The 144,179-nt window shown below is 41.9% G+C and overlaps 3 protein-coding genes and 1 pseudogene across 5 annotated transcripts in view; 2 read left to right on the top strand and 2 right to left on the bottom strand.

The window, feature by feature from the left end:
• LOC147892936 (3,9-dihydroxypterocarpan 6A-monooxygenase-like) overlaps positions 1–1,233 on the bottom strand; it is a 1,732-nt gene extending 499 nt beyond the window's left edge. The window contains exons 1-2 of the mRNA XM_087386823.1: positions 198–1,233; positions 1–122 (exon numbers count right to left, since the gene is read on the bottom strand). The exon at positions 1–122 is cut by the window's left edge and continues 499 nt beyond it. Of these exons, the coding sequence (XP_087242949.1) occupies positions 1–122; positions 198–1,169 (1,094 nt within the window). The 5' untranslated portion in view covers positions 1,170–1,233. The remainder of the gene's footprint in view (positions 123–197) is intronic.
• A 14,568-nt stretch (positions 1,234–15,801) lies between these two features.
• LOC147892935 (cytochrome P450 71A6 pseudogene) lies at positions 15,802–25,941 on the top strand (annotated as a pseudogene).
• A 34,584-nt stretch (positions 25,942–60,525) lies between these two features.
• LOC147892934 (uncharacterized) lies at positions 60,526–77,950 on the top strand. The gene is made up of 2 exons (XM_087386822.1): positions 60,526–60,643; positions 77,115–77,950. The coding sequence occupies exons 1-2, from the start codon at positions 60,526–60,528 to the stop codon at positions 77,948–77,950; spliced, it is 954 nt and encodes a 317-aa protein (XP_087242948.1).
• Positions 77,951–87,851: 9,901 nt separating this feature from the next.
• On the bottom strand, positions 87,852–141,896 carry LOC147892933 (uncharacterized). Of its 3 annotated transcripts, none has more exons than XM_087386907.1 (10): positions 141,785–141,896; positions 132,796–132,898; positions 131,964–132,076; positions 121,329–121,397; positions 121,113–121,228; positions 120,823–120,877; positions 104,507–104,627; positions 104,244–104,312; positions 103,966–104,060; positions 87,852–88,513 (listed from the first exon to the last, which is right to left on the bottom strand). In XM_087386907.1, the coding sequence occupies exons 1-10, from the start codon at positions 141,866–141,868 to the stop codon at positions 88,508–88,510; spliced, it is 831 nt and encodes a 276-aa protein (XP_087243033.1). In that variant the 5' UTR covers positions 141,869–141,896; the 3' UTR covers positions 87,852–88,507. The 3 variants fall into 3 exon arrangements, with proteins under 3 accessions (XP_087243033.1, XP_087243032.1, XP_087243031.1); XM_087386906.1 differs by having other exon boundaries at positions 87,856–88,517; positions 104,244–104,291; XM_087386905.1 differs by having other exon boundaries at positions 87,859–88,517.
• Between the last annotated feature and the right edge of the window lie 2,283 nt (positions 141,897–144,179).

The following is a 144,179-nucleotide window of genomic DNA, read 5'->3' as shown; positions in this document are numbered from 1 at the left end:
TTTCCCACTACAGATTCTATTTCATCTTGGAGCTTCTTTATGACTCTTGGGTTTCTCAACAGCTCTGCCATTGCCCACTCAATGCTCACAGAGGCTGTGTCTGTTCCACCGGCATACATATCCTGAGGACACAAGGCATGCGTTAGCGAGCGGCAGTTTTAAATGTCTAAACAAAAATTGGAATTTGATCATAGTACCGTCAAGACCGCCTTGATATTGTCATCTGTAATCGGCAAGTCTCGCTGGCTCTTCTCGTCTGAGAAAGATAGAAGAACGTCCAACAGGTCCTTATTAGGACGATGAGACTCCTTCATCCTCGACTCCCGGCGATCATCAATTATTTTTTCGAACGCGGTGCTTAAAGTTTTTCTGACAATCTTCGAACGCCTTACGTAGCCTTGCAAATCCATCCACTGCAAGTATGGGATGAAGTCCCCAATATTGAACGCGCCAAGAAGAACAAATATTTCTGACATCAGCTCGACAATGTTCCTGGAGGCATCTTCCGACCCGCTCATCAGCGCAGAGAATGTCTTCCCGAGGGTCATCCTGGAGATGATGTTACTAGTTGCAGATGATACCCTTGGACGTAGCGTTATGGCCCCGGCTGTTCTGCTGTCTTTCCAAATAGATCGGATCATGGCAGAAACTTCCTCTTGTCTTATAGACTTGAAAGCTTCAAGCCTCTGTTTACTGAAGAGGTCCGTAACACAAAGTTGGCGAACCAGGCGCCAGTAAGGGCCGGAAGGAGCGAAACCGATGTCTGAGCGATCGAACATGATGTAAACAGCCGCCGCAGTTCGCATTCGAGAAGCAAATGCGAGGTCATTCGTTTGTAGAATTTCTCTGGCCAAGTCCGGTGTGTGTGCGACGATAACAGGGACGGAACCAAAGCGGAGCCCTAACAACGGACCATAAACTTTGGAGAGTCTATGGAGCGAGCGGTGTGGCAGTTCTCCGAGCAAGTGCAAGTGGCCAAGGATGGGCAAGGAGGGAGGGCCGGGTGGGAAAGTGGAGGCACGTTTGCGCCACTTCGTGAACAAGAGAAAGGAAGCAATGAGGCAGACCATGAAGGAAGGGACGAAAAGCAGCAAAGAAAGTGAGCTAACCGGAAAGGGGAAGCGTGCAAGCATCTCTGCGATCATTTTGCACCACCCCATGATCATCATCTTGCAGCAGAGAAACAAGGAATCAATGATTCTCACACGATCTTGATGAGAAACTGCCTTTGGTCACCAGCTGATTTCTTTGGCTAATTTCCTCTGCAACATATAGCTTCTCTACTTCTGGATTGATGATACTTCTGGATTGATGATATGCAGTCAGCACGTCCAGTCATGCACCGTGCCTTGGAAATTCGAGGACGGAAGCTCAGATAGCGTGTAATGTAGCCCCTCCTCTTCTTGCAGTCGAAAGTGACTATTCTCATTGTCGGTTCTTTGTTACACTTCCAACCTTCTACGTCGCTTCTTAGTAGGCGGACGTACTTTGTCTTGTCAATTGTCGGTTCTTTGTTACACTTCCAACCTTCTACGTCGCTTCTTAGTAGGCAACCCATGTCCCTTTCAACCTCACACTCCCCATCTTTCCCTTTCCTATTTTGAGAGCCAGCGCACACGAGTGGACAATGCACAATTGGTGCCAAAGGATCAGTTTGTTCACGCGCTTCAAATCCTCAACTCGTTTCATGGCTTGGTTGAAATGGAGGTGTGAGTATCTCCAAGGAGCCCTCAATGGAGAGTTTTGATTGGCTCTCCCGCGTGAGAAAATACTATTCTTTACATCATTTCGATGCCTATTCAAGTTTTTATAAATTATGTTTTTTTATAGGTGTGATAATTTACATTTGAAGCCTAAAGACTACCTATCATGGGAATGCTTACATCTTTCTTACATGTACTCAACTTGGAAACAAAAGCTACGTTCAAACTTTCCTATAAAGACTAACTCATGTACTTGATTATGGGATGGGTTCAAAAAAGAAAAACCATCCACTTTCCAAACTCGAAATACACCTTCCATGAGAAAGACCTAGCATTGGAGGCTCATCATTCATTCAACTTTTGTATATAAGATACATCCAGTATATATTAAAAGAATGTAATATAATGTGTTGATAACATGTTGTAGCTATGTCTCAAAGCATATTGAATGGCAACACAACACTTACCAAGGAAGGGAAAGATGTAGCTAGGGTGTAATCCTATGAAAATATAGGAGCAATTAAAGAAGTATGCGCTATATAAAGTAAAGAAAGCAATATAATTATAGTATCTAGTAAAGCAAAAGGCAGGACTAGTTATAGAAGTATGCACTATAGTAAAGCAATAGAAAGCAATCCTAAAAGACTATTTTGTTTAAGAGATCTATTATGCCTTGTGTTATAATATTTGATGAGGGTGAAAGAAAATATAAATGCTTCAAGCCTTCTTCTAATCCTCATCTTCCAAGGCAAATGGATTGTAGCTCTCAACTATCTAGTATGCAGCTTTAGCGAAAGGATGTATGAGCCTAGGACAACTTCTCTCTATGATGGTCTAATATGCATGCTACGTAAGTTTGCCTAATTTGATAGCTTCTTTGAAGTTCTCTAGCCTTTATGAATAAAAGTGACTTTCACCATTGATTTCAACAAAATTTTGTCCTTGTGGCTACACAAGTATGCATGTATGGGTTGTAAATTTTTCAAGTCCAAGTGTTTAACTCAATTATAGTAAGATATTGAGAAATGAGTCACTTATGTCTCTCTGCAACAATGTTTGTAGTTTGAGCGATCTCTTTCATTGCATACAACTACAATAGTTTTTTTATTATTTGCCACTACAACGATGATTGAAGCTTCACTGCTAGCAAATATGTCAATCATGACTTCATGCTCCTCCGTGTATGCCTCTACTATATCTGTGATCACACGTCTTTTCTTCTTTATTAAAATCCTTGCGACCCGATTCCTCATCTTGACCTTCATCATCCTCATCAAAAATATTTGGCTTGTTGGGGTGGTTCACATAGCACTCAAGGGCATTGAAACTCTTATCCTTGCTAACAAGTGTCAATGCAATATATGAATCATGTGTACTGCTAGCAAAAGTATTAGAGCTTGGTATATAGTCGATACTGCCTCTCAACAGTGTACTTTCTCGAGACATTCTCAAGAGCATCTTTTAATGCCACCATATGGCTGTCAATCACAAACAACATAAACATGATCACTTGCACAACAAGACAAAGCACCCACAGATGCGTTTACTGAACTTTTAAAAAAAACTTACGAGCGCGTCTATTTGTGCATCTAATAGCGCCTCTATATAGCATATAGATGCGCATCTACATGCATAAATAGACACTCTACTAAAAATTTTAAAGATAGACACATCGTTAAATGCATGTATAGATGCATTTATAAACGGTCTTATAGATGCTTTTATAGATGCACAAATAGACGCTCCCTGAATAGACAAACTCGTATATAGATGCGTTTATAGACGCACTGATAGATGCACTACATAATTTTTTTTTTTAAATTTACAGAATGTTGTGTATGTTGTGTATGCTATATAGTTACAGGAATCCCATTTCCACATTATGTAATTCAATTTTTAGAGCCAACCCCATTTTAATTACAATTCCAAATAAAACATTACAACTCCAAAACGCAATAAAATTGAAAGCTCAAAAAGTGCTTGTATGTACATATACACGAAGCTAAGCCACATCATGTGGCTTCAAGTACAAAAAATAAGAGGAGTGTATATACAAGAGGCATGAAGCCAAGCCAGTGGCTTTAAGTACAAAAAAGAGTAGCTAGCACTACTTCTACAACTAATCTATGTTCTCCACATCCTCACTCCCTTCCACGCTCCATTCTCTACCTCCTTCCTCATCTTCTTGTGCAGGGACCTGTAAACAAGGGACAACATATATCAATGTATGAAAAATCAAATCTTTACTTATAATATTGAAATTATTTAATTACTTTCAAATACCTCAGGGCCGCTCCAGTAGCCCGGGTATACTGCTCCTCAGTAATCAACCCATCATGATAGAAGTGCTTCCATGTATCTCCTCTGCGATGGTGGGGCTGGTAGGCTATCTCGATAGGAGTAGGGTATTTGCCCATGATATTTAGCTACAAGACGACACAATTTGCAAAGTGGTTAGTACAAAGAAACAACCTCCTAATAAACTACATAAGCAATATAATTTGAGATTGATACTTATAAATTGGGCCTCCCATGATTCAACACCCCCTATTTCAAAATGCACGCTTCCATATTGCTCCATTTGGCACAACAACACAAAGCAACTATAGACACGCTTGGTAGATGCGCAAAATAGTGGGCGCATCTATAGGCGTTGCTTGAGTAGAGGAATTATGGGTGCGTCTAATAGCGCATCTAACAACTCGTCTTTTTGTGCGTGTATTAACACGTCTATTTGCCTGTTTAAACTGAACAATACGGGCCCGTCTAACATTGCATTTATCAACGCATCTATTTGCACATGTATTAATATGTTTATTTGCGTATCTAAATTGAGAAAATACTGGCTCGTCCAACATTGCGTTTATCAGTGCGTCTATTTGCACGTGTATTAGCGCATTTATTTGCACGTTTACATTGGGAATTAGATGCGTATCTAGACGCAAACCAGAGAATACAGAAAATGAGATTTTGGTGTACATCATTGCTTTCCAAACATTGCCCATGATTACCAAAGCACATAATTTTAACAAAAACATCAATGCTTTTTTGCAAGCCCACATATACAAGAATTAAGTGAGGTGAGGAGAATGAGACAATATGTAAAATAGTTTTCCCAATATCAATGATGGGCTACCATTCAATCTCATCCTCAATGAGATCAACCCTTGCCAAACTATCTACTTCAAAATCCAAACAAGTGTTTAGATCTACAAATACATTCAACCCACTACTACTTGTGCTACTCATGTGCTCATCGAAATCAGCATCACCAATGGTAGGCTCGTCCTCATGGGTAATGGCCTGAATATCTATATCTCCTATCTCATGATTATCCTCCTCTCATGTATCACAGTCATCATCACATCCATGGCCATGATCATCCTCCATACGCTCCATATTAGTAAATGTACTATACATCACTTTGGAATGTGGCATAATAGGTATGACATGCCACCATCTATTATTATCCACCATTGGTTGATAGACAACCTAATTCAAACACAAATACAATCATGTTATTTTTCTTGCATCAAATATTTAAAAGCGAGTATTTTTATATGTCTGCACACTACCTATTCACATTGTTGCAGTAGTATTAGTGTGTCCTTCCTACTTTGCCAAAACTTTGTGGAGTCAATAGTTATAAAGCCACTTGCATCGCGTTTGATTGTTGCATTAGGGCCTCTTTCCACCACGTCCTTAAACCACTTTACATCCAAAACATACACAAAGAAGCGTAGAAAGTCAAGCATAATAATATCTTGGATTATGCCACAATAATCATCCATGGCTCCATTGGCTCCCTCAAAGCTAGCAATGACGCTGCAATCTTGTGTGTTTCTCTTATCATCAATCCGTTGTGTTCGAAAATGCTTGCCCTTGCACCATATAGCATTGAACATAGTGCACTACACTAAGAAAAAATCAATTAAATAAGCAATCTAAATTATTGAAAGCTCTTAACTTATGCATAACATTCTATATACCAACCTTGCTCATGCATCCCCTAGCATACTCCCATTCTTCCATTATGATATGCATCCCCTTGTCTTTCTCTGCTTTCTCCATTTCATCAAGTAGCCAATCCACATGAATATCCTTTGGAAGTGCTCTTAGATACTGAGGGTATGGCACATGAGATCCATGGTGTGTATGAAAGAGGGCCCTTTCTTCTTGTCTTCTTGTCTTTGCATCCTCATATCTTGTCACCCATCTTTTCATCACATCACTATTAAGCACGCAATAGAGGTTGATACTATTATGCAACTCCGTGTCTATTACTTTGTTACGTCCTTTCCCTTGAGGAACAATAGAGGTCATCCCTAGGTCTTCATCATCTCTCCATAGTCGTGGGAGAGAGCTATCCACATCAACAAGAAACTCAGAAATATATACAAGTGACTCTTGTACCAACCAACCCTCGGCCATGCTACCTTTGGGTCTTACATTTTGTCTCACGAAGCCCTTCAAGGTCTTCATGAAGCGCTCAAGGAAGAACAACCATCGTGCATGTATAGTACCGCATATAGCAATCTCATCCACCAAATGCACTATAAGATGTAGTTGCCTTGTGAGAATAGAATGTGGAAATGTCTCCTCCACTAAACAAACCACCTCCATTGACATAACTCAACCATTCTCAAGTGTGGTGGGATCTATTTCCTTTGAGCTCACATACCTCGAAATGAAAAAGTACAGCATATTAGCAGTATGCATTCAAACTTGCATGGAGCATTGATACGCATCATATTTTGTATCATGTAAAGTACCTCACAAGCTCGCCCATCTTGTAAATATAATCTCTCACGTCCTTCGATGCTAGTAGGTAGTATGAAATGAACCCATGATGAGGTGGTTGATTATTTGCTTATAATTATTTACTCACAAATTTGAAAGGAAAAAGATATTAGGCACATAAAATATTTACTTGGAGCACCTTGTGCCAATCATGAGATTTCAAGCCATATAATTGCTCTACACCTCTTTTCTTGCTCTTTGTAAAGGCTCCCTTCAAACACCTTATGCATCCAGTGGGAGTACGAATTGTAGTAACAGCACGCTTCACCATCACCATCTCTAGCTTTGATAACATCCACGGTGCACGAGGTAAAAAAACACGCCCCTTTGGTCTCTCTTGTGGCCAAGCTTCACGCATCCTCCCTGTGGTATGTAGATCCTCCCTTATGCCTATGGAATCTCGTGTCCCATTCAAATGCTCCCAAATGATCGATGCCACATTCTTGAAGATATGCATGGGATCAAGCAAGTGATTGATCTTGAGGTGGGACCAATATGGTAAACGATAAAAGATGGAGTATCTAAACAAAATAAAGTGTTAGCGGGCAATCTTTATTTCCAGCCAATATAGCACACAATAGATACAAACCCTTATCGGCTCATGCCAGATGGTGGAGGAGTCATGGAACCATCCCAAATTCTCATCCAATCTCCCACAGTGAGTCATTGTCGGAGGACTTCATTCCAAGGGGCAACATATCTAGGATGATCAGGTGGGAGAAATCGATGGTGATTTTCATAGATGACCTTATTCAATGCATCTGCCCGTGAGGCAACTAGCAAAGGACCACAAACAGGACATGCATGGTAACTCAATGTAGTGAGACGTGAACAATAGATGCAATTAAGAGTTGAAGGTGGGTTTAGGGTGCCACATCCTTTGCCTATTCATAATTAGAAGTGCAATGCTTACCTGAACACTCGCCATAGCCTAGGAAGTCATGCATCATCCACATCAAGACTGCTTTTTGCAGTTGAAGTCCCATGACAAGGGAGGCTTGCTCACATCATGCACCTCCATACCTCTCCAAAGTATCTCTAGCTCGTCAATCAAAGGCTCCAAATAAACATCAGGATTTTTGACTTTATGTTTCCCTGGAATTAGAAGGGACAGCATAACATGTCCTTTCTTAATAGGCATAGAGGATGGAAGATTATAATTCACCAATATCAATGGCCATACACTGTAAGAAGTGCTTTTGAGACCAAATGGTTTACACTGTCCATACCCAATCCAAGTCTCAAGCTCCTAGGTTCTTACTTGAAGCTTGGCCATTCATCTTCAATATGCTTCCACGCAAGAGAGTCCGCATGAGTTCTCCACTTGCCATCGGTTGATTGATGGGAGGAATGCCATGACATGAGCTCTACAATAGATTTGCACTTGAACATATGTTGGATGTGAGGGATTATGGAAAAATGTCGCAGAACCTTACGAGGCACGTCCAAAATTTTGAGATCTGCACTATATCTTGCCTCTCCACAAGTAGGACACTCTCTTGCATACTTATGTAGTCCACGAAACAAAATGCAATCATTGACACATACATGGATGCGCTTGTAATCTAATCCTCCAAGAGAGGTCACATGTTGCCTTGCCATATCTCTTGAGGTCGGTAATTTATTCTCCGTTGGAAGCAATTTACACAATAGCCTGCATGTGAAGACCACAAATGAGGAAAAGCATTCGAGTAATTGACCCACTAGCATAATTCACCATGTTTGCAAAATAGACTTTAAAGCTTACTTGAGTAATGCATTCAAACTTGCATTGCTCCATCCATAGATGGTTTGCAAGTTTAGTAACTCAAGGGAGGCACATAGAACAAAGAATGTGCACCCCTCAAACAGTGGATTCGATGCTACAGTAAAAAGATCATCCTACTCCATGCTATCATCCCTCCCTTGATGGACATATAAATACCGCACCATATCATCAAACACCTCCTCCTCCATGCTTTCATGAGGTAATGGTGGAGGGCTACTATCAGCGTCACTCCATGCATTCGTAGCAGTCCCTCCTGAAGATCCCATCTCATATCGTCGATGCTTCACCTCCTCACGACGAGCATAGGGCAACATATGCAAGTGTGGCACTGCATCTTGTATCAAATTAAAATGGGATCATAACTCAAACATATGAACACCCATAGGTATCTCAATCAACCTTAACTTACAAACCCTTACCATGTTTACGGTCGCATCCCATTCTCCATACTTTGAGATGTGATTGAGTGTAATCCTGTGTGCATGATACATGTTTCCTCAACATCGATCACACATACATTTGATTTTTTACTCCAACCACATTTTGCGATGGTGGATACGGAGGGATTCATCCTCACTAGAGCTACTTGTTGAAGATGAAGACATCCTACAAACAAACAACCCAAAAAAATTTGCTTTTCTTCAAATATTTAATTTTAAACTCTGTGGCACGTCTAAAGGCGCGTTTAAAACCACGTCTATCTATTCTGTGTTGTGTGTCTAAAACTATGTCTATCTGTTCTGTGGTGCACATCTACAAGCGTGTCTAAAACCACATCTGATCTGTGTAATTAGACGCATATATAGATGCGCTATTAGGCGCGTCTATAGACGAAGTTTTTAAACCTGCTTTTAGCGCACTCGCTTTGCTTTTCTTCACATTACTTATACTTCACATGGCTTGCTTGCTTCGTTATTAGCAGATCCACAGTTTCGATGCTTAAGAGGAAGGCACCCATACTTACTTCCAAGCTTACACTTAAGAGGAAGACACCCACACTTACTTCCAAGCTTAAAGGAGAAGAGGACAAACAAGGAAGAGAAGCAACTTTCAAAAAGGAGAAGAACCTCCCATATCTCTATCCAAGGTAAGTCTTTTTGCAGTTGATCTTTTTTGGAAGTTTGCTCTCTTTGGATTTGTACTTTCTTGTATCCAAAAAACGCATGATTCGGGTATCAATGTTACGTTTGTATGTCGGGCGCATGTCCTTTTCTACTTTTTAGAAAAGTCCATCTGTCGGAGCACGTCTATAGGCGTGTCTCAGAGCGCATCTAAAATCACATCTACAAGTGCGTCTAGACATGTGTCTAGCCTGTTTGCAGACACAGACAGTCGCGTCTATAAACGTGAAATATTCACAAAAATAGATGCACTAATCAGACGCGTCTATAGATGTGCTCTGACAGTAATCCTCTCTTCCCTTCCCCTTTTTCTCAACTCATCAATAATCGTCTTCTTTTCTTTTTTCCAGTTCATCATGTGGGTAGGAAGCGCTTCGGGCTCACTTGATCTCCGGGAGTCTCTTTTTAGGGACTTATATAACCTTTTAGGGCACCCTCCTAGTCCTGCGGAGTTATACAGGTATATGACGGGTACTCTAAACACCGCCCAGGAGTCGCCGCCCAGGAGTCGGCACTATAGACTCCAAACCACCCCACACCAGCTGATATCACCCAAGTAGAATCAGCATAGCCTAGCCGACTACATAGCGCAGGCCCATCTCCCATGCCGTCTTATGCCCCTTCCCCCATGCCATCTTATGCCCCTTCTGCCATGCTGTCTTATGCCCCTTCCCCCATGCCATCAGGAGGTCCTTTTGTCTCGCCGAGCCATTGGCGTACTCCTTGTGCAGTCGAGACTCAGTTCTCTAGCTACGAGTGGTCAACGTAGTCAAGACTCGGTCCTCCAGCTACGAGTGGTCAACGTAGTCCCATGCAGTCTCCAGCTACGAGTGGCCAGTATACTAGCTCGACACGACATGGTAGCAAGCGTAGTAGCAGGGAGAGCGGTGGGGGATGCATGGCATAGTGCTTTGGGAGGGGTGGTGGTGGGGATGATGATGATTCAGATGATTTAGACGTGCCTCCGGGTGATGGTACGATATTCTATGACATCACTCAGATAGGAGGCATCTTGATGGATGCATGGGGGAAGGACATCATGGCCTTCATGCACTTTGTAATTGCTAACAATTACAGAGATTTCTTTATCTACTTCAAAGACCAGCCAAAGAGGTTGGCTGATGAGACCCTCGCTGCTATTCGCTCTAGGTATCCTAACCCCCCCAATCGCCAGTTCACAGATAAATGGGCCAAGTCAAAGATTGTTATGATACTTGGCAATAAAAGATCTTCGCTTAAAGAGGCAGGCACTAGTGGAGCTTGCCAGGCTCGAGGGAGGTCAACCACCAAGGGGCCCGCCCCACACTGCTCACTAGTGTGAGTGAAGTGAAAATGCTTCTAAGGTCTAAGGGAATTGTTCCGCACCCTGAATTTCTATGTGTTTTGTCTTCAACACAGTCCACGAAACTGCTTCGCGCTGTGGATTTCTGTGTGTTTTGTGTATTGCATATTCCATGGATTCAATGTATATGTGGGTTCTACGCTGCCGAAGCTCTACTAGCAATGGAGTATATTTGACCATGATTGGCTTAATGTATAGGGATCAGTTGAAAAACATATTGGTGGTGAAGGGCGAATATATATAATACTTTTAAGCACCATAAATTCTACCAGTGATGGAATATAATTAAACATGATTGGCATAATGTATGAGGATTAGTCCTAGAATGTATTGGTGGTGGGGGGCGAAAATATAATACGATCAAGCGTGACGATTCTATCGAAAGGACAACGTGCATACTATCTTGGGTTGGGATCGTGCGGGGGAGGAGAATGTAAATTAGTGGTGATGGGTCGAGGAACACCAAGGGTGCCGACCAGAGTGTTGAAACTGTACAAAAAAACCTTTGCGAGGCTATATAATGGAAAGCTCATGACAAAACTTGTGACGCTTCTATTTTGTATATGAAATATTTTGATGATACATATCACAGATAGTGTTCAAAAAGGATGGTTTTGATGTTTTGAAGGTTTTGGGAAAGTTTGGTGTTGGTTGAAAAATTTTGGTTTTGTCCATTGTGGTGTCAGCTAGATTTTGCAGCTTGATTTTGAGTTGGTTAGAGAAATAATTTGAAGAAACTCTGTATGAGAAAGTTTTAGATCTTGTTGAGTAGAAAAACTTTGTCCCAGTGAGAAATTTGTGGTTCACTCGTTTGCATGCTTGTATGGAGGTCAAAAGTTGCTAACAAAGTGGTTTTGAGCTAAAAGTGCATCTAGATTTCTGTGTCAAGAGTTACAGGCATTAGACAAAGGTCGAGATGGAAGAATTAGCCATGAAAGGTCTATGCAAAGGGAAAGAAGAGGGTCCGATCTTTGAGATGAGCTATTGAGCTTGTCCATTGGATGTACAAGGCAGGTGTGGTAATGCTCCAAACAGGGCTGTTTTCAGGTGAGGAGGAAGAAGAAGAGACGTCGAAATTTCGTATGTGTTTGCTATTATAAGCACACGCTAAAAGAAGATGAAAAGCACATGCACGCTTTTCGAGAAAAACTATTTTGGCCGATTTGGGAGGTTTTTGGCAGCTTATTTTGGAGTCGTGAAAGGCTATAAAAGAAGAGGAGATCATGAGAAGGGAACACACACTCCAAGGCACGCATATCGAGGTTGCATGAAAGAGGAGAGAAGGCACACATATCGAGGCTACGTGAAAGAGAAGAGAAGGCATGCATATCGAGGCTACATGAAAGAGAAGAGAAGCCACGCATATCGAGGCTACATGAAAGAGAAGAGAAGGCATGCCTATCGAGGCTGCGCGAAAGAGAAGAGAAGGCACGCATATCGAGGCTGTGCAAAAGAGGAGAGAAGGCACGCATATCGAGGCTATGTGAAAGAGAAGAGAAGGCACGCATATTGAGGCTACGCAAAAGAGAAGAGAAGGCACGCATATCGAGGTTGCGTGGAAAAGAAGAGAAGGCATGCATATCGACGCACTGCGAAAGTGAATAGCACACGCGAATCGAGGCAGCGCAAAGAAGAAGATCAGATCAAGATATTTTGAGAGTGAGAGTGGGAGTGAGAGTGAGAGTGAGAGTGAGATAGTTCAGGAGTGGACGGGTGGTATCGAGCTCCTTCACGTAGTGATTCTTCTCCAAAATTATTGTAAAGACTCACCAGTTTGATTCATATTACAATCTCTCTTCTTGTTCATTCGTGATTATTATCTTGCTAGAATTTTGATCGTGATTATGAAAGAACGGTGCATGACAAAACCATTGTTATAGTGAAGCATTTCCATACCACCATCTATTCCCAATGTTAAGGTCACTTTTGAGCATACATCCCCGACTGTCTTCGGAACATGATGAAGCTCTTACCATACTAAAAGCAGAGAGAAGATGCTACTGGTTTTTGATAAGTTGGCGAATGGTAGCTTAGATAGCGTGTAATGTAGCCCCTCCTCTTCTTGCAATTAAAAGTGACTATTCTCATTGATTTCAAACAAATCCTTATCAATTGTCGATTCTTTGTTACACTTCTAACCTTCTACGTCCCTTGTTACTAGGTGGACATACTTTGGTATGCAAGGACGTAAATTTCATTGTTGCTCTTGAGCCACCCATGTCCCTTTCAACCTCACACTCCCCATCTTTCCCTTTCCTATTTTAAGAGCCAGCACATGAGTAGACAATGCATAATTGGTTCCCAAGGATCATTTTGTTCATGCGCTTCAAATCCTCAACTCGTTTCATGGCTTGGTTGAAATGGAGGTGTGAGCATCTCCAAGGAGTCCTCAATGGAGAGTTTTGATTGGCTCTCCCATGTGAGTCTCTACCAGTCCCTGAGCCTTGGAACCAAAAGCTAGCTACCATCTTGCTATTGGATGCTAAGAAAATGGCACACTGGTGCTAGAAATTGCACCCTCCAAAATTTCCGTGCCAAATTCCACACCAATGGCACTTCAAGAGAGTCTCGAAATATGTGCAATGCTCTAAAAACCATCACCAATGTCGATTTTGGGCACCGTGTTCACTTCCCCTGAGCCATCTCCCTTTTGCTAACTAATTATTTTACCTTACATGTACTCAACTTAGAAATAAAAGCTACTTTCAAGCTTTCCTTTAAAGACTAACTCATGCACTTGATTATGGGATGGGTTCAAGAAAGGAAAACTATCAAGTTTCCAAACTCAAAACACACCTTCCATGAGAAAGACCTAGCATTGGAGGTTCATCCTTCATTCAACTTTTGTATATTAGATACATCCATTATATATTAAAAGAGTGCAATATAATGTGTTGATAACATGTCATAGCTATGTCTCAAAGCATATTGAATGGCAACACAACACTTTCCAAGGAAGGGAAAGATCTCGCTATGGTGTAATCCTATGAAAATATAAGAGTAATTAAAGAAGTATATATGCACTATATAAAGTAAAGAAAGCATTATTATTGTAGTATCTAGTAAAGCAAAAGGCAGGACTAGTTATAGAAGTATGCACTATAGTAAAGCAATAGAGAGCAATCCTAAAAGGCTATTTTGTTTATGAGAACTATTATGCCTTGTGTTATAATATTTGAGTAATATTTGATGAGGGTGAAAGAAAATATAAATGCTTCAAGCCTTCTTCTAATCCTCATCTTCCAAGGGAAATGGATTGCAACTCTCAACTATCTAGTATGCAGCTTTAGCAAAAGGACGTATGAGCCCATGACAACTTCTCTTTATGATGTTCTAATATGCATGCTACATAAGTTTGCCTAATTTGATAGCTTCTTTGAAGTTCTCTAGCATTTATGAATAAAAGTGACTTTCACCATTGACATCAACAAAATTTTGTCCTTGTGGCTACACAAGTATGCATGTATGGGCTGTAAAGTTTTCAAGTCCAAGTGTTTAACTCAGTTATAGTAAGATATTATGAAATGAGTCATTGATGTCTCTCTGCAACGATGTTTGTTGTTTGAGCGATCTCTTTCATTGCATACAACTGCAATATAAGTTTTTTTATTATTCGCCACTGCAACAACGATTGAAGCTTCACGACTAGCAAATATGTCAATCATGACTTCATGCTCCTCCGTGTATGCCTCTACTATATCGATGATCACACGTCTTTTCTTCTTTATTAAAATCCTTGCAACCCTTGATTTCTCATCTTGAGCTTCATCATCCTCATCATCCTCAACTTTGTCAAAATCAAAAATATTTGGCTTGTTGGGGTAATTCACATAACACTCAAGGGCATTGAAACTCTTATACTTGCTAACAAGTGTCAACGCAAGATATGAATCATGTGCATCGCTAGCAAAAGTGTCAAAGCTTGGTATGTAGTCGATACTGTCTCTCAACATAGTGTACCTTCTAGAGACATCCTCAAGAGCATCTTTCAATGCCACCATTTGCCTATCAGTCATAAACAACAAGCACATGATCACTTGTCATCTCAAGTAGTGACTTCTACACCATCTTAAACTTTGAAGCACTTCATGTCATCGCATTCACACCATGTGCTGCATCCAACATAGCTACACCTATGGTCATGGGTTCTTTATCTGTGCCACCATTTGCCCATCAGTTTACAAACAACAAGCACATGATCACTTGTCATCTCAAGTAGTGACTTCAACACCATCTTAAACTTTGAAGCATTTCATGTCATCGCATTCACACCATCTACTGCATCCAACACGGCTACACCTATGGTCATGGGTTCTTTATACACATTGTGAATCAAGTCAAATACTTCCCATTTTTCCCCAACCACATGCAATTGCCATTTCAAATCCAAGAAATCATCCTGAGGATTGTTCTTTCTGCCAACCAAAGAATTCACAATATCCCTAGCACCACTAGGCAACACACCTGCATAACCTTGGGGGAGCTTCTTTCATACCCACTCACTATAAATGCCTACAAACTTTGAATAAACTTTGTTGTCAATGTCATAATCCTTTACCATTTCATCCCAAGGCTTTAGTGTAGCTCCAATCTGTGGTATTATGCTATAAAAGAGGACAACAAGCTCATCTTAAAGCACCAGGTCTTGTTTCATCAACTCGGCCTTTATTTCCAAGTCAAGCTTATCAAGATGCTTCCTTGTTTGATCTCATCCTGTAATGATCTTATCTCATCTTCTACAAGGCCCATTAGACAACAATATGAATGGCAATGGTTGTCTCCGCTTCTTTCCTAACTTGTTATTTTGTGATGGGAGATCAAGTCTAGCATACCTTCTCGTAACATCAACCTAGTCATCAAATATATCCTTTGGGCTAACCACCTTGTGGTTGTTTTTTGTGCAAATTTCTCTCCCACATATTGCACAAATCTCTACACCAGAAAAACTTAGTGTTAAGACAAGCAACATACAAGAAGATCTGACCTTGTGGCAAAATCTATATCTCAGATTGGGATTCAAATAAGATGGAAGAAGATGAACAACCATTATCTACCACAGCTGCCGCAATGGACTATCCTTTGGAAGGCCTTGATGTGGTTTTGATGGAGACCCAAATGCTATCCATTCTCTATCCATTGATCTCTCAATTGTTGGATCTAGTCAAGGTAAGGGGCATTCTTCATCACCTTGTGTCATTCCATTTTTGTCATCCGTGATAGCTCAATGCACTTTTTCGTAGGGAAATCAACAAGAATTCTTGAATTTTTGAATGCATATAGGTGCTTTGATTCAGGAAAACGTGGAGATGACCCCTTGATATACAGCTTTGTAGCTGCAATAGAATGCAATCCCCATATAATCCAATAGTTGTATGTACCCAGCTTGTCGTATTGCCCTTCTTCCTTCTTTAAGGGCTAGGTTACATCACCTTGATTTACAAATGGCATGACACATGCTACCAATGGAGCCATGGACGATTATTGTGGCATAATCCAAGATATTATTAAGCTTGACTTTCGATGCTTCTTTGTGTATGTTTTGGATGGAAAGTGGTTTAAGGACGTGGTGGAAAGAGGCCCTAATGCAACAATCAAACTTAAACACCATGCAAGTGGCTTTGTAACTATTGACTCCTCAACTATATCAGGCTACAATTGCTTGATATACATCTAGACCAGTTTCCATTTGCGACCATCACACATTCCCTGTACATTGAGAGTAACACACTTCGGATGATCGAGCATATTTATAGTTATGGGACAGGTATGTACAGCAACTAACGAGCTATCTACGTCTGCATTTCCACCTCAACGTCTGGGCCTCTACCTTGGGATGAAGCATCAACTCGAGGAGAGGACAAAAGTGTAGCAACTTCTTCGGGAAACAACGTCTGATTTGCAATCACAGCAGCCCAGGTCAAGCCAATACCAGAGTTTTCAACAAGTGTTTTCCCATGAGAGGATGCACCACTCCAAGTCTAAGAAGGAAAGGTCACATGGGGGAGATCACTTTGCGAGGAGTTTGCCATCCATCAGTCAAAAAATTTTCCCCCTTCCCCTCAGGTGGAGAGGACAAAGGCACACAAAAAGAAGCATTACCATTTGAGATAGCCGGGGCTTTGCCTTTGTCTTAAACATAGAAAAACTGTTTTGACACCTTTGTTTTTTACCACATAAGCGGCATTTGCATTCTTATTCAAAGGCTGAACCATTTTAGCTTTCACTGGCATCCGTGGAGCTCGAGAAGGGCATTGTGAAGCCATGTGCCCAAATTGCTTGCATTCAAAGTAAGCACCTGCAAAGAGCCCCCACTTGAGCTTGTAAAAGGCACTCCCCATGGAAACATTATTCATAGTAACTGAATATGAAGCTCAAGGGGAATGATCCGTATCCCACACAATGCAAAAGCGATTCGAATTTCCATTGGGTCACGGTGGACATACCACCTTACTGAGGGAAGTTGCAATTTTAGGTAGAAGAGAACACAAGCATTGAGGAAAGTCCATAACTTCTACCCAAATAGAGCAACAATGTTGAATCAATGCCTGATAATCCTGAGTGGGAGAGCAGGGCAAGACATGGATCATCTGTTGGCCATAGAAGAGAGGAGAGTGCTCCAGCGAAACCTGACGATGCTCCTCATCAGCCATGATGATATCAAAAAGGCCCCTCGTTGCATAATGAACTTGTTTGACATAAGAACCACCCAGGGTTCTAGTCAACCAATTCCCAACATCTGCTGCAATAGGCATCCATCCTGGGAAGAAAATTATAATGTCATGCTTTGCATACTCCTTAACTGGATCAAATATATCATCCACTTCCACCATAATGCTAGTGGTGGGAAGTGGATCTTTCCAACCTTTGCGGGTGTCTTTAAACCCTTCATGCATAACCTCATAAACCAGCTGAGCCTCAGCAGAGTCATGAAGGGAATCATCTGAATCCATCACCTGTTTTTGTTTCTTGTTGTTTTTGTGAAAGGTTTTCTCATAGGGATAATCCACCATTTGATTTAAGGAAAAGGCTTGGACGTAGTAATGCTTTACAAGGAGGAAAGCATAGCAGGTACAAAGCTATACGGATTTTTCTTACACACACACACACACATATATATGAAACACCTATAGATTCTTAATATCGCCAACTACAAAATTTTTTCTTTTGAGCATTCTCAATGTATTTTGAAACAAACTATGTATAAAAGATTTAGACCATGTGCAAGCCAAAATATTGAGGTAAATAATTGAGAACTAATACTTTTTGCAAGGATAGAATAAAACTTGAAAATTCAATTTGAACCTTTGTTAATCCTTTTTGTTGTTTCGGAGACTCCAACTAGCTCAATTAGAGGGCATTGGATATCTCAGGGATAGCAACTATACATGGGTAGTGGCTATATCGTTATTTAAATCAATGAAAAGACTTCCATTAAGTATGAGATATACTCCAAGAGCAAAGCTCATGGAAGAAATAAATCATTCTAGTCGTGAGAAATAAATTATGACAGGCAATGAGAAGTAAAATACCCTAAGTGAAGCAAAGTTTGTCTTCATCACGAAAAGCAAGAAGTAAGAAGACAGAGGCTAAAAACCTCAACCCTACAATAGACTCGATAAATAGTGGGGAGCCACTCCACTCCTTGAGGAAAATTGTCCTTCTAGAAACATTTGACTGACAAGACCCTTGCATGCTCACCCAAATGGCCATGACGGTGTGTATAGAATCTATCCATGTACTAGCCAATATTTGTGAAGGGTGGACCTAGGAGCCAAATCCAAGCCTCTATGCATTTGGATCTCCAAATAATGCCACGTTAAAATGCTCATCGGATCTCCCAAAAAGTATTCACTAAGGCACGTGTGGGATTGTAAGACATACAGAACATCTTCCAAAGAACATGACTCAACTAAATGTGGTTTAACCAAAGGAGCCCAAGAAGTCATGTCTCTCTAAAAGACCTGTGACCCCAAAAGGGAGGGCCAATCCATTGAATCCTAGGTCATGAAGAGGGGGAAAGGAGAAAAAGTGATCAACTTGCGAGTCACTCATTAATATATGTGACTATCACGTGAGTTCAACATAAGGGCATATGTAATTTTATTTTCACTCACATTCTCACCTAGAAGAGAGTTGTAAAAAGGATTTGAAATTTTTATTATAGATTGAATAGAAAAAGGGTGCGCTTTATTAATGAAAAACTCACAAATAAGATGCACATGATATATAGGGTTTGTACATAGTCACCCCCCTAGGTGCTCAAAAGACGAGCAATCCCTTCCATAAGAATCTCACCTATTTAGAATTCCAAAGAAAATGCTGAAAAGACTCCTCAGCAAAAAGGCAAGTAGGGGATGCCAAAAACCTAGAACAATATGATCCTTTTTTTTTTTTCTTGGCAAAGAAGGAAACCTTCTATTAATGCTTGAAAGACTTCATACAAAATAGCAGCCCCAAAGGTGCTGAGTATGGAAAATTTGAAAAAAGGATGAAAGAAGAAAAATTGGCCTGTTCTAGAGAAACCCAGCTCACTACCTAGGGGATCTTTGGTAGAAGGGCTAATAGCGAGGTGGAGGGACTATACAACTAGCAAATCCCTCGCGGAGTGAATATATAAAAAACTCCTGCAGACCAAGCCTTGTAGAAATGAGTCGGCCTAGAGCCTGGGGTCCCATGCTTCTAGGTGGAATGGAGGGTGTAGATGATATCCTGCCAGATGGCAATCAAGGTAACAAAGTGTGGAACTGGATTCTCACCCATCACTATAATGCTTCAGGGAGCAACCCAAATGTTCCACGTCGTGATACTGGCTACTACCTCCCACACGCTGTCCTCCGAAGGAGAATGAGCATCGGGGCTATCAGTAGGGACCACCTCATGGAGAGCTATCCTCTAAATGCTCTAACCCTGTATCCGGTAAGCTAAGGAGACCTCATCAACCTGGAACGCATATCCTCCCTCAGTCAACCAAGCCACCATCCCCCATGTGTAGTCCCTCTGAAGGCTCTACATATAGGTCATAATCTTGAGGGCTCCAATCCAAATCCTCGTTGTGCTATGATAGCTCCAGCGGTAGTGAGGGATCTTCGTCTCTAGAAATCCTGCAAAGCAACAATGACACTGCCCCTCTACTCGCATCTGCTCCAACCACGGGCCAATGGGCAAGGCTCTGTGCGTGGCTAGCCAGAATAAGTAGGAGATCTTCCTCAGCCGCAAATTGGACCATAACCATGTCCAAAACCTAGAACGGACCTCCTAGGGCACTCTCTGGGCCACCCAATGCCTCTCCCTCAAAGGGGTCCAAATCGAAGAGTCCATCTACAGCCTCTTGCTGCCAATCCATGTGGTGTAGGAAACGAAGAACACCTCCACCTACTCAAAAAGGTTGCTCCTGGAGGGCCAAAATCACTCTCCCAAGTCCCACTAGACCTCCCTCAAGGGTCTATACTCCCAAATCCAAAGGCGCCATCTGGAGTCATATTGCTCTGGAATAGAGGGAGGATCAATGTGCCACTCCTTTCCTAATTGTTCCACCACTCTGATCATCTGCCAATGAATCCCATCTAGAATCCCATTCATCTTTTAGGTCTCTCTCCATGAGCACCTAAAGTAGGCCTCCAGGTCCTACATAGAAAATACTAAGCTGCATGCTACCTCATTGCATCATCATCCTCAAGGGGACCCCAGTTCGAGAAAACTGACCCAACCATCTATTGTTCATCCACACACAAAATCCCTCCCAGTAGGCTAGGTCAATCTCCCTCATCCGTCGCCCTGACCCTTCCAAATGCACTAAGGCATCAGGCCTCGCCTCTACCTCCATGGGTAATCTGCTCCATCTGCTAAAGGAGTTGGTCAGTCCACTATTACTTTCTGCCCAACCAATGTGAGTCCGCTGCCCGAGCATACACCCATCTGGATCCCTGATCACCAAGTGCCAAACAAGGGGATTATGCTTGAACTCCTCTTTGTAGTAGCAGGGCTGAGCATGAATGAGGCCCCTTGCTAATTGTTGCCAAACCCTATGGAGGCTCCTCATTAAGGGGGAACCCTTCCCCGTAAGGGGGGCATCTAAGAAGATCCATCCACACACGAAGTCCCTCCCACTAGGCTATGCCAATCTCCCTCGTCCGCTGCCCTGCCCCTCGCAAATTCACTAAGGCGCCAAGCCTCACCTTTCCCTCCATGGGTAATCTGCTCCATTTGCTAAAGGAGCTGCTTAGGAGCTAGCCGGTCCATTGTCCCATTGTGCCAAACCAATGTGGAGTCCGCTGCCCGAGCACGCCCATCTTGACCCTTGATCTCTTGGTGCCAAACGAGGGATTGATGTTCGAACTCCTCTCTTTAGTGGGGTTGAGCATGAATGAGGCCCTTGCTAATTCACTGCCAGACCCTATGGAGGCTCCTCATCAAGGGGGAAACCTTCCCTGCAACGGGGGCCTCTGAGAAGATCCATCTATGTGAATGTTTTCACTGCCCCCTAGCGTGGGGTGTTCTTGAGAAGCCCTCACTATAAGAGGAGACTCCAAGGCTCTGCACTTGGGGTGAGGGCGCACACAACCAACTTGCCCAAGAGGGCTCTACTCTGCATCTTTAGATCAATGATATCCAAGCCTCCCAATGCCTACTACAGCATGATCACCGTCTACCAAGCAACCCGGGCTCTAGTATTCCTCGTGCCATCCAATCTTGCCCAAAGGAAGTTTCAAACCGACTGTCAGAGCTGCCCAATGCACCCTCGGTGAAAACACCAGTAGGAGGTGATATACCAGGCTGTGGCAAGGACTTGTTTTGCCACTAAGGCATGGCCCTCTAGGGAAAGTTTGACCAACCTCAAGTAGAGAAGCTTGTGCTAAATACTCTCGAGGACCAGGGCAATCTGTTGCTCTATTGTTATATCAATACCCACCTAGCCTCTGTATCTTGCCAACTCTCGAATCTCCTGTTTCTCCTCAAATCCTATGAAGAAACTTATGGATTTTGTCTAGTTGATCCACGCACCTGAGGCCTCAGAATAGATAGATAGGGCTCCCTTGACTCTCTCTAAGTCTTGGATTTGAAATGGCAATTGCATGTGGTTGGGGAAAAATGGGAAGTATTTGACTTGATTCACAATGTGTATAAAGAACCCATGACCATAGGTGTAGCCGTGTTGGATGTAGCAGATGGTGTGAATGCGATGACATGAAATGCTTCAAAGTTTAAGATGGTGTTGAAGTCACTACTTGAGATGACAAGTGAACATGTGCTTGTTGTTTGTGAACTGACAGGCAAATGGTGGCATTGAAAGATGCTCGAGGATAAAGAACACATGACCATCGGTGTAGCTATGTTGGATGCAGCACATGGTGTGAATGCGATGACATGAAATGCTTCAAAGTTTAAGATGGTGTTGAAGTCACTATATGAGATGACAAGTGATCATGTGCTTGTTGTTTGTGATTGACAGGCAAATGGTGGCATTAAAAGATGCTCTTGAGGATGTCTCTAGAAAGTACACTATGTTGAGAGGCAATATCAACTATATACCAAGCTCTAACACTTTTGCTAGCAATGCACATGATTCATCTGTTGCCTTGACACTTGTTAGCAAGGATAAGAGTTTCAATGCCCTTGAGTGTTATGTGAACCACGCCAACAAGCCAAATATTTTTGATTCTGAAAAAGTTGAGGATGATGAAGGACAAGATGAGGAATCAAGGGTTGCAAGGATTTTAATAAAGAAGAAAACACGTGTGATCGCAGTGGCGAATAATAAAAAAACCATTGTAGTTAACTGTATGCAATGAAAGAGATCGCTCAAACAACAAACATCGTTGCAGAGAGACATAAGTGACTCATTTCATAATATCTTACTATAACTGAGTTAAACACTTGGACTTGAAAAATTGACAACCCATACATGCATACTTGTGTAGCCACAAGGATAAAATTTTGTTGAAATCAATGGTGAAAGTCACTTTCTCATAAAGGCTAGAGAACTTCAAAGAAGCTATCAAATTAGGCAAACTTACGTAGCATGCATATTAGAACATCATAAAGAGAAGTTGTCATGGGCTCATACATCCTTTTGCTAAAGCTGCATACTAGATAGTTGAGAGCTGCAATCCATTTGCCTTGGAAGATGAGGATTAGAAGAAGGCTTGAAGCATTTATATTTTCTTTCATCCTCATCAAATATTATAACAGAAGGCATAATAGATCTCTTAAACAAAATAGTCTTTTAGGATTGCTTTCTATTGCTTTACTATAGGCTTTACTATAGTGCATACTTCTATAACTAGTCCTGCCTTTTGCTTGACTAGATACTATAATTATATTGCTTTCTTTACTTTATATAATGCATACTTCTTTAATTACTCTTATATTTTCATAGGATTGCTTTCTATTGCTTTACTATAGTGCATACTTCTATAACTAGTCCTGCCTTTTGCTTGACTAGATACTATAATTATAGTGCTTTCTTTACTTTATATAGTGCATACTTCTTTAATTACTCTTATATTTTTTTAGGATTACACCCTAGCTAGATCTTTCCCTTCCTTGGCAAGTGTTGTGTTGCCATTCAATATGCTTTGAGACATAGCTATGACATGTTATCAACACATTATATTGCATTCTTTTGATATATAATGGATGTATCTAATATACAAAAGCTGAACGAAGGATGAGCCTCCAATGCTAGGTCTTTCTCATGGAAGGTGTATTTTGAGTTTGGAAAGTTCATGGTTTTCCTTTCTTGAACCCATCCCATAATCAAGTGCATGAGTTAGTCTTTAAAGGAAAGCTTGAAAGTAGCTTTTGTTTCCAAGTTGAGTACATGTAAGAAAGATGTAAGCGTTCCCATGATAGGTAGTCTTAAGGCTTCAAATGTAAATTATCACACCTATAAAAGAACCTAATTTATAAAAACTTGAATAGGCATCGAAATAATGTAAAGAATAGTATTTTTTATAGGCAACCATGAATACATTAGAGATGCCATATAAAGTAAATGCATCTCCCAAGGTCATTTATGAAAAGAGTCAATTTTATTGGTGTAAATGGCTTGTAAGCCATGTGCCAAAAAGTGGAAATACTCTTGGGAAGTGGTAAAATAATTAGTTAGCAAAAGGGAGATGTCTCAGGGCCAGTGCACACGGTGCCCAAAATGCAATGTTGGTGATGGTTTTTGGAGCATTGCACATATTTCGAGACACTCTTGAAGTGCCATTGGTGTGGAATTTTGCACGTCAATTTTGGAGGGTGCCATTTCTAGCACCAGTGTGCCATTTTCTTAGCATCCAATAGCAAGATGGCAGCTAGCCTTCGGTTCCAAGGCTCAGGGACTGGTGCAGACTCATGCGGGAGAGCCAATCAGAACTCTCCATTGAGGGCTCCGTGGAGATACTCACACCTCCATTTCAACCAAGCCATGAAAGATTTGAAGCGCATGAACAAAATGATCCTTTGGCACCAACTGCAATTGTGCATTGTCTACTCGTGTGCGCTGGCTCTCAAAATAGGAAAGGGAAAGATGGGGAGTGTGATTGAAAGGGACATGGGTGGCTCAAGAGCAACAAAGAAATTTATGTCCTTGCATAACAAAGTAGGTCCGTCTACTAAGAAGGGACGTAGAAGGTTGGAAGTGTAACAAAGAATCGACAATTGACAAGGATTTGTTTAAAATCAATGAGAATAGTCACTTTCGATTGCAAGAAGAGGACGCTATCTGAGCTACCGTCCTCAAATTTCCAAGGCACGGTGCATGACTGGACGTACTAACTGCATATCATCAATCCAGAAGTAGAGAAGCTCTGCAACAGTAGAGAAGCTCTGTGTTGGAGAGGAAATCAGCCAAAGAAGGATACCAAAAACTTAGGAAGGAGAAATTGGCCATGTATGTCTCATCTGCGTCTGGTGACCAAAGGCAGTTTCTCATCAAGATCGTGTCAGAATCATTGATTCCTTGCTGCTTTTCGTCCCTTCCTTCATGGTCTCATTGCTTCCTTTCCCTTGTTCACGAAGTGGCGCAAACGTGCCTCCACTTTCCCACCCGGCCCTCCCTCCTTGCCCATCCTTGGCCACTTGCACTTGCTCGGAGAACTGCCACACCGCTCGCTCCATAGACTCTCCAAAGTTTATGGTCCATTGTTAGGTCTCCGCTTTGGTTCCGTCCCTGTTATCGTCGCACACACACCGGACTTGGCCAGAGAAATTCTACAAATGAATGACCTCGCATTTTCTTCTCGAATGCGAACTACAGCGGCTGTTTACATCATGTTCGATCGCTCAGACATCGATTTTGCGCCTTCCGGCCCTTACTGGCGCCTGGTTCGCCAACTTTGTGTTACGGACCTTTTCAGTAAACAGAGGCTCGAAGCTTTCAAGCCTATAAGACATGAGGAAGTTTCTGCCATGATCCGATCTATTTGGAAAGACAGCAGAACAGCCGGGGCCATAACGCTACGTCCAAGGGTATCATCTGTAACTAGTAACATCATCTCCAGAATGACCCTCGGGAAGATATTCTCTTCACTGATGAGCGGGTCGGAAGATGCCTCCAGAAACATTGTCGAGCTGATGTTAGAAATATTTGTTCTTCTTGGCACGTTCAATATTGGGGACTTCATCCCATACTTGCAGTGGATGGATTTGCAAGGCTACGTAAGGCGTTCGCAGATTGTGAGAAAAACTTTAAGGACCGCGTTCGAAAAAATCATTGATGATCAACGAGAGTCGAGGATCAAGGAGTCTCATCGTCCTAATAAGGACCTGTTGGACGTTCTTCTATCTTTCTCAGACGAGAAGAGCTAGCGAGACTTGCCAATTACAGATGACAATATCAACGCGGTCTTGACGGTACTATGATCAAATTCCAATTTTTGTTCAGACATTTAACACTGCCGCTCGCTAACGCATGCCTTGTGTCCTCAGGATATGTATGCCGGTGGAACAGACACAGCCTCCGTGAGCATTGAGTGGGCAATGGCAAAGCTGTTGAGAAACCCAAGAGTCATAAAGAAGCTCCAAGATGAAATAGAATCTGGAGTGGGAAACCAGCGACTCGTTCAAGAGTCCGACGTCGCTCAGTTGCCTTACCTGCGAGCAGTGGTCAAAGAGATGATGAGATTGCACCCACCTGTGCCGTTAATTACACCTCATCAATCGACAAAGCCGTGCGTGGTGCTGGCTATAATATTCCGGCCAAAACAGTGGCGTACGTGAACGCATGGGTGATAGGCACTGACCCGAGTGTGTGGGAGAAACCACTGGAGTTCTGGCTGGAGAGATTTGACGGAAGCTATATAGAAGTTCGTGGGCATTTTGAGTTACTGCCGTTCGGGTCAGGAAGGAGGGGGTGTCCGAGGTGGCTGTTGGGAATGCACATGGTGCATCTGACACTAAGCAATCTAGTGCAAGGGTTCGAGTGGTCACTGATCGATAGTGTGGAGATGAATGAGAAGCCTGGCCTCACGGTTGGGATGGCGCAGCCGCTCAAGGCAAGGTCGACGCCCAGGTTGCCTGCACATCTTTCTCGGGGAGGTCACTATGTATAAACCCTCTATATCACGTGCGTTCAAGGCCTATATTTAAAGTCCCTTATCTATAAAAAATTTCATTAATAAAATGTACCCCTTTTCTATACAAATCTGTAAATTTTTTCCAAAACTATTTTAAATAGTCCCTTATGTATATTTATTTCTGTAAATTTTAGAAATTAAAAAAATCCTTCTGTTGAACTCACGTGATAGGGTTACATATGATGAGTGACCCCCCCGAGACATCTTTATGCTGCAATATCTCCATAAGCTTTGTAACAAGCCATGGGAACATTGTGTATTGACAAGAAAACTCGAAGTTGAGGTTTAAGGAAAATATGACATTATTGCTATTATAACTCACTCTATCTATCTATTTATCTATCATTCTATCTATCTATCTCTCTATCTATATATACACCAGTGTGTAACCCCTAGTGTGTAACCTGTGACAAGCCACACAATATTAAAGATAAGGGAATGATTGGAACATTTGCATGTGCCATGCAATTTGATCATTATAGCCAGCGTTACACTCCAGACCACAAAAGTATAATGCTTGCAATTTTTTCCTTGTGTCGCTTGTCGTCGCTTATCATCTCTAGAATCGTGTTTCATGGTCTCACATATTTGCATGACATAGACCTCTCCCTCTTTGTGAAGGAAGTGTAAGGACACTGCTACCCATAGGAAGATATTAAAGTGCTTTTTTAAATCAAGCATTCGACCATTGAAGAGAACATCACCCAAACTACCATTCGCCAACTTGTTATAAACCAGTAGCATCTTCTATCAGTAATACGTGTGAACCCATTTGGTCTCAAAAGCACCTCTTATAGTGTATGGCGAGTGATATTGGTGAATTATAATATTCCATCCTATATGGCAATTATGAAAGGGCATGTTAGGTTATCCCTTCTAATTCGAGGAAAACATAAATTCAAAAACATGGATGTTTATCTATAGCCTTTGATTGATGAGTTGGAGATACTTTGGAGAGGTATCGAGGTGCATGACTTGAGTAAGCCTCCCTTGTCATGAGACTTCACATTCAAGGCAGTGTTGATGTGGATGATGGATCACTTCCCATGCTATGGCGAGTGTTGAGGTAAGCATTGAACTTTTAATTATGAGTAGGCAATTGATGTGGCATTGGAAACCCACCTTGCTTATGCAATTGTGTCTATTATTTAGGTCTCACCACATCAGGTTAGGGTCATTGTTTGCTTGGGTGTAGCCATTTTTGGTGAGCTTCAAGGAATTTTCTGTATATAGGTATCTTGCATGACCCATAATGTATACATTGCTCAATGGAATTCGGCAAACTTTGTCTTCAAGTGTAGCACACATTCTAACTTGAATATGCGATCAAAAAATTATGGAGTAAGGATTTAAACGAGAGCGTTAAAGCATTACAAGTGCTATGTTGCACATGAAGCATGCATCCTAAAGACTATAGGATATAGCAATTTATTCAAAAACATCAAAATACATACATGCCACCAAGTAATCATTCAAAAGTACACTATGTGAGATTCTCCTCAACCCAAGGACACACCTAATATGCATGGGTTAATGGGCCTCTAATGTTGTGCTAAAGTGATGCATACCTAGTTGAGGGCACGTTCCATAATTTTTTTTCTATTTGTTGAAAACCAAAATTAATTGAAATTTTGGAATCTAAACTATTGGGACTAGTGCATGGTGGTCCCAAAACATTGATCGTTATTGGTATTGGTATCTAGATTCACCCTAAAATGGACAAAGTTGGAAAAGAGCAATTTATGCAGGTGCAAAGATATTTTAATAAATCCAACACTATTTATGATTTTGAATTCTTTATTTTTCCATCCAGTTGCTTACTATATGGCTGTCAATCACAAACAATCATAGATGACCTTATTCAATGCATCTGCCCGTGACGCAACTAGCAAAGGACCATAAACAAGACATGTATGGTAACTCAATGTAGTGATATGTGAACAATAGATGCAATTAAGAGTTGAAGGTGGGTTTAGGGTGCCACATCCTTTGCCTATTGATAATTAGAAGTGCAATGCTTACCTGAACACTCGCCATAGCCTGGGAAGTCATGCATCGTCCACATCAAGACTGCTTTGCAGTTGAAGTCTCATGACAAGGGAGGCTTGCTCACATCATGCACCTCGATACCACTCCAAAGTATCTCTAGCTCGTCAATCAAAGGCTCCAAATAAACATGAGGATTTTTGACTTTATGTTTCCCTGGAATTAGAAGGGACAGCATAACATGTCCTTTCTTAATAGGCATAGAGGGTGGAAGATTATACTTCACCAATATCAATGGCCATACACTATAAGAAGTGCTTTTGAGACCAACTGGGTTTACACCGTCCATACCCAATCCAAGTCTCAAGCTCCTAGGTTCTTCCTTGAAGCTTGGCCATGTGTCTTCAATATGCTTCCATGTAGGAGAGTCCGCAGGAGTTCTCCACCTGCCATCGGTTGATTGATGGGAGGAATGCCATGACATGAGCTCTGCAATAGATTTGCACTTGAACATATGTTGGATGTGAGGGATTATGGGAAAATGTCACAGAACCTTACGAGGCACGTCCAAAGTTTTGAGATCTGCTCTATATCTTGCCTCTCCACAAGTAGGACACTCTCTTGCATACTTATGTAGTCCACAAAACAAAACGCAATCATTGACACATACATGGATGCGCTTGTAATCTAATCCTCCAAGAGAGGTCACATGTTGCCTTGCCATATCTCTTGAGGTCGGTAATTTATTCTCCCTTGGAAGCAATTTACACAATAGCCTGCACGTGAAGACCATAAATGAGGAAAAGCATTCGAGTAATTGACCCACTAGCATAATTCACCATGTTTGCAAAATAGACTTTAAAGCTTACTTGAGTAATGCATTCAAACTTGCATTGCTCCATCCATAGATGGTTTGCAAGTTTAGTAACTCAAGGGAGGCACATAGAACAGAGAATGTGCAATTGTCAAATAGTGGATTCGATGCTGTAGTAAAAAGATCATCCTACTCCATGCTATCATCCCTCCCTTGATGGACATATAAATACCGCACCATATCATCAAACACCTCCTCCTCCATGGCTTCATGAGGTAATGGCGGAGGGCTACTATCAGCATCACTCCATGCATTCATAACAGTTTCTCCTGAAGATCCCACCTCATATCGCCGATGCTTCACCTCCTCACGATGAGCATAGGGCAACATATGCGGGTGTGGCACTACATCTTGTATCAAATTAAAACGAGATCATAACTCAAACATATGAACACCCATAGGTATCTCAATCAACCTTAACTTACAAACCCTTATCATGTTTACGGTCGCATCCCATTCTCCATACTTTGAGATGTGATTGAGTGTAATCCTGCGTGCATGATACATGTTTCCTCGACATTGATCACACATACATTTGATTTTTTACTCCAACCACATTTCGCGATGGTGGATACAGAGGGATTCATCCTCATCTGAGAGCTACTTGTTGAAGATGAAGACATCCTACAAACAAACAACCCAAAAAAATTTGCTTTTCTTTAAATATTTAATTTTAAACTCTGTGGTGCGTCTAAAGGCGTGTTTAAAACCACGTCTATCTGTTCTATGTTGTGTGTCTAAAACTGTGTCTGTCTGTTCTATGGTGCACATCTACAAGCGCATCTAAAACCACATCTGATTTGTGTAATTAGACACATATCTAGATGCGCTATTAGGCGCGTCTATAGACGCAGCTTTTAAACTTGCTTTTAGCGTGCTCGCTTCGATTTTCTTCACATTACTTATACTTTGCATGGATTGCTTGCTTCGTTATTAGTAGATCCACAGTTTCGATGCTTAAGAGGAAGGCACCCACACTTACTTCCAAGCTTAGACTTAAGAGGAAGGCACCCACACTTACTTCCAAGCTTAAAGGAGAGGAGGACGAACAAGGAAGAGAAGCAACTTTGAAAAAGGAGAAGAACCTTCCATACCTCTATCCAAGGTAAGTCTTTTTGTAGTTGATCTTTTTTGGAAGTTTGCTCTCTTTGGATTTGTACACTCTCATATCCAAAAAATGCAGGATTCGGGTATCAATGTTACGTTTCTATGTCGAGCGCATGTCCTTTTCTACTTTTTTGAAAAGTCCGTCTATCGGAGCACGTCTATAGGCGTGTCTCAGAGCGCATCTAAAATCACGTCTACAAGTGCGTCTAGACGCGTGTCTAGCCTGTTTGCAGACACAGGCAGTCACGTCTATAGACGTGCTATTATACACAAAAATAGATGCACTAATCAGACGCATCTATAGACGTGCTCCGACAGTAATCCTCTCTTCCCTTCCCCTTTTTCTCAACTCATCAATAATCGTCTTTTTTTCTTTTTTCCAGTTCATCATGTGGCCAGGAAGCGCTTCGGGCTCACTTGATCTCCGGGAGTCTCTTTTTAGGGACTTATATAATCTTTTAGGGCACCCTCCTAGTCCTGCGGAGTTATACGGGTATATGATGGGTACTCTAAACTCTGCCGGCACTACAGACTCCAAACCACCCCACACCAGCTGAGATCACCCCAGCAGAGTCAGCACAGCCTAGCTGACTACATAGTGCAAGCCCATCTCCCATGCCGTCTTATGCCCCTTCCCCCATGCCATCTTATGCCCCTTCTGTCATGCCGTCTTATGCCCCTTCCCCCATGCCATCAGGAGGTCCTTTTGTCTCACTGAGCCATTGGCGTACTCCTGTGCAGTCGAGACTCGGTTCTCTAGCTATGAGTGGTCAACGTAGTCGAGACTCAGTTCTCCGAGTGTGAGGTTGAACAGGACATGGGTGGCTCAAGAGCAACAATGAAATTTACGTCCTTGCATAACAAAGTATGTCCACCTAGTAAGAAGGGACGTAGAAGGTTAGAAGTGTAACAAAGAATCGACAATTGACAAGGATTTGTTTAAAATCAATGAGAATAGTCACTTTCAATTGCAAGAAGAGGAGGGGCTACATTACACGCTATCTGAGCTACCATTCGCCAACTTATCAAAAACCAGTAGCATCTTCTCTCTGCTTTTAGTATGCTAAGAGCTTCATCATGTTCCGAAGACAAAGTCGGGGATGTATGCTCAAAACTGACCTTAACGTTGGGAATAGATGGTGGTATGGAAATGGTTCACTACAACAATGGTTTTGTCTTTCACAATCACGATCAAAATTGTAGCAAGATAATAATCACGAATGAAAAAGAAGAGAGATTGTAATATGAATCAAACTGATGAGTCTTTACAATAATTTTGGAGAAGAATCACTCCGTGAAGGAGCTCGATACCACCCGTCCACCCCTGAGCTATCTCACTCTCACTCTCACTCTCACTCCCACTCTCACTCTCAAAATATCTTGATCTGATCTTCTTCTTTGCGCTGCCTCGATTCGCGTGTGCTATTGTCACTTTCGCAGCGCCTCGATATGCATGCCTTCTCTTCTTTTCTATGCAACCTCGATATGCGTGTCTTCTCTTCTCTTTCGCGTAGCCTCGATATGCATGCCTTCTCTTCTCTTTCATGTAGCCTCGATATGTGTGCCTTCTCTTATCTTTCGCATAGCCTCGATATGCGCGCCTTCTCTTCTCTTTCGCACAGCCTCGATATGCATGCCCTCTCTTCTCTTTCGTGTAGCCTCGATATGCATGGCTTCTCTTCTCTTTCACGCAACCTCGATATGCATGCCTTCTCTTCTCTTTCGCATAGCTTCGATATGCGTGCCTTCTCTTCTCTTCTCTTTCATGCAACCTCGATATGCATGCCTTGGATTGTGTGTTCCCTTCTCACGATCTCCTCTTCTTTTATAGCCTTTCACGACTCCAAAATAAGCCGCCAAAAACCTCCCAAATCGGCCAAAATAGCTTTCTCAAAAAGCGTGCATGTGCTTTTCATCTTCTTTTAGCGTGCGCTTATAATAGCAAATGCATACAAAATTTTGACGTCTCTTCTTCTTCTTCCTCACCTGAAAACGGCCCTGTTCGGAGCATTACCATGCCTGCCTCCTACATCCAATGGACAAGCTCAATAGCTCATCTCAAAGATCAGACCCTCTTCTTTCCCTTTGCATCAACCTTTCATGGCTAATTCTTCCATCTCGACCTTCGTATAATGCCTGTAACTCTTGACACGGAAATCTAGATGCACTTTTAGCTCAAAACCACTTTGTTAGCAACTTTTGACCTCCATACAAGCATGCAAACGAGTGAACCACAAATTTTTCACCAGGACAAAGTTTTTCTACTCAACAAGATCTAAAACTTTCTCATACAGAGTTTCTTCAAATTATTTCTCTAACCAACTCAAAATCAAGCCGCAAAATCCAGCCGACACCACAATGGACAAAACCAAAATTTTTCGACCAACACCAAACTTTCCCAAAACCTTCAAAACATCAAAAACATCCTTTTTGAACACTATCTGTGATATGTATTCCAAAATATTTCATATACAAAATAGGAGCGTCACAAGTATTATCATGAGCTTTCCGTTATATAGCCTCGCAAAGGTTTTTTTGTACTGTTCCAACACTCTGGTCGGCACCCTTGGTGTTCCTCGACCCATTGCCACTAATTTGCATTCTCCTCCCCCGCACGATCCCAACCCAAGATAGTATGCACGTTGTCCTTTCGATAAAATCATCACGCTTGATCGTATTATATTTTCGCCCTCCACCACCAATACATTCTGGGACTAATCCTCATACATTATGCCAATCATGTTTAATTATATTCCATCACTGGTAGAATTTATGGTGCTTAAAAGTATTATATATATTCGCCCTTCACCACCAATATGTTTTTCAACTGATCCCTGTACATTAAGCCAATCATGGTCAAATATACTCCATTGCTAGTAGAGCTTCGGCAGCGTAGAACCCACATATACATTGAATCCATGGAATATGCAATACACAAAACACACAGAAATCCACAGCGCGAAGCAGTTCCGTGGACTGTCTTGTAGACAAAACACATAGAAATTCAGGGTGCGGAACAATTCCCTTAGACCTTAGAAGCATTTTCACTTCACTCACACTAGTGAGCGGTGTGGGGCGGGCCCCTTGGTGGTTGACCTCCCTCGAGCCTGGCAAGCTTCGCTAGTGCCTGCCTCTTAAGCGAAGATCTTTTATTGCTAAGTATCGTAACAATCTTTGACTTGTCCCATTTATCTGTGAACTGGCGATTGGGGGGGTTAGGATACCTAGAGCGAATAGCAGCGAGGGTCTCATCAGCCAACCTCTTTGGCTGGTCTTTGAAGTGGATAAAGCAATCTCTATAATTGTTAGCAATTATAGAGCGCATGAAGGCGATGATGTCCTTCCCTCGCGCATCCATCAAGATGCCTCCTATCTGAGTGATGTCATAGAATATCGTACCATCACCCAGAGGCACGTCTAAATCATCTGATCATCATCATCCCCACCACCACCCCTCCCAAAGCACTATGCCATGCATCCCCCACTGCTCTCCCTGCTACTACACTTGCTACCGTGTCGTGTCGAGCTAGTACACTAGCCACTCGTAGCTGGAGACTGCATGGGACGACGTTGATTTCCTATTTTGAGAGCCAGCACACATGAGTAGACAATGCACAATTGGTTCCCAAGGATCATTTTGTTCATGCGCTTCAAATCCTCAACTCGTTTCACGGCTTGGTTGAAATGGAGGTGTGAGTATCTCCAAGGAGCCCTCAATGGAGAGTTTTGATTGGCTCTCCCGTGTGAGTCTCTACCAGTCCCTGAGCCTTGGAACCGAAAGCTAGCTGCCAGCTTGCTATTGGATGCTAAGAAAATGGCACACTAGTGCTAGAAATGGCACCCTCCAAAATTGTCGTGCCAAATTCCACACCGATGGTGCTTCAAGAGTGTCTCGAAATATGTGCAATGCTCCCAAAACCATCACCAATGTCGATTTTGGGCACCGTTTGCACTTCCCCTGAGCCATCTCCCTTTTGCTAACTAATTATTTTACCACTTCCCAAGAGTATTTTCACTTCTTGGCACATGGCTCACAAGCCATTTATACCAATAAAATTGACTCTTTTCATAAATGACCTTGGGAGATGCATTTACTTTCTATGGCATCTCTACCATGGCATCTCTACTGTATTCATAGTTGCCTTTAAAAAATACTATTCTTTACATCATTTCGATACCTATTCAAGTTTTTATAAATTAGGTTTTTTATAGGTGTGATAATTTACATTTGAAGCCTAAAGACTGGGAACACTTACATCTTTCTTACATGTACTCAACTTGGAAACAAAAGCTACTTTCAAGCTTTCCTTTAAAGACTAACTCATGCACTTGATTATGGGATGGGTTCAAGAAAGGAAAACCATCAACTTTCCAAACTCAAAACACACCTTCCATAAGAAAGACCTAGCATTGGAGGCTCATCCTTCATTCAGCTTTTGTGTATTAGATACATCCATTATATATTAAAAGAATGCAATATAATGTGTTGATAACATGTCATAGCTATGTCTCAAAGCATATTGAATGGCAACACAACACTTTCCAAGGAAGGGAAAGATCTAGCTATGGTGTAATCCTATGAAAATATAAGAGTAATTAAAGAAGTATATATGCACTATATAAAGTAAAGAAAGCAATATAATTGTAGTATCTAGTAAAGCAAAAGGCAGGACTAGTTATAGAAGTATGCACTATAGTGAAGCAATAGAGAGCAATCCTAAAAGACTATTTTGTTTATGAGATCTATTATGCCTTGTGTTATAATATTTGATGAGGGAGAAAGAAAATATAAATGCTTCAAGCCTTCTTCTATCCTCATCTTCCAAGGCAGATGGATTGCAACTCTCAACTATCTAGTATGCAGCTTTAGCAAAAGGACGTATGAGCCCATGACAACTTCTCTTTATGACGTTCTAATATGCATGCTACATAAGTTTGCCTAATTTTATAGCTTCTTCGAATTTCTCTAGCCTTTATGAATAAAAGTGACTTTCACCATTGATTTCAACAAAATTTTGTCCTTGTGGCTACACCAGTATGCATGTATGGATTGTAAAGTTTTCAAGCCCAAGTGTTTAACTCAGTTATAGTAAGATATTATGAAATGAGTCATTGATGTCTCTCTACAACGATGTTTGTTGTTTGAGCGATCTCTTTCATTGCATACAACTGCAATAGTTTTTTTATTATTCGCCACTGCAACAACGATTGAAGCTTCACGACTAGCAAATATGTCAATCATGACTTCATGCTCCTCCGTGTATGCCTCTACTATATCGGTGATCACACGTCTTTTCTTCTTTATTAAAATCCTTGCAACCCTTGATTCCTCATCTTGAGCTTCATCATCCTCAACTTTGTCGAAATCAAAAATATTTGGCTTGTTGGGGTAATTCACATAACACTCAAGGGCATTGAAACTCTTATACTTTCTAACAAGAGTCAACACAAGATATGAATCATGTGCACCACTAGCAAAAGTGTCAGAGCTTGGTATGTAGTCGATACTATCTCTCAACATAGTGTACCTTCTAGAGACATCCTCAAGAGCATCTTTCAATGCCACCATTTGCCTGTTAGTCACAAACAACAAGCACATGATCACTTGTCATCTCAAGTAGTGACTTCAACACCATCTTAAACTTTGAAGCACTTTATGTCATCGCATTCACACCATGTACTGCATCCAACACAGCTACACCTATGGTCATGGGTTCTTTATCCTCAAGAGCATCTTTCAGTGCCACCATTTTCCCGTCAGTTTACAAACAACAAGCACATGATCACTTGTCATCTCAAGTAGTGACTTCAACACCATCTTAAACTTTGAAGCATTTCATGTCATCGCATTCACACCATCTGCTGCATCCAACACGGCTACACCTATGGTCATGGTTTCTTTATACACATTGTGAATCAAGTCAAATACTTCCCATTTTTCCGCAACCACATGCAATTGCCATTTCAAATCCAAGAACTCATCTTGAGGATTGTTCTTTCTGCCAACCAAAGAATTCACACTATCCCTGGCGCCACTAGGCAACACACCTGCATCACCTTGGGGGAGCTTCTTTCATACCCAGTCACTACAAATGCCTACAAACTTTGAATAAACTTTGTTGTCAATGCCATAATCCTTTACCATTTCATCCCAAGGCTTTAGTGTAGCTCCAATCTGTGGCATTATGCTATAAAAGAGGACAACAAGCTCATCTTAAAGCACCAGTCTTGTTTCATCAACTCGGCCTTTATGTCCAAGTCTCGGGGGGGTTACTCATCATATGTAACCCTATCACGTGAGTTCAACAAAAGGATATTTTTTATTTCTAAAATTTACAGAAATAAATATACATAAGGGAATATTTAAAATAGTTTTGGAAAAAATTTACAGATTTGTATAGAAAAGGGGTACATTTTATTAATGAAAAATTTACACAGATAAGGGATTTTAGAAATATGCCTTGAACGCACGTGGTATAGAGGGTTTATACATAGTGACCCCCCCGAGGTCCAAGTCAAGCTTATCAAGATGCTTCCTTGTCTGATCTCATCCTGTAATGATCTTATCTCATCTTCTACAAGGCCCATTAGACAACAATATGAATGGCGATGGTTGTCTCCGCTTCTTTCCTAACTTGTTATTTTGTGATGGGAGATCAAGTCTAGCATACCTTCTCGTAACATCAACCCAGTCATCAAATATGTCATTTGGGCTAACCACCATGTGGCTGTTTTTTGTGCAAATTTCTCTCCCACATATTGCACAAATCTGTGCACCAGAAAAACTTAGTGTTAAGACAAGCAACATACAAGAAGATCTAACCTTGTGGCAAAATCTATATCTCAGATTGGGATTCAAATAAGATGGAAGAAGATGAACAACCATTATCTGCCATAGCTGCCGCAATGGACTATCCTTTGGAAGGCCTTGATGTGGTTTTGATGGAGACCCAAATGCTATCCATTCTCTATCCATTGATCTCTCAATTGTTCGATCTAGTCAAGGTAAGGGGCATTCTTCATCACCTCGTGTCATTCCATTTTTGTCATCCGTGATAGCTCAATGCACTTTTTCGCAGGGCAATAAACAAGAATTCTTGAATTTTTGAATGCATATAGGTGCTTTGATTCAAGAAAACGTGGAGATGACCCCTTGATATATAGCGTTGTAGCTGCAATAGAATGCAATCCAGTTGTATGTACCCAGCTTGTCGTATTGCCCTTCTTCCTTCTTTAAGGGCTGAGTTACATCACCTTGATTTACAAATGGCATGACACATGCTACAGTTGTTGGGTTCATTGGATATTTCCTCTTAAAATACACACCCAACTTCTTTATGTACTCCCAATAAAGTGTCCAATATGCATATAGTGGTGGTGCTTCTGAACACCTATCAATTGGGATACAAAACTCAGTGTCAGATCCAAATGGAAAGTATTGTTCTTAAATATGTAATCCACCCTCCATATTTACTCCTTTCTTTAATTTTTCTAGTGACTCAGTTTGCATATTGTCTAGACTTCTCCACGTATGGAATGAAAATTCAGGGGGCATCGAATCAAGGGGCTTTGCAAAGTGTATAAGTTGTTTTATTACAGCACTACTACCACCAATGCTATCCTCTCCTGAATTTTCAGATGTTTCTTTACTCTTCAAAGAACCTCCACCATCAACTTTTGAAGTGTTGCTCTCATCTATCTTTTGCCTCTTTGATTGTTGACCATCCTTTTGATGAGAAACAAGTAGCTCACTATTTTTTACAGTTTGAAATGCCAAGGAAATTGTTTCAGGACACACAAGTTCTTCTACCATGTACATTCCACCTCATCTTCTTCATAGAGTACTCATCCTTATCAATAATACATGTGAACCCATTTGGTCTCAAAAGCACCTCTTATAGTGTATGGCCAATGATATTGGTGAATTATAATATTCCATCCTATATGGCAACTATGAAAGGGCATGTTAGGTTATCCCTTCTAATTCTAGGAAAACATAAATTCAAAAACATGGATATTTATGTAGAGCCTTTGATTGATGAGCTGGAGATACTTTGGAGAGGTATCGAGGTGCATGACTTGAGTAGGCCTCCCTTGTCATGAGACTTCACATTCAAGGCAGTGTTGATGTGGATGATGGATGACTTCCCAGGCTATGGGGAGTGTTGAGGTAAGCATTGAACTTTTAATTATGAGTAGGCAATTGATGTGGCATTGGAAACCCACCTTGCTTATGCAATTGCATCTATTATTTAGGTCTCACCACATCAGGTTACGGTCATTGTTTGCTTTGGTGTAGCCATTCTTGGTGAGGTTCAAGGACTTTTCTGTATATAGGTATCTTGCATGACCCATAACGTATACATTGCTCAATGGAATTCGGCAAACTTTGTCTTCAAGTGTAGCACACATTCTAAACTTGAATATGAGAGCAAAAAATTATGGAATAATGATTTAAACGAGAGCGTTAAAGCATTACAAGTGCTATGTTGCACGTGAAGCATGCATCTTGAAGACTATAGGATATAGCAATTTATTCAAAAACATCAAAATTTTGTTCTATATATACATGCAACCAAGTAATCATTCAAAAGTACACTATGTGAGATTCTCCTCAACCCAAGGACACACCTAATATGCATGGGTTAACGAGCCTCTAATGTTGTGCTAAAGTGATGCATACCTATTTGAGGGCACGTTCCATAACTTTTTTTTTATTTGTTGAAAACCAAAATTAATTGAAATTTTGGAATCTAAACTATTGGGACTAGTGCATGGTGGTCCCAAAACATTAATCGCTGTTGGTATTGGTATCTAGTTTTACCCTAAAATGGAAGAAGTTGGAAAAGAGTAATTTGTGCATGTGCAAAGATATTTTAATAAATCCAACACTATTTACAATTTTGAATTCTTTATTTTTCCATGCAACTACTTGCTTACTATATGGCTCATAAGCATGCCAAAGGTCATTGCATAATACACAGCATTAAATCCGATAGCATGCCCTTTGGCCTATTTGTGTTTTGAAGCATTTTAGGCCCAATTGCATTTGTTTGGATATCCAAAACTACTGATGTGTATCACTAGAGGGGGGAAAATCAATAGCTAAAATTATGCTACTCTCATGAATTTCAAATTTCCACACCTCTCGCCCATTAAATCTTGGAAGATTAAGTACTTGCAACCTACACCCATCCTCCAAATGCCCTACAATCTACATGTACCTCGATGTGACCTTGCATAGACTTTGGTTTGCTATTGTCTTCTTTCGGGTAAGTTGTCTTCTTTGCTTTGCTTGCCTCACCAGCTAGCTTCTCTGGGTCTATTCTGGACTGATCGTGGCCATGGTGTCAATGGCAACATACAGCTCACCATGGCTTGCAAGAGAAGTAGCTAGAGGCTACCAGATAGGAAAGCTTAGAAGCCAGGTCAAGGCATAAGGAACAAAGTGTGGGTTGAGCAAAGTGATGGCGCAGCATCGAATCGGCAACGAAAGACACTTTTGCAACCTCTGCAAAGGGAGAAACAATGAGAAAAAGAAGACTCCTTGCATAGCAGTAGCAAGAAGCAGTTGTAGATGCATGCATTCGATCATTGCCATTGGAGCAAAGAACATGAGCTGTGGTGTCACGATTGGTGGGAGCATTCGAGGCAGCAATATCAAGCCATTCAACTGATTACCAGTCTCGAGTCTTCACAAACTTTAGCCTGCACCCTAAAGTTCGTAGAGTAACAACCCTATCAGCACCTTAGGAGATGCACGCCCAAGAGGCGATGTTGTCTAACCTAAGAAATGGCATACTAAAAATGAAAGGGGTGCATAGCTTAGATCAAAGAGGGTGACATTAGCTTTGTTGGTGTCCCTTGAAACAAAGGATAAACGACTTGGGTGCACAATGTCAAAGATGTTATCAATCAGAAGGACCAACATGGCTCTAGCAGTTGAATGTAGAGCAGAAGCAATGCACAATCGTCCCGATCCTAGAATTCTATGGGCTTCAATAAAATGCAAGAAAAGGAGAGACAGCCCAAGTGCAAAAGTCATTACTTCAGTGATGATGTTTTGGCATGAAAATACGAGAGTTTCTCTAAATAAAAAGTACATCTGTAAGAAGCGGATGGAACATGAGGTGTTTGAGGGCACAGAGAGAGTTGAGGGAGAGAGACGGCTGAGTGGAGAGGAGAGGCTTAGTGGAGGGGAGAGGCTTAGTGAGGGAGGGTAGAGGGAAGCTAAGCCTTGCATGGTAGGAAAAAACTAAACTCGGTAGAGCTTGCACCTACACATTCGAAGTTCTCCACATGCTCCATTTTTTAGCGTAGGAGGGAGGGCCATGTGGGAAAGTGGAGGCACATTTGTGCCACTTCATGAACAAGAGAAAGGAAGCACTGAGGTAGACCATGAAGGAAGGGACGAAAAGTAGCAAAGAAAATGAACTAACCGGAAAGGCGAAGCATGCAAGCATCTTTGCGATCATTTTGCACCACCCCATGATCATCATCTTGCAGTAGAGAAACAAGGAATCAATGATTCTCACATGATCTTGATGAGAAACTGCCTTTGGTCACGAGATGCAAACGAGACGTACATGGCCAATTTCTCCTTCCTAAGATTTTGGTGTCCTTCTTTGTCTAATTTCCTCTACAACACATAGCTTCTCTACTTCTGGATTGATGATATTCAGTTAGCATGTACAGTCATGCACCGTGCCTTGGAAATTCAAGGACGGTAGCTCAGATAGCGTGTAATTTAGCCCCTCCTTTTCTTGCAATCAAAAGTGACTATTCTCATTGATTTCAAACAAATCCTTGTCAATTGTTGATTCTTTCTTATGCTTCCAACCTTCTATGTCCCTTCTTACTAGGCTGGAGCCATGAAATGAGTTGAGAATTTGAAGCGCATGAACAAAATGATCCTTTGGCACCAATTGTGCATTGTCTACTCGTGTGTGCTGGCTCTCAAAATAGGAAAGGGAAAGATGGGGAGTGTGAGGTTGAAAGGGACATGGGTGGCTCAAGAGCAACAAAGAAATTTACATCATTGCATAACAAAGTATGTCTTGAAATGGAGGTGTGAGAATCTCCAAGGAGCCCTCAATGGAGAGTTTTGATTGGCTCTCCCGCGTGAGTCTGCACCAGTAGTCCCTGAGCCTTGGAATTGAAGGCTAGCTACCAACTTGCTACTCGATGCTAAGAAAATGGCACATTGGTGCTAGAAATGGCACCCTTCAAAATTGACGTGCCAAATTCCACACCAATGGCGCTTCAAGAGTGTCTTGAAATATGTGCAATGCTCCAAAAACCATCACCAACATCACATTTTGGGCACTGTGTGGACTAGCCCTGAGCCATCTCCCTTTTTCTAACTAATTATTTTACCACTTCCCAAGAGTATTTCCACTTCTTGGCACATGGCTCACAAGCCATTTACACCAATAAAATTGACTCTTTTTAGAAATGACCTTGCAGGGAGATGCATTTACTTTATATGGCATCTCTATTGTTGTATACATAGTTGCCTATAAAAAATACTATTCTTTACATCATTTCAATGCAAGTTTTTATAAATCAGGTTTTTTTATAGGTGTGATAATTTACATTTGAAGCCTAAAGTCTACCTATCATGGGAACGCTTACATCTTTCTTACATGTACCCAACTTGGAAACAAAAGCTACTTTCAAGCTTTCCTTTAAAGACTAACTCATGCACTTGATTATGTGATGGGTTCAAGAAAGGAAAATCATCAACTTTCCAAACTCAAAATACACCTTCCATGAGAAAGACCTAGCATTGGAGGCTCATCCTTCATTTAGCTTTTGTTTATTAGATACATCCATTATATATTAAAAGAATGCAATATAATGTGTTGATAACATGTCATAGCCATGTCTCAAAGCATATTGAATGGCAACACAACACTTGCCAAGGAAGGGAAAGATCTAGCTAGGGTGTAATCCTATGAAAATATAAGAGTAATGGAGAGGAACTTTCTCCTGGTATGAAGAGGCTATCGATCTTTCATGAGCTTCCTTATTGGGGTCAATTACAAATCAATCATCTCTTGGATCCCATGCATATCTTCAAGAATGTGGAGGCTACTATTTGGGCACACTTGGTTGGTTCCAAAGACTCGAGAGGAGTGCAAGAAGACTTGCGTGCTATGAATAGGATGTCTCGTTTGTGGCCCCAAGTGCATGCTTCGGGAAAAGTTGTCCTCCTGAAAGCAACGTGGATCCTCTCTACGAGGGAGGAGGCAGCCGTCAAGGCGGACATTGCCTTTTTTCAAACACGATAGGGTACATGCGTTGCTTGAAAGGAGCATTTTCAAAGGACAATAAGCTTAGCGGGCTCAAGTCCCATGATTGGCACAAGGTCTTATAGGTATTCTAAGCTGTACAATTAGTGTACCAATAATCGTGATGCGTTAGCGTAATTATGATTATGTTATATTGTTGACATGATTTCTTTGTTGCTTTGATAGTTCATCCTCCCAATTACAATAAAAGGGTGCTTACAAGAAGATGTTAGAAATGCTATATTCAAGATCTGTGGTATTGTGAGGTATGCTTACTATCAAATCACATTGATTGCGTTTTCTTCAATTTAAGTTGATTAATTTGTAGACTGATTATGAAAATATCTTACATGGACATGTGAAATAGGTGGATATCTCAAAAAGAGATCTCCATATCGAGCATCGAGAAGGCTAGGGTGGAATCCATCAAAGCCGTATGCTTGCTTGAGAAGCACTTTCCCTCGAGCATTATGACAACTCAAGTCCACTAGCTTGTGCACATAGTTGATGAGGTGGCTATTGCAAGTACTATTCATAGTCGATGGATGTTTGTTCTCAAGTAGCTTATAAAAACTTTTAAGGGATTTGTAAGACAAAGAGCAAGACCAGAAGCAAGCATGGTAGAGGGATGGCTTGTGCAAGAGTCATTAGTATATATCACGGAGTTTCTTGCATCCACGGATCCCCATATGCCACAAGCTTGGCATAACAAAGATGATGATCGCATCGTTGGTGAGGTTCCCAAAGGAAAAGGGATTGAAAGAAAGATGAGCGAAGAGAAAATGGAGAAATTCGATAAGTTTTGTATCCTCAATAGCCCTGAGATGCAGAATTGGATTGAGAGATATGAAGTAGCCAAAGCAAAAAGAATAAATGCAAGGACGAGATTCAGAGTAATGTATAGGTGATCGCAACCATATCCACAGGATCTGGCTCTTCTCCCTACTCACATGTCACTTGATTGGCTACAACTGGCTCTATGTAAAGCCGAACACGATGGAGGGACAATAAATGAGCGCAAGCGAGAGTTATCATTTGGATGAATGGTGCATGTAAGTTTCTCACCTCTTGACATAATTAAGTAATTATTTGTGGCAATGTACCACAACAACACAAAGCAACTATAGACACGCTTGGTAGACGTGCAAAATAGTGGGTGCATCTATAGGCATTGCTTAAATAGAGAAATTACAGGCATATCTAATAGCATGTCTAACATCTCTTCTATTTGCGCATGTATTAACACGTCTATTTGCACGTCTACACTGAGAAAATACAAGCCTCTAACATTGCGTTCATCATCGTGTCTATTTGCGCATGTATTAGCACGTCTATTAGCACATTTACACTGGAAATTAAACACATATTTAGATGTAAAACAGAGAATACAGAAAGTGAGATTCTGGTGTACATCATTGCTTTCCAAACATTGCCCATGATTACCATAGCACATAATTTTAACAAAAACATCAATGCTTTTTTGCAAGCCCACATATATAAGAATTAAGTGAGGTGAGGAGAATGAGACAATATGTAAAATAGTTTTGCCAATATCAATGATGGGCTATGGTTCAACCTCATCCTCAATGAGATCAACCATTGCCAAACTATCTACCTCAAAATCCAAACAAGTGTTTAGATCTACAAATACATTTAACCCACTACTACTTGTGCTACTCATGTGCTCATCAAAATCAGCATCATCAATGATAGGCTCGTCCTCATGGGTAATGGCCTCAATATCTGTATCTCCTATCTCATGAACATCCTCCTCTCTCGTATCACAGTCATCGTCACGTCCATGGCCATGATCATCGTCCATATGCTCCATATTAGTAAATGTACTATACATCACTTTGGAACATGGCATAATAGGTATGACATGCCACCATCTATTATTATCCACCATTGGTTGATAGACAACCTAATTCAAACACAAATACAATCATGTTATTTTCCTTGCATCAAATATTTAGAAGCGAGTATTTTTATATGTGTGCACAGTACTTGTACACATTGTTGCGGTAGTACTAGTGTGTCCTTCCTACTTTGCCAAAACTTTATGGAGTCGATAGTTACAAAGCCACTCGCATAGCATTTGACTGTTGCATTAGGGTCTCTTTCCACCATGTCCTTAAACCACTTTACATCCAAAATAAGTGAGGTGAGGAGAATGAGACAATATGTAAAATAGTTTTTCCAATATCAATGATGGGCTACCATTCAATCTCATCCTCAATGAGATCAACCCTTGCCAAACTGTCTACTTCAAAATCCAAACAAGTGTTTAGATCTACAAATACATTCAACCCACTACTACTTGTGCTACTCATGTGCTCATCGAAATTAGCATCACCAATGGTAGGCTCGTCCTCATGGGTAATGGCCTGAATATCTATATCTCCTATCTCATGATTATCCTCCTCTCATGTATCACAGTCATCATCACATCCATGGCCATGATCATAGTAAATGTACTATATATACATCACTTTGGAATGTGGCATAATAGGTATGACATGCCACCATCTATTATTATCCACCATTGGTTGATAGACAACCTAATTCAAACACAAATACAATCATGTTATTTTTCTTGCATCAAATATTTAAAAGCGAGTATTTTTATATGTCTGCACACTACCTATTCACATTGTTGCAGTAGTATTAGTGTGTCCTTCCTACTTTGCCAAAACTTTGTGGAGTCAATAGTTATAAAGCCACTTGCATCGCGTTTGATTGTTGCATTAGGGCCTCTTTCCACCACGTCCTTAAACCACTTTACATCCAAAACATACACAAAGAAGCGTCGAAAGTCAAGCATAATAATATCTTGGATTATGCCACAATAATCATCCATGGCTCCATTGGCTCCCTCAAAGCTAGCAATGACGCTACAATCTTGTGTGTTTCTCTTATCATCAATCCGTTGTGTTCGAAAATGCTTGCCCTCGCACCATATAGCATTGAACATAGTGCACTACACCAAGAAAAAATCAATTAAATAAGCAATCTAAATTATTGAAAGCTCTCAACTTATACATAAAATTCTATATACCGACCTTGCTCATGCATCCCCTAGCATACTCCCATTCTTCCATTGTGATATGCATCCCCTCATCTTTCTCTACTTTCTCCATTTCATCAAGTAGCCAATCCACATGAATATCCTTTGGAAGTGCTCTTAGATACTGAGGGTATGGCACACGAGATCCATGGCGTGTACGAAAGAGGGCCCTTTCTTCTTGTCTTCTTGCCTTTGCATCCTCGTATCTTGTCACCCATCTTTACATCACATCACTATTAAGCACGCAATAGAAGTTGAGACTATTATGCAACTCCATGTCTATTACTTTGTTGCATCCTTTCCCTTGAGGCACAATAGAGAGTCCTCTCTTATGCTTACGGAATCTCGTGTCCCATTCAAATGCTCCCAAATGGTAGATGCCACATTCTTGAAGATATGCATGGGATCAAGCAGGTGATTGGTCTTCATATGGGACCAATATGGTAAACAATAAAAGATGGAGTATCTAAACAAAATAAAGTGTTAGCGGGCAATCTTTATTTCTAGCCAATATAGCACACAATAGTTACAAACCCTTACCAGCTCATGCCAAGCGGTGGAGGAGTCATGGAACCATCCCAAATTCTCATCCAATCTCCCACAGTGAGTGATTGTGGGAGGACTTCATTCTAAGGGGCAAAATATCTAGGACGATCAGGTGGGAGAAATCGATGGTGATTCTCATAGATGACCTTATTCAATGTGTATGCCCATGAGGCAACTAGCGAAGGACCACAAACAAGACATGCATGGTAACTCGATGTAGTGAGACCTGAACAATAGACACAATTAAGAGTTGAAGGTGGGTTTAGGGTGCCACATCCTTTGCCTATTCATAATTAGAAGTGCGATGCTTACCTGAATACTCGCCATAGCCTGGGAAGTCATGCATCATCCACATCAAGACTGCTTTGCAGTTGAAGTCTCGTGACGAGGGAGGCCTACTCACATCATACACCTCGATACCTCTCAAAAGTATCTCTAGCTCGTCAATCAAAGGCTCCAAATAAACATCAGGATTTTTGACTTTATGTTTCCCTGGAATTAGAAGGGACAGCATAACATGTCTTTTCTTAATAGCCATAGAGGGTGGGAGATTATAATTCACCAATATCACTGGCCATACACTGTAAGAGGTGCTTTTGAGACCAAATGGGTTCACACCATCCATACCCAATCCAAGTCTCAAGCTCCTAGGTTCTTGCTTGAAGCTTGGCCATGTGTCTTCAATATGCTTTCACGCAGAAGAGTCTATGGGAGTTCTCCACTTACCTTTGGTTGATCGATGGGACAAATGCCATGACATGAGCTATGCAATGGATTTGCACTTGAACATATGTTGGATGCGAGGGATTATGGGAAAATGTCACAGAACCTTACGAGGCACGTCCAAAGTTTTAAGATCTGCTCTATATCTTGCCTCTCCACAAGTAGGGCACTCTCTTGCATCCTTATATAGTCCACGAAACAAAACGCAATCATTGACACATGCATGGATGCATTTGTAATCTAATCCTTCAAGGGAGGTCACATGTTGCCTTGCCATATCTCTTGAGGTTGGTAATTTATTCTCCCTTGGAAGCATTTTACACAATAGCCTGCACGTGAAGACCATAAATGAGGAAAAGCATTCGAGTAATTGACCCACTAGCATAATTCACCATGTTTGCAAAATAGACTTTAAAGCTTACTTGAGTAATGCATTTAAACTTGCATTGCTCCATCCATAGATGGTTTGCAATTTAGTAACTCAAGGGAGGCATGTAGAATAGAGAATGTGCACCCCTCAAATAGTGGATTCAATGCTGCAGTAAAAAGATCATCTTGCTCCATGCTATCATGCCTCCCTTGATGGACATATAAATCCCACACCATATCATCAAACACCTCCTTCTCCATGGCTTCATGAGGTAATGGCAGAGGGCTACTATCACCATCACTCCATGCATCCGTAACGGTTTGCTTGCTTGCTTGCTTTGCTATTAGCAGATCCACAGTTTCGATGCTTAAGAGGAAGGCACCCACACTTACTTCCAAGCTTACACTTAAGAGGAAGGCACCCACACTTACTTCCAAGCTTAAAGGAGAAGAGAGTGAACAAGGAAGAGAAGCAACTTTGAAAAAGGAGAAGAACCTTCCATACCTCTATCCAAGGTAAGTCTTTTTACAGTTGATCTCTTTTGGAAGTTTGCTCTCTTTCGATTTTTGTACTTTCTCGTATCCAAGAAATGCATGATTTTGGTAGCGTCTCAGAATGCGTCTAAAACCGTGTCTACAGGCACGTCTAGACGTGCATCTAGCCTGTTTGCAGACACAGACAACCGCATCTATAGACATGCTGTTATACGCAAAAATAGACGCGCTTCTCAGATGCGTCTATAGATGCACTTCGATAGTAATCTTTTCTTCCCTTCCCCTTTCTTCTCAGCTCATCATGTGGCCAGGAAGCTCTTCGAGCTCACTTGATCCCCAGGAGTCTATTTTTAGGGACTTATATAACCTTTTAGGACACCCTCCTAGTCCTGATGAGTGGAAGAAAGCAATGAAGTCAACAAGGGAGGACCCCAGTCTACAGCACGTGGAGGCACGAAGGATCCAGATGGAGCAATATGGAAGCATGCATTTTGGAGCAGGGGGTGTTGATTCATGGGAGGCCCAATTTGTAAGTATCAATCTCAAATTATATTGCTTATGTAGTTTATTAGGAGGTTGTTTCTTTGTACTAACCCCTCCACAAATTGTGTCATCTTGCAGCTTGATATCATGGGCAAATACCCTACTCCTGTCGAGACAGTCTACCACCGCCACCATCGCAGAGGAGATACATGAAAGCACTTCTATCATGACAGGTTGATTACTGAGGAGCAGTATATCCAAGCTACTGGAGCGGCCCTCGAGGTATTTGAAAGTAATTAAATAATGTCAATATTATAAGTAAAGATTTGATTTTTCATACATTGATATATGTTGTCCCTTGTTTACAAGTCCCTGCACAAGCTGAAGATGAGGAACAAGACAAGGAAGGAGGTAGAGAAGGGAGCGTAGAAGGGAGCGCAAAAGGGAGCATGGAAGGGAGCGAGGATTAGTCGTAGAAGTAGTGCTAGCTACTCTTTTTTGCACTTAAAGCCACTGGCTTGGCTTCAGGCCTCTTGTATATACACTCCTCTTATTTTTTATACTTGAAGCCACATGACATGGCTTAGCTTCATGCTATATGTACATACAAGCACTTTTTTATCTTTCAATTTTATTGTGTTTTGGAGTTGTAATGTTTTATTTGGAATTGTGATTAAAATGCGGTTGGCTGTAAGAATTGAATTACACAATGTGGAAATGGGATTCTTGTAACTACATAGGATACACAACATACACAGCATTCTATAAATTTTAAAAAACATATTATATAGCGTGTCTATCAGTGCATCTATAAACGCGTCTATCTTTTCGAGAAGCATTTATTTGTGTGTCTACAAACGCATCTATACATGCATTTAACGATGCATCTGTCTGTTTTTTAAATTTTTTAGCAAAGCATCTATTTATGCATCTCGATGCGCGTCTATACATGCGTCTGTCTGCTATATAGATGCACTGTTACGCGGGTCTCTATCGTGCAAATAGATGCGCTTGTATGTTTTTTTTTAGTTCAGTAAATGTGTTTGTGTGCACGTCTGTGGGTGCTTTGTCTTGTTGTGTATGCTATAAAATAGATGCATCTTCATTATTTTAATGATGCTCTTTTATAATACAAAAAGTACAATGCATTATGGTCATATGGACGACATTTTCATGTGGAATGCATCGATTCAAAGAGAGTCACGTATGATTGTGGAGTCATGGCTAACTTCACACAAGATAGCCGAGCAAGTTCTTCGGATACCAATCTTCTCTCCTCATAGTTGGATTATTGTGGAACCATACACAAAATCTATGAAGTTGATTTCAAATATTTAGTATTTTCATTCTTGATGTAAAATAGTTTAGAACTATTTACAATGGTCCCCATGTGATAGTGAGAAAAGATAGTAGCGGTCTCTTTGCAATAGACTCCACCAAACTCTGGACCGATGAAAGTGATACTTTTGTTCTTCCCGAGCACTGAGCAGGTGCATACTAATGAATGAATTAATTGAAGCTTTTGTTTTTAAAGATCCATTGATACATGTACTTGAGCATAGACTTGTTTGGCACCTAAGACTTGGCTCAAGATGAAACTTTTGATGTAAATGCTCTTCATTAATTTTTTTCATCTCAAACTTGGACATGAATATATGAGCTTCAAAGGCTTGATGTACATGCTCTCATATTTTTATTCTCTATGAGATCAAACATGTATGAAAATTTATCATTGGAAAACACTAACTTTAAAGGCCTATATGAGTAAAAAACCTCTCTGGAAAACGTCGCTATAAAATAGTATATCAGTGTCGCTATATAGCGACACTTAAAAGTTGCTATATAGTGGCCTTTGTAATAGTCACTATATAGCGACCTTTGTAATAGTCGCTATATAGCAACGTTTTCCTAAAGTCTCTACATATGATGCTTTACGAGACGTGCTTTTCATACCGATGATTAGTGCCCCGTGTGCACTAAACGTCGCAATAGGATCCATGTCTAGTAGTGTCTCCATCCAGGACATTGGATTGTCGGATTTAGAGATTGAATATTATACATTAGATCTAAGAATTTGAGATTCAAGAAGTTACGAGTGACATGTGTCCATTCATAATGACCAACAATGGCCACACTTCAATTCTGATGCGTAGAGGTCATAGAAACATTGTGCAAGCTACCCATGCTAGTGGTTTGGCAAATTAATGCATTCTGTCTAATTGGAGTGAAAATGCTTCTAAGGTTTAAGGGAATTGTTTCACACCCTGAATTTCTATGTGTTTTGTCTATAACACAGTCCACAAACCGCTTCACGCTGTGGATTTCAGTGTGTTTTGTGTATTGCATAGCCCACAGATTCAATGTATATGTGGGTTCTACGCTACCGAAGTTCTACTAGCAATGGAGTATATTTGAGCATGATTGGCTTAATGTACAGGGATCAGTTGGAAAACGTATTAGTGAAAAGGGCAAATATATATAATACTTTTAAGCACCACAAATTCTACCAGTGATGGAATATAATTGAACATGATTAGCATAATGTATGAGGATCAGTCCCAAAACGTATTGGTGGTGGAGGGCGAAAATATAATACGATCTCAAGCGCGATGATTCTATCGAAAGGACAACGTGCATACTATCTTGGGTTGGAATCATGCAGGGGAGGAGAATGCAAATTAGTGGCAATGGGTCGAGGAACACCAAGGGTGTCGACCAGAGTATTGGACCTGTATTAAGAAACCTTTACGAGGCTATATAACAGAAAGCTCATGACAAAACCATTGTTGTAGTGAAGCATTTGCATATCACCATCTATTCCCGACATTGTCAAGGTCAGTTTTGAGCATACGTCCCCGACTTTGTCTTCGAAACATGACGAAGCTCTTAGCATACTGAAAGTAGAGAGAAGATGCTACTGGTTTATGACAAGTTGGCGAATGGTAGTTTGGGTGATGTTCAATGGTCGAATGCTTGATTTAAAAAACACTTTAATATCTTCCTATGGGTAGCAATGTCCTTATACTTCCTTCACAAAGAGGGAGAGGTCTACATCGTGCAAATATGTGAGACCATGAAACACGATTCTAGAGCATTAGGGAAAAAGGGAACTCATTTTGGGGCCCTGTAAGAAATTCACTATTTTTTGATTTATTTCTCTCCTAAAAGACCTCAAAAATAGTAAAATACGTAAACGTGGCTCAGAACTATCAGTAAGGACTACAGAACTGTTAATTCAAAAAGGAATAAGATAATCTTTTGTCTGACTAACATGATTTTGCATTAAATATCTCCTTAGATTTTTTTTTGTTTACCAAAGATTCTGCATATCTTTTGCCGACGTGTGCAGGCCTTTCATAAAGAATCCATCACTGAACTTGGTGATTGCAAGTTTTCAAAATATTCACATGGATACCACCACACTTCCACGATTCATGTTACAAAATGACTATGAGATTGAAAAACAAACTTCGCAACCTCAGAAGCACAAAAAATGGCCGATACTAGTGAGTCACTATCTCAAAAGAAGCGATAACACCATCTTCACATCGACTTAGAAGAACAATATGCTCTAGCACAAAAAAGACGAAAGGATACGGTGCTGAATGCTCAACAGCGGGAAAATATGAGAAGAGAAGGGCTTCAACATATTGACTTATGGTGCGATGGAAGCATATATCCAAAATGTCAAGTAAAAAACTCTACACCTCCATTTGTCAATCCCACCACATTACTGAGGTTTGCCGATGATGGATAAAATGGACTTCTTGGTTATATTTCAGCGTAGTCTGCATTTGCGAAAACGTATAAAATGATGTACCTATAAGAAAAGGGGGCCAAGATGCAGGAGATAGCCATTCGTGCAAAATTGGAGCAGCAGTTGCAGAATGAAATTGAGGAGCATTCAAAGAGTAAAAAAGAGTTGACAAGAGCAAGAAAGAAGAGAACCGTGCTTGGAGACAGACTACGTAGCAGGAAGATTAAAAACATTGCAAATTTGAAGGCTAGGACTAGTGGATGCAAGCGACGAATTCAGGAAGCAAGGTTAGATTGAAATTTATCATTTTGTATACTCAAAAAGGCTCTCTTCCAGACTATATCTATTTCGTCGATTATTACAAAACAAGAATGGAGGTGCTGAATGATATAGGCATATTGTGTTGTTACTACAGGAAATTATTGGAGCTTGCAAAAGAAAATATGGACCCGAACCTTCTTCCTATTAAACAAATGAAAGGATTGCTTTCTTGCAGTGTAGCAAAAGGTTTGATTGAGGAAAAAATATAAATTAGTCAAACGCAATGTTGTAGAGGACTTTGTACTTAATAATCAAGTTGATGGCACTATAATCCAAGAGGCTCTTGATGTTAGTCGAGTTAGCAGGAAGGGATATAGTTCGATTTTCCATGCGATATCCTCAACTTTGAAAGATCAAAGGATTAAACAAGTTTTACTGCCAAATCCAGCAACCGTGTGGAGGATAAGAGGTCATTTGAATGAAAGTATAGATGAATTTATTGGGCAATATATCCATATTGAAGAAATATTTCATGGTGGTAAAGGAACCACTGTGTATGATCCTTGGAACAATATATTTGTAGATCTACAACAACTTCAAAAAGGAATGGTCGAGATTTATGGAATAACATTTGAGGAGTGCAAAGCCATTTTGAAATTTGTTATCAAACTGGATGAGTGTGAGGTTGTAAAGGAAAAGAAAATAGAAAGAGTTACTATTACATTGATGAATGGAGCAATTGATACATCATTGACTGAAGCGAGTTCAAAGTATTTTAGGGTGCAGTCAGAGAAAGACATATGGTGGTTAGGCTCTCGTTCCAAGTATGATCATTTTTTGTTTTATACTTGATTTTGGTCATTGTTTTCAAATCTGTTATAGTAATACTTTTGTTTTCTATAATCTGGCAGGTGAAGACCGAAGATCATGAAACACTAGATTGGGTGCTTCACCACACGGAAATACCAAGAATAATCAAAAGACAAGTGCAAGGCGAGAATCTCCATGTTGCAGGAAAAGGTGATTTTCAAGTAGAGTGGCACATGGCCGAGGATCTTAAAACACTTAAGTGCATGTATAACATTAGTAAAGGAGGCAACTCAAAGTCTCCTTGTCTTTACCGCAAAGAATCAGCTCAAGTAATGGATTCAAAATGGTGGAAGAGAGCACCTAATAGAGATAAAGTTGACCCTGACTTCAAGGCCATTCTGGACATTCCACTATGTAATGTTCACATCTGCACATTGCATGGTCTATGTCGAATTATTGAGAAATTGGTATTTTTATATATTGGATTTGCTTGGAAACTCCGTCCCGAAAAAAATAGAAAGGATGCTCTTCAAGCATTGGAAAAAGTGTTATCCGATATAGGTCTGCATGGAGGAGATGTTCAAATCACAAAGGATTTTAAAAAGTCTACCAATGGCAAGGAGGTACCAATCAAGCCCTTTATTGGTGGTGTTAAGGCAAGAAGATTTTTGTCTCGACCCAAACACATTAAGCAAGTAAGGCAAGGTAGAACAGTTTCAAAGATTAATTATGGATTATGGAAGCAAGTTCATAATGCTGTGAAAGATCATGAGGCAGATGGGGAAGCACGAAATAGGAAAGCAGAGGTGTGGAGGTCTCTTGATCAACTCTTCATGTTCTGTGACAAAGTAACATGGACAAAGAGTGATTACAAGAACTTTGAGGAGGCAATTAAACATTTTGGAAAGTCAATGAAAGACGCATGGGCAGCCTGCAATATAACTCACTACATGATAAGGTTCTGTCTTTTTCTTTTACTTAAGTGTGATCCTCTTTTTTTTATTACTTACTATGCATTCTTATGTCTTACAGCATATCATATACAACCACCTTCCCTATTTTGTCAAAAAGTATGGATGCCTAGCAATTTGGTCTACCCAAGGCATGGAGAAGTCTCACTACATGGCACGTAATGCATTTTTCAGACACACACAACACTATGGAGGGAGTCAGAAGGCAAATAGTCTGAAGGAAGGCTTCCAATGGTTTTACTAAGGCATACTATAGAGGCTGCATGCTAAAAGAAAAGTTTCTAGCTCCAAAATCAAGCTTGCTTTTCTTCTAGCCCAAAAGCAAAGACGAAGACAAGCTCTAGACAATTCAATTGCAGCAAAGAGACATAGACAATGGAGGGAATCGAAGATATTTAGAAACCATAAATGGACAAGTAAACATGAATAGGACTCATTTGTAACTTATTGGTGTTATGTCCACATGTGAGTCAAACTCATTCAATTGAATTTTTTTTTGTGGAACAAGTGACTCTTGGTGTTATGCATCAAAAGTATTTCTTTTGTGAAACATATGATCTAAACTTAATACAATTTGTTCACAATTTCAATATATTGTTTATTTAATATTTAACGACACCACTCTATGTAAATGTACAAATCATTTCATCTTCAACTTATTGTTCATTTATACAAGATCATACCAGATATCAAAGACTTTGTACAAATTAATTCAACTTTAATATAATGTTTGTGCTATATTTGATGACTAAATCCTATTTCTCCTAGGGCCTGCCGATCGGAACTCTCTTTTTGATCTTGATTGGAGTCTTTTTCTTCTTTATTGGCTTGATGTCAACTGTCTGTTTATCAATGCTTGCCTCTGTTGCTTGTCTCGGAGGGGTAACCTTTTCTTCAGCTGTCTCCACATGTTCCTCTTCTTGGACTGTGTGGCCTGATGCAATCATGGGTGGCTCTCGAAACCTTATGAGCTAGTGTTTTCCATAGCCCTCCAGACATTTGGGCTCCTTAACACCACATGCTAATGCATAAGAAGTGTAAGACAAAAAGTAAGCAGCCCTAGAGGCCTTCTTATTCACATAATCTCCAAATATATCTATGGCAGACAACCTCTCTATCAAAATGATCTTTTCCTTTTGCCATGAAAGAACATGTCCACCTAAAGCCCTGGACAAAAATTTTAAGAAGTAAACAATGGCTTCTCCATTGTTGCTCAACTGCCTATGGTAAATCAAGATCTTGGCACTGCAAGATGCAATGCTGGTAGTAGCCCATGCTCACAGGTTGACTTTGATGGCCAAATACTTCAATACTTTGTCTAGAGTGAGATGGAGGTATGACAAGCTTGTTCATCCTGTGGAATGGCAGGACATAAAGATGAGAGACATATTGCTAATTCCACCAACAAGGAAGTTGAAGGTAGATGAGGTTAAGGTTGTTGAGGTAACGCACTCAAAGAACACCAGAGGGAAGGCTGCTTATGAGGAGTCACTAAAGCAGCAAATAAAAGAAACAAAATCTGTTATAGATGTGGAGACTGGAAAGAAGGAGCTGCAGATACATAGAAGGTTGCAGGATCTGGGCCCTAATGTGGTTGTCCATATTGAGGATGAAGTTTCAGTGAATGATTTTGACTTGACAAAACCATGCTTAGCAGCATTGGCTCATAAGAATGAGTATTGCTCAGATACTATCATTCTTGCAATGCTCTAGTAAGTGTCTATTATTTTACATTTTTTGCAAATCAATCCTCCTTGTACCTCCTTTATAACCTACCCTAATTATTTTTTGGTCCTATGCAGCATGATGAGAAGCTGGCTTCACCCCTCTGTACAGCATACAATCCATATTATTGATCCTGCCATTTCTTCTAAATTAAGAGATGCAAAGGAGACTCCCATTAGTATTTCCAGCTGGTTCAAACACTGCAATTTTGAAGTAATTGATGTTTTGCTACTTCCATACCATAACAGGTATGTGGGTGACTACTTCTTTTAAGATTCTTCTTTAAGATTGGGAACTCTTGTAGCCTTTGATCTCCTTATGCAGTGACCACTGGAGTTTTGTTTCTATTGACATCCAGCAGAAGCAATGCTTTCTATTCAACTCTCTTAAAAACACACACAGAGAGCTGAAATTGTAAGTGTTGTGTGTGCTTTTTGAACTTAAAACTTCATTATTTTAATATCATACTAACTAAATTATACATATTGCAGTTGTATTAGGAGGCTTTTAGATGCATTGGATCATTGTCCTCCCAATGTCTCTCTTTTGGATTCCATAGAGCCAATAAGTCTAGAGGTAAAAAGTTGTTCCCTCTACTGATGTCTATTAAATGCTATGTCTTTGAACTTATTGAATAATTTTGTTTTGTGCAGATGCTTACAGTTTCTAACATATCTTTCCAACTGTACAGACACCACAACAAGATGATTCAAGTAGCTACAGATGGAGAGTGCTGATCAATGCAAAATATCTACTTTCAAGCTATTTTGAGAAGGAACAGCCAGACCTTGTTAGAAAAAATAATTTTCATTTAGCTTGAAGATAATTCATAATGATACAAAGTGTTCTAAATTATCGTCTGCCATTGCAGATGAAAGAGGATAGCTTCATCTCAAACTATGTACATAATTTTAGAGCTCATAAAATTTGGAGGTTTTTGAGCTATGCCTCCCCCAAACTTATTGTACTAGCTACTGTGGAGTTGGGTGAGAGCTCTAAAGTACAAGAAGCTGTCATACACCTTGATGCCACAGATGAAGCACCTAATGCTGAGGACGAGAAGCCACAGGAGCAATCACCTAGTGCTGAGGAGGAGAAGCCACAGGAGCAAAGACCTGCTACTGATGTTGTTGAGGAGAAGATGGAGCAGCAGCAAAGAGATGCTCCTGGGGCAATGGAGGAGACAATGGAGCAACACCAACATACTGCACAGGACAGGATGGAGCAGCAGAAAAAAGATCCTCCAAAAAATGTAGAGCAGCCTCTGGATCAAGCTGTACATAAATAGAAAATGGATGTCAGAAATATGTTCTACATATTTAACTAAATAGTTTTGTACAAAATCTTACTTGATTGAATACAAAACCTTTGTTTATGGAGTCTGTGTTATCTCAATTTTTAAATTTTTAATGTCTTTGCATTTTATTGAGCTCTCTCTTCTTTTGAGCAACTGCAAAAAAGCAATATGAATCACAGCGGTAAATTAAACTAATAGCAATGCTTACTGAGACTAGGATAAATCAGATGGTGTACCTTTTTGTTGTTGTAGATAAATAAAAAGTCATTTGAAATAGAACCTTCTGTCTCAAACAGAATGTCACTGCGCAATTGAGCTAGGGAGCAACATTCTCTTAATGAGATATTGACTAGCACATCACCATTCTCAACAACATTAATATCAAGAAGTTTATTTTCTGCACCAAAAGAATCTTCATCTTGATCCATTGGGACTAGTTTTGTGACTAGCATTCGACTGCGCTTGTAATAAAAAGAGAAAATAAAATTTTGTGATGCAACCATGTACTTCAGTTGCATAGAAGGTTGGACAACCTCACAAAACACTGAACTACATGTCTTCTTATCCCAACCTTTATCCAAAAATTGTGGCATGCATGCCGAATTTGTTGCTTTAACTGTGAACATTGTTTTTGAAACCTTCACTGGAAAGGTATTAAACAAGTCCACAAAAACTATGAGAGGCATGCATAAAGAAATTTTTACTATCCTAGTGGCAATATTGGGCCTCAAAGCTTTCTGTACTTTTGTAAAAAGCTTCGCCCTATATGCCTCTGTAACACTAGAATGTGGGTGAGGCCAATCCACTGAATTCCATGCCGGAAGGTCTTATTTTATTAATACACCATGTGTGTTAGCTTTGTCCAGCAACTGATAAAAATGATCGGTAAAAAATATACCCGATTGAGCTAGCTCTGTTGCACATCGACCTTGGTATTGTTGTTCTCCTATCGAGCTAGCTCTGTTGCACATCAACCTTGGTATTGTTGTTCTCCTATCGATCCATGCAGAACATCTATAAATCCCAAAATACAATCGATGTTTTGCCATGTCTCATACGATGAAGGATATAAATCTGAAATAAAACAACACAAGAATGTCAATAAGCTAAGAGAGAAAGCTTCATCTTAAAAATCCATACACCTCGTAAAGAAATAAACCACAATAGAAAAATATACAATTAGGCCTGTGTTGCAGAAGATTTTTTGGATAGTCTCGCAAGACAAGTTCTTTATGCATGTACACATGCTGAATCAAAACTTCTTTCACGGATATCTTCCCTCTGGTGATTTTAAAATCTCGTACTCTTCCCTAGTTCCACGATGCCAAGAAAATGTTTTTTGTCTGGGGTCTTTTTCTTTTGCTAGGTTGCATGAGCACCCATGCTCCTTTCGAAACACTAAACCTTTCCCAAGTTCCTGCCGTGTTGACTGTACTTGAATTCTCTACCGACGAAATAGAAGAAGCAGGTCGACGGGGTAAGGATGTTTGGTATAATTCTGCCTTCGTAGCATTATCATCCACAGAGCGTCTTCCACAAGAACGGCCGTGGTTTTGATTCACCATGGAGATTTTCTGAATCTGTAACAATAGCAAAATAATGTAACTAAGATAACAATTTGAAGTTTCAAGAAAGAGAAAGTGGGCAGAGAGACAGTTGACGAGAAACATCTTACTCTACGCCAAACAAGATCAAGGGAGCAGTTTTGGAAAAGAAATTAGGCTGCTGCACAATGAGCAATGGTGTAGAATGGTAGACCTTTCGAAGGAAAGGCGGCACAACATTTCAAAGTTCAAAGGAAGGTGAAAGCAGGAAGGCCCTTGTCAGATAAAATGTCAGTTTAGATTCTATCTTCTTGTCCAAAGATCTTGTGAGAATAAAAAACCAATCTCCATATTAATGTAGCACACTTGTACCTACATAAAGTATTGTTTCTTTTTTCTATTTTCTCTTATTTTCATGAATTTTCAACGTTACGTTGGCCCTCTATTGATTGGTTGAGAGCTTATTTTTCCAAACCGTAAAAGGCCCCAAAATGAGCTCCCTTTTTTCCTAATGGATGATAATCGACGACAAGCGACACGAGGAAAAAATTGCAAGCATTATACTTTTGTGGTCGGGAGTGCAACGCTGGCTATAATGATCAAACTGCATGGCACACACAAACCTTCCAATCATTCCCTTATCTTTAATATTGTGTGGCTTGTCACGGGTTACATAGTAGGGGTTACACACTAGTGTATATATAGATAGATAGATAGATAGATAGAATGATAGATAAATAGATAGAGTGAGTGAGTTATAATAGCAATAATGTCATGTTTTCCTTAAACCTCAACTTCGAGTTTTCTTGTCGATACACAATGTTCCCATGGCTTGTTACAAAGCTTATGGAGATATTGCAGCATAAAGATGTGCAGGCAACCTGGGCGTCGACCTTGCCTTGAGCGGCTGTGCCATCCCAACCGTGAGGCCAGGCTTCTCCTTCATCTCCACGCTATCGATCAGTGACCATTCGAACCCTTGCACTAGATTGCTTAGCGTTAGATGCACCATGTGTATTCCCAACAGCCACCCCAGACACCCCCTCCTTCCTGACCCGAACGGTAGTAACTCAAAATGCCCACGAACTTCTATATTGCTTCCGTCAAATCTCTCCGGCCAGAACTCCAGTGGTTTCTCCCACACACTCGGGTCAGTGCCTATCGCCCATGCGTTCACGTACGCCACTGTTTTGGCCGGAATATTATAGCCAGCCACCACGCACGGCTTCGTCGATTGATGACGTGTAATTAACGGCGCAGGTGGGTGCAATCTCATCGTCTCTTTGACCACTGCTCGCAGGTAAGGCAACTGAGTGACGTCGGACTCTGGAACGAGCCGCTGGTTTCCCACTACAGATTCTATTTCATCTTGGAGCTTCTTTATGACTCTTGGGTTTCTCAACAGCTCTGCCATTGCCCACTCAATGCTCACGGAGGCTGTGTGTGTTCCACCGGCATACATATCCTGAGGACACAAGGCATGCGTTAGCGAGCGGCAGTTTTGAATGTCTAAACAATTTGATCATAGTACCGTCAAGACCGCCTTGATATTGTCATCTGTAATATGCAAGTCTCGCTGGCTCTTCTCGTCTGAGAACGATAGAAGAACGTCCAACAGGTCCTTATTAGGACGATGAGACTCCTTCATCCTCGACTCCCGGCGATCATCAATGATTTTTTCGAACGCGGTGCTTAAAGTTTTTCTCACACTCTTCGAACGCCTTACGTAGCCTTGCAAATCCATCCACTGCAAGTATGGGATGAAGTCCCCAATATTGAACGCGCCAAGAAGAACAAATCAGCTCGACAATGTTTCTGGAGGCATCTTCCGACCCGCTCATCAGCGCAGAGAATATCTTCCCGAGGGTCATCCTGGAGATGATGTTACTAGTTACAGATGATACCCTTGGACGTAGCGTTATGGCCCCCGCTGTTCTGCTGTCTTTCCAAATAGATCGGATCATGGCAGAAACTTCCTCTTGTCTTATAGACTTGAAAGCTTCGAGCCTCTGTTTACTGAAGAGGTCCGTAACACAAAGTTGGCGAACCAGGCCCCAGTAAGGGCCGGAAGGAGCAAAACCTTGAGAGCCAGCGCACACGAGTAGACAATGCACAATTGCAGATCATTTTGTTCACGCGCTTCAAATCCTCAACTTGTTTCATGGCTTGGTTGAAATGGAGGTGTGAGTATCTCCAAGGAACCCTCAATGGATAGTTTTGATTGGCTCTCCCGCATGAGTCTGCACCAGTCCCTGAGCCTTGGAACCGAAGGCTAGCTGCCAGCTTGCTATTGGATGTTAAGAAAATGGCAAACTGGTGCTAGAAATGGCACCCTCCAAAATTGACGTGCCAAATTCCACACCAATGGCACTTTAAGAGTGTCTCGAAATATGTGCAATGCTCCAAAACCATCACCAATGTCGCACTTTGGGCACCGTGTGCACTGGCCCTGAGCCATCTCCCTTTTGCTAACTAATTATTTTACCACTTCCCAAGATTATTTCCACTTCTTGGCACATGGCTCACAAGCCATTTACACCAATAAAATTGACTCTTTTCATAAATGACCTTGGGAGATACATTTACTTTATATGGCATCTCTAATGTATTCATAGTTGCCTATAAAAAATACTATTCTTTACATCATTTCGATGCCTATTCAAGTTTTTATAAATTAGGTTTTTTTATAGGTGTGATAATTTACATTTGAAGCCTAAAGACTACCTACCATGGGAACGCTTACATCTTTCTTACATGTACTCAACTTGGAAACAAAAGCTACTTTTAAGCTTTCCTTTAAAGACTAACTCATGTATTTGATTATGGGATGGGTTCAAAAAAGGAAAACTATCCACTTTCCAAACTCGAAATACACCTTCCATGAGAAAGACCTAGCATTGGAGGCTCATCCTTCATTCAGTTTTTGTATATTAGATACATCCATTATATATTTAAAAAATGCAATATAATGTGTTGATAACATGTCATAGCGATGTCTCAAAGCATATTGAATGGCAACACAACACTTACCAAGGAAGGGGAAGACCTAGCTAGGGTGTAATCCTATGGAAATATAGGAGCAATTAAAGAAGTATGCACTATATAAAGTAAAGAAAGCAATATAATTATAGTATTTGGTAAAGCGAAAGGTAGGACTAGTTATAGAAGTATGCACTATAGTAAAGCAATAGAAAGCAATCCTAAAAGACTATTTTGTTTAAGAGATTTATTGTGCCTTGTGTTATAATATTTGATGAGGGTGAAAGAAAATATAAATGCTTCAAGCCTTCTTCTAATCCTCATCTTCCAAGGCAAATGGATTGCAGCTCTCAACTATCTAGTATGCAGCTTTAGCAAAAGGATGTATGGGCCCATGACAACTTCTCTTTATGACGTTCTAATATGCATGCTACGTAAGTTTGCCTAATTTGATAGCTTCTTTGAAGTTCTCTAGCCTTTATGACTAAAAGTGACTTTCACCATTGATTTCAACAAAATTTTATCCTTGTGGCTACACAAGTATGCATGTATGGGTTGTAAATTTTTCAAGTCCAAGTGTTTAACTCACTTATAGTAAGATATTATGAAATGAGTCACTTATGTCTCTCTGCAACGATGTTTGTTGTTTGAGCGATCTCTTTCATTGCATACAACTGCAATAGTTTTTTTAGTATTTGCCACTGCATCAATAATGATTGAAGCTTCACCGCTAGCAAATATGTCAATCATGACTTCATGCTCCTCCGTGTATGCCTCTACTATATCTATGATCACACGTGTTTTCTTCTATATTAAAATCCTTGCAACCCTTGATTCCTCATCTTGACCTTCATCATCCTCAACACTGAAGGACATTGAAACTCTTATCCTTGCTAACAAGTGTCAAGGCAACATATGAATTATGTGCACTGCTAGCAAAAGTGTTAGAGCTTGGTATATAGTTGATACTGCCTCTCAACATAGTGTACTTTCTAGAGACATCCTCAAGAGCATCTTTCGATGCCACCATTTGTCTGTCAGTCACAAACAACAAGCACATGATCACTTGTCATATCAAGTAGTGACTTTAACACCATCTTAAACTTTGAAGCATTTCATGTCATCGCATTCACACCATGTGCTGCATATTCCAACACAGCTACACCTATGGTCATGGGTTCTTTATCCTCAAGAGCATCTTTCAATGCCACCATTTGCCTGTCAGTTCACAAACAACAAGCACATGATCACTTGTCATTTCAAGTAGTGACTTCAACACCATCTTAAACTTTGAAGCATTTCATGTCATCACATTCACACCATCTGCTACATCCAACACGGCTACACCTATGGTCATGGGTTCTTTGCCCTATCTATCTACTGTGAGGCCTCAGGCACGTGGATCAACTAGACAAATTCCATAGGTTTCTTCACAGGATTTGAGGAGACACAAGAGATTCGAGAGTTGGCAAGTGACTTTGTCTTCTGTTGGATACTGTGGGGCTAGACAGCAAGATACAGAGGCCAGGTGGGTATTGATATAACAATAGAGTAGTAGATCGCCCCGGTCCTCGAGAGTATTTAGCACACGCTTCTCTGCTAGAGGTTGGCCAAACTTTCCCTAGTGGGCCGTGCCTTAGTGGCAAACCAAGTCCTTGCCACAGCCTGGTATATCGCCTCCTACTGGTGTTTTCATCGAGGGTGCATTGGGCAGCTCTGACAATTAGTTTGGAACTTCCTTTGGGTAGGATTGGATGGCACGAGGAATACTAGAGCCAGGGTTACTTGGTAGATGGTGATCATGCTACAGCAAGAATTGGGAGGCTTGGGTATCATTGATCTGAAGATGCAGAGCAGAGCCCTCTTAGGCAAGTTGGTTGTGTGCGGCCTCACCCCAAGTGCAGAGCCTTGGAGTCTCCTCTTATAGTGACGGCTTCTCAAGAACACCCCACGCTAGGGGGAAGTGGAAACATTCACATAGATGGATCTTCTTAGAGGCCCTTATTGTGGGGAAAGGTTCCCCCTTGATGAGGAGCCTCCATAGGGTCTGGAAGTGAATTAGCAGGGGCCTCATTCATGCTCAGCCCCACTGAAGAAAGGAGTTCGAACATCAATCCCTCATTTGGCACCAAGAGATCAGGGGTCAGGATGGGCATGTTCAGGCAGTGGACTCACATTGGTTTGGCACAATGGGACAATGGACCGGCTAGCTCCTGAGCAGCTTCTTTAGTAGATGGAGTAGATTACCTATGGAGCTCGGGGGGGTCACTCATCATATGTAACCCTATCACATGAGTTCAACAAAAGGATATTTTTTATTTCTAAAATTTACAGAAATAAATATACATAAGGGACTATTTAAAATAGTTTTGGAAAAACTTTATAGATTTGTATAGAAAAGGGGTACATTTTATTAATGAGAAATTTACACAGATAAGGGATTTTAGAAATATGCCTTGAACGCACGTGGTATGGAGGGTTTATACATAGTGACCCCCCCGAGCTATGGAGGCAAAGGCGAGGCTTGGCGCCTTAGTGGATTTGTGAGGAGCAGGGCAGTGGACGAGGGAGATTGGTGTAGCCTAGTGGGAGGGACTTCGTGTGTGGATGGATCTTCTCAGATGCCCCCCTTACGGGGAAGGGTTCCCCCTTAATGAGGAGCCTCCATAGGGTCTAGCAACAATTAGCAAGGGGCCTCATTCATGCTCAGCCCTGCTACTACAAAGAGGAGTTCGAGCATAATCCCCTTGTTTGGTACCTGGAGATCAGGGATCCGGATGGGTGTATGCTCGGGTAGCAGACTCACATTGGTTAGGTAGAGTGTAATAGTGGACCGGACAACTCCTTTAGTAGATGGAGCAGATTACCCATGGAGGTACGGCCTGATGCCTTAGTGCATTTGCAAGGGTCAGGGCAGCGGATGAGGGAGATTGACCTAGCCTACTGGGAGGGATTTTGTGTGTGGATGAACAATAGATGGTTGGGTCAATTTTCTAAAACTGGGGCCCCCTTGAGGATGATGATGCAACGAGGCAGCATGCGGCCTAGTATTTTCTATGTAACACTTATTTCATTAATTTTGGACTTGTCAATGTACAAATTCATTTTTACATATACTTTTGGACTAGTTTTCAGATAAAATTTAAGAAAAACCCAATCTTCAAAGCACATATAAAAACTTAAAAACAAGCATTTTTTTATATATTTTTTAAGGACATGAAACTAAAATTATAAAATTTAACGCAGCCTACATAAGTTACATGAAAAAATAAGATTCGGTTGTTGTAAACTCTCTTAATATTTAATGGTGTTAATAAACACCTTCAAAAGTTAAGCCTGAGATTTTCAAGACTACATAAGTTACATGAAAAAATAAGATTCGGTTGTTGTAAACTCTCTTAATATTTAATGGTGTTAATAAACACCTTCAAAAGTTAAGCCTGAGATTTTCAAGACTACAGCCATTCAATTTGATGAATTTTCTATTTTCAAGTCCTTAGCCTAAATTCAACCCATTCAACTGAGCTCATCTCTTCCTCATCGATGTAGTTAAAATTATAGAAGAGAAGTAAGGATTGATGAATTTTCTCCTGCATAACACTTTGTTTGTTCCGAATGGCTTGCGCTTCCTCGGGGGAAAATCTTCCATAACGAGCCACACGCGAAGATATCTCACTTTGAAAGTCTATCAACTCTCTCCTATATGACTGCAATTTATCTATTTCAGTAGTAGCCATACTTATTTTTCTTTCCTCTTCCTTCTCTAAGCCCTTCTGACAAGCAAAGTCATCCTTCTCGTACTGGGTTAATGGAGCTGGATTTTGCTTTCTCTCCTCTCTCTTTCCTTGGTTCTCGGCAATCCATTCTTTGAGGCTGCTAATGGCTTGCTCGACAGAATCGATTACCTTAAAAAGATCCATAATGGCTACAAGATGAAAGGAGTATGCTTGAGAAGAGGAGGTAAGGTTGCGGGCAAGATGGAAGGAGCAAGCTTCAGGAGAGGAGTAAGGTAAGAAGAGTAAAGTGGAAGAAGTGTGGAGAGGAGTAAGGTAAGAAGAGTAAAGTGGAAGAAGTTTTTGCTGCGGGTGAGATATAGAAGACGAACGAGGTGAGGAAGGTAACGAGAGTGAGGAAAGATATAGAAGACGAACGAGGTGAGGAAGGTAACGAGAGTGAGGAAGGTAACTAGAGGAGATAAGGCAAGATGAAAGGAGTATGCTTGAGAAGAGGAGGCAAGGCTGCGGGCAAGATGGAAGGAGCAAGCTTGAGGAGAGGAAGGAGCAAGCTTGAGGAGAGGAGTAAGGTAAGAAGAGCAAAGTGGAAGAAGTGTCTGCTGCGGGTGAGATATAGAAGATGAACGACTACTAGGGAATTTATAGAACTACAGATGCAAGACCATAATGCGAGATGACTAGATGCAAGATCGTAATGCGAGACATTATAAAATAAAATGATGGGATGCAAGACCGTAATGGGAGACATTTGAGACATATAAGATAGTGATAGTACATTGAAATCTATAAAGTAAAATGATGGAACACAAGAATGATATAATTAATAGAATCTCATCATGAGATATTCTTTTAATATAATATAAGTTAGTAATTATTAGAATCTCATCATGAGATATTCTTTTAATATAATATAAGTTAGACTTGCTGTACATAATAAATGATAGATTTTGAGTACATTGAAATCTATAAAATAAAGTGATGGAACATAAGAATGATATAATTATTAGATTCTCATCATAAGATATTTATTGTACATAATAAATTAGACTTTCAAAAAAGTAAAACCTAATGTATTGTAATGAATAAATATCATAAAATATCCTAATGTATTGCAACATTTAACATAAGTTTTAAAAACACTATCATTAATCAATACAAACAAGATAAAAATCTTCAAGGACTCATGTTTCTTTCTACATGTTTTACAACTGAATAGAGTCTGATGAGTCCTCTTGAGGCTGTGATTCTCTAAGAGTACATTGAGTCTCTACTTGTGTGGATGGTGTACATTGAGATTCTACTTCTGGTGCAATCGGGATAGACTTAATCTCTTCCTCCTTTACAAGATGTGATGTTGTAGATGCACATTGAGTCTCCACTTCTTGTGTAGGAAGAATGCATTGAGTCTCTAATTCAAGTGTAGACTGTAATGCTTCTACTTGAGGCTGTGATACAGAAGGAGAGTGAATTGTCTCTTCTTTTTCTTTGGCTCCCTCAGGTTCTTCATTGAGTCCATCATGTTGTTTCCTAATGATAGCAGTTAGATAGTGAACTGTCTTAGCCACAAAATCTTGTAGCTCGAGCTTGGTATATGGTTCTATGGAGACATGTTCAAAAATTTCATTGAGATACAACATGAAGTTGTAGGCAATTCTCCACCCACTACTAAACATGTTTTTTTGGTCCACTGCGAGGCGTGTCTGGAAATTTGGTTGGTCTTGATGCTCCCTGATTTTCATAATCGCAGAAACTAACTTGTTTGTAGACCTATCCATCATGACATATGACAAAGTGAATTTGTGTAGTAAATAGTAAGATGCATGTTCATAATGATATGATAAAAGAACACTTACTTGAACACCCCGTGAAAGCCTGTAATTGAGTTGACAAACCAACAATGGTTGTCATCAAGGTCCCATACTATCAGGCTCCAATGTGAACTACATCACCAATAAAGAGCGATAAGATTTATCACAATATTAACTATTAATTGACACAATATTATAAATAAGAGAGTAAAAGAAAGATTGAGACCATACTTACTTCTCATAGTATGGCATAAAGACAAGTAGTATGCCATCCAAGTCTAAAGGTTGTAGAATTGAACAAACATCATCTACTGTCTTCTTGGTATCACTAAGTACAGCTGAAAGAAGAGAATCAAGCATACAGACGCGATTCTGTACTGATCTAGGAAAATGAGATATAACCGTACTACAGCAATAAATAAACAAATGTTAGAAGCAGATTGAATCAAATGATTGAAGTATCAAGTCAAGAGATGTTCATATCAAACCTGAGGATGGCCATCATGACTTTGTCATTAGCCTCTTTCAAAGGGTCGGAGAGGATTGTAACTTCCTCGCTACGAAAAGTCAAAACACGAGGTTGCTTGCTAATGATGACCTTAACCTTAGAAGAGCTCCCCATTTCGTCCAATACAGCAGTTACATCAGGACAACTTATGGGCGTAGCAACCAATGTTTCCTCTGGATGCTCTACCACGTTATCAATAAATGCCTTAATGATAGATGACATAAATGCATATAGATGCAAGTCTGTATATGTGGACAATGAGGTTTCACCGCCTCTCAAATTAAAAATTTGAGCAAGGAGCAAGAAGCAGTTATATCCAACTCTCCACCCACAACTGTGGTCATCATTCTGCTTCGCTGCAGGGCATGTTACATACTCTATTTGATCTTCCAAGTCACCCTCCATTTGCATAAGTGCATCTATAGCACTTACCAACTTTCGAGCAGATCTACACATCAAAATAGAAAACATAAATGAATGTGCGCATTGCATAGGATGCATCTCATTGACATAATTATGACACAAGTAGGTTATACTTACTCTGGCACACTGCCATGGATAGATGCTATTGAATTGACAAAGAAGCATTGCTTGGCTAAGATGTCCACAATTACCAAGCTCCAATGCAAGCTGCATTATCAATTAAGAATAATTATTATTTGATATAATCCTCCACAATGTAAGAGATAAGCTAGGTAGGGATTGATACTCACTCCTCGTGATATGCGGTAAAGATAACTCGCGCCACAGTCAAATCAATAGGTTGCAACCACTTAAAAACGTCATCTATGGTCTTCTGCTTATTGCTAAGTACACTAGAAACAAGAGGATCGACCATATATGCACATCTTTGTATATATAGCGGAAGCTGTTGTAAAACCATACTGCAATAAAAAGAAAAGAATATTAGTTCATTTGATCCAATGGAAATACAAAAGCATAAAGTCAGTAAAAAGTTTGTGTCAAACCTGAGGATGGCTATTATAACCTTGTCATTGACCTCTTTCTTGAAGTTTATGAGGATTGAAATGTCCTCTTCATCGAATATAAAAGTAAGAGGTTGTTCTCGAACTTGAAACCTAACTTGAAATGACTTCTCCATTTGCTGCAATGTATGATTATTTTCTAGAGTCATCCGATGGATAGCCAGAGCAGCTTTGCTTTCTTGAGATGAGCTTTCTATATTCTCTGCTCCAACTATGTCCTCCTCATCCTCCTCCTCTCCCTTCTCCTATAAAAGGATAAAATAATTATGAGATTCAAAATTTTAAATTAATTATAAATTTAAAAAGACCTTTAAATGAATAAAGAAAATTAAACATAAGTCTTCATACCTCTACATATCTTCGTGGTCTTTTTATGTAACCTTCAGAGGCAAGGTCAGTGTCATATCCATCTTCTTCTGCTTCCTTGCTATCGCTGGTGTCCTCACTATTATATCCAGAACTTTGATCATTTTCATCATCTTTCTTGCTCTCATCATACATGATCTGCTCTATGTCATCCTCTTCATGTGAGATCGGACCTTTCTTATCAAACTTTATTGTGAGAGAAGCCACGGTATCAAGGTATTCCAAGCAAGCAGGGCTCTCAATAATATTTATATTGTGTCCTTTTCTGATAAGAGCTTCAAACAGATGTCCCATTCGGCACAATGTGACTTCCCATCCGGACGGTAGCAAAAATTCCATCATACTAATTAAAAGATCAGCACTTTTTGCTGGCCTTTCATAGTGATTTGCGTTGCGATGGAGGGGACTTGGAGCTTCATGCTCTTCCAGCAGTAGTTGCAATCTCTTTGCATTCCCTCTTATATTGTTTTGTAAGGAGTGATCATTGTAAGGGCTCTTCATGCACAAGAAAAAGGTTTCTAGACTCTGTATCTTGAGACCGCATTCTCTCTTGTCCCTTTTTCTTGAGTATATCCCATTGTAAATCTTGAGCTCATTGCCATATTGTTTTTCTAGGGTAGCAGACATTTGTTCCTTGTCATCTTTATCAGCAAATATGACTATATTACATTGTCCCACTCTACCAATGGTGGTATGTAATATTCTATCAAGGAGTGGATGGATGTCATCCGGTGATATTTCATAGACAAAGAAAAGCTGAGGTCTCTCCCAAGCAGTGTCGTCGGACAAAAAATCACTCAATGAAACTCCCTTGCACCCAACACTCTTTCCAGACTCTGAAATGATTTCATGTATGAAATAAAAGCCCTTATTCAAAGTTTTTTCTTTTCTGAGAGTGTGGTTATTGATGACTTTTTGTGCATATGCATACACATTTTCCGGAATGTCACTTCTCATAGAGGGAGTAATTTCAGATCCATCATCTTCTACCTTCACCCATTTATGCACCCAAGCCTTCTGTTTAGCTGACGGTAAAGCTGATGCCATCTGCCTCACAATGTTATGATCAATTTTACATTGGCTGATTGGAATATTTTTTTCTCCCAATAAATATTCAATTGCACTCTTTACTGCATCACGCTTGACCTGTTGGATGATGTTATCTTCCATGCAATGATCTTTATCCTTTTTGCCAAAAAACCATTCTTTGGACATTAATTTCTTTGCAGCAAGACTTGCGTATTTGTCTGGTAGGTTTCTTAAAGGCCTCCACATCCGAGCTGTCATCTCTTTTTTCTCAATCTTCTTTGCCTTCTCTTTAATCAATGATGGAGCCTCATATGTAACATCTCCTTTCTCACATGCAAGACACACGTCTTTGATCTGATGAAAAACTTCATCACTACGGAAAAGTATGCTTGTGTAGTCTTGATACCTATCCCTTACTGTCTTGAAGCTTGTAATCACCTCAGCTCTTTCCTGCTTTCCCCTTGGTACAATGGCACTCAAGCATGTGTAGAAGTCAACAAGATTATCCGCTTCCACTTTAGTTGCAGTTCTTTTGAGAGTGGTCAAAGGAGAATTAAAAGTTTTCCATATGGTCCTAGCTTTGAGCAACATCTCTGAAGTGGAGGTGATTTTTCGTAGTGCATAAATGTCATGATTAAGTCTTTCCGACTCAATCAAATATTTTTTCTCGTTCTTGAAGATACAGATGCATGCAGAATAGTAGTGAAATTGAGGCACACTCGCGAAGGTTTGATAAGTAATTTCTCCTTTCTTGTATGCATCTCTAGAGTGCTCATTACAAGCATAGGCATAGTGCTGACCATCTATTGCTCAAATGTACAATGAGCTAAGAAATTTCTCTTGGCATCCCTTATATGTTGTTCTGGATCATTCACTGAACTCTGTCCTTCTTGAAGTGAGGGAACTTGTTTTCCGAGGAACTTAGTGAATTGCATCTCAAAATCTATAGGCTGAGAGAAATTGATGGATTGACTATAATCTCCCATGACTGGCCAAAATGTTCTTGGACGGAGTACCAAATTAGAAACAACTGGTTTTTTTCCATCAATCAAAGCCTGAAAAATCTTTTCAGCATAGGCTGTATCTAAGATCCTGCTGTTGGTGAAGACACTTGCTTTGACCACTGTTGAAGCATGTATAACTTGAGTCTTCTGGCCCCATATATATCCTGGATCCTCATCTGTCACAGCCTCATTCAAGCAAAGATTTAGGTCCTTCATTGATAACATTTCTGCTTCTAGATCTGACTCCATTTCAAGACCCTCCGCATCCTCTTCATGTTCTTCCTCTTCTCTTCTTTGCCCTTTCTTTGTATATGAACGACCTCTTTTTCCAGTTATAGGACTTGGAACTGTAGCTCGTGAAGTACTTGCCTTTTGCATTTGACGTCGAGGTTTATTTTTTAGGGGCTCAATGTGAACTGCTTTAGATCGCCCTACTTCTTCTTCTATTGCCTCAACTTCAGGTATACTTAAGGGCTTCACTTGTTCTGTTATTCCATCAACTTCATGAGTTACACCATCTAAGTGAGTAATACCATGAACAAGAGATGTGTGTGCATGTCGTGTCTCACTCAATTCAATTTCTGTCTGAGATGCATGTGCATGTCCGGTCTCCACCAATTCAATTCCTGTCTCAGATGTAGATCCCTTGTAAGCATCCACGTGTACAAGACCCTCATCCATTGCTACAATGTGTTCTGTCTCATCCACTCCACTTCCTCTCTCATTTGTATTACCATGAACCAAATCTACATGGCGTGTCTCATCACTTCCTTTCTCATGTGTGGATTCTTGCACCTTAGGTCCCTCCAATGAAGTTGAACCTTGTTGGATGACACCCTGAAAGTATTCAAGGATAATCTTTGACTGCATTTTTCTTGCTTCCTCAATGGGAAATTCCTCCCACACATGTTGAAGGATCTCCAATGCAGGAACCAATTCAGGAAATCTAGGTGCTTTTGGCGGCGGCATCACAAAGTGCATTGCATCTTTCTTAGAAAGAAGAAACGATCTGTTGCTCATTCTTGACTTTGTGTAAATCATCATTGTACTGCTGTCTTTTTCAATTTTTATTCCTACTAAGGTGCCCCCTTGAATCAAATTGCTCTTTGAGAAAGATACATTTGATGCGCACTCATCTTTCTCCAACTCTCTCTTTGTCATCACTAGAATGAGATTTCCTTTACTTAAGACCAAGAACCATGCTTTCTTTGTTGTGTCAACAACTGTCCAGTTTGTGAAGTCCTTTGGGGCATAAATTCTTCCATTGTATTTCAGTGTCATACCATTGACAAATGCTGTAGCCTCAAGATCCATCCTGTATTCAAGCACAACACAAATTTTAAGTACTTTGACAAACTACAATTACTTTGAAAAATCAAAAGTACAATGAGTCCCATTAATACACCTCAAGTTTTTATTCTTCCCAATCATATAAGTATCAATTTCATGCTTTGGAAATAGCCTAAAAGGCTTTACAAGGCTTAGAGCGTAAATGCTTTGGGAATAGCCTAAAAGGCTTTACAAGGCTTAGAGCATAAATGCTTTGGGAATAGCCTAAAAGGCTTTACAAGGCTTAGAGCATAAATGTGAAAAAAAATAAGGATTTACAATGATCTCTGAATACAAATTTGAAGTCTGTCATATATAAGTACAAAATGCTCTGTCAACTCCCGCAACTGATATAAGTGTAAAATGCTCTGTCAACTTCCACAACTGTAATCTGTCATGTCCACTGATACAACTTTCAATCATCTTGAAAGTTTAAAAACCTTAATCGTTGCTTAAATGGTAGGGTTGTTGTGACTGTGAAATCGAATGTGAACGAATGGACTGACTCCGATTAGGAACTAGTCGGGAAATTTTGAGCATGGCTTTGATTGGTTTTTTTGGAGTTCTCTCCTCTAAGGACAAACTAATCTATGCTAATCTAGACTACACCAACCGTCGAAGCGAAGAAAAGCAAGAAATAATTTCTTTTCCATTGTTCTTTTTAATATCCTTAGGTTGCGAATTAAAAGCAAAAAATAATCTATTTTCCATTATTCTTTTTAATACACTAAGGTTGTGAGTTTAAAAAAGATAAAATTTATATTTTATATTTTTTAAACTCACACCCCTTTCTCTCTCTCTCTCCCCCCCTTCTCTCCCCCCCCTTCTCTCTCGCTGCCGCCCCCATCCTCCCACCCCACCTTCCCCATTCTCACTCCCATGCCCACGTCCATTCCTTCACCTTCCCCATTCCCACTCCCTCTCCCACTCCCATCCTCCCACCCCTTTCTCTCTCTCTCCCCCCCCATTCTCTCTCGTTGCTGCGGCAGCGGCCCCCCCCTTCTCTCTCTCTCCCTTCTCCTTCTCATTTTAAAAAAGATAAAATTTATATTTTCAGATGACTGTGAAGTCGATGCTTCTATCTCTTGTGTAGGTGAGGTTTTCCATTCTGATTCCTCATCGAAGATTACATCTCTGGAGATAATGACTTTGCGGTTGATGGGATCATACAATTTGTATGCTTTGCTTTCTTCACTGTAGCCTACCATGATGCATTTGCGTGACTTCGCATCCAATTTCCTGCGATGATCATCATGTATGTGGGCATATGCTATGCAACCAAATATGCGGAAATGCCCAATGCGTGGCTTGTGTCCAGTGAATGCTTCATAAGGAGTCATACCTTGTATCGGTTTGGTAGGAAGCCGATTAAGCAAGTAGTTAGCTGTAGCTATTGCTTCTACCCAATACTGATTCGGAAGATGCTTTTCACTAAGCATTGCTCTAGCACTGTCTGCTAAAGTCCCATTCTTCCTTTCAGCTCTTGCATTTTGCTGAGGAGTATCTGCACATGTGAATTGTCTTCGAATGCCGTGAGTTTTGCAAAACTTCATGAAGGCTGAAGACATGTATTCACCTCCTCTGTCTGATCTCATGACCTTGATTTTTCTACCTGTTTGGTTTTCTACCATGGCTTTGAATTCTTGAAATCTGGCAAACACTTCAGATTTCTCTTTCAAAAAGTAGACCCAACAATATCTGCTGTAGTCGTCGATGAAGGTCAAGTAATAAAGTGAACCATTGATGCTGCGGGTCTGGGCATAACCCCATACATCTGTATGAATTAAATCAAGAATACCTCGTGCACGAGAGGTACTTCTGACAAAGTTGGTTCGCTTTTGTTTGCCGAAGCAGCATGCTTTACAAACCTTTCCAAGAAACTGTAGCTTCGGAATCCCAATTGCCATATTTTGATTCCTTAGATCTAACAAGTACTTGAAGTTGACATGACCATATCTCTTGTGCCATTTTGCAGATAGTGGCATCTGTTGCATTTGAGCGGACATGGCATGCTTATCTGGTACTGTAGCTAGCATCCTGTATAAGCATCCTTCCTTGACACCTTTTGCTACTAGCTGACCTCTTTTGGATTTGTCTCTGATAGTGCATTCATCACCGTCGAAGATGACTTTGTAGTTGTGTTCCGTCATTTGACCTACTGACAAAAGGTTCTTGCTGAGTTTCGGAACATAGAGCACATCTTTGACTAAGCCTTTTGTACCAGTGAAATTGTTCATAGGGATAACACCTGTCCCTTGAACCGGATTCGGTGTATTGTCTACTGTGTAGATGACATTCTTTTGACCTTCTAATGGCTTCATTTCTGTGAACCATTCCTGATGATTTGTCATATGTCGATGTACCAAGGATCCTGTTCCACTTGGTCGACTTGATAGCTGAAATCCTCTTTGGGATTGAAATCAGTGTCTAGGTGCATTGTATCAGTCTAATGCAATTCCTCACTTGCAAGAAACATATTTCCATGTTCATTTGCAAAATGACTGTGACTAGAATGTCCACCACGATGAATTCCTCTTCCTCGGGAATTCCCTCGATTATTGCTGGATTGACCGCCTTGGTCATACTGCTTCTTGCGGCAATCTCTTTCATAGTGTCCAAACTTGTGACAATAGTTGCATTGAATGTTTGACACATTGGTAGATGCATTCCCTCGTCCTTGGAATCTTCCTCGGTTGGAATGATTTCCTCTTTGCTGATTTTGATGTTGCTGAGGATGCTGCTGATGCTGATGCTGATTCTGACTTTAATTTTGTTGATGATGATGACCACTTTTCTGATATGATCTACCTCTGTTTCTGCCTTTGCCTCTGCTTCTGTCTGAAGCTGTGAATGCCTGATCATTAGAATGACCTTACGTGCTTGAATGGCTTGAGTCCTGAGTTCTTCACCAAGTAGAACTGACTGAAGTTCTTCCAGTGTTGGAATTTGCCGTTGGATGGCAATACTCTGGACTAGATTCTCATATCCTTCTCCTAGTCCATTCAGGATTACTTGAACCATTTCTGCGGGATTCATAGTCTCTCCTACTGCTGCAAGTTGATTGTTGTAGTCTTTGATGCGGAGTACATAAGCATGACCGGTTTCATTGCTGTTGCGGAAACTCTGGTTGATCTGGTTTCTCAGGGTGAGAATCCTGGATGTGTTCTTGGACTCGTAGAGAGCTGCGAACATATCCCATGCTTCTTTTGATGTCTTGACTATGTTGAGCTGTCCTAGCATGACATCTTGCACATTCTGCTTGATCAGGTGATAGGCATATTTGTCTTTCTTATCCCATTCTGCTTGAGCTCGGGCAATGGCAGGATCTGCTACTGGTGCGGAAACTATTTGTGTAGATGTAGATCCCAATGTAGATCCCGTTGCTGGTGCTGTGACAACAGATGGAGTAGAGCTACTGGTGGCTGGATCGGCCAATGGTCTAGGTATAGATCCATCGACATACTCCCATTTGTCCTGAAGCACAAGAATGGTCTCCATTCGGTATTTCCATGTACCGTAATTGGAGTTGTCTAACTTAGTAGATGCCTCCAGATTGAGGTTGCTAGTCGACATGGTGCAAACAATGTACTCAAAAGTGTCCTGAAAAACTCTGTATGAATCAACTGCAAATACACTGAAGATGCCAAGTGAAATCTCTGTACCGTCGGTGAAGATAGAACTGCTGTATATAAGATCTGATCTGTGTTACAAGGCTTGTGGCAATGATGCCGGGAATAGCCAAGAGGCTTTACAAGGCTGAAAAAATGATGTGCACGATGCCGTGAGATAGCCAAATAGGCTTTACAATGGTGGCATGTGTGTGTGAAATCAAGTGCTATCTGCCCACTGAATCAATCTGCAATGCCTCTGAACTCTGAAGTCTGCTCACTGAACTGATGAACGTAAGGTTTCAGGTAATGTAATGATGTGAAATCGGATGTGAGCGTATGGACTGACTCCGAGTAGGTACTAGTCGGGAATTTCGGGCATGGCTTAGATTGGCAACTTGGGGAATTCAAAGCGTCCCCTCTATGGCGATCTAGTCTACTCTGATCTAGATCTAAACCAACCGTCGATCGATGAAAGAGCAGCAAATAATTCCTTTTCTTTTGTTCTTTTTAAGTGCTGGGTCAGATGCGTCGATGTAGAGGCAAATGTGCGTGAAGGAAGTGGTTTTGTCGGCGAGGCTCAAATGTGAGTGTAACTTGTGCCGAAATGTGCGCGTGATGTAACGAGCGCGTAGAGCACAAAAAATTGAGCGACTTTCCTTTTTGGAGCACCCTCAAATTCTTCCTGGATCAAGAGATATGACTTGATCTAGGTGGAGGGGCAAAAGGAGTGCAAATGGTGCTCAATGATGATGTGTCACTGTGAGTCACATGCAGTGATGATGTGGCACTGTGCTTAGCAAGAGGTGTGCCAGTGAAGCTCTGTGCTGAGGTGGTAGTGCTGAGGTGGCACAGATGATGTCAGCAGGGTGACGTGGCACTGATGATGTGGCAGATGACGTGGTAGTGCTGACGTGGCAGTGATGACGTAGCAGCTGACGTGGTAGTGATGATGTGGTAGCTAACGTGGCAGCTGATGTGGCAGTGCTGACGTGGCAGTCGGTGCTGACGTGGCGGTCGATTGCCACGTGTCAGATTTATAAGGCGCTTATCTGCCACATGGCAGATAAGATGACGTGGCAGATGTGGCTAAGGCTATCTGCCACGTGTCGCTAGGTCGCTTCACAGAATCTTTTTGAAGATTCTAACGGAATCTAGGGAGATTCCGTCGAGTCGGTCGTGAGAGCCTTGAGCTCTACGTTCGCGTTGGCGTTCTCCGAGAAGTCGATGGAGATGGAAGCTACAGATGGCGACGGAGGTCGTTGACGGGTCGACCTTCAGTGGAGGCACTTCTGCTGCGTGGTCGACGTTTCGATGGAACGCTGGAGCAGTTGGAGCATAGGAGCTGCGTTGAAGGAATGAAGATTGCCACCGTCAAGGCATCCATTGTGCCGGATGATTCAACTGTGCTGAAGAAGCAGTACGTGCTCAGAGCACCGGAAGACCCGAATCATGTGGTGACGTTCACGGATTCAACAGAGGAGGAGTGTCTCGCGCTGCAGGAAATGCGATGTGCGCGTCTTGTATCGCACCTCGCAAACACTCAGCTCACAGATCTGTACATGCCGTATTCATGGGAGGAAAAGATGAAGCAGCTACAATCGTCGGTGAGCTCCAGCATGGTGTTCTCCATGCTGGTGGTTCCTCACGCACCGGACGGCTCCGTGCTGCTCTACAACAACGTGGACGACACAGTCGCTCGCGCCATGGCGTGGCTTGCCGCAGCGCAAGCTTCAGGGGTGCCGATCGTCTTCCTCAACATTCAGACGGAGCCACTGCTCACCAAGGTTTCAGGACAGCAAGACTCGAGGAGGACGGTGAGTGCGAGCTCGAGGGACGATCTCGCGGGCATCGTGAACGTAGGGATTTACGGATTCGAGGATTATCATGGCATTGACATCGGCGTGGTGAGGGCGGTGCGGGTGTGGTACGTCCCCAACTACGCAGAGCTCGCTGTGGTTTTGAAGGCAGATGTGAATGAAGGTCGGCTGTAGGCCTTCGGCAGTCGCGGTGGATGCAGAAGTTGGAGATGGAGCGCTTCGTTGTTGAGGCCTTGTTGTTTTGCAACGTTGCTACTGTAGAAGGAGTTGGTGACCGAATGGATAGCTAGAAGCCTTATGCTACCCGCCAAGTCTTTCTTGCTCTCAAACAAGACTCTATTCATACATTATCACAGCAGAATTTCTCCCTATATCTCTCTCTATATCTCTCTCAGTTAAGAGAAGAATACCTCGCAAGTAAAGCACTCTCTTTGTCACAATGGAAATCTCTCAAGAACAATGACGGAAATTTCTTTCAATGGACGGAAATTCTCTCAACGGAAGTGAACGGAAGAATCTCACAATCACTCAAGAGAACTCTCAATCTCACAATCTCTCTCACACTCTCAAGAAACTCAATGTCTCGGCGGAAGACAAGGGAGCTCTGATACCATGACAAAATATGAAGAGGGGAGAGGAGAAGAGTGGAGATGAGGAGAGAGGGCACAGCTAGAGAGCACACCACAAATGACTAACTGTACACTAGAATTAGTTGAAAAAATAGAATATATACAAACCCTTTTAGGGTTAGGGTTAGGGGATCTAACCCTTTCCTTTATAGCACTCTATAAGGTTAGTGCTATGCACATATGATCACGTGATGGTGCTATGCACACATGATCACATGATGTTGAGCGTGAACTCTCAACAGAGATTGTCTTGCTTTCTTGTAAATGATAAGACAAGGCGAAGTTCAAGACAACAAATAAGGCCTCTTATAAATGGAAAAAGTATTTGCAATAATGCATATCGCATTATTACACGATTATCACATGGCACATATTAGAATTTCGCTAATAAAGCAAAGTATGGAGTTAAATTTAACATTCATGGAAACGTAGGAAGGCCTAAAACAAGAACCTCAACGGTTGCGGCAACAGCAATTTTAAAAGATTACATTTATAAAAATGCTTTACCGCAACCCCATCTATCAGAAATGCATCTTCTGATAGGTTTGACTAAAAAAGAAGTATTTAACTCTATTAGAGAAACACAGATTCAAAGAGGGCATGCACCAGCATCTTTTCATACTTTCTTGTAAATGATAAGAGAAGGCGAAGTTCAGGACAATAGATAAGGTCTCTTATAAATGGAAAAAGTATTTACAATAATGCATATCGCATTATTACAGGATTATCACATTGCACATATTGGAATTTGGCTAATAAAGCAAAGTATGGAGTTAAATTTAACATTCATGGAAACATAGGAAGGCCCAAAACAAGAACCTCAACGGTTGCGGCAATAGCAATTTTGAAAGATTACATTTATAAAAATGCTTTACCGCAACCCCATCTATCAAAAATGCATCTTCCGATAGGTTTGACCAAAAAAGAAGTATTTAACTCTATTGGAGAAACACAGATTCAAAGAGAGCATGCACCAGCATCTTTTCATACTTTGTATACTCTTTGGAAAAAAAGCTTTGGACATGTTAAAATCCCAAAGAGGCAAAAAATGTCAAAGTGCAATGACTGTGATGATCTAAACCGAGCACTTGAGAGTGCAACATCTCCAGAACAAAAAGAAGCTTACAAAAAAAAGAGAGAATTTCATCATGGACATTCTAGAATAAAATATGCATTTTGGAAGGAGCAAGCTATTTCTCACCCAAATGAGTACATGTGCATTATTGTAGATGTTATGGATCAAAATACAATAACATTACCTCAATTCGTTAACATTCCACCTAAGCTACAAGGCAAATACTTTTTAAAGACACATCTATGTGGAGTGTTAGTGCACGGATTTAAGGTTTTTGCAGACATATGGATTGATTCCTTGCATCTACATGATAGCAATCAAGTTGTAACATCCTTTATGAAGGCAATTCACAAGGTACATGCAGAAAAAGGTCACCTACCAGCAACTTTGAGAGTACAATTAGACAATTGCGGACGAGAGAATAAGAATGTACTCTTCTTTGCATTTTGCTCAATGCTAATCGCTTATAGAATCTTCAATGAGATTGAAGTTGGGTTTTTGTTGGTTGGGCACACACATGAGGATATCGATCAGGTATTTAGCACAGTTTCAAGAGAACTAAAACACCAGGACATGGAGACGATGGATGACTTGATAAGAAAATGTGGGAGGCAAGTTGGTGGCCATAAGGAAGGAACAATATGCTCAATGGTTGAGAGGATGTATGATTGGAAGAGCTTTATTCTACCTTTCATACAAAAAGGTGGTGATGCCCTGATAGGTCATAGCACTCCACACTATTTTCATTTTTTCTTAAAGGATGAAAAACCAATGATGCAATGGCAACACTATTCTCTTGATACAAAATGGGAACGTGAAGAACCTTACTCTCTCTTAACTTCAATCCCGAGCAAAGAAATGCATCCAACATGGACTCCCTCTTGGAAGGAACACACTACTGTTGTAATTAGTAAGACCTACCAATTGATAAAGGACCTTGCCAAAATGCGAGAAGATGATATTAAGGTAGAACGGCCTTTATTTTGGCCAAATCTTGGTAATGACTTGCGTCCAGCATGTGGTCTCTTTGAAAATGAGTTTGAATCATTGCTCCCACGTCCATATTGTGGACCCAAGAAGAGAGATTTTATGCCACAAATAGACATAGATGTCCATTATTTTATCGCAGTTCGACCATCAGATGATGAACATGAGAACGTGAAGTTTTGGGTTGCAAAAGTAGTTGACGTGAGCATGGATGACTAAGGGAGAGCTACAACATTTACAGCGGTATGCTATGAGCCAAGGGGTAGGAAGGAGAACCAAGATAACAGTACATTGTATAGTAGTTGTCTAAAAAAGGAATGGGTCCCAAACCATGATGCAATTTCAAGACTTTCCACAAAGACAGTCATAGTATCCTGGAAATCAAGGTTAAAGAAAACAAAGAAGCACATGGGGTATGATGTAGAAGACAAAATAAAATTACCGCAACCAATTATTATGCACATTATAGAGTTCATAAAGATGCTCGCCCAGGAGGAAGTAGAAGGAGATAGCGCAAATGAAGAATGCCCATGATACACCATTCAAATATCGAGAAAGAGTGAAGGTGGTGGTGGTAGTCAGATGAGAGTGAATGAAGATGGCACACAAGCGACAAGTGATGACGAAAAGGACATTCTGAACAAGCAAATGTTTGGATCGCTCATTTCTGTGATCATGATAGAAAAGGACATTCAAACAAGCAAATGTTTGGATCACCCATTTGTACTAAACTCATTGTAAAGGAAAAATTAAATTATTAAAAAGGCCACAGGAGATCCTTTGTACAAAGACTCATCCATAGCAATATTTTTTGTAAAACTTATGATATGATAATGTAAAATTGCAAGCATAGCTATTGCTATTTTTTGGAGTACAAAAGAGGCTTCCATCATGTCTCATGTCTATATAAACCTTTTAATTTCTTGAATATTCAAGAGTGTTATAGTTTTCTGCATTGAAAGTAAAAAGAGTCTTACAGGTCTCTTATGTATACATTTTAAAAATGTTGTGAATCCTCAATAGCATGGTTTTTCATGGATTTAAACTATTAACTCGGATTTTTTATTTTAAGAATATGATTCTTATAAACAAGAAATACAAATTTAGGATTTAATAGTAGTTTTTGCATTATTTGTACAACATTGTAGAGAGATATTTTGAAATGTATTATGTGAAAATGACAGTGCCAGAAAGTAAACTTTTGATTCTCGAATGACAGTTTCATTAAGTAAACTTTTCATTTGGGAAGGATTTTAAGGAATAGTCCAAAAGTAGACATATGAGCCCAAAATTAATGAAATAAGTGTTTACACCCTCCATTCCACCTAGGAGCATGGGACCCCAAGCTCTAGGCGGACTCATTTCTGCAAGGCTTGGTCTGCAGGAGTTTTTTACATATTCACTCCGCGAGGGATTTGCTAGTTGTATAGTCTCTCCACCTCGCTGTTAGCCCCTCTACCAGAGATCCCCTAGGCAGTGAGCTGGGTTTCTCTGGAACAGGCCAGTTTTTCTTCTTTCAGCCTTTTTTCAAATTTTTTATACTCAGCACCTTTGGGGCTGCTGTTTTGTATGAAGTCTTTCAAGCATTAATAGAACGTTCCTTTCTTTGCCAAAAAAAAAAAATCGGATCATATTGTTCTAGGTTTTTGGCATCCCCTACTTGCCTTTTTGCTGAGGAGTCTTTTCAGCATTTTCTTTGGAAATCTAAATAGGTGAGGTTCTTATGGAAGGGATTGCTAGTCTTTTGAGCACCAAGGGGGGTGACTATGTACAAACCCTATATATCACGTGCATCTTATTTGTGAGTTTTTCATTAATAAACGCACCCTTTTTCTATTCAATCTATAATAAAAATTTCAAATTCGTTTTTACAACTCTCTTCTAGGTGAGAATGTAAGTGAAAATAAAATTGCATATGCCCTTATGTTGAACTCACATGATAGTCACATATATTAATGTCGCAAGTTGATCACTTTTTCTCCTTTCCCCTTCTTCATGACCTAGGATAATGGCTTGGCCCTCCCTTTTGGGGTCATAGGTCTTTTGGAGAGACATGACTTCTTGGGCTCCTTTGGTTAAACCGCATTTAGTTGAGTCATGCTCTTTGGAAGATGTTCCGTATGTCTTACAATCCCACATGTGCCTTGGTGAATACTTTTTGGGAGATCTGATGAGCATTTTAGCATGGCATTATTTGAAAATCCAAATGCATAGAGGCTTGGATGTGGCTCCTAGGTCCACCCTTCACACATATGGGCTACTACATGGACAAGTTCTATACACACCTTCATGGCCATTTTGGTGAGCATGCAAGGGTCTTGTCGGTCAAATGTTTCCAGAAGGACAATTTTCCTCAAGGAGTGGAGTGGCTCTCCACTATTTATAGAGTCTACTGTAGGGTTGAGGTTTTTAGCCTCTGTCTTCTTGCTTCTTACTTTTTGTGATGAAGACAAACTTTGCTTCACTTAGGGTATTTTACTTCTCATTGCCTATAATAATTTATTTCTCACGACTAGAATGATTTATTTCTTCCATGAGCTTTGCTCTTGGAGTATATCTCATACTTAATGGAAGTCTTTTCATTGATTTAAATAACGATATAACCACTACCCATGTATAGTTACTATCCCTAAGATATCCAGTGCCCTCTAATTGAGTTGGTTGGAGTCTCCGAACCAACAAAAAGGATTAACAAAGGTTCAAACTGAATTTTCAAGTTTTATTCTATCCTTGCAAAAAGTACTAGTTCTCAATTATTTACCTCAATATTTTGGCTTGCACATGGTCTAAATCTTTTATACATAGTTTGTTTCAAAATACATTGAGAATGCTAAAAAGAAAAAATTTTGTAGTTGGCGATATTAAGAATCTATAGGTGTTTCATATGTATGTGTGTGTGTGTGTGTGTGTATAAGAAAAATCTGTACAGCTTTGTACTTGCTATGCTTTCCTCCTTATAAAGCGTTACTGCTTCCAAGCCTTTTCCTTAAATCAAATGGTGGATTATTCCTATGAGAAAACCTTTCACAAAAACAAGTCGGCTTCCAACAAGAATCAAAAACAGGTGATGGATTCAGATGATTCCCTTCATGACTCTACTGAGGCTCAGCTGGTTTATGAGGTTATGCATGAAGGGTTTGAAGACACCCACAAAGGTTGGAAAGATCCACTTCCCACCACTGGCATTATGGTGGAAGTGGATGATATATTTGATCCAGTTAAGGAGTATGCAAAGCATGACATTATAATTTTCTTCCCAGGACGGATGCCTGCTGCAGCAGATGTTGGGAATTGGTTGGCTTGAACCCTGGGTGGTTCTTATGTCAAACAAGTTCATTATGTAGCGAGGGGCCTTTTTGATATCATCATGGCTGATGAGGAGCATCGTCAGGTTTCGATGGAGCACTCTCCTCTATTCTATGGCCAACAGATGATCCATGTCTTGCCCTAGTCTCCCACTCAAGATTATCAGGCATTGATTCGGCATCGTTGCTCTATTTGGGTAGAAGTTGTGGATTTTCCTCAATGCTTGTGTTCTCTTCTACCTAAAATTGCAACTTCCCTCAGTAAGGTGGTATTTCCACCGCGACCCAATGGAAATTCGAATCGCTTCTGCATTTTGTGGGATACGGATCATCCCACTCGAGCTTTATATTCAGTTACTATGAATAATGTTTCCATGGGGAGTGCCTTTTACAAGCTCAAGTGGGGGCTGTTTGTAGGTGCTTGCTTTGAATGCAAGCAATTTGGGCACATGCCTTCACAATGCCCTTCTCGAGCTCCACGGATTCTAGTGAAAGCTAAAATGGGTCAGCCTTTGAATAAGAATGCAAATGCCTCTTCTGTGGTCAAAAACAAAGGTGTCAAAACAGTTTTTCTATGTTTAAGACAAAGGCAAAGCCTCAGCTGTCTCAAATGGTAATGCTTCTTTTCCTGTGCCTTTCTCCTCTCCACCTAAGGGGAAGAGGGAAATTTTTTTGACTGATGGATGGCAAACTCCTCGCAAAGTAATCTCCCCCAGGTGACCTTTGCCTTCTCAGACTTGGAGTGGTGCATCCTCTCATGGGAAAACACCTGTTGAAAACTCTAGTATTGCCTTGAGCTGGGCTGCTGTGACTGCAAATCGGACCTTGTTTCCTGAAGAAGTTGCTGCACTTTTGTCCTCTCCTCGGGCTGATGCTTCATCCCAAGGCAGAGGCCCAGACATTGAGATGGAAATGCAGACATAGACAACTCATTAGTTCTTGTACATACCTGTCCCATAACTGTAAATATGCTTGATCATCCAAAGTGTGTTACTCTCAATGTATAGGGAATGTGTGATGGTCGCAAATGAAAACTAGTCTAGATGTATAACAAGCAATTGCAGCCTGATATCGTTGCTTTGCAAGAGCATAATCAGCATATGTATGTTGGTCAGATAGGCCATTTTGTTGGTTATGATATCTTCTATGCTAGAGAGCAATCCTTTTCTGGTGTGGCTTTTTTGGTAAAGCATGACCATCAACCTGTTGTGGCTCTCAATGCCATGGTAGATGGATTATTGTTCAATGCCTTGTTCAAGGGGAAATTTTTGAATTTGCATCAGTTTATGCCCCCCAATATTTTCGTGATATAGCTTTGATCTAGGCTGCCATGCATACTTATCAATGGTGACAACATGCCTTCATTTGTGGTGACTTTAATAATGCCCCTCATTTGGGTGACAACACCTCAGGCCACACTCATATATTGGTTTTTGAAACACAGGCATGGCCTGATTTTTTGCTTCAATTGCGCTTGGTTGATCTTTGGAAACAATTACAGCCCATGCTTCTGGGCTATCCCTTTCAGCATAATGCTCAATCTTCTTATCGGGCACGCTTGGACAGATGGTATCAAATTGATCCACAGCATTGTGATGCCTTTACTTGTCAAAATGGGGTCGATCATTCTTTCACACATTCGAATCATGCTCCTCTTTGGTTGAGGCTTTCCTTACGTGAATTTCCCACTGACAGATTGCCTTGCCAAAGGTCTTTGCTGATTAATAATAGTTATCTGGAGCATGCTGACTTATAGCCTTGGTCTCTGATGCTATTCAGCCTCTCTCTCGTCAAATACACATTGGTTTGGATTATGCTTGGCAGGGTTTTGTTGCTCGGATGCAAGCAGTTATTTGAGATTATGGCAAATCCTATATGCAAGCCACAAGGGATACTGTAGGACATGCCAAATTTACTTGTCAGAGTTTGACTGAGCTTGCTCATCTTCGCCCTTTCTCTTCAGAGGAAAGCATGCTCTTATGTCAAGCTCAATTCTCTTGTCAATCCAATGATCACAGAAAGCTTGCTAAATGGGAAACTTGATCCAGACAACGGGCATTTTTGGATAAAGGCTGCACTTCCAAGCAATTTTTTATGAATTTACACTATAAAAGACAGGCTGTGAATATCTGTCGGATCCGGATGCCTAATGGCTCTTAGTCAACATCTCATTCAGAGCTTGCTGCTCAGGCTTTGGAACTTGAATATCCCTTCACTGAAAGGGGATTGTCTGATGCACTGAGATCCTCTGACAGATGGAAATCTCCAGGATGGGATCGTCGCACTGTTGAATTTTTTCTTGTATTCTAGGATCTTCTTAAATTTACCTTGCTGCAAATGGTAAATATAGCATGGCAAAATCAGCAGATGCCTGTGTCATGGAAAAATGGTCTTCTCAAGCTAATTCGAAAAAAGCAGCTATGTGATTCACTTGGTGATTGGAGGCCAATCACTCTCATGCCAATCATTTACAAGATCATTGCGAAAATGGTGGTTGATCGGATTAAAGGTTATTTGCATGATGGGTTGCATCCCTCCTAATATGTCTTTACTCCACGTCGCCATATCACAGATAACATTGCCAATGCTTATATTGGGATTGAATATGCCAAATACACGCAGCAAGATGTTCTACTCTTGCAGGTAGATATTGCAAAAGCCTTTGACACAGTTCAATGGGATTTCATCTCGCAAACTATGCGAGCTTTGGGGTTTGGACCAAAAATGCAGCAAGTTATTTACTGGCTCTACAAAGATAGCAATGCGGCTTCCATTCTTTGTGGGGATAGCTTTGATGAGTGGCTCTTCGTTGTTCAGTCTACCAGGGATGCCCTCTCAGTGCTTTACTGTATGCCATTGCTACTCATCCTATGCTGCAATATATTGATCATCTTGTGGCTATAGGATGACTTCATGGCTTGGAATTGGATGCTAATCGCAGCATGGTTGCTCAAGCTTATCTTTTAAACGATTTTATTTTAGTCTCTCCCAAACGAGCATCTAAATCTAGCTGATAGGGCAACGCACCATTTAAGATAGAAAGCATTATCACAATACCAGCAGGCTGCAACTTGGACGAAAACTACACAAGGTGAAATTTGCATGTCCGCTAATACGGCAGAAGCATATACCTAGATAAATCCAAGAACATTTCCAAACTCATCCTCTAAAAACACAACATAGTGCAGTTTCAATCTCACGATAGTCGCTCATAATATTGAAAACCATAAACTCCATCACACATAGTAGAGGGACTAGCTACTATGACCCTTTTATGCATTTGGCTCAATGATTTCACCCCTTTTTTGGCACATCCCTTAAAACTTCAGGTCTATGTTATGCATAATGTCGACTCCAGTAGGCTTGCTTTATCTTTTAAAATGTACAATAATTCCAAGGCACCTTTCTTCAACTGTATGTTTGGATTATTTTCCTCTTGTAAACGGTTGGATTATTTTCCTCTTGTAAACGGCTCACTAAACGTCACAACCTTGGGCCAATAGGTGACCCCAGATGGAATCTTGGCCTATTAATTCATTTGCTCAGGGAGCCTGCCAATTAACTTAAGTGCAGCAGTAGGAAATAACTACTGCAGAAGCTTCACAACAGGATTCCAGCGCAGCAGGATTCCAACGTGTGTCGAATGGAGGGGAGCTTCTTCAAGAAGCTTTTGCTCCTAGAAGCTTTCGCACACCGGTATAAAAGACCAAGGCAAGCTATGAAAGACTCGTGAAGAAGGGCAGAGCGGAGGGATTCGGGAAGCCTGAGAGGAGATTCAATTAGTTAATTACGACAGAGGCGACAGCAATCAGAACTAATTAATAGTTTTAAGTGCGAGAGTGAATATGTCCCCAAATATGTCCCCAGGATCCGGCTCACTAAACCTTACAATCTTGTAATGGCTCACTAAACCTTGCAATCTTGGGCCAATATAGGAAGAAAATGAAGCCTTCGCACAAAATACAATGCAGTCCTTGAGCACAAGGCTCCAAAATGTTATAATCCTAAAAGTAAACATTAAAGTCTTGATTTCAAGGACCTGCAATGGTGGTCCCTTGGTTTTTTCAAGATAACAATTCCATCTCCCAACAAATGCACTCACACCCACCCCAAACCCCACAAACATGGGTGAACTTGTGCATGCCTAACATGTCATTTTCTATTGAGAGGGAGTAACTGGCTGAACTTTCTACAGACAATCAACACAGTCCTTAATAGTCGTACCTACCCAAAATTGTACAAGATTTGAGGCAACTAAGCTTAAAAATCTGTAGAAGTTATCATGTAAAACCCCCAGACTGAAATCCATGCCGTTGCCTGGACGTGGCAATCAAGAAAATGTTAGAACAATGTTAACTCTTTGGGAAAAGACCAATCCTTCAAAAACGTCTTCATATCCCTGCCAGGGAGTGACTCTGGAGTCTCAACTCATGTTGAAGACATGCCACAATGTTGACTATTCCACCATAGACCTCTCTTTGGAAGACGTCTTTTCATATGCTTTACAAAGATTCCACTGTCTGTATCATGTCCAGGAAGATTAGAGAATCACCTTGCAACACTAATGATTGTAGTTATGTCAAAGTAACTGCTTTTCCAAGGTTGTCGATGCCGTACAAATGACGGGTGTTTTGGGACAATTTGTGTTAGAAAAGAAGTGTATATGATGGCATGTCTTCAATTCGATTGACAGACTCCATAGTTAACTCTTGCTCCAGCTGTGCACGTGTGGCTTTCATGACTGCCTGACAACACAAATGCAAATGTACAAATGTTAAGACCTCACCACAAGAAAGTGATGCTTTCATCATTCTAAATTCAAGCTAAAAATAGATTAACAGAAGAAACTTTACGTCATATTCACATTTTGGTTGACATAGAAGAGTATTCAGATGTGTGCTCGTTGTGTAAATAACAGCGGCTACGTCTCTTTGGCAAGCTTAAGACTAATCTAGGAATCGATCATTTGAATATTTATTTGTCCAGCAAGCTTAAGACTAGTCTAGGAATCGATCATTTGAAAATTTATTTGTCCGACAAATTGGCCTGCATTTCTAACAAAAACCGCCATATCCAATTTGAATCTGCTCACTATCACAAGAAGTCCACCGTTGCTAATCAAGGTAAAATGTGGTTCAGCAAATCGACCCATCTAACTAGAATATACATGTTACCCAAAAATCTATAAACACAATTGTCACCCCTCTCATAATGAAAGGTTCAAAGGGCCCATGGATTAGCCACCTATTTGTCATCCCCCCCGATGTGTTTATTTTTCTGCAAAATCCTCACATATTGACAAGAATTGCAACAAAACGGAATGCACGAGCCATTTCCTCGGCATCACGCGTATTTTTATGTCGCCTATCAAGGATGACCCAATACTTTGAGTGGGAGATGACCCATCCAAGGCACCTAGCATGAGGAAGCAAGAGAAATGCAATTCGTTATATCACCAGTCCAAACCTTCACATGCGTGTCTTCTGCTAGATGGCCTTCCACCAAATATATGGAGTGAGAAAAGGAAAAGGCCAACTTTCCTACCATGGATTATCAAATGTGCTATTCTTTTTAATGTGCCACGCAATCTAGATCTCAACTTTTGACAATCTTCTCATGAAACGTGTCCTCTTATAGATAAAATTGAGACAAGGGAGATGATGTAATGAATTTGAGACAACATCACAGCAAGCCTAAGTATAGAATCAGATTTCAATGGCTCGCAACCAGAAGAGCAACACAATGTATATATACCCCGAGTTCTGTGAATGTGTCACAGAAAACTGGTTCCATAGGAAGATATCAAGTAAAAGAATGCTTCCTTTGCATGTCACGAACAGACGGAGCAACAAAGCACATCACACCCAAGCAATTTCTGAATGTGTGAAACTTCTTTTGCAAAGAATTTTGGGAAAGGTAACTGCAATAGAGCCCGCACCTCTGTGTTCTGCTCACTGACTGAACTCTACACAAGGGCTAAGAGAGCTGCTTACATCTCTGCTTACTAGTTCCTTTGCTGCAACCTGCTGCTGCCAAATCCCACCTTCACCACTAGGATGCATCTTTGGAAGGCTGAACTGCAGCACTGGATCGTGTATCTGTGCCCCCCCCCCCCACCCCCCCCCCCCCCCCCGGCCCCCCGCTGTTGGAGCAAAGTCATAATCTATGCATGCGAATAAATCACTCAGATAACGAATAATAGAGATGGAAAGAGAATCGACGTCTCCTTAGGCTTATGGGTATTGATGGAGCTCACATGAAAACCAAAAGAAAACTAGATACTCACACACACACACCGAGCCTTCTTTTGTTACATGGTCAGTAATGCCAGGAGATTCCAGCTCAGTAGTAGAGGTTGGAGACCTTCTAGAGTTCCTCATTGGGATACATTTGATTTCACTGCGAATTTGCAGAGGTTCTTCTGGAAGAGACTCTAAAAATCCCACAGGAATAGAAAGATCACTCTTTTCTTTTGGCTTTCTATCCATGGTGGGATTGCAGTGAACCTTTGGAGATCTAGGTTCGGAGCCGATCCTACTTACCCTCGTTGCCTCTCTGCTTTGAAGACTATTTAGCATTGCTTATGGGATTGCAGACAGGCGAGGATGATTTGGATGGGAGTAGCCAGGATTTTCAGTCACTTGGCCCACTCCCCATTCTTTATGACATGGGGCTCAGTGGCTTGGCTTTCTCTTACAAGGCCTCAGGTATTCTATGAGAGACTTGACTCCTCTTGGGTCATTTCGATTCGACGTAGGTTGAGTCCTGCTCTTTGGATGTGATACCACACCTTCCTTTTGCAGCTGTACATGCCTCTGTGGATACCTCTTGGAAGATTCTCGCGAGCATAGCAGCTGGCATATCTAGAGAGCCAGATGCACAGAGGCTTTAGAGGGAACTCAGGTTCATCCCTCGCACACATTGGCTAGTATCTAGACAGACACCATACATACCTTGATGGCTGTATGGACGAGTATGCAAGGAGACTCTCGTGCAGCCTCAGCTAGGAGGGCTTCTTTCTTCAAGGAATGGAAGGATTCTCCTTTCTTCTTTGATACTCCTACAGGGTTGAGGTGGCACTTTCAGCGTCAGCCTTGGTTGTTTTCCACCTCATTTTGAGCAGATTTATTTATCCTCATGATTTCATGTTGTATTCCGCTTTGAGCTTGCTCTCGCGGGTTTTCTCTCTTACTTAATAGAAGTCTCTTTCTTGGAAAAAAAAAAAAGATATGATAGTTGCTTCACGATAGAGCGCATTTTACTTAGGTGTTCACGTAGCTTTTCTTCATCAAACATGCTCAGCCCAAAGAATCCCTGCTTCAAGACGATCTTCAAATTCTTCATCCTCAAACCAAACAATGTTTCAATTATCACCCACTTCATTAATGCATGTTTTGTCAAGTCAAGATTATGATAATACTTACTGCCAAGAGCTCTCCCAAGTCTCCCTAAAGCTCATTCATTCTTCCACTCCCCGAATTGAATTTTCTCAATAGTCTCCTTGTTGTTAGGTTTCTTCTCAGCACCCGAGACAACTGCCCACAAGCTCCGCTCCATCAAAGAGAGGCACACTCAAAGCCGCCATGCAAGGAAGCTTGATCCATTGAACTTCCAGAGCATTGTTGACCCTTCACGCATGAATTCCATTACCGTGTCTACAATATGGCTCTGATACCATGTGTTGGAACAAAGTTGTATCAATCACATTTCAAATAAGAGATGGAAAAGAATCGAAGTGTGAAACTAGAACTAGCTTGTATTTCAATGAAAAGCCAGGACAAGCAACCTATTCGTCTCCTCAGACCTATGGGTCTTGTTGGAGCTCACATGATAACCAAAATAAAATACTCACACACATTGCTCAATACATAGATAAAGAGATTAACACACATCCATGGGTTGGTAGAAGTCCTCGCCAGTGCGCCCCTAGGATAACTATGCCATGAATGTCAGACTCCAAAGCACAAAGGGAGCCAACCTAAACCAACATATCCACCTTTGCATGCCCACCACCCACGTAGTTTTCCACATACCCACAACTTGACAATAACTAGTAAACTATATCTATCAAAGGTTTTCAATGCCAACACCCTCAAATCCTGAGGTCCTTTCAGAGGCACAAAACCCTCCAAAAATGACCGACCTAAACAAGCTAGCCGACCTAGTCTATGGCAGTCTATAAACTACCTTACTGACAACTGACTAGATTTGTTGGAAATATTGTAATATTTAAAGGTATTGGCCAATGTATTAAGTTAAGACGGTCAGCACTTTTTCCTTCTTAGATTTTCTCTCCTAACCATCGTTAGTAGTTGAATTAGTAGTTGAGTGAGTTTGAACTCACCCTAAGGTTTTAGGGTTTTATTATGTTGATAGCCCTTCATGTATCTCATTCTTGTAATTTCAATTCACGATTGCTCCATGCTTTTTCTCTCCCCTCCATCTCCACATCTCACATTTGGTATCAGATGAAGTTGCCCTTTGCTCTCTCACACCTCCCCTTACCTCCCTTGCCCTTGCTCCAGACACCTCTAGAGGTGGCAGCCTATGAGTCCAAGGCGACTCATTTCTAGAGCGGAGCACTACAAGACTCGGCGGCACGTCCTATAGCAAAAACTCCTCTTCGGAAGCAGACTTCAAGCCATAAAGCTGCTGGTTGTTGCTTCTGTTCTGGTTCTTGCCACCTTCATCTGGGGCCTCTACATTGCCAGTCAACTCAGTATTTGAGGGATCTTTGCTGTTTTTGTACTGCTGTCAGCTATTTTTCACAGGCGCTGGTTTGACATGTGACCTCACTTTTGAGGTAGCATTCGGACCTGTATTGACTTATTCCATGTTAGGGGGGTCCAATCTTGCTGGCACAGCCAGTTTCAGTTAATAAGCACTCAGCTGCAGGTCGAGTTTGAGCAAAGAAGCAATCAGATCAACTCGAATTTTGCAAGTAGCTCTTGCATTGGGAGTTGTACAGCCCTAAAAACAGAGATTTTCGATTGGAAATCAGTGACATTGCAGTCATCTTTTAAGGTTTTTTGTTTGTAACCAAGCATTGGCTTGTTTGGACAGATTTGATTCTCATTGGTGTTGTTCAAACAGTCCACTTTGTCAGTTCAAAACTGATATATTCAGGCTGCATTTGCCTAGCCAAATATTGTCATTGCAGTATAATTCATAGAACGGGAACAAGGGTAGTACTTTAGCAAACCTTGTTACTGAAGATTGGCGTTTTTTTGTTTATGCCAGGTGTGGTGCCAGCCATGAGGTTGCCTCACTCAGTGTGAGTGATGCCTCCAATGCTATTTGTTACTTTGATAGTGGCGCTTCCATGCACATACTACCAAGAAGAATTTATTTGCAGATTTGCACCCTTCTCCTGTTTACAAAAGAGTGCCTTGTGCCAACAATTCTTCATATCATGTGGAACAAGTTGGGAGGATTTTGGTGTCATTAGTTGATGGGACTGATTTATGCCCTTTGTATGTGCCAGGGATTAAGAAGAATTTATTTTCTGTGACATTTCTTGGTAAAAGAGCTGCTGTCATTTTTTATGATGACAAGTGCATTATTAGAGATAGAGAAAAGGATTGTTAGATAGTCACTACATGCACTTTGAGTCAGGTTTCTAGCAACTACACAAAAATGACAGCAATATGTCTAATGCAAGTGTGACAACAGTGATTGCAAAAATGAAAAATGCATGTGAACTATGGCAGTCCGCAGTTATTGCAAAGACATGGGATGATACATGACATGCCTTCTTTGTCGACTCCCCCTAGACATGTCGTGAAGGGTGCATATAGGGAAAAATGCACAAGAAAGTCTTTTCTAGAGATAGATCTGTTTGAACTGACAGGAAACTGCAGCTCATACACAATTATGCGTGTGGTCCTATGAGGACACCATCTTTGGTACACCATCTACATGTTGTTACCTTCATAGATATTTCCCAGATTGTCATAGGTATATCCTTCAAAGAAAAATCTGATGTCTTTCAATGCTTCAAGCAGTTTGTATCTATGGCTGAGAATGAGTCTAGATGCAAAGTGCAGACTTTGAGAGCAAACATGAACAAATGCCCCGCCAAGGCCTTGAAACTTTAACTCCCTTTGAGGCTTGGTATAGCAAAAGAAAACCAAGATGGACCACCTCAAGGTGTTTGACAGCACAGCCTATGCATATGGCTAGTCAATTGAGAAGCAAGCTGGATGATAAGGCAATTAAATGCACTTTTGGTGGCTTACCGTCCCTACAATCCTCAAACAAGAACAATTTTTGTAGTAGAGATGTGATTTTTTCAAAAAAATCAGATTAAGGAAATTCAGAGCCGTTAGTAGAGGATCAGATATTCAGCCTACACAAGACGATGCACAGCAGCCTTTGGATGCTCCAAATCAAGTCCAAGACCAGCATATCACACATGAGGATATGCAGGAGGAGGTCAGAGAAGAGAGGGCTGCTTCACAAGAAGCTAAAGCAATCCCTAGATGCCGTTGCAAACTCCGGACAATAGTAGACTTTCAGTCCCTCTCTCGAGTACGACAATGGCAGGCTCCAAAGTGACAAGTGGGGCAAACTTTGTTGATTGAGCTTGAATAAGCACATTGTATGATACACAAAAACCAAGCACTTTTAAGGATGCTCAAGACAATGAGCATTGGATGAGAACAATGCACTTAGAATTGGATTCTATCATGAAGAACAATACATGGGAACTAGTGGATTTACCCATAGGGAGAAACGCTACTTGGACAAAGTGGGTATACAAGATCAAAAGAAGAAGAGATGGTACCATTGACCGGTACAAGGCAACAGCCAAGAGCTATTATCAACAAGAGGGGATAGATTAAACCTTTGCCCCCACTTCCATGATAACCACTGTAACCGGCCTTCGGGATCCCCAAAGGGCAGTGAACATGCAAATTCTTACATTACGGTCACTTAGAACTTTCCATAGCAATCCAAATCAACTTAGAACACAACACTCAAGGGCTAGATTGCCCCCGTCTTGCACCGGACACCAGATTGGTCCTAAACTTAGCGCCCCTTTTGGTAATTCTTTATCTTTTATTCAAAAACCATTCAAATACAAGAAAGTAACGCAGTGCACCGAATAATCTGTTCACATGCACTTCCATCTTGCTATGCAATCACAGAAAAGGCATCCCAATCCAATGCAACATTCCATGGCAGCCCTTCTTCCGAATCTGACTGAGGGTTCTAACCTCGCAGATCTGATACCCACTAGGGGAGTCCTGGCAGGAGAGAAATCATCCGAATCTGCCTTGGTAGCTCTGAATACCCATCAAGGGAATCCTAGCAAGACAGAGGCCAGCAAAACAACCACACCTAGCTGTTCCTAGCAAACACAGAAGCCAGCTGCGCAAAGCAAAAGGATCTGAAGGTTATGAGGTAGTAGGAAAGCTCCTGGAAAGCAATCAACTGATCGGAAAGCTCGAGAAACGAAACCATGTCAAAAATCAGCAAGGCGATGTGATAGAATAGCCCTGGAGCACTTTCCCAACCTATGACTTGCCTCTCTCTGTTCTTCTGATATACCGTCAGCAGCGGTACCTCAGTTGAGACCGACAGTGTCACCAAGCAACCTCTAGATATCTGGAGCGAACTGAAACAAGGGAGGGGTGGTGCTACCCCCCTCTTAAGCAACAAGCAATGCTCCAAACACACGCTCTACTGAGTCAAAATGAACCCCATCCGAAGTGAGCTTAAGCTGAAATGCCTCTAGATAGAGCTGCAACAATTGAGGTGAATCTGTCAGTTGACCCTCCTGCATCCACTTCACATCAAGAGCTGGATAATTTGTGAATTTAACCAGATGGCAACGGATAACTCTACCTTTTACCTTGTGTTCCTCATGTGCCAGGAATCTGTTCCCGAACCAAGATTTCATCCAATTCTTCAACTTGAGGCTGATCTTCGGGAGGCATATCCTCTAGCACATCTCCTGAGATGATTTCAAAAGACTCACATGGAACTCATTATGAATCTTCCAATGATCCGGTAGCTTCAGCCCGTAAGCTACATCATTGATCCTTTGCAGAATCTCAAAGGGACCCTAATACCGCATAAATGCAGCCTGTCCTTCCCCTTTTTCTTTTTCAGCAGTGCTTTTTGAAAGCGTAAGAGAACACCATCGTCTTCTTTGAACAGCTCGTGACGATGACGGTCAGCAGCTCTCTTTTACTTATCCTGAGATCTCTGGAGAGCAATCTTGATTTTCTTGTAAGCTTCATCCAAGCATTCCACAAACTTATGAGCTTTAAAGATTTTATATTTGGTATGCAGAATGAGCGGGACTTTCCTGTATTTTTCTACAATCTCGAAAGGAGCCTTTTCTGTAGAAGTATGAACCGTGTTGTTATAGGCAAACTCAATGAGTGGCATTTTGCCTTGTGATCCGAAACATAGCACTTCAAGAGATCAAAGACGGTGCCATTAGCCTCTTCAGATTGCCCATCAGACTGTGGCTGAAACGAGGATGAGAAATTCAGCGTGGTACCCATATTTTCAAACAATCCTCTCCAAAATAAGCTTGTCATCCACAAGTCATCTCGAAGAAGCTTGTCATCCACGGGTCCCTGTCACTGATGCATAGTCACATGAAAACCCGTTTCGTCCTCTTCAAAACCTCGAAACGCGAAATAGACGAAACGTTTCGAAATAGGACGAAACGCTCTCAACGAAACCTTTGTTTCGCCCAAATCAAAATAAACATTTTTGCCCCGTTTTTTCTATAATCCAAGGTGTTTATGTTTTGAATTTCCTTTTAGTATCTTGACTTTATATTTCTCTTTGTTCACTCTAACTTAAATATAACATATCTTTTTGTACCTATAAGGGTATATATTAAGTATCAATTCGAAACCTATCCGCTTCGTTTGACAACACGAAACGAAACGAAACAAAACTTGTCGAAACAGCAAAACGGCAAAACAGACGAAACGTTTCTTGTGACTATGCACTGATGATAGACTGTGGTATTCCGTGGTATTTAAAAACATGAACAAATAATAGTCAAGATACCTTATGACCTGACAATGTACGAGAAAGATCAAAGATGAAGTCCATAGCAATGCTTTGCCACGGTCTATCCAGAATGAGAAGTGGCCATAACAGTCTATGGGTTTTCTGCCTGTCAAACATCACTTTCTAGTAGGTGATGAACGTCCTATCTCAACATCACGTCGCAAAGCTGGCCAATACAAGAAGTGCTCAACAGCCTTCACAGTTGCATCAATTCCTATGTTCCTGCATATGGCGGAATATGACTTTCAGCCATTACCTTGGCCCTCAGCTGCTTTGTGACACACAAACAGCCATTCATCAACCAGAAACCATCTCGAAGACCATAATGAGCATTCCATGATAGGCAATAGAAACAACAGAAACATGTGGTTTCTTGGATACTGCTTACTGCATTGGCCTTCTAGAGAGTGCATCAATAACAACATTCTTGTTTCCGGGAACATGCACAATCTGAAAATGAAACATAGACAGAAAATTAGCCCTGCGCATGTGCTTCTCATATAATTTTCTATGTGAGAAAATACCTTAGTGCTTCCACTGTTTGAAAGCATGAATTACAGCAAGCATCTCCTTTTCATAAATCTGAAAATTCATCTCTGTTGGCTACAACACCCTGTTCTCATAAGCAACGACCCTTCCATCCTGCATAAGAACTCCAATGCTGTTGCCACATGCATCACATTGGACAGCAAAGGGCTTCCTCAAATCTGGCAAGATTAGGACGGGATTAGAACACAACTTTTCTTTCAGCTCTTCAAAAGCTGCAATTTCTTTGGAAGTCCACGAAAAGATACTCCCTTCTTTTGCAAAGCATGCAAAGGTGAAGCAATCTCAGCAAAGTAACAAATAAACCTCCTGTATTATGAGCTTAACCGAAGAAAGCTCCGTACTTCCGGGATGTTCCTGAGTGGTGGCCAATTCTTGATCGCTTCAACCTTCGCCGGATCCATCCGTACCCCATCCTTGGATATGATGAGAAAGTGAATTTTTGGCACGAAAAAATCACTTTTCTTTGCATTGATGACCAACTTATATTTTCTCAACTCTTCAAACAAAACCGCTAGATGCTTTCGATGCTCTTCCTCATTTTTGGAGAAAACAATCATGTCATCGAAGAATGTGCCCACAAAAGACCTGTGTTCTCTAAAAATCTTGTCCATCATTCTGTTGAATGTGGCGGGAGCATTAGTTAACCCAAATGGCATGACAAGATACTCATAAAGCCCAAAAGTGAACCTAAAAGCCTTCTTATGCACATCTTCTGATCGAACGCGGATTTGATGATACACGCTCTTCAAATCAATGCGGCTGAAAATGGAAGAACCCTCAAGTGTGTCCAAAATGTCATCAATCCGAGGAATGGGAAACATGTTCTTCACCATGATCTTGTTAAGTGCTCGGTAGTCGATGCACATCTGCCAAGATCCATCCTTCTTCTGCACCAATAGGACGAATGAATAGTACAGAGGAAAACTAGGCCAAATCAAGCAATTCATTTACCTGGCTCAAAATTTCTTACCGTTGGGCTGCGCTGACCCTGTACGTGGTATATTCGGAGGACTACTATCTGGCATAATATCTATAGCATGGTCTTCAGGCCTCTTGGACGGGAGTTCACCCTGGTAAAGACTAAGAAAAACAATCTTGAAACTGAAACAAGAAATCTGTTCGCTCTTTATCCACACCAAAAAGAGGCCGCTGATCATATTTTCTCTCTTTATGCTTTTTCATTACTGAAGTAATTGCAGAAGCAGATACAACAAGAATGGACTCCCTTTGAGTTTTACATCAGTCTTTCCCCTATGAGTCAGGGTGACTGTTTTATTGAAAGTATCAACAATAGCCCAAAGACAATAACACCATGGAATGCCCAAAAGTACGTCACAACCATTCAGAGGCATGATGTAAAATTCTTAGGTATCAACATAGCTCTGGATATGAAGATGGAGCTTCCCAATGATCGGAGTGATGGATGTACTCAACCCTATGGCAGCCATGTCTGCTTGCACAAGTGAACCCATCTCCTCAGGGCGTATACCCAGCTTTCCTACTAACTCCAGAGAAATAAAATTCGCTTTAGCACCTGGGTCGAAGAAAAATAGAGCGGTCTGATCATGAACTTTGCCCCAAGCTCTACAAATCTCTATATCATCCTCTTGTTTCTTATCAATGACCATGTTTGCTTCTTGCTCTTCGGATCCGCCTTGGATTCCGCCTTCTGTTCATCTCTATCCTCCAAGGGATGCCGTCTTCTTGAGTGGGCATTCATGCACCTAATGGCCCTCCTCTCTACAGTAAAAACATCTGTTCTGCTCTCTAAGGACCTGTTTCTCCTCTTCTGTCAACCTAGTAGGATGTGACCTAAGAACACGCCATTGTCCCGCAACCAAAGTAGCTCTCGAGGGTCTACCAAATCTGTCCTTTTGTTTGAAGTTCTCCTTCCTTTTGAACTCTTCTTTCCTTTTGAATTCTTTTCTCTTAGCAAAGCATAAGCTGTATTAGCATTCTCAATCAACTGCGACATGTTAGAAACCTTGGACTTCGTGCAAAAGTCTCGAATTTCCTTCGGCAAACCACCTCAATATTTCTCTACCTACTCAAACAATAGAACATGCCGATAGGAACTAACTAGCAACAAGGCTTCCCATAGTTTCTTGTTATATTCCTCCAAATTACGGAAATTCTCTGCATCCAACTAATGCCAAGCCATCATGATGTCAACTTCAAATGTGGTGGTCAACCACACAGCTGAAAAGACCCACTTAAACTCCACCTATGGGGTGGGTGCTCTCCCCTGCAAAAGAAGATTTGTCCACCATTGCAAAGCGTTTCCCTTCAAGAAAGTGACGGCTTTTCGAATTTTGGATGACTCTGTAAAATTTCCACTTGAGTATGCTGCATCAAACCGCTGAATAAAAGTGAGAGCTTTCAACCTGTCTTGACTCCCATTGAAAGCGTCAAACTTCACAGCTGAACCACCCTCTTTATAATCTTTCTACTTCCCCTTGTGTGAGATTATCAAAGGCAGGTGGCTGTAAATACGGGGACTGCATCAAATTGCCAAGATTTGTGACACTCTGTCCACTATTGACAATAGGATTGACCATTCCTGGTCCCATTGTATTCATTCCAGGCATTCCTGAAAAATTCATATCGTGCATAGTAGTCTGCATCCCTGGCTGCATCCCAATGTTTCCATACATCATGTAAGGCATCATAGCCGGCATACCTCCGAACACCTATCCTTGTTAGAGTGAGTTTCTTTAGGCTTTCCTGTCAGTCAGTCGGGCTAGGTGATGTCCTGCCTTGGCCGGTCGGGATCACCTCACCTTGCCTGACTGTAGGATCGAGAGGAAAAGAGAGAGAGAGAGAGAGAGAGAGAGAGAGAGAGAGAGAGAGGCATGCCAGGCTGAAATCGAAAAGGAAAATTTCCAGGCATCCCCATGCCTTGTTCAGGCTGTCCGACCATCGTCTGAAACACTAAACCTCCTCAAAAGAAACTTGTGGGCATAGAAGATGGAGGGAAAGTTTGTTGTCCCGAACCATAAAATGAAAAGCTCTGGGACCATACATGATACAAAAGGCATCGCACTAGGCTACAGAGTCTTCTTCTTCTTCTTCTTCTTCTCAGTCTTCAAACTTTAAAGGAGCATTCACCAATTCTGCAAAGCTTGGATCTTGCATTGACTATACAAAAGTATGAGCGGATCCCTGCAACTGTGTCCTGAATTGATCATTTCCATTTGGCTCCTCAACCTCTTCCTCTTCATGACGAGAATCCTCAATTGCATGCTCCAACTGAACGGGCTGTTCATCATCTTTCTCCCACCATGCAGTATAACCCAAAGACTCTGATTTCTCATCAGCGTCCATGCTATGTGCCATGGCTGAAAAAAGTTCTTGGCTGCAAATTTATTACAGCAACTGGTATTTCTGTCCTAAACCACGGGCTCACCCTCTTGAAGAAGATGGAGAAGATGGAGATATCTCGGCAATGGAACCACTGTAACCATCCCCAAAGGGCAGTGAACAGTTAATAACCAGCAAATACTTAAATTACAGCCACTTAGAACTTTCCACAGCAATCCAAATCAACTTAGAGCACAACACCCGAGAGTTAGATCGCCCCAATCTTGCACCGGACACTAGATTAGCCCTAAACCTAGCGCCCCTTTCAACATTTGTTTATCTTTTATTCAAAGGGCATTCAAATACAAGAAGGCACCGCAGTGCATCAGCCCACAGACAACCAACTGAATAATCCGTTCACAGGCACTTACGTTCTGCTATGCAATCACAGCAAAGGCATTCCAGTCCAGTGCAACATTCCATGGCAGCCTTTCTTCCGAATTTGGCTTAGGGTTCTAACCTGGCAGCTCTAATACCCACTAGGGCAGTCCTAGCAGGAGAGAAATCAGCCCAATCTGCCTTGGTAGCTCTGAATACCCGTCAAGGGAGTCCTAGCAAGACAAAGGTCAGCAAAACAACCACACCTGGCTGTTTCTGGCAAACACAAAAGCCAATTGCGCAAAGCAAAAGGATCTGAGGCAATAGGAAAGCTCCCCGAAAGCAATCAACCGATCGGAAAGCTCGGGAAACCTTGAGAAATCAGCAAACATGGAAAAATGAAATTCCCTGGCAAGATCTCTAGCACTCTGGCACTCTGACAGGTGAAAATCAGCAAAAGCAACCCTAGAAAACCTGTTGGAAGAGAATCGCCAAGTCTAGAAGCAAAAGAGTTGACAGAGAGGTGAGAAGAAGGACAAGAGAACAGAGCGAGAGGGAGAGACATAGGGAGAGGAGAGAGGTGCTCATTGCCGGCCTAACTTCCTGGAAAAGTGCGATTTTGATAGACAATTGGCCTAGAAAGCTCCTGAAAGAAGGGCGAATCAGATTTGGACCTTTGGGAAGGCATGAATAGTAGACATGCAGTAAAAACGGATCTAGAGGTTCATGGCACAAAAATGAATTTCGTTTTTGAGTATGGCAGCCCACAGACTACCTTGGTAGTCAAAAATCAGCAAGGCGATGTGATAGAATAGCCCTGGAGCATTTTCCCACCATGTGACTAGCCTCTCCCTATTCTTCTGTGATCCAGAAAACAACCATGAAAGCAAATTTTGACTTTTATGCTTGCTGTCCAAGCCAGCTAGCCAAACGTGGCTCCTAGAACTATTTTAGGCGAAAAGGATTTTTACCCCTCTCTAACCTTCAGATCCTTTTCCTTGGCCCATGGAATTAATTGCATTGGAGTGTCCTTTACAGATTTAATCAGTTTGAGGCCAGGTCAATCACCATAAATTCTTAAAAATTAGAAATTCACCTCCCCGTGACAACCACCATCAAGTAGTTGTTTCATTGGCTGCTCATTTTGGCTGGAAAGTACATCAGTTGGATATAAACAGAGTCTTTCTCAATACAGAATTGCAAGAAGAAGTGTATGTGAGTCAACCTGTTGAGTTTTCAGATGGATGGTCAGAAACATAAAGTATGTAGACTCCATAAGGCACTTAAAGGACTGAAACAAGCCCCACAGGCCTGGTATGAGAAGATTCATACATTTTTTACCAATCAGTGTACATAATAGTCCAATTGAGAGTGCCCTTTATGTCAAGTACAAAAAGGATTTGTTGATTGTGATACTATACATGGATGATATGCTACTCACAAGTAAAAATGAAAAGGAAATTGAAGAATTTGTGCTAAACAGCCAAAATATGTTCAGGGACTGTCACAAAGCTTCAAATTTTTAGAATTGCAAGCCTATTTCAACCCCCATGGAGCCACGGTTGAGGCTGTCCATGTATGATGCAAGTGAGCCTTTGCTCTATACAGCCAAGCTGTTGGATGCATAGGTAGTCTCACCTGACTCACCACACGCCTCAATTCCGCCACTAGCCAATAAGAGACAAATGAAAAAGCAACCAAGAGAATTATTAAATGCATCAAATTTCCATACTCATGGCATACCTTAGAGCCCCAAGAAACAACCCACACTAGCATAATTTTCATCTAAGGCTATGACTTCAGCCTGGTTATGGCTTTATGGTTAAGAAGACCACTATCACAATTGGACCAAGGAAGGACCTACAGCCATAATTTGGGGTAAAGAATATCCCTCCAAAGGCTGAATAAAGTTTGCAAAAGTTCGGTCCTTCTATGTCTGTCATGTCTGTGTCGGTGCATTACATGGCCTTGATCTTCCATAAGAACTACCATGAAAGCAAGCTTCATGTGTGAGTGTGAGTACATGTGCATGAGAATAGTCTAAAGAAAAGACTATTCTGAAAAATCAAAAGCAGTGGGAAAACACCTCCAAAGATGATACATCCAAGTCATCATGATGACAAGCATCATACAGAGATTGCTGTAACGATGCTCTTAAAACTTTTTCTTGATATAAATCCAGTGGTTTCACCACCAAAAAAAAAAAAGTGACTACATGTGCATGTGTGCACATGCTTCTTCTTCTTCTCCTCCTCCTTTTGTCCCGGAGTTAGGGGGGGGGCAGGAATTTTACCCTTTTTCTATTATATTGTGACATGTCACTTTTCGTTATAATTCTGTTCACCTCCTGTCTGTACCATAGGGAGTGAGGGCTGTTATTGTGGGTCTGCCCACCCTAGGAGGGTAGTTTTCTCATCTCTCCCTCGTTTTCTGCTAGTAGTTGGGAGGCTTTACCATGGCATAGGGCTGGATGTAGGGCCTAGAGTTAGGCATTGGATATATGAGCTGGAGGAACTGGATGTGGCCAACTACTTGGAGTAGTCGCTGAGGCCAGTCAAGCCAGCCAGCTGGGCGACCAGCAAGGTCGGCACAACTGACCAGCCAACCAGGCCAGTCGGCCTGACCAAACAGACGACGAGGAGGCATGCCCAATCCCAAACAAAAAAAAAACCTTTAAATGGGGGTTATTCCCCATTCTTGCAATCAGATTTTCTTCCAGTGATAAAGTAGAGTTCCAGCACCTTCTTCGCTTTCATCTCTAATCGCATCATTTCCACTGCATATTCTGACACTTTTGCCCTTGTGACATGCACCATTGTTTTCATCATTTCGCAAGCTTTCTCATGTTAAATAACAAGAAAAAATGGCAGTGAAGGGACATAGAAATCACATTGAGATTAAAATAATTAGAGAAGGTTGACATACATTGAACTCCATGTATGAAGCACGCATTGCCAACCATAATGTGTCCATGACTTTGAAAGCAACACAGTACAGCAAATCAAAAGCCATCTCCTCTTCTGCAACACATAGAGTAAGGGAAGAAAGAGTTTTAAAAACCAGTAAAGAATCTGCCAACATAACAGCAAAAGGTACTAGCATTACAAGAGAAAACAGTAGAAAGAGACTGGCAAAATATGGGCATGAAGAAGGCAGCATATTCTCAAAGATGTGTGCAGTGAGAAATCGCTCAAAAGACATACCAGCCAATATTCTTAAAAAACTTGCCCCTGTCCATGAGCTTGGTTTATCTGTAGGACTCAACGACGAGGCTTGAAAATTTCAAGTTCGAACCCAAAACAACATGAGAAAAGAGAAATACTTAGCAATAATTTGTGGCACTTTTTCCTTGCCCTTTAAATGTTTAGCACTTATTACCCATCCTGTATATTTTCTTTTTCCTTGCAAGGTCACTTAGCGAAGCACTAATAACAATTTATACCAAATACTGACAAGTTACACTCACTAGAACGAAGATCCAGCATTTGAATCAGCATGAATGTGATGTTAACACCAGCCACAGCAAAAGGATACTCCCAAGTTGACCTTCTGCCTCCTTTCTTAAATAATAGTTGCTGGAACGATTTCTACCAGGAAACCAATATAACCCTCATAGAGGGACAACAATCAGGAAATACACCTGGCAAAAGCTTTTCATGAAGCTGCTCTATCAATTATTGGTTGAACGGAAAACAACAATTAAAAAATGTTCTACAAATGCCAGCTTTAGTTTCCTATGAGTGCAGTCAATCGCTTCAGCTTTTTTCTATATTTATTGAGCAAGTCAATAAAATAAAACGATCGTATTTTAAATCCCCAACATCCTTTCCTCAAAATAGCAGACCAAACCATTCAAGGAGAACCTTTGGATCATCGTCACTGTTACAGTGTGCACTGTCTAGACCCAGGTCTACTATATTAACAAAACCTCGAGGCTACTTTGTAGCTGATGAGCTGAAAATTATAGAGAAAGAAAGAAAGAAAGTTCATTAAAGTCTTCGAAAGACCAATGCATCTATGAGACTGAAAAATCCTGATAAAAACAAGGTGTGTGGGTGCAGCTACTAAACGAGCATCCACTCCAATGCAAAATGCAAAATGATAAGTGCGGAGTGCTACATAATCATGTCATAATGATCATCGTCTACACAACACTAACATCGTCAGAGCGTCAAGGGGGATGAGGTAGTGAGGGCATAAAGCCAGAGATAGAGTGTTGGCGGCTGCCCGTGGACATGGTCCTATGTCATCTCCTAGTCGTAGCTCTGCGTCTAACAAGGGCTACCGTAACCCATATCGGTGGAGCCCCAACTTTGAACAAGGAAGGTGAGAGCATGCGAAGGGCAAAAAGTATAGCTGAATGAAAAGGTCCAGGTTGCTCGTTGTTGTTCATATGTTGTCTCACTCTTAGCCATGTTCCTCTTTCATCCTCCATAGTCATCGCCTAAATCTCCTGCTCCATTTCTAACAAATGGCATCAGAGCATCGAGCCTGAGAGAAGGGGAGCACACCATCAGCTGCAGCCTGAAGGAGGAGTGTCATTACTGCTGCATTTCTCCAATATAGTCACGTAAGGAGAAGCTGTGGGGGACGCCTTTCTCTAGTTGAAAAAGGTGCAGCTGTGGGGCAACTATAAGTTCATTATTGACAAAATATTCATTACTGCTGCATTTCTCCAATATAGTCACGTAAGGAGCAGCTGTGGGGCGACACCTTTCTCTAGTTGAAAAAGGTGCAGCTGTGGGGCAACTATAAGTTCATTATCTTCTCAAAACTATCTATTTTTTGAGTCGCAAGCTTCATTCAGCTCTTGTACAACTGGGAGCCCATTTGCTTTTTTTGTTCTGAAGCTACTTCTGTCGCTCAGCTTCTTCTAGAAGCATCAGCCAGCTCTCTCACATATGATATCACCTCTCAAGTTCAAAAAGAGCACTCTACACACCTGTTAAAGCTGCTCTCCCACAACTACAAATACTATCTCTTGCAGCTGAGTAATGCTTCTCTCACTTGCGCAGCTCATTTACACTGTTTTCTGTTTTAGGCTGCTGTCTACAGTTGTGAGCTGATACAATGCTTCTACAACATTGTACCTGTGAGCAAATGCATTGCTTGATCACCTTTGAGATTCCACATCTCCACATTGCCATAGTAGCAGTACTGATTTTTATTTGTTTAGCTTGAAAAGATACTCCATTATATGATTCGATTTTTCAATGTCTACATCATGTGGATCTTCAAATGTACAACATTTAACGTGAAAAGGTGGTCAGGAAAATTAAGACAAAACCTTTCTATTATGATAATGCATGGAAACTTGGGTTGTCCAAGTTTTTAAGCTCCGACATCTATCTTACGGTTAGTCAATCCTTGCAAAGGGATTAGACACTGCCACTGGATTTCAGTTGGTAAGACCGTCCCATGGCTTCTAGTTCCTTGCATTTGGACAAGTTTGATGGTATCGGTTTTCACACACGGCAGATGAAAGTAAAGTATCATCTTATGAGGAGAAGAAACCTTCTACTAGAGAGGGGGGGAGCAAGTTTGGGTTACTAAAGACAAAAAAGCTTTAGCTATTATAGCCCTGGCGCTGAGTGACAACTATATCCACCACATTCTAACTTGGAAACTTCACTCGAGGCTTGGACAAGGTTGTGCATTCATCATCTGAAAAGCTAATGATACAGCTAGAGGCGATTGATGTATCTATCAATGATGATGATGCTGTGAGTGGTACTATTAAAGAATATACCTCTCCCAACTCCAAGACTTGAAGGTGTTATCAATGCACTTCAAGACAAAGAGAAGAAGGTCAAGTAAAGAGGAGGGGAGCAATCCTTCTACACCAAGAGTAAATTCAGCAAAGGGCAAAGCAAAAGGACGCGAAAGGGAGAACTGAAGTGCAACTATTGTGGAAAAAACAATCATTTGTTGCTTCAAAAAAAAGGGCTCGTGGACCTAGCAGCAGAAGAGCCTCTTGTACAAGCCTCTATTGACGCAGCTCACTTGTTGAAGGTGATTTGGCATTTTGAAATGCCAAAGCCCTAAGAGCAACCTCCTCTACTCCTACTTTTTGTATTACCATCATCCAAATGGTGAAATTTCTATGTAAGAAAGTAGATTTAAGTATTAGAATTATAGATATAATTCAGCAGTGACCAATGTAATTTAATAAGCTAGTTAGGGGCACTTTTCCCTCTTTAAGAGGTTTTTCCCCCTAACCGCAGTTAGTTCACTAACTATGGTTAGTAAGGTTTTGTCACTAGGACAAAACCTTATCTCTAACTCTTTTAGTCGTACTCTTTACGCTCTTCTATTGCAACTCAGCTCTCAAGCTCACTCTCTCTCTTGCTCTCTCTCTCTCTCTCCAAACTCTCACATTTGGTATTAGAGTAGTTTGATCATGCTCCCTGCTCCTTCCTCGTTCAACTCCAGCCTACAGCCCACGCTCCTGCTGCTACATCCCGTCTGTACCTGCTCGAAGCAATCAAACGACTGTCCGTACAGTCCGTGCGACTGTACGGAATCCATACCCTGCACGTTCCTTCCGCTAGTACTACGCGACCGTACGGCTGTACAGCTAGTCGCCGTACAGCCCCGTATGAACCTACGCCATACGTACCTACGCCGTACGTATCTACTTGCCCGTACTGTACCTGCGTTGACGCCCGTACCAACATCCCTGCATCATCGCCGTACACACCGTACAACAGGTCGTCGTACTTGCTTCCGTACATTTATGTACAGCTATGTATAAATCTTCCGTACAGCACGTGGCGATGTACACCTGCAATTAATTTCGAGCATCTACCGTACACTTCCGTACAAACTGCTATACAATTTGAAGGTGAGGTTGGAATTTTACATCTTTGCAAGACTTTTGAGCAGGGATCTACTTGCAAGGTTCATTTGCACGCGGATTCAGAGGTTTAGCCCAAACATTTGGGGCTTTCTGCTGAAATTGTGAAATTTGGGGCTTTCTGAGTTTTTGCCCCTTTCTGGTTGCAATTTCAAGCTCGAAATTTGGGGCTTTTGATTCTACAGTACAATTTCTTGAAGAAATTTGGGGATTTTGTAATTACATTGCGATTTCGCAGTGAATTTGGGGCTTTTGCAGACAGAGTGCAATTCTTGCAACATTTGGGGCTTTTGATCAATTTGCCCCTTTCCAGTTGCAATTTTGGGCCTATTTTGGGGCTTTTGTGTTGGGAGAGCAATTTTGGACATTTCAGTTCATACTGCCTTTCTTGAAGTGTTTTGCAGCACTTTTAGCAGATTCTGGAGAGTTTTTGATGCTTGGACAGATTTCTGACAGTGCAAGTGCAGAAATCTGGGTTGCATTTACAGCCAGTGCTTGGCTGTGTTTTTTGGGAGTTGTGCATTTCATTCCCAATAAGGGAATTCAGTTTTGTATCTGCTTAAATCTCTTTCTCAGATATGACCCAGCAAAATCAGAATGACTTCCAGTTCATTGGTCTTTCACAGGAAGACAAGTTGGATGGTACCAACTACTCCCTCTGGAGTTTTATGGTACACAATATTCTGATTTCTCGCAATTTATGGGATGATGTGAATGGGGGTGAGATCCGACTAACAAGTATGACACCTAATACCCCTCCTCAGCAAGGAGGTAGAAGAGGTCGTGCACAGAGTGCAGCTGCAGAACAAGTTGTTGGTGCAGCTATAGCCACTACTCCAGAGCAGAAGAGATGGGATTCACGGGATGCCTTAGCTTTGTCATGCATCTCTCTTTCAGTGAAAAGATTTATCATTCCGCATATTCGGTCGTGTAAGACCTCGAAGGCAGCGTGGGATATCTTAGAAAGCATGTATGCAGCCCAAAATGATGCAAGGGTATCTTTCTTGAAAAGAGAGTTAAGTAATACACATATGGAAGAGGGTGACTCCATGTCAGCCCACCTCACAAAGCTACAGGATCTCAGAGAGCAATTATTGAACATAGATGAGATTATTCCTGATTCAGAGATGATTACTACCACTCTGAATTCTCTTCCAGAGTCTTATCTCAGCTTTCATACCTCGCTGAACTTATCATTGAGGGGGGGTGCAAACCCTCTCACTTTTCATGAGTTGATAGGACTTCTGCTTCAGGAAGAGCAGAACAAGCTATGCTCTCAAAGTTTAAGTCAAAAATGAAGGGACAGGCAAAGACATCAGTAAATCAGCCTTCCAGTGGGCCAGGACAGCCTTCACAAAAGTCTAAAAATGATGCAAGTAAGCCCAAGAAGAAGGGTTTTTGTCATTACTGCAAAAAGCCAGGTCATCACATTGCCAAATGCAGGAAAAGGCTTGCAAAAGAGAAGAAAAACAGCTCCGATATGGCTGTTTCAGATTCAGCTCCACATGCATCTGACAGTGGGGATGCTGCAGCCAACTTTGTTGGACAGGATTATGCCTTTTTATCTTGCATTTCAAATTCTAGGCTGGCTGCTCCAGATGCTCGAGATAGTATAGCCACTTGTAATGATGATACATATGCATTTTTTACTTGCAGTTATGACTCTTCTACGGATGCATCTGCTTTCAGTGTCAATGAAACACTGAACACTTGGTATTTTGACAGCGGTGCATCCAAGCATATCACTTCTAGGAAGTGTCTTTTTACTTCCTTGCATCCACCTCCCGTTGGTAAGAAAGTCACTTGTGCCAATAACTCGTCATATTCAGTACGTGGCACAGGAGAAGTTGAGCTTACTGCCATTGATGGCTCAGTTTTCAGACTTTCAAATGTCTTATATGTGCCTGGTATCACCAAGAATCTTCTTTCAGTGTCCACTCTTAACAGAGCTGGATTTCAGGGCATGTTTAAGGATGACAAATGTGCTGTCCGAGACAGGGAAAATGATTATGCCTTAAGATTATCTGGTACTCTGCTATGTGGGCTTTTTCAGCTTGATCTTTTTGAGAAAAGAGCAGCCCATGCTCTTGAAGCTCTACCCCTACTACTGCCATGTAGAATGCAGAATTATGGCATGCCCGATATGGCCACATGCATTACAACAGCTTGATGACACTTCAGAAGCACTCTATGGTTGATGCATTGCCACCTCTTGAGATACCTCCTCCACATGCCTGTGAAGGGTGCATTTTAGGCAAGATACATAGATTCCCCTTCAAAAAGGATGGTTCAGTTAAACCTTTCCGCAAATTACAGCTTATACACAGTGATGTCTGTGGTCCCATGAGGACTCCATCATTGGGTGGTCATCTCTACTTTGTTACCTTTATTGATGATTACTCCAAATTCACTTGGGTCTTTGGGCCGAAGCGCAAATCAGAAGTGTTCATGGTGTTTAAACACTTTTCAGCCATGGTTGAAAATGAAACCGGACTCAAGATAAAGACATTGCGCACAGATAGAGGTGGGGAATACTTGTCTGCAGATTTTGATGCTTTTCTGAAAGGCAAGGGTATTGTGCATCAGCTCACAGTGAGACTGACCCTTAGCAAAATGGCAAAGCTGAGAGGAAAAATAGAACTCTTATGGAGATGGACAGATATATGCTCAAAAGCAAACACATGCCTCACAAATTCTGGCTTGAAGGTCTGATGTGTGCCAACTACATTTTAAATCGCGCTCCCACTAAGGCTTTGAAAACAAAAACTTCCTATGAGGTCTGAAATGGGAGAAAGCCTTCAGTGGATCATTTCCGAGTCTTTGGATGCCTTGCATATGCTCATGTGCCAGTTGAATTTAGGCACAAGTTGTCAGATAAGGCAATTAAGTGCATATTTGTTGGGTACAGTGCAGAAAGCAAGGGGTACCGTCTCTACAATCCTGCTACACGGCAAGATAATTGTCAGTAGAGATGTGATATTTGCAGAAAATTCAGCTCACACTCAGGCTGAATTTCATATGCCTTCTTCTTCAGAGGATGTTTTTGAGGGGTTGCTACCCATTGCCTTGGGTTCCCCTGCTGATATTTCTGATGCAAATCAAAATTTACAGCCACCTCCCGATGCTTCAGTTCCACCACAGGATGTCTTGCCACCTCCACACGCAATGGAACAGGTGGTGCAGCAAGGAATTGCAGACATACATGCAGCAAAAACAGTCCCAAACTGGCTATTACAGACTCTCAGGGAGAGTAAGATTGATGCTCCACTACCTGGCAGGACTCGCAGTGCAGCAAGGCACATGGAAGGTGCTAATTCAGTGGAATCAGCATATGCAGGTACTCTTCTTGATGAGGAAGAGCCTGCGACATTCGAAGAAGCAAAGGACAATGTGCATTGGATGAATGCCATGCACGATGAGTTGCAGTCCATTGAAAAATATCAGACTTGGGATGTTGTAGACTTGCCACCAGGTAAACATGCCATTGGCACACGATGGGTTTTCAAGGTGAAACGGAAGCCAGATGGCTCCATTGACAGATACAAGGCAAGGCTGGTTGCTAAAGGCTATGCTCAGAAAAAGGGCATAGATTATGAGGAGACATTTGCTCCTACATCCCGGATGACCACCATCCGATCTGTTATTGCAATGGCTGCACATTTTGAGTGGAATGTTCATCAGTTGGACATAAAAACAGCCTTCTTAAATGGAGACTTGCTGGAAGAGCTGTATGTCAAACAACCTCCAGGCTTTGAGATTATAGCAAATGCACTTCAAGTATGCAAGCTAAACAAAGCTTTGTATGGGCTGAAACAGGCCCCTCGTGCATGGTATGCCAAGATTCATGCCTTTCTGACCAGCAAGGGGCTGCACAATAGTCCTACTGAGAGTACCCTCTACATCAAGATGGATGGGGGGGAAATTTTAGTCATCCTTCTTTATGTCGATGACTTACTTCTCATAGGGTCCAATGAAGATAAAATTGCAGATTTCAAAGCTGATTTGCAGACCACCTTTGACATGTCAGATTTGGGGCTGCTTCACTTTTATTTGGGGATCCAGTTCTCTCAAGAGAAACGTGGCACTGTTATGTCTCAGTCCAAGTATGTGCAGAAACTCTTGGACAGATTTAACATGCATGATTATAAGCCCATAGCCACTCCCATGGAGCCGGGGCTGAAACTCACAATGCATGATGCAGGAGAATCAATTGATGCCACATCTTACAGTCAGGCTGTTGGATGCCTCATATATCTCTGCAACACTAGACCTGATATTCAGTTTGCAGTATCTCAGGTGAGCAGGTACATGCACAGCCCAAAACCTATGCATTGGCAGGCAATTAAGCGCATCTTCCGTTATTTGCAGGGCACGAAGTCTTTTGGCTTGTTATTTCCCGGGGGGGTTGACTTGCAGATGCATGCCTAAAGTGATTCAGATTGGGCTGGTGATTATGACACTAGGCAGTCCACTAGTGGCAATTGTTTCTTTTTGGGTAAATCTTGCATTTCCTGGCTGAGCAAGAAACAATCTACAGTGGCTACCTCATCATGTGAAGAGAGAGAGAGAGAGAGAGCAAGAGAGAGAGTGAGCTTGAGAGCTGAAAGCTTGAGAGCTGAGTTGCAATAGAAGAGTGTAAAGACTAAAAGAGTTAGAGATAAGGTTTTGTCCTAGTGACAAAACCTTAGTAGTCACTAACCATAGTTAGTGAACTAACTGCGGTTAGGGGAAAAAACCTCTTAAAGAGGGAAAAGTGCCCTTAACTAGCTTATTAAATTACATCGGTCACTGCTGAATTATATCTATAATTCTAACACCCCCCTGCAGTGCTAATGTCATGTACAAGGCTAATCAATCACCAAACGGATATAAGTTCAGGGCACTGCGAAATGCCTCAAACTTTTCACGTGGTAGTGCTTTGGTGAAAATATCTACAACGTTGTCATGTGTGGACACAAAGATCATACTCATCTCTCCTGCATGCAACTTCTCTCTGACGTAGTGATAGTGAACCTCAATGTGCTTCGTGCGAGCATGAAACTCTGGATTCTTTGCCACTGCAATGGCACTTTGACTATCAGTGAGAATTGGAGAAGGACCCTCCAAAGACAGATGAAGATCAGCAAATAGACGTCGCAGCCAGACACATTCAACTGTTGCTGTGAAAGCTGCCCTGTAAACTCTCACATTAAGTCCATGACTAGTGAGATGGATATCACTTTGTTGGAAAAATGATTGCAATATCCATCTAAGGGGGAGATCCATGTGTCAATTGGTATAAGCTCATGGTGTTTACCTTGGTAGAATCGATGTAACCATGGTTGGTAGTCCACGGCAGAAGCTATGATGTAAGTGATATGCCACATGGGTAGACAGATGCATGAATCTTGGGATGGAGAGAATCAAGGTGATAGTTTAGTGATTATAGGAGCTTGAGATGGTCTGAATGAGCTCACCTATGATCTGAGTAGCATTGCATGGTCAGCCTACTTAAAATGCATCTCTGCGTTATGATAAACTTGCTCGTTGTTGTTCATACGATGTCTCATTCTTCGCCATGTTCCTCTTTTATCCTCCATAGCCATTGCCTCACTCTCCTGCTCCATTTTGAACAGAATGAATGACTGCCCGCACATGGGGCCTATTTATAGGAATTTGAAGCCCCAAGAGCGGCCAACCAGCACCCATGATTGGTCAACATGATGTCTTTTAGCTGATCCAGTCTCCCGGCTCTGCAACAAACAGTGTACTCAATATGTAATACCAACCAGTACAGTCCCACACTGCTCCAGCTGTCGTACATGCTGCTGTCCTGCCAACCTGATCCTGCTGTCCCTGCCATACAGACCTGCTTCTGCTGTCCTGTCGTACAGTTCTGCTGACGTAGCACCCATCTATACTACAGCCCATATCAGCTTCTGCAAAACCCTCTGTCCAGGGTCTTTGCTATAGTAGGGTGGCCCTTGAGCTAATACAATTGGCACGTCTGTATGCTGCCCATGTGGCAGCCAATCTGCTTCCCACATGGCAGCCCTAATTCTATCCTCTCTGTCCTAACCTATATTGTATGATCCCCCATGCCATCCTCATTGGGGGCTCACAAGTGGGAAGGTGACCCTATTATTCCAACATTACAAGCTCAAGAGACCCAATCGTAGTGTTGATCACTACAAGACAAGGTCTGTTGCAAAGGGGCATGCTCACCAAAAGGGAATCAGTATTAACTTTGACGAGACCTTTTCTCCCACCTCACGTATGACCACTGTCAGGTATATGATTGCATTGGCAGCACACCGTGGTTGCAAAGTACATCAACTGGACTTCTGGATATCAAATTTGCTTCCTTGCATGACGATTTGTACAAGGAGGTATATGTACATTTGTGCACAAAGGGGAAGAAAAGAAATTGTGCAAGCTTAAGAAATCTTTGTGCGGCCTTAAGCAGGCTCCCAAAGCATGAAAAGATACAAACATATTTGATTGAACATGCTTTTTGCAACAGTCCAATTGTCAAGGTCATAGTCTTGTACGTTGATGACATGCTGATCGCAGGCCACATGAGAAGAACATCTCCCAACTCCAACACTTGAAGGTGTTATCACTGCTCTTCAAGAAGAAGAGAGAAAGAGGAAATGAGCAAAGGGCAAAGCAACAGGACACAAAAGGGAAAACTGAAGTGCAACTAGTGTGGACGAAACAATCATTTGGAAAAAGATTGTTACTTCAAAAAAAGGACACTTGGAGCTAGCAGCAGAAGAAATTGTTGTACTACTGAAGAGCCTCACTTGTTAAAGGTGATTGGGCATTTTGAAATGCCAAAGCACTAAGAGCAACCTCCTCTACTTCTCACTAAATTCAACAAAGGGCAAAGCAACAAGACACAAAAGGGAAAACTGAACTGCAACTATTGTGGACGAAACAATTATTTGAAAAAAGATTGTTACTTCAAAAAAAGGGCACGTGGACCTAGCAGCAGAAGAAACTGTTGTACAAGGCTCTACTGAAGGGCTCACTTGTTGAAGGTGATTGGGCATTTTAAAATGCCAAATCACTAAGAGCAACCTCCTCTACTTCTACCTCTTGTATTACCGTTATCCAAATGGTGAAAATTCTATGCAAGAAAATAGATGTAAGACTAGAATACATCCAATCGTACAAAATTTAGATTTTTTGTTGTTCTAAGAACTTTTAGGTATTGGGACTTCTGCATCCACATAAGATAATTCGATGTAGTTGAAGAGCCGATCACCAATTGGACAAAATTTAAAGAGTTTGCATGTCCGCTAGGGTGACAGTAAAATGTACCTTTGTAAGACTAGAATATACTAGAATATATCCAATCGCACAAATTTAGAAATTGTTGTTCTGAGAAGTTTTAGGTGTTGGGGCTTCTACACCCGCGTAAGATAATTGGATGTAGTGAGATGGATATCGCTAGAGGGGAAGTTTGTTGGGAAAATGCTTGCAATATCCATCTAAAGGGGAGCTCCATCTATCAATTGGTCTAAGCTCAAGGTGTCTACCTTGGTAGAATCAATGTAACCATGGTTGGTAGCACATTTTCAGAGGATGGTCATGTTCACATTTTCAGAGGATGGTCATGTTCTTGGATTCTTTCTCTCTCTCTCTCTCTCTCTCTCTCTCTCTGATCCGAGGGCGATACCACTACCTCTTTCAGGAGGGGCTCGGCTCTGGACTACTCACATGGCTGATACATTTTTTCCGACCAAGTCTGCTTTGGGCTCTACCTGATTGAGATGCGGAGACACAGAGATTCCCTTGTGCGGCAAGCCAGAGATCAGCTACAATCGATTCCTCAGGACACCGAGCTAGAGCGAGCACAGACACGCGTCACTGATTTTTACGCATGCGAGCCAAGTAATAGGCCTCCAATCTGCAAGAGATGTTTCTTGGGAATAATTTAATCAATCCTTTCTTCCAGCTAGTTGGCATCTGTTGTGTTTTCGAATCATGATTAACCATATATAGTAATGCAAGTGAAATGCCATCCCAATATTGCAAAAAGAACTCCATTGTGAAACCATCACAACCCAGGGATTTCCATTTGCCACAAGATTTGATGGCATCTTTAATTATGGGTCCATGAAGGAAACTTCTATTTAAATGGCTTGATGAAAAGATAAAATTGAACTTACATATCAAAGAAGTTCTTGGCGTGCTGAGATTACATCTTATGACAAAGGAACAAGATTCAGAAATTGTTTAGCAAAGTGACCAACACATACCTAAGCAAGCTATGCTCTTGATTGAGTCCGATTACCATCCACAGTTTTGACCCGGCAAATATTTTCACTTTGCCTCTTATAGGGCAAGCTTTTAAAAAAATACTTGAAGGAGTAACCCTTATCTGTGAAAGCTCTCTGTCTAGCCCTCGTTTTCGATTTCTCAACCTAACATTGCATTGTAGGAAATGTGTAGCCTAACATAGCCACATAGCGTCAGTAAGAGATAATTCCTTGAGGTGGCTGATTTCTATCAATTCCTTAAAGATGCTCTTAGCGTTCACAACTCTTATAGGTGCTCTTAGCGTCAACAACATCTTCTCGAAGAGTGTGCAAGTAATTGCTGCCATACTCACGAATGACATGCTGCATATGAGTAACAAAGGCAGTCCATGCATATATCTAGATGAATCCAAGAACAGTACCCAAACTCATCCTCTAAAAACACAACATAGTGCAGTTTCAATATCATGATAATCACTTATAAGTTTGAAAACCATAAACTCCATCACGCATAGCAGAGACTAGCAACTATGAACCTAAGTACAAGCTGAGAAGAAAGGTGTGGGAATTGGACACATGGAAAGCAGTACCCTCTACAACAGTCACTCCTATTCCTAGAAACCCCTCATTTAATAGGCAGCCGAATGGGAAACCTCAAGCCCTACAAGGCTGAGGAAGCAAAGCCTTCAAAAAAGCCCCAGCCCCAAGGAGGACCCAAAGGACAAGAAAGATCAAGGGGTAAAACAGTTATCATTGATGATAGTGTGAGAAGTGCCGCAGAACTGAGCAAAGAAGGAGAGAGCAAACCAAGCCACACACACTGAACTTAAAGGAGAGAGAGAAAAAGAGAAGGAGAGACTGCAAGGGATCTCAGAAAAAGGCCTAAGAAATGCTGCGCAAAACCTCCACTGAATGCTGCACAAGTGGTGCTACAGGAGATACTGAACAAGTCAGGCAGGGGGCCAATATATAGGCACTCCACCCCAATAAGCTGACTAAGAATTAGGCTGAAAAGTATATCTGGGAGAAAAAGGTTGTGTCTCTTTCCAAAGGTCAACAAGACCGAACTGAAAAAAAGTAGTTGAGTCCATTGTACACGCTCCAAGGCAAGCATATGAGTATAATCAGATGTATTATCTACTGGCTGTGGAGCATTATTAAAAACCACCACAAAGAAAAGTGTTTTGCCTCTAAAAATACAACTGCATAGCTTGCCAAATTAATGCTCTACTATAGGATGCTTGTGGTGCATGGACCGAGGCAAACTCTAGAATTTCTCCATGCAAAAGACGTTGCATACATCAACCTTCTTGGTCATTGAATGACACAACAATCTGCAAAGCATGTTTCACAAGAATTAGAACTCCAGACAATGCATGGTCACCTGCATAGAAAATGTCATATCCTGCAAAACCGTCTGGTCTCCATAATCATGCTGATTTTTATGCTCCTGTAAGGCCACTATATCAGGCTACAATCTCTTTATATATGCCCATACATTCCATTTTCGCAAGTCACATAATCCTTGTACATTTGATTTGTGCCAGCATATTCACATATTTACAGATATATACATGCGCTATCATACAAATAAAGGCGCAAATCAAGACTGCATGTCAGCCTCAATAATCAGACATAATCCTAACATGAAACTAGATCCTGTGGGCCAAGCAATAACAAGGCAACTTCATCCTCTAGAAAAAGAGTACGACTAATTGTCACTCCATCCCAAGTACCCCGTGCTAGAATTCTCAGCTAGGGTATGTCCATTGGATGATGCACTAGTCCACCTACGAGGTGGAGGCCGTCTCCTAGCAAACACTATTATCCTTGGGGAGTGCCCGCCTTCAATGACGTTTTTTCCTTGGCTTTTTCCTAGGCTGCAGAGGGTAATTGAACATTGCCATTGCCAATGGAGGACTTTGGCCCTCCCCTTATCCTACACAGTACTGGCTGCTTTTTTTTATCTTATTTTTTAGCCTAGAGGTCTCAGAGGAATCCTTGGTACAAGCATTGCTTCTGGAGGCATCTTGTGCAAAGCTACTGGACATTGTTGTGAGGCCATGGCCAAATTTTCGGCATTCAAAACAAGCACTTGCAAATAGACCCCACTTAAGCTTATAAAAAGCACTGCCCATTTCAACATTATTCACAGTGATAGTAGGATTCCGGCGTGAGGACATCCAGGTCCCATAAGATGCAAATTTTATTAGAATTCCCATGTTGCCGGGGTAGACACACTGCCTTACCCAACGAGGTTGCAATCTTTGGCAATAGCTTTTCCAGACATTAAGGAAAATCCACAAGCTCTACCCGAACTAGGCAGCGACGCCAAATTAGGGATGGATGATCTCATCTAGGAGACAAAGGCAAAACATGCACCATCTGCTGTCCATAATAGAGAAGAGAATGCTCCAGAAGCATTTGCTTATGTTATCATCTGTCATAACTACTTCGAAGAACCCCTTGGCTGCAAGCATCCTCCCAAAATTCACGTCAGCCACCCTACGTTCGCTGCAACAGGCATCCGACTTGGTAGAAAATATAAGAACTGCATTTTTGTATATTCCCTAATCAGATCCCAATTTCATCAACCTCTACCATGATGCCCACCATGGGGCAGGATCCTTCCTGCTCTTCCTTGCATCTTCAAAACCCTCATGCATCACATCAAAGACCAAGTGCAAGCATCCTCCCAAAGTTCACGTCAGCCAATTCCCTACGTTTGCTGCAATAGGCATCCGACTTGGGGGAAAATATAAGAACTGCATTTTTGTATATTCCCTAATCAGATCCCAATCTCATCAACCTCTACCAAAGGGGGCTGGGAAGCCTGCCTGTAGACAGGGAAGCAGTGAACCTGCTCACCTCTTCTCCAAGCTCTCTCTCATACCCACCCCCCCAACACACACACACACACACACACATGTTTGCGTGAGCGTGTGTGCCAGGGTCATTACAACAAACATCAGTAGATTCATGAATCCACCTACCTATGTGGCACATCACTTACATCATAGCTTGTGTCATCTACTACCAACCATGGTTACATTGATTCTAACACAGTAAATACCTTGAGCTCACACCAATTGACACATCAATCTCCCCCTTAGATGAATATTGCTATCATTTCTCCAAAACATTCCAATGCATCAAACTTAGGCTGCATTCCAGGGCAGCAAGGAGGTCAGGAATCAATTCGTGTTGGAGTAGACATCCAATAGATCCAGAACAGATCTAGGTGCAGACCTACACCCAGTAGAAAAACATAAGGAGCTGCAGAGGAAGCATTTGTCCAACAGAGAAAAACAAAACAGAAATTTTGCAGAAGTGCTCTACCTTCAGCAGCTACTGTAGCCTACATAGAGGTCTGTGGCAGAGAGGGTGCAGAAAACCTTTTGTACCTTACCTCAGTGTTTGTTTGCTGAACATGCCTTGCAGGTTTCATACTTGGTTACCCCATTATATCTATTTTAGTTTGTCTATACATTTGTGTTCTCTTTCAGATCTATGTTGCCCTCTCTATGCTTTAAGTCAGAACATGCGTTTCATATTCGTGCCTCGCATTCTCAGGGTAAATCAAGGGGGAGTTGGCATAAGCAAGGAACTACCCTATGCTTTTCTAATGTCAATTTACTTTATTGAAGACTTGAGCTGTTTGCTTTGTTGCAACTATCTGTACAGAAGTTCTCAATTCCAAGGAGAATGGAAGGTATGGACAGATGAGGAATTCTCATAGTGGAGGCATTTGGCACCTGCTACAAGATTGCCACAGAGATTGGTGGTTCAGACTCTCTAGACTTTGAACACTGACTAGTATCTGTGATCGGGAGGCTTCACCATGGTTATCCAATTGCAATATGCTGTAAGAACCAGTTGAAAACTTTAAGGTAGACATTGGCGATCCAAAGGACCCGAGGAGCGTGCATATACCACTGGAGATCAGAAGGTGTTTCATGGATGGTTTTATGGATGGTGTCCCCTCCAGAACAAGTTGAAACAGACCTTGGGGACTTGGTACTTTGCAGAATTCAGAGTACTATGAGGACAGCAAAATAAGCTGACATGATGGGGATCGGGATCGGTGGTGCCAGAGATGGATCATGGTTGTTGCTGATGGATGGAACCTGTGTTTCAGGGTGGCTAGCATGTTTGCAGCCGCACCTGATGGAGTAAATAGGGGAGGATGACTAACAGTATAGGCTAGGACAGTGAGGGTAGAATTAGGACTGCCATGTGGGCAGCAGATGGGCTGTAAATCAGATGCCCAGAAAGCCATAAAACATAGTTCCCATGTAGAAGGAGCCAACTTGATCCAGCTATACTTTTAGAGACAGGCCTAGAGAAAGCAAGCATCAACTTTTTGAAGATGACAACTAAAGAACGACTGCCAACAATATCAGAACTAGTGGATCGACTAGGATAATCCATTAAACTCCTATAGCCATCATTTATGCCAAATGCAAAGGCTGACCTATTGGTATATATGCAAAATCATTTCGGCAGAAAATATGCCAGTAGCTTGTTTCATATACCAAAGCTAACCTTCCAGGAGATTGGAACCAGCTCCCTTGCCAAAGCATACAGCTATTCCCAATTTAATGTTACAAACTCCATGCTCACATCCCCAATCCTCATACTGACACAAATTACAAAAAATGTTGTAGTGGACTGCCATACCGGGAACCGTTTCGCAAAGAACAGCAGGTTCTCGAGTGAAATAAATCCACCACCCCTGCAAACCAACAAAGAAGATCCAGATCGCACTCTTTGGAATGAGACATAGTAAACAAAAAAAATATTAGCTCACTGTTCATTTCAGAAATTAATGAAAAGAACTATCTGATAAACATCTTTCTTTGAAACCAACTCCCCCCCCCCCCGGAAAAAAGATCACATGCAAATAGAGCACCATGTGAAGCAACAGCAATCTAGAACTGTATTGCTTGAAAAAACACTATGCATGAAACCTGAAATCAGTTGATGGATCATTGCCCTGCCAGCCCATCTCTTTCCACTGCTCTGAGACAAGGCCATGTAGATCACAATCGGGAAAGGAAGAATACCATAATGCCTTCAATGCCTCCTGTTAAATAAAACACTATTAACAAACAGTCCAAACTCATTCCATGAATGCAATCCCAATCCCGGCAGATCACAATTTAGGTAGCGTGAGACACAATGACCTGGTGATCAAGACGTGTTGCATCAAAAGGGACTTCCAGGCGCAATTGAAGTCTATGAAGCCTTTCTTCCTGCCATTTCAACCATGTGTAAATGTTATAAATACCACAGGATCATTTCAAGACCTTCATATGGCATAGATCCAGAGCAAAAACACTTCTCTCATGTCCTTCATACCCCAAACTAAAATTAGAGCACCTTAGCCTCTTTTAAGTTTTCGAAATCCGGAGTATGTGAGCTCCTTCAACTATGAGCTTTATTACAAAATGCTTATTACTAAACTTTGGGCTCTAAATGTATCATAACAATAATCATCCATATTTTTGAAATAAATCGCATATGCATGCAAGATATATTATCTTTGCTCTAACGAGATAGCATGCCCAAAATACGCAGAAGACACAAAACGAAATAACCTCCTACCTATATATTACCAACATAATTGTTGGAGTTGTACCAAATGAGAGGTCATGGGGGAGGTGTACCAGCAGCATGTTAGGGGTCAAAGAAAGACCACATGGGCCGGTAAAAAGGCTGCCACATCACAAAAGATCTCCTATTTCTTTTGGCTCTTGGCTCATCGATGATTGTCGATCGGCCTTTGACTAGAAAGAAGAAAGAAAGAAAGCTTATTAAAGTCTTCGGAAGACCGATGGGTCTATGAGACTGTGGAAATCCTGATACAACAAGCTGTGGTAGTGGAGCTACTAAACGAGCATCCATGCCAATGCAAAATGCAAAAATGCAGAATGGCAGTACTAAGTCCGAAGTACAACATAGTCATGTCCATGGTCAACTATATATCAATCTCAGCATCATCATCATCAGCAACAGCAAGATATCAGGATGGATGAGGCAGTGGAGGCATGAAGTCGGCAATAGAGTGCTATCGGCCACTCAGAGGTGCGGTCTTGGCACATCTCCTGGTCATAGCTCTGCGTCTGACTAGGGCTACTGTGACCCCCATCGATCGGGCTCCAACTCGAAACAAGGAGGGGATGTCCCCAAGTGTGATCTATGTGTCGACCCTCTCTCTTAGCTGTCAGGTCACAGGCTCCGAGTCACAGTCATGTCGAGGCCTCGTCTCATGGGGGTTCATGTGATCTAGCTGAAAGAACTCCGTGATAGAGCTCTAAGAGGGATCAACCGAGAAAGAAGTTTGCTCCTGTCTCCATACTCGGAGTATCCTCTCCTGGTGTCTAAGTGCCTCATGAATGAAACCTGCCAAACACCGCTGGTCGGGTAAGAGAGGAAACGGGCCAAAATCCCATAGCTATCCCTGAAGAGGTAGTGGAAACGCCCTCGGATCTCATAGTAAACAGAACACCGGAAGATGAAATGCTCCTCTGTCTCAACCTCCTGCATGTCACACAGTGTGCATATGCGCCTCTCCCTAGGTAGTCGCTCTGCTCTGCCGCTCTCGATGTGAAGTCTGTGTGAAGAGACCCGGAACTACCCAAGAGAGACCCTCAACGAGTGGGGTAGGTGAATCTGCGTGTATCATGGTGGATCAATGAAGCCCTCCGCTGTGATAAGTAAGAAGTGATCTCTCTAGAAGCTAAGCTTCACTGGGAGTTCACTTTGTCCCAACCAGGTCCGAAATGTGTGTAGCTATAGTAGATCCTCATGGATAACCTGGTTGACATCGTGTGATAGGAGGGGAGAGAACGGAGCATCCATGCTGTACTGAAAGAGAGGTATTCTATCCATTTGAAGCCCCAGTCACTCAAACCATCTCTCTGTACGTGCATACCAGCACCTTTGGTCCCCACTCGGTACATGTACGTGATGACCTGAAATGTGGCATCTAGTTGTAAAGGGAGTGACCCAAACTCAGCCTGAATGATCTGATGAGGAACGGATGGCTTACCACGAATCATTCGTGATAACATGAGAAATTGGGCAAGCCAAAGAGTCAAAAAACAAAACCTTAGTGCATGGATCCTGAAAGTGCGAGCAGAAGCACTGCCTCTCTAGTCTGGCCAATGAAGCATACCCTCTGCTCAAGCGTGCCTGCATCGCAGGTCTCATAGTGAAGTTGGGTCCGAAAAAGATAACCCCAAGATAAGTGTGTGATGAAACTATCTTAACAGGTGACCCCTCAAATGTGAGCTGCTCCTAACGCGTGATGACTCGAGATGTATTGAAGATCATGACCTTGGTTTTACCCAAGTTGACCTTCAAATCATGAGACTCACAAAAGGACTGTAGTGCGTCTAGGTGTCTCTAGAGCCCCTCTGCCGAGGAAGACAAGAGAGCCACGTCATCTACGTAGAGCAATATCTGGATCAGCGTGCCTACAAGAGAGCAACCTACACCCCCTTGTGTCTGCATCACTATCTCAAGCTCGTCAATGTAGAGGCCAAACAAGGTAGGCGACAAAGAACACCCTTGTTTGACCCCGATGGTGCTCATGATCTCGTCTGTCCACCCAGATCCTACACAAACTATGCCTGGGTGGGTTTAATTAACCCGAGGGTAGTCTAGGGTAAGACCTAAGGTATGGGGCTGGGTTTTTTCCTTTTTAGCCCCTCTAGGTACCCTTTTTATAAGGTGCTTGGTGCCAAAAGGTGTGCCTATTCGAAGGGGTGTGACCCTTGGAATAGGTGTACCTTTTCATGAGGGGTGTGACCCTGTTTTCAAAAGGGGTGTCCCCACATGAAGAGATGTGTCCTTTTTTCCACGATGGGGTGTGTCCCTTGGGTAAGGAGTCAAAACTCTTCATCAAAAGGTGTGTTCGATGGTGGAAAAGGTGCATCCCTTGGTTTTGGAACAGCCCAAGCACCTGAAAAGACACAATTTTTGTCATGTCCATTCACATCAACTCGTGATGTGAGGGAGATGGAGAGGCCATTGATGACTTTAGGCAGGGTTGGTGCTAAAAATTTTTACGCTCATTCTTTCCATCTCTTCAATGCACAATGTGCACGGATATCCTTCTAGCGGAAAGAAATGTATAAGATAGGCGCTATAAGGTGGGGGGCATTTCCTACAGGCAGGAGCGAAATTTGCTACGATACCACTGTAAGAAATTCTAGATTTACTCTATTTAGAAATGTGCTAAGGAACAGAAAGGAGACTGAAATAGAGAGAACAAGGAATAATTGTATTGCTTGAGTGTCTATAGTGTATCTATAGTGTGTCATCTATACAATTGGGCTCTCTTATATAGAGAGTGAAGAGTCACACATGAAAAGGTGTGTACTCCAAAGTGTATGTGCATGAAGAGGTGTGTACCCCTTGTGAAGGGTGTGACCCTTGATGAGAGGGTACATTACAATAGGAGTGTCTCTTCAATAGAATGTCTCTTGTGAAGGGTTGTGCCTCATAGGAAGTGTCCCGTCGAAAGGGAATACCCTTCCACAAGTGTCCATTCATCAAACCATCCATAAGTCTAAGGTATAGAGAAAGGAATACGTCACAGATCGTGACAAGTTGTTCAGGCCAGTAGGAACCTGCCACGTGGCAGACCAGTCTGCAGTAGGGCTGACTTGGTAACGTATATGCACATGCCTCTCTTGCAAACATTAAGGTGATACCAGTATCATCCGAAGAGTCCACAGAAGAAAAAAGAACAAGTACAGGCTATGCTATTTCAAGCTAGGAAATAAAAGTAACATCATGTTCACCTCTATATCCATCCACAAACTTGAAAGCATCCCGAAGTCACCCGTCACTGAAGATACCTCATTTTGAAATAACACCAACCACAAAGTATGATGTATAGTGCCAACAGCAAAGTAAATGTTTCATACACAACAGAATACTCAAACCCAAACCATAAAAACACGCACTTGAACACAAAACCAAGAACAAAAGGTCCAAGTTCCAACTTCACTTCTTCCAAACAGCAATAGATACAACTAGGATCAGTTACTATACGACTTAGCAGACCATGAAAAATAAGAACCACATACATTAGAAGAGGTGGTGCACAATGATTTGCAAGTTTCTTAAGACCGATGTTTGCAGGAGGTCCATGAGGAGTTTGTTTTCAGCCAAATCCTCACTAATTTGGCAACTTTCCAGGAGACATTTGTCAAAAAAATCATCACCGTTCAAATTCTGGCATAAGGGGCTGCTGCAGCACCTATGTGTAGGCAGAGATGGGCCTTACATAGGCCGTTGAGTCTCTCCAAGTTGGCAACTAGGGGTCGGCCAGTATGGGGGTAACAGCGAGGTTAGCTAGCAGGTACCCCAGCCAGGCCAAGGGGTTTTGTAACCTATATACAGCACCCATTTGGGGGCAAAAAGCATTCAGTCCAGCCACCCTGTAGGGTACATTCCAAGGCACCAGCTAAGGGCAGAAAGCAGTTCAATGTTGTGTCACAGTAGGGTGCAGTCATCACTGTCTCATTTTTCTCACTGGCAAGCTGGTTCTTGATTGTTGCCTCCCTCAACTTGAGGCTGCAGATATTATCCTTTCTGATGCTCGCTCCAAGAAAAAACTTTATCTCATTCCACTAGCTGGTTTTGAAAATCCTTAAAATCTTTAGCAACCTTCATGTAGGCATTTTTCAAGAGTCACTTATCCTCCACTACAAAAAGCTTGCAGGACTGCTTCTCCAAGCTCCTGCATAGTTGTCGGGAATCGTGCATATCCCACCAATATTACACATCCTCATGCATATCTTTGCTATGGCTGCTCTCTGCCAGACCTGTATCATAGGCACTTTGCTTGGCTCTCAAGCTTTCATGCAGCTCTGCCATCACCACTCTGGTTTGTCGATTGTCTTCGTAGTTCATCTATCTTGTTATCTTTTTGAATGTTCGACTTGTTTTACATCTTGCTAAGCCATTGTAAAGGGCCTTCGTATATAATATCTATAAATAGCCTCTAGCTGACGTTGGTGACATTCTTGTCCTACAGGCTCCACAATCTTCACCACACAAACCTACAAGATGCATCAAGAAACTATGGAAGGGCAGAGCCGCTTTGGAGAATCAATGCTTGACCATCTAGACAGCCACCTGGTTGTAGATGCACACATGTAAGGTTCCATATGAAGAAAATCCAGGAGCACTTGCATAGGTGAATAGAGGATGCACTATGGGGACAGAGAACAGTTGACGGTGCCTGCTCCACGTGCTCTAAGCTATCCCCCCTCTTCCCTTCCTTCCCTTTGCCCTCCTCCATGCCCTCCCTTCCTACATGTTCCCTCTTCCACGGTCTCCCCTCTTGTCTTTTCCCTCTTACGTTTTTGTTCTCCCGCCATCAGCCCATCCCGGGACTGTTACCAGCCCGTTTCTTGTCTGTGACCCCTCCATTTGGGGCTGTCTACTCACACGCTTCCCACCCCTCCCCGGCAGCCTTGGCTGCTGTTTGCAGCCTGGGCAGCATAGCTTGGGGTCCATTCAGCGCCCCACGCCTCTGCAAAGAATTTCCTGCCCATTCTATTGCTCCTACGAGCTCTTTCCAGCTCTGATAACTGCTCACAACCCCCCAGTGGCCTGTAAACTGCTTATCCAGCCCTTCGGAACCCGCAATCTTCAAGTGGCCCACCCCAAGGGCCTCAACCTTGCTTTTCAAACCCTTCAGGCTGTCCCTTGATGGTCAATGAAGGCCATTTCATGGTGTGCCCTTACCCACCTCCCCTTTTTCCCCCCTTTTTTGCTAGCAAAAGGAGCTCTCTGTTTGACTTTGGTGATTGTGAGCTTTTGTTTTATAGCAGTACAAGATGATGCAGATTACAAGTGCCTGGCAAATGATGTGGAACTCTGCTGCAGGTACTAAGGTGGCATCAGGAATTTTTGACGTGGCATCCATAGATGATGTGAACTTGTCAACAGTCCACATGGCAAAGGATGATGTGGCAGACTGCATATGTGGCAACCAGGCCACATGGCAGTTGGCAAGCTGCTGGTCAGCACGCATGTGGTAATTAGGCCATGTGGTAGCTCAGCCCACTGCTGTTGAGCTGCCTCTAGATCTAGTCAGCCGTTTCTAGCCCTTCCCTGGTCTATAAAAGGTGGGGCTTTCATCCTCGACTCCATCACATTTGCCAATTCACTCCTCCATCAATCAAAGCAATGAAGTGACCTCAAGCATTGTGATATGAACTGCTCCGCATTGTCCATACACCTTCCACTCACGATGTTACAGACATTGAAGTGGAGCTTCTATTTCAGCCTGCATTGGACAGTCAACCTTGAAGACCAAGGTTATGATCTTCAAAACCTCACGCGCAGTGCTCCGCCAACATAGCTTCACCTACCGAGGTGAGCCAATGGAGATAATGCAGTCCTACACATGCTTGGGAGCAGTCTTCACAGGACCCGTCTTCATGATGACTCAAGCACAAGGGCATGACTCACATGGGCTTTGGCCGGACAAGAGAGACAATGCTTCTAGACATATTTTTCAGGATCCATCGACTTCAGGTGGAGGAGATTTGAGCAGCTACAGGTGACTATGGGGTCTAGGATGATTCGGAGTAACCCCTCAGTCCCACATGAGATAGTACAGGCAAAGTTCGCCATGACACCTCTCCAGGTTGATGCCATCTTTCAGCAGTGACATTCATCCACAAGGTTTGGGACTTACCTCACTCGAGCCTACCAAGGCTGGCTTAAGAGTCATCCAGACGACTAGCAGAGAGCAGCGCAGAGACATGGTATGCACGTATATCGACATGGTTTGCCAAGCACGATATTCAGATGGACAAGCTTCCCTACAACATGGATGTGCCACCTAAGTCGATCCCGCGAAATGAGATTAACCGTATCATACAGCTAGATCTCCTCCAACTCCATACATTTCAAACTTGGGGGAAGGATTGGGCCCACCAAGATCTAGTTCTATCGCGACCACTTCCTGAGAGTATCAGAGGAGGGGATTCATCATTAAACCCCAGTATCTCGAGCACAAAGGAGTCTCACATGCATTGAGAATCGCCATTGGACAGATGCAGGTTTCGTCCCATCATCTGAGAATTGAGGCAAGGAGAGCCACAGGTATACCAAAGAGCAGTGGATCTATATGGTATGCACATTGGGGGTGGTTGAGACAGAGGAGAATTTTGCTTTGTGACTAGCCTACTATGAGATCCAAGGATGATACCACTGTCTCTACCAAGAGGGGAGCGGTTTCGGTACACTCTCACAACTGGTCCACATTGGGCTCTATCTAATTGAGATGCACTAACACAGATCAGAGAGCAGCAAGAGGGGACTAGGCCATAGGATACAGAGGCTGACCAAGCACAACGATGCGTCACAATGCATTTGAGTTCCAATGCACATCGGAGTGGAGGAGCTAGCTGATATGAGGGCAATCTAGATCAGCAAAGAGGGACAACACGGTGCTGCCGAGAGAGGGACGCAGAGACCACTCACAGGACAGAAAGCGACTAGAGCACACTCTATTGAGGTCCAGCCTATCACAACTTTCCTTAGAGAACACTACCAGAGACAAGGGATCACTCTGGACATAGCTCAGTGGATTCAAAGATCGAGGAGACCGTGCCTCCCACCATAGCGTGAGACATCTCAACAAACCAGATCCAAGATATTTTCACAAGTCACCGGAGCACTTTGCTTCAGTTTGTATTTGATTTTGCTTGAGCTCTTTTTTGTGTACTTTGGCCCATAGGCCCGTGAGGCCTCCCGTGGACGTTAATACATCTCTCTCTCTCTCTCTCTCTCTCTCTCTCTCTCTCTCTCTCTCTCTCTCTCTCATGATTGATTGATTGATTGATCCAGTTCCATGACCAAGTCTACATTGGGCTCTATTTGCTTGAGATGCGCTGACACAGGGAGACCCTACTACGACAGATCAGAGAGCAGCAAGAGGCGATCACACAGCCGCACGTCACAGATTTCTATGCATTAGAGTCAGCTCCAGGACACAGTGGGGTGGAGGTGGAGGTGGAGGTGGAGGAGCTAACATATGCGAGCAGTCTGGATCACCGAGAGAGGATTGCAGAGGCCATCCACGACACGGAGAGCACCCAGAGCACACTCGATTGAAGTTCGCCCGATCACAACTTTTCAGAGGAGACCGCTAGACGAGGGGTCACTATGAACATAGCTCAACGGATTCAAAGATCGAGGAGACCATGTCCCCCTCCAACACTACAACATGAGACAGTCAGATAGACTCAGATTCGAGACATTTTTGCCACTCATAGACGAGCCACCACAGTGCCGGGTTTCGATTTCTGATTTTTCAGTTTCCAGTTCCCAGCCTGCTCCAAATATCAAATAGCACATGATATGATATATATTTTTGTACTTGATTTTGCATGAGCCATTGAGCTCTTTTTTATTTCAGCACAGTGCCCAACAAAGAGTCATGCGCGCCCTTTGCCTCAGCCCCTTGTGGCCTGTATGAGTTTTTCCCCTTTGGTGTCACCTTGTCCCATAGGCCCGCGAGGCCTCCCATGGATGTTAATATATCTTTCCTTTCTTTCTTTCTTTTCTTTTCCCGCCAACAACCAGCAGCCGCCAGTCCCCCCTTGCCAGTCCCATTGTCAACAAAAAAAAACCCCCTACTTTTCTTCAAACAACAAACTAACCCTAACCCCGAATTGGGCTAAACCCCCAACCCGTTAGGTTCAGCTATGGGGTTCTACAGATAGCCAATTATGGATTGGCCTACCCTCTCCTCCAAGTCCCCCTCAACTCCTTCAACCTCCATCAGGACTCAATACTCTACAATTGCAACCATGACACCCTCTCCATATGCACACAATTATCAACAAGAAGGCTCAAAACGACCTATCCTTGGGCACATGATCAGATTTTTTATCTACAGCAAGCAGTGAGAGATCTACGATTGGAACAAGCACAAGTAAAGGCTCGACTACACATTCTGGAAGGGCCTAGTAAACATGCAATAATTGATGAGGCTGTACAATCTTGTAACGATTCCCCCCTACCCCGCAGCTAGTCTCTACAATCAAAGATCTTGTTCACATTTAAGTACAAACTGCTAAGAAGGAAGTGATTGTGGAAGTGGACACCAAAGCAAGTAAGTCTAATATTCAAGCAAAGATTAAAGAACACGAAGCTAGATGTGATAATGCGTTGAAGATTAGAATAGGGGGACTCCCAGAAGATTGGTACAAAGAGGAGGACACTTACAGTGAAATATTGACAAAGATGAAAGCAAGCTTGCCCGACATTGAATGGACAGATGATGATGAGCAGGATGATGACGACTCCAAACTAGCTTCTATTACGCACTACAAAGGTCATGCAATCCTTACACTGAAGTCAAAAGATATGTGAATCAAGCTTCTTCTTCGACAATCTTACAAGCTGAAGGGTACCAAAGTATGGATAGCTCAGGAGCTTACAAAAGCTCAACTCAAGAATAAGGCAACTGAATTAGCTAAAGTCAGGGCTGCCAGAAAGGATGGAAAATGAGCAGTTTGCTGTGAAGGCGTAGCCCTAATCAGAGAGTTTAAATCAAAACCAAAAGACTCTCAGTCTTAAACAGATGTATGGCTGATTACTCTTTTAGACTATTATGTAGGTACTCTAAATAAATCGGGGTTGCTTTTGCACTCCTTGGGAGCTGCCATGCACCCTCCCTAAAGCAGATGTACTAGAGGGTTTCTTGCTGTCCCATAGACCTTTTGGTCTCCAGTGGACGTTAATAGACTCTCTCTCTCTCTCTCTCTCTCTCTCTCTCTCTCTCTCTCTCTCTCTCTCTCTCTCTCTCTCGTTTTTGTGAGCTATTCTTGAGTTTAAGATCGCTTCCATGCATGGCCAATTACATCGAGTATCGGAGCCAAGCGAGTTCACGAGAAAAAGTTCAACAAAGGAAGAAGCTCAAGTTGGCCAAGACTCTTGATCATCCTATGCCACCGTTCATTGGTGCTTGAGGGGCTGATCCACATCAGCCACTTGTTGAAGACTTCCTAGGGCAAGCACTCGAGGAGGGATCTACAACAAGGGGTGTTGGGTGCAGGAACAATGGAACGGGAGTGGAGTGCGGGAAGCAAACAACAACCTGGAGCAAAACATAGTACTGATCAAATGGATAAGAGGAAATAAAAAGGGTGGCCTATATGGCCCCCAAGTCAATCATATGGTTGACCAAAGAAGTCAACTCATAGAGTTGACCTGACCTACAAGGCTCATACCAGGGCTAAGTGCTAACAAGGAGGCAGAAAAGCCTCAAGATCCATGCAGCTATCTGGACAAGTAAAAGTAGTTTTTATGTTTGTTGGACAACAAGTTCTTAGTTCCAAGAACTTTAGTTCTAGAGGAGAGAAGCTTTTGATGGATCTGACTATACACAATGAAAGATAAAGGCCAAAAGTATCTTGACTTCATAGAGACTATGGAAGGAGGTAGAAGGCACCCTTGCAAAGCCCCAACCAATGGGGACAGGCCCCACAGTGGCGCCTCAAAATCAAGTTCAATTGGAGGCATGGGAGCAAGACATAAATGCTGTTGTAAGGCTCATTTTGTCCTTTTGCAATAATTAGGCAGGTAATATTGTTGATATTTCAGGCCTAAGTTTTAGAAACAGAATCAACAGTAATTTAGATATACTATACTTCCTCAATAATCAGGTAGTAATCAGGTATATATGAGCCTACATTTCCATCTCACTCAGCATAAAAGAAAGGTCTAGTGTGTCATATATTTATTCTACTTCAATCAAAAAGAAACAAGATGCTTACTTGAATCGGTGTGAGATCAAAGGTCAGGAACTTTTCCCCCTGTCCTTTCTGGTGGGCACAGCCGCACAATATCATGTTGCCAAGCCACAATGCAGACCTTGTAACAACCTCAGCTGCATCCAGCAAAGACATCAAAACTGTCACCAATCCTTGATTTTAAGCTGGGGGGGGGGGGGGGGGGGGGGGGCGCAGAGCCATAAATTGTTCTTCTAAAAAGCGGGCTGTTTATGAACACTAAGAGCACAAGAAGGATTCCAAAGCAGACCAAAAGAAAAATCCCAAAAATGCATCCAATCGAGTGAGATAGTAAAGTGAGAAAATATCAAGTACACGAATCATGTTGACATAACAGTAATCAGTCCCAATATCTAAACAACGAGATCAAATTCTGTGTCAACATAGTAACACTACCATCAAAAGATGCCACCAGACGAAATGTGTAACACTCTAATTGATGACCAGTCAGCTTACACCAATCATTACAATACTAAAAAAAACAATTTTCAGATTATGCATCAGACATAGCAATGGACTCAAATTTTGAAAAAATGTGCTCTACGATGACAAAAATTCTGGAATTTTCTAATTTTTACCTGCTTATTACATCCTAGCAAATGCTGATATGGGTACAAATACAGGATTGGCACATTCCTAGCCCAAAACCTTAAGGATAACCATTTTCAAGGAGTAGAGCAAGTTGAAATGTGACAAAGCCAAAATAATGCTTCCGTACAAATTTGTAGTCTACCAATATATGATTGTGAAATTTCTAGATCCTAAGACAGTGTAAGAGATTTTGATACAGACACCAGGCCCTCGTGCAAGCACTTACCAAACCATTTTGCCCATTTTGCAATTAAGCAACAAAAAACTGCAGGGTATCCTGCCTTTTCATTCCTCCTGTTTTCTTCCCACTCATCTCCATCACCCTGGACCTAAAAGACGGACCCGAACACTTAGAGAAGCAACAGGTAATGACTTGAACCACAAAATGGCTCATTCTAGCACACGTCTTGCTTTTAAAAGTTTACTTTTAATCTTTTTCAGACTTATTTTCAACTTACCAAATGCTATTGAAAAGAAGAGTATCAATACTTAAAGAGGATATTGACTCCAAACGTATTGCTTCAATTTCACTGCATAAATTACTGATGCAAACAATGACGCCCAAAAATTGCCATGACAAAGGCTTAAAAAGTCAAGATATACTGATTTCACAAACATAAATCTTGACTGAAATCCCATGCACATGTAAGATGAATGTGCCCATGATCTCTCCCATATCAACTTTCATGTACAATTGAGTCCATTCTAATGTACCCTCACTCCCTAATGCATTATTCTCCAAAGGAACAGCATACAGGCATCACAAAGACCTATGACCAAGTTAAGCAGAGTTTCTATTGAGAAGGAATTTGGAAAGATATAGTTAAATGTCTGAAAATAATTCCCATGCTAGCAAATCAAAAGTGGATAGCAAGCTTCCAGCTGGTTTGTCGCAGCCCTTGCCCATTCCATAAGGCACGTGGACGCATACTGCCGGGGATTTCATCACAAGCTGCTTTCAAAAGGGCAATGGAACAGCATTTATGTAGTGGTCAACCAGCTTGCTAAACAAGCCCATTTCCTCACTATCAAGACACAATTTTCAAATATTGCTGCTTTTTGAACCGTGAACGGCCCATGTATGTACTTTTGAGGGCAAAATTCTTTGGGAAGGGAAAGTTGTTGACGGAGAACAATAAGCTAAGTTAGTCTAGGGGTACTTTAGTGAGAGACGGTTAAATTGTGGAGGACATAAGCCTCACCATCACTCAATGGATGGTACAATTTGACTTGACATCCAGTCCCTCCTACTATAGTTCAAGTGCTCTAGCTTCCTCCTTGGCATCTCAAACAGGGTAGTTCATGGAATTCATTCGATGGAAACCCATACAGACAAAGGTTGAAACTTGAGACATCTAAAGGGTAGTTCATGGAATTCATTCGATGGAAACCCATACAGACAAAGGTTGAAACTTGAGACATCTAAAGGGTAGTTCATGGAATTCATTCGATGGAAACCCATACAGACAAAGGTTGAAACTTGAGACATCTAAAGGGGCAGCCGATCCAAGGGTCTCACTACCCTACATAAAAGATCAGCAGGGATCCTAGATTCCTTCCCCTTTACGAAAGCATTTTTTGTGGAGTGGATTCCATCTTGGGTTTAATTGAGGATTTGATGAAGATACCACATGGGCACTTCATGCAAACCTGAGATGGGTGTGCTGTTCATGTACATGTTGGTTCCTTATGGAGCCATGTAAGGACTGCCAATTGAGTAGCATAACGTTCCACACATGGGCCATGAAATGGCTGCCATATGGCAGCACACAGTCTGCCATGTGGGCAGCAGATCTAGCTGCCATAAGAGCAGCAAATGAGCCCAGCCAGGAAGGACTGGAAGGCCTCGCAGAGAGTGCTTCACAGGGTATGTAATGTCCAAAATGATGGGCGATTCCCCAAATGTGAGCCCATATAAGGAGAGCAACAAGGATTGGCACCCACAAAAGGAGACAGCTTGAACTGTGACTCTCATGTGGGCAGAGGATATGAATACCACATCGGAAAATCTGGAGGAAAAAGTGTGACGCCTCAGCTCAATCCAGTCTATTTCTTTTCTATCTTACATTATTTATCACTTTGGGTATTTTGTCGTCAGAATGTATATGCCTGCCCTTTTGGAAGAAAAATATGTATGGGACGACATTGTATTTTAGAAAAGTCTCTATGAGAGAGTTGTAGACTTTTCAACAGGCTACAGTTTTGACTTTCTGTAATTTACACTTGAATATACTGTTTAGAAGGTGAAATGGTGTGGAGAAGATAGTGGAAAAGCACTTTTTACTGGTTTTTCTACATGGATTTCCGTGTCAAATTTTAACATGCAAATTTGAGGCCTAGAAATGAGGATTTTGAATGATTGACATGAAGACAACAAATTATAGAGCAACTTGAGATGGTCGAAGTTGCCTTATTGATTATCGTCAGATTCTTCACCGTTTGAGAGATATGGGTCTTCGAAGCTGGCCGATTTTCCATTGTTGAGGGAAAAAAAGGGGCAAGCCTTTCTAAATGAAGTTTGGGGGTTTATAATTCCAGTACCAGAAAAGCAGGCTTCAGAGAAAGACAGTTTATTTACTCGTCAGCTTTTGGAAAAGGAGATTCGCGTGTGGATTTCCATACAATTTGAGATTCCATACAATTTGAGAGAGGACCTCAGAGACGAATCAGCTTGAAACCGTGATTGAGGCTTCACGCACAGTTTTGAGGCATGATTTGAGGTTGAAATCATTTCTACCTCAGATTGAGATCGGGATTGCGACAGAGATTGAGATTGAGATTGATATACCAGAGGTAGAGCACGAGATGGTAGGGCGGTAATTCATCCAAATCGTTTCTTCTCTTCAATTAAGAGATTTCTCTTGGAACAAATCCGATTTGTAATAAAGATTCTTTCTTCTCTATTTTCGAATGTGATGCTTTGTGGAGTTTCTAGAATTATGTGACTTGGTGCCTTACAAAAGGTGCTGCTATATCTATGTCAAAAGAGGTTGCCATATGGGCAGCGGATATACTCTAGATGTGACTGTTACATCGGAAGCAAAGAAGATCCAATGCCATGGGCTAGAAGCCTCATCATTCGGCAAGCCTTTGGGGCTTGACATAAGGACTATGAGCCCTGAAAAGGGGTAGGACTTGTCACCTGCCGCCTGGGGGTCATGCTATACAAAGTCAAGTCGGCCATAGCTTGGTTGGCCTAAGTGAGTAGGTAAGTCAACCAACATGTATCATAGGCGGCCCAAATTTGAAGATAAGACCCACCTTCCCCCATCTACAAAAGGGGATCATAGGGCTTTAGCAAGCATTCGCACAAGAGCATGGTTATCTCATCGTATCAAAGCCCATAGAGATCTACTCCAACAATTGAAGCAAGGAGGACCTTTGCATGAAGGAAAGAGATTAGTCAAGTGTGCCTTTGTCACGTATAGGTCCAAGGGTATTATATGATCTTAGTTTGGGTGTTACATACAGTTTCTTCAGATCCATGGTTTGCTTGATACCAATTCCCAACTTTGGAAAGGAGGCAGTGCAATCAACCACTATGGAAGATGAAGAGTTGGAGCCACCTGGGCATGGAACGTTTGGAAGGTAGCTTTCGACATGAAGCTAAAGCCCCAACCCACAATGGATGCTACAAAAAAGATCGACACCTACAATCCAATTCTTGTGAAAGAGTGGGAGGAAAAGACATCCATGATCAATAGACAACAACAGATGGGGAGTGATCCATATACTCAGCTTGCGGACATCGTGTTGGAGGCATGGACTATCCTAAAGCATTTGTACCATACAAATAATAAGGTAAGGATCTTTATGCTCCAAAATCACTTGTTCACCATGCACATGAAGAAAGGAGAGCCAGTGCATGATTACCTCAAGAAAGTGAAGGTGGTCAAGGTTCAAACACCAACAATCGGTCAAAAAATGGACACAAATCAATTGGCCATGCTTATGCTTCCTAGGAGCTTCAAAAGGTTGTTGCTAGCCCAACCACCAAAGGGTGAACCAAGCCAATAACCTTCAAGGAGTTGGTGTCATTGCTTCAGCAAGAAGAAGCCATGTGAAGGACGTGGCAATGAGAAGGCCCATGTTGCTTTGGGCAAAGGCAAGGCCAATGGCAAGGCTCAGTCGAACAAGGGCAACCCCAAGAAAATATTCTTAAGGACTCTTCAAATGAGGGCAAAACCTCTTCACACAATAGCACTCCAAAAAACTGTACTTCTACTATGACAAGCATAGACACTATAGAAGAAGGCAAATCAAAAGGATGAGGATCTCGACCAATGGAGGCTACCTGGCTGGCCATATGTATTCTCTTTGCATTGTTTTCACAAATTCAACACATTGGTTTGGGAAAGTTGGTTGTCTTGGTGGTCTCAAATGTAAAAATGGAGAGCGAAGCCCTTTTAACCAAACAAGGGAAGAGATTTGCATTACGAAGGCATACATCAACTGCTCGAGATAGTTCATGGAGACTAAGTTACTAACAAAGGCAATTGTCAAGAAGGCGCAATTGCAATATACAGGAGACATATGTGGTAGACCCCATCCAAGACTTAGCGTGGAAGACCAATATACGAGACATATATGGTAGACCCCATCAATTGGGCTTTGTGGTAGACCCCATTATATGTCTAGTGCCTCCTTGGTCTTCGACGCTAAGACCTTGATGGGGTCTACCACATATGTCTCCTGTATATTTCAATTGCACCTGACTGCATCATAGCGACCTTGGAAGACTTTGGGTCCATTCTCATTTAGAGCTTTGTTTAGAAGAGGCTTCACATGGTCGCTGACTCTTTGACAAGGGTCTAGAGCGATGTCACTAGCTTATGCTTCAAATTGACTCCAATAGATTGTGGACAAGACACAATGGTTTTTGAAAGACCTCGTGTTTCCATTATCACTTGGAGCATGAGGAGGTCCTATGCCACATCATCACAAGAAATATCCAGAGGAACTAGACATGTAAGTGTGTGGACCAATACTCGAGGATGCCTCCGCCTTGTTCTTGAGTGCTCTCCCTACGGAGCTAATGCAGCATCTCATTCAACAACTTTCATAGACCCACATTGGGTCATTGTGAGGGGATGTCATAGTATGAAGATCGACTCCCCACATGTGAGCCCCCATGTGAGGAAGACAACGGAGGCTGACACCCACAAAAGGATAGGGCTTGGGCTCCTCATCCTAGGACATGACACAGGTCTCATGTGGGTAGAAAATATGCACGCCACATGGGCAAATCTGGAACCAAGAGGGGAAGCACGAGGGCTGCTACGTTTGCAGCACAAGAGGCTGCCATGTGGAGGACAAAACTGCTCTAGATCTTAGTCAACCTCAAGGACCAGGCAGGTCGGCTAAAGGAGTGGGTCGGCCCACCATCTAGGGTCGGCCCAGATCTTAAAAACCCCTTCATGGGGATCAGTTGATGGCTAAGTTGGCCAGTAAGGGGGGTGGGCAGACTAGCCCCTCCATCTATAAACGCGGTGTTGGAAAGGTCACCTCCCCATCTGTAAGCCCCCATATGAGGAGAGCGTGGGGGAGGGAGACCTAGGGCAGAATGTGCCCAAGAGAAAAAGAGAGAGAGAGGGGGCTGCCACATGGGCAGCACCTCACAAGAGAAGCAGGCTGCAACAGATGGCCCCAATTACAGTGCAGATGGCGGGGCATCCAAGTGATGGAGCGGGCCTGCAAGAGGGCAGATCTGGAGCAGCAGAAGCGCCTAGGATGAGAAAGGCTATGAGCAGGTTAAAGGGCCTGCAAGAGGGCCTGGCAGCAGCACAAGTGTTGCAGGGAAGGGAGGGGCTGCAGTGGGCAGCACCCTGCCCTTATATAGGGCCAGGAAACTGATCGGCCACATAGGCCAGCCCACAGCCCCATGCATAGAGGGGAGTGGGAGGGGGCTGGCACACAAAGCAAGGGGGGCTGGGCCCCCACTTAAAGGCAGGGAGCACACAGCCCTAGAGAAGTGCCCACAGCCCAATAAATAGGGGCCTGTGGGGTCGGTTCTATGGCAGACTGGTTGGCCATGTTAGGGCAGGCCAGTCGGCTACTGAAAGGGGCCCTAGATGCCTATATAAAGAGCCCTTTGGAGGGGCATAATTCATTAAGCAGTGCAGCTTCCAGCAGAGCAGAAAGGAGCAGCAGAGCACCACCCTTGGGGCCTACATCCAGAAGCTGAAGGAGTACTAGTGTTGCTGCAAACTTAGCTCAAGTGTGAGGCTGAGACTTTGGCTGTCTTCTGAGGTGGAGCACGCGGGCAAACTTAGCTCAAGTGTGAGGCTGAGACTTTGGCTGTCTTCTGAGGTGGAGCACGCGGGCTCGAGTCGAGAGATAATTGGCTGATAGGAGAAGGACCTTGTGGTAAGATCAGAGGACCACACCATTGGTGGGACTCTAGATCTATATCTTTTGTATTGTGTCCATAGTTTTGGACGGAAATATATTTTAGTAGTTTCTCTATCTGGCTGGTTCATTGTCTATTGATGAGTCTGCACATCTATGTGATGCACATTAAGTAAAGAAGTTTGTGATTCCACACCCCACACCACACTGTGTGAGCTCTTGGGCATTACTATAAGTCCTCCGCTGTGTGTACCCTCTATTGGGTCTTTTCTAACACGCGGGTCAGGTCATAGGACCTCACTCTCCCATCCACCACGAGCCACTGAAGTCAGAGAAGGCAAAGCGCAAGAGGAGGGAGTACAGCAAGTATAGGATCTTGGTAGATGCTCAGGTTTGCTCTTAGATAGTAGCAATTTTGGATGTGGTAGATTGGGCCCTTGGCTGCCTACGTGAGGAGTTAGTCCTAAGGTCATCATGTGACACCTTTGATCAGCTCTTGTTAACGTTGTGAGGAACAACGTTATAAAGATGTTTTCCAGCCCATATTGCTAAATACTACTCTTGACTTTTATATGCCTAATATGTTTGTGTGCACATGTTTTGAACGGAGATCTAACTGTAGTGTAATCCATATGAGCATCCCGCTACAACGGCTTGGCTACCATAAGCATTCCCTGACGTGATATCAGAGTATGGTTGTCTCTGGCATTTAAGCATGGGATAAAAATCTAAGCATAGTTTTCTTTTTTTTTCTTTTTTCTTTTTTTTCAAAGAAAGGAACCTTCTATTAATGCTTGAAAGACTTCATACAAAACAGCAGCCCTGAAAGTGAAGATTACATCAAAGAGCTTGGGATGGTGCCAATCAGGTTGGGGATCCAGCTTGCTTATCCAATCAGGTTGTGGTGGTCGGCTGGTGCATGAACTAGGTTGTGTGTTGGGCTTGGAATCAGCCCACGGCTATTAGGTCATCCCTCTTCAAGGCCTACTTGACCAATTTAAGGGACAATCAGCCCAAAATTTATGGGAAGGAGCGGTGGGCGAGGGCAGAAGCCAGCCTCCATCTATATCTAAGGAGCCCGTCGTGCGCATTCTCTTAATCCACGACTCCAGAGTGGGATTTTAGATCATTGAAGAGTGATTGGAGCCAGCTACTTGAAAATGTTTCAACCAGTTGAAAGCATCTTAATCAACAATCAAAAGAATCGAAGCAAGACAACTCACCGGTTTAATGAAGTTAGCCTCTGTCACATGCACCAGGGTCAAGCCCAGGTGGCAGTGACAATTGGCTGTCTAGCCTGCCTGAAAGCCCAAAAGGGCCTGGTTTTTAGGCAAGGGCCAGCAGCCTGGTCGGCCAAAACTGACCAGCCAGTCGGTTGTGCTGGCCCAAGGTTGGCTGGTTCCCAGCCTATATAAGGGGCCTTCACTCCCCCCTTTTCACTCACTGAGCTGCTCCCAGCCTCCAGCAGCACTTCCTGCCAGCATATGTGTGAAGTTTGGGTGTTCTATTTCCGCAGCATAGTTCCATCTCCAGCATGTCGTAGTTAGGGGAGTGATCTCAGCACAGTTTTATATGCCGATTTGTCAACCATGTATAGATAAAGCAGAGTACTATAGTTAGGTAATCTCTTGTGTCTCTCAAGCGGGCAGCAACTTAGTTATGGGGACTCAGTTAGCAGAAGAGGGAGCATGTCTGGGATATTATCTAATTTTGTATTTTGTGAGCAGTATGGTTCCTTCCGATCTGAGTTAGGTTGGAAGGAGTCCTAGCAGCAAAGCTTAGTTATGGGGACTCAGTTAGCAGAAGAGGGAGCATGTCTAATTTTGTATTTTGTGCCTACCCCAATTGTTGAGCAGTCTAGACGTAGCGTTCACCTTTGTTCTCAGACACAGGCCCTTGATTTCATTATTGTTCTTACTGAATTCGAGAATCAGTCGGGGTAGACCATTTCAAAGATAAATCTAGACAGAGCAGCAGGTCAAGGCTCTAGGAGCGGAAACTCATACAGCATGCTGAAGCAAAAGACCTTCTGAGGAGAAGAGCAACACACACGGAAGATGTGACTTTGCTCTACAACGTTAATTCGTCACAGCTCTACCAATGACCATAATGGTAATCAAAACGTCAGGTGCCAACTAAACGTGGCAGTTTGTGGCAGTTGGTCTGTGGATTGTCGGACGGGGGGTGCGCGAGCGATCCGCTCCCATTAAAGGGACAGGCTGGGGCCTCATTAGCTCGTCTCAAAGTCCTTTACAGCATCAACCCCATTCTCAGCATTTGTATTCTGGGCTCAGCACTCCACCATGTACTCTCTCTCTCTCACATCAGGTCTATACGTGTCTCCTATTTTTTTCTAGTTTGGGCTGCAATTAGTTGCCTGATCTCTAAATTAATATTTTCTGATCTTGCATTACGTTGAGTGAAGAAGACGAATTGGGGAGAAGGCGTCGAACAGAACGAATTCATCATACTTCTCTAACCGGCCTTTGGCGCTTGAGTCAATAACGCGTATGCGGTGTCTCGCCCTCCACCGCCAAGCCCACGCGGATCTCCGAATAACTACTTACAGTCAGCATCGCTCTACTCCAGGCGATCGATCTAGTTTCATGAATGCATTTCGACAAGGTCACAAAAATCTTTGCGAGATGTGATTTTTCGGATCCTTACTTGAGGGATGAGAAGAAGACGGTAAAATGTGGCTACCAGCAATCGCAAAATCCACTACACCGCAAAGAGCAACTGGACTTACAGAAACGCAAAAGCAGGTGCAATTGAATGCGACGAGAGGGTGCTGAGAAAGTGTGTGTGTGCGTGTGTGTGTGTGTATGTGCGGGTGCGGAATGATGAAAGGGAGGGGGAAGACTTACTCTATGAGGGGAGGAGAGAAGGGGCTCGGAGAAGCAATGGGAGGGAGAGGAGAGGGGCCTCCTGGAGAGGCTGGCAGAGGACATGGTTCATGGGGGAAGGAATGGGGGGGGGGGGGGGGGGGGGGGGGAGGAAGAAGAAGATCAGCGGGGAGGGGGGGGAAGAAGAAGATCAGCGGGGAGGGAAAGGGCGAAGCGGCATGGGGAGCTTAGGGCAAAAGAGCTCGCTCAGGAAGAAGAAGAAGAAAGCAGGGAACTGAAAAAAAGCTTGAGCTCAACGAGATTGCTTTCTACAACATATTGCAACAGGGAAGACGGAATAAGAACACATTCCACGCGAGGAACGGCCATTGGCTCGCCCACATTCCACAACAGAAGCAATTTCTCTACTCCCGGAACGGCCAGTGGCGCATCCATTCCACTCCCAGAACGGCCACTGGGACACCCATTCGACGCCGCGAACGGCCAGTGGGTCATCCGTATTCCCCTTTGTTCGTTTGCTGTTGGATTTTGTTCCATTTTATAATTTAAAAGCGCTTTTCCCAATTAATGTCAACCCCTCCCCACCATGACCCCCATTATACCCCTTTTTTTTCGAATTTAGTGCCCTCTCGTCATCCTATCTTTGGGCTTTCACGCTCCCCTCTTCAAATTAAGAATGGCCACACTCCCCATACCTGTTTTTATTCCCTCCCTCCGTCCCCATCCTCCACCTATTCCCACCACATGGCCTCCACCTTCACCCACCCCCTCTCCCCCACTTTTCAAGACAGCCTTGTCAGTGCCTGGTGTCGCGTGACTATGTCTACAATGCTCTCTCCTCCCCGAGTCAGCTTCACCGTACATCAACTCCTTTATGAACACGGTAGAATATTTTTCCATTTGTATAATAAGTCTTTTGTGCACCTACACATACTATGTGTATGTGTGCATATATCAGAGAGCGCGAGAGAAAAGAAAGAGAGAGAGAGAGAGAGAGAGAGAGAGAAGGAGACTTTGGTAGTAATTTAAGCATGGAGTAGTGCTCAAGCATGGATCATAAGGTTGCAAACTTAATGAGCACCTCTAGGTTTTCTCATGAATGAAACATAATCAAAGTAAATGTACTCTAGCATCCTAAGGTAGAGGTGGCAATTTTAATCGCAAACATTATCTAACACGCAAAGGTCTCTTGCATTACTTTGAAAGCAGTAGCAAAGGAATTAGGATCAAGCTAATTAGCAACATGATTTCTATCATGTTAACTCACACACTCATCCAATTCCACCCAATGGGAATCAAACCCTTTTTGAGTGGCATTAGGGGATTTGCCTCAACCAACGAACCAAACACCCCTAAGGTAAGCAATGTGAAATGTTAATGTACTACATAGATGCTTAAATTTTTGATGAACTATGTCAATGTGACTATGAGATTGTAAATAATTACAGAGGTTTGGATAAATCTTGGCTGTAAAAGAGGATAATCAAACAATACAAGGAAGGAAAAGAAGAAATGCTACAAATTTGTACTTTTGTCTCTATCTCTATAAATTTGTACACAATCCTTTGTTTTTCAAGTATGAGAACACTACGACTTGTCATAAAATAGTAATAAGGAATTTATAAATGTTCATTGGATTTTTCTCTTTCTAATAAAAACAAGGAAATCAATGTGGGTATAATACAAAACTCAAGATGTTGATTAGAGGAAGGAAAAAATTGTTATATCTGAAACAAATAAATAGAGATTTCAGAGTATTAAAATCTCTCTCTCTCTCTCTCTTTCTCTCTCTCTCTCACGCACACGCACACACACACAAAAGGTGGTGATGATGATGATGACCAAGGTGATGATGCCTCTCTCTTAGAACTAGTGATGATGACGATGACTAGGCGATGATATGAATGATCATGACGGTGTAATAGCCACATGTCATATATATGTCATACGTGTTACACTTTCTCTCTTACATAAATGCACATACATTCATGCATGCATGCTCATGTCATACCCCTTACACTTTCTCTCTTACAGGAATGCACATACATTCATGCATGCATGCTCACACACGTGTGCACACTTGCACACATACATGCATCTGTGTGAGTGCACATGTGCATGCATGTGTGTGCATGTGTGTGTAAACGTGCACGCGCGCACACACACACACACACCGGGGGCAGTGGACATGCAATTTATTCATATTGTTGGTTAGTTTTGACATAAAAAATATATTGTTGGTATATTTGTCATGGAGGAATGTCTTATCACTTCAAACTGCATTCTTCTTTTAACAGTGTCTGCATTCTATGGATAAAGATTTGGGCAATGGAGATGTGCATTCCTTACAAGCATTATTTTGATCATCATCAGTTTTATAACCTATTATCAAATTAAGTGAGTTCTCAGAAAAGGT

This window comes from Dipteris shenzhenensis, chromosome 16, assembly GCF_047967505.1.
Source record: "Dipteris shenzhenensis isolate YYH24624 ecotype China chromosome 16, Dip_SZ_1.0, whole genome shotgun sequence".
Classification (NCBI taxonomy): domain Eukaryota; kingdom Viridiplantae; phylum Streptophyta; class Polypodiopsida; order Gleicheniales; family Dipteridaceae; genus Dipteris; species Dipteris shenzhenensis.
This window is presented reverse-complemented; position numbering and strand designations above follow the sequence as displayed.

What these genes read in the sequence shown, in the direction of transcription:
- LOC147892934 (XM_087386822.1), top strand. Translation starts at nt 60,526, where the DNA reads ATGGCCCCCGCTGTTCTGCTGTCTTTCCAAATAGATCGGATCATGGCA. An exon ending in GAAGAGGTCCGTAACACAAA is followed by an intron (nt 60,644 to 77,114) that starts GTTGGCGAACCA and finishes AACGGAATCTAG; the next exon opens with GGAGATTCCGTCGAGTCGGT.
- LOC147892933 (XM_087386905.1), bottom strand. Translation starts at nt 141,868, where the DNA reads ATGTCCTCTGCCAGCCTCTCCAGGAGGCCCCTCTCCTCTCCCTCCCAT. An exon ending in CAACACGTCTTGATCACCAG is followed by an intron (nt 121,229 to 121,328) that starts GTCATTGTGTCT and finishes TTTATTTAACAG; the next exon opens with GAGGCATTGAAGGCATTATG. An exon ending in TCTTTGCGAAACGGTTCCCG is followed by an intron (nt 104,628 to 120,822) that starts GTATGGCAGTCC and finishes GTTTCCTGGTAG; the next exon opens with AAATCGTTCCAGCAACTATT.